Below are 123,142 nucleotides of genomic sequence, written 5' to 3' on the forward strand. Positions count from 1 at the left end.
TCCTTCATTTCCAGCTCTAAGAATTAATTATCTGAAATTTTGTTTTCTCCCAAGCCCATCACACTGATTCATCAGTTGCTTCCCCAAGCACATCATCTTAATTCATGCCTGTTACAATGGCTTTCAAGGTGCCCTAGTTTCACCACACTGAAATCCACCCTATATTAGTGTGATTACACTGCTTTCATCACATTATTCCCCTGTCCAGGAACCTTAGTTCCCCATCTAAACAAACACATGATCCTATTATCAACATACCCTGCCTAAATTGCCCGTTTTTCTTACCCTTACATCTTTCCACTAAGATAGCTTCCATGTAATCTGGCTGGTCATCTCCATGTGACAGCCCAACCCCTGCCATCCCTCATGAAGTTCCTTCTCTTTACTAACTAGGTAGTCTCACCATATAATGATCTTTTCAGCAATAAATTCTTAGATCTTAAAAGTATTATTATTTTGCCTGGACACGGTGGCTCACGCCTGTAATTCCAGCACTTTGGGAGGCCGAGGCAGGTGGATCACCCAAGGTCAGAGTTTGAGACCAGCCTGGCCAACATGGTGAAACCCCATCTCTACTAAAAATAAAAAAATTATCCAGGCATAGTGGCGCATGCCTGTAATCCTAGCTACTCGGGAGGCTGAGGCACGAGAATCGCTTGAACCCCGGAGGCGGAGGTTTCAGTGAGCCATGATCACACCACTGCACTCCAGCCTGGGCGACAGAGTGAGACTTTGTCTCAAAAAAAAATTAGTCTCACTCTGTCGCCCAGGCTGGAGTGCAGTGGCGCAATCACGGCTCACTGTATAACCTCTGCTTCCCAGGGTCAAGGGATTCTCCTGCCTCAGCCTCCTGAGTAGCTAGGATTATAGGCGCATGCCACCACACCGGCTTATTTTTGCATAGTAGAGACGGGGTTTTATCATGTTGCCAGGCTGGTCATGAACTCCTGACCTCAGGTGATCCGCTCGCCTCGGCTTCCCAAAGTGCTGGGATTACAGGCATGAGCCACCGGGCCTGGACTTAAAATTATTTTTATGTAACTAACTTTTTTTTTTGTTTGAGACAGAGTCTCACTCTGTCTCCAGGCTGGAGTGCCGTGGTGCAATCTCGGCTCACTGCAACCTCCGCCTCCTGGATTCAAGTGATTCTCCTGTCTCAGCCTCCGGAGTAGCTGGGACTACAGGCACATGCCACCACGCCCAGCTAATTTTTGTATTTTTAGTAGAGATGAGGTTTTACCATGTTGGCCAGGATGGTCTCGCTCTCTTGACCTCGTGATCCACCTGCGTCGGCCTCCCAAAGTGCTGGGATTACAGGCATGAGCCACCGCGCCTGGCTGGTAATGTTTTTTTTTTTTTTTTGAGACGGAGTCTTGCTCTGTCGCCCAGGCTGGAGTGCAGTGGCACGATCTCGGCTCACTGCACCCTCCACCTCCCGGGTTCACGCCATTCTCCTGCCTCAGCCTCCCCAGCAGCTGGGACTACAGGCGCATGCCGCCATGCCCGGCTAATTTTTTTGTATTTTTAGTAGAGACGGGGTTTCACCGTGTTAGCCAGGATGGTCTCAATCTCCTGACCTTGTGATCCGCCCGCCTCGGCCTCCCAAAGTGCTGGGATTACAGGCATGAGCCACCGCGCCCGGCCGATAATGTTTTTTAAAGCTAAAGCTGGGGAAGAACTATATAGAAGATTTGAGATAGGGTCTTGCTCTGTTGCCAAGGCTGGAGTGTGGTGGCACAATCTTGGCTCACTGTGACCTCCATCTCCCGGGCTCATGCGATCATCCCACCTCAGTCTCCCCAGTAGCTGGGGACTACAGGCATGCACCACCACACCCAATGAACTTTTAAATTTTTTATAAAGACACAGTTTCACCATATTGCCCGACACAGTTTCACCATATTGCCCAACCTGGTCTTGAACTCTTGGGCTCAAGCAATCCACCCACCTTGGCCTCCCAAAGTGCTGGGATTACAGGCACGAACCACTGCACCCAGCAATAACTTAGTATTATCTTTTCAAGTTGTTGACTTGTTCCAAATTCTAAGAGGCTTGGGTCTCTGCAGTTTTTGTGTTTTTTTTTTTGAGACAGAGTTTTGCTCTTGTTGCCCAGGCCAGAGTGCAATGGCGCGATCTTGGCTCACCACAACCTCTGCCTCCCATGTTCAAGCGATTCTCCTGCCTCAGCCTCCTGAGTAGCTGGGATTACAGGCATGTGCCACCACACCTGGCTAATTTTGTATTTTTAGTAGAGATGGGGTTTCTCCATGTTGGTCAGGCTGGTCTTGAACTCCCGACCTCAAGTGATCTGCTCGCCTTGGCCTCCCAAAGTGCTGGGATTACAGGCATGAGCCACCGTGCCCAGTGGGTCTCTGCAGTTTATCCAGTAAAGCAAATCATTTTAAGACTTGGGCAGAAATGACCTCATCCTACACTTGCATCAAGGATGCTCTCATGGCACAAAACATTTCCGGAACTCCTTCACAGCTAGTTTATGAGCCACATTTAAGTGATTCATTACTTCAAAATTACTTTTAAAAAATTAGCCAACCTTATTATGCATCTATTTGCCAGATTTTGTTCCAGATTTTATCTGGAATTCCTCATTCCAGATAGCTAAGAAGTCCCACTCTTAGCCTTCTTCCTGTTCTTAAGTGTTTGCATGCATTCCTAGCATTTCTTGATCTCCTCTGGGCAGATAACTACTCTATACACATCTTTAGCCCTAGTTTCTTGTTTTGTTTTGTTTTGAGACAGAGTCTCACTCTTGTTGCCCAGGCTGGAGTGGAATGGTGGTGATCTCATCTCACTGCAACCTCTGCCTTCTGGGTTCAAGTGATTCTCCTGCCTCAGCCTCCCAAGTCGCTGGGATTATAGGCATGCACCACCACACCCAGCTAATTTTTATTATTTTTAGTAGAGACAGGGTTTCGCCATGTTGGCCAGGCTGGTCTCGAACTCCTGGCCTCAGGTGATCCACCCACCTCGGCCTCCCAAAGTGCTGGGATTACAGGTGTGAGCCATCGCACCCGGCCCCTAGCTTCTTGTTCTTAAGCTCCAGACCATGTTTCCATTTCCTGGCTAAACACATCTATGTGGGGGCACTCCCAACCCAGTGTTCCCCAGATGAACTCATTTCTTCACCCCCAAAACCTGCTCATCCTCTTCTACTCCCTATTTAGGTTAATGATACCATGTTCTCATCCACAGTCTGGAAATCTCCATCTTTATCTGTGACTCATTTTTGGTTACTTGTCCATGTTTTTTGTTTGTTTTTTTTGAGACGGAATCTCACTCTGTCACCCAGGCTGAAGTAGAATGGCGCGATCTCGGCTCACTGCAACCTCCGCCTCCCAGGTTCAAGCAATTCTGCCTCAGCCTCCCAAGTAGCTGGGATTACAGGCGTGCACAAGCACGCCCAGCTAATATTTGTATTTTTAGTAGAGACGGGGTTTCACCATATTGGCCAGGCTGGTCTCAAACTCCTCACCTCAGGTGATCCACCCGCCTCGGCGTCCCAAAATGCCAAGATTACAGGCATGACCCACGGCACCTGGCCTGTTGTTGTTTTTTTAAGAGATGGGTCTTACTCTGTTGGCTCACCATAGCCTCTGGGCTCAAGCAATCCTCCTGCCTCAGTCTTCCAAGTAGCTAGTACTACAGTCATGCACTACCATGCCCAGCAATAGTGTCTTTTTATTAAAAGTTGTTAGGATGACTAAATTAATGTTTAATGTTTACAATAGTGCCTCACAGTAAATAATCTGGCCATTACATTTATTTATTGCCAGTGTCCAATCCTGTTTAGAACTTAGCCCTGATGATTCCTTTACGAAGCCTTCCTTCCCACATTCCACAAGATATGTAGTTGGCCCCTTTCCTCCTCATTGTCCCATTGTACTTAGTCCCTATCTATTAGCAACATACTACTCTGTATTTCCCATTATTTGTTGTTCTAGTGTGTGTCACCTACAATGCTGCAAGTTCCTTTAAAGTCTATTCTTATTTTTTTTCTGAGACAGGGTCTCACTCTTGACACCCAGGCTAGAGTGCAGCAGCACAAACACAGCTCACTGCAGCCTCAATCTCCCAGGCTCAAGAGATCCTCCCACCTTAGCCTCCCAAGTAGCTGGGACCACAGGCATATGCCACCATGCCATTTTTTTTTTTTTCCATAGAGACAGGGTCTTGCCATGTTGCCCAAGCTGTTCTCAAACTCCTGGGCTCAAGGAATCCTCCCACCTTGGACCCCAAAGTGCTGAGATTACAGGCATGAGGCACTGGCCCCTTTAAAGTCTTATTTCTCAATTATTTATATATCTTAAATGCTTGGTACTATGTCTAACACATGACAGGTACACCATAAATGTTGGCTGAATCTTATCACTTACTAAAACCTGTCAATTTTTCTTCCCAAATGTCATTCTCTCTTTCCTTCAGTATTTCAAGCCCTTATCCTCTGCTTCATTGAATTACTACAAAGCTTACTAACACTGCCGACGCCAGTTTCTTACATTCTTCCCATTCTTGCATTCTTTCCAGAGTAACGGGTTAGAAGTCATTCCTCTTCTCAGAAACTTACCGGTAAAGTCCAAATTCCCTAGCATGCATTCAAGGCCTTCCAATAATTGGCCCCAAATTACTTCTAGTCTTATTTTCCATTATTTTCCTTCATTATTCACCTTCCAATAAACTCTATGCTCCAGATTACATTAGTCTCTGCCTTCTTCAACATTTTCTTCACCCTTTTTTTTTTTGAGACAGTTTCACTCCTGTTGCTCAGGCTGGAGTGCAATAGTGCAATCTCGGCTCACCTCAACCTCTGCCTCCCAGGTTCAAGTGATTCTCCTGCCTTAGCCTTCCGAGTAGCTGGGATTACAGGTATGCACCACCATGCCCAGCTAATTTTTTTTGTATTTTTAGTAGAGACAGGGTTTCTCCATATTGGTCAGGCTGGTCTCGAACTCCTGACCTCAGGTGATCCGCCCGCCTCAGCCTCCCAAAATGCTAGGATTACAGGTGTGAGCCACTGCACCCAGCCCTCTTGTTTTTATTCATGCTGGGATCTCAACTTAAAAGAAAGTGCAAATTGGTGGACCTTACTTTTTGTTTTTTGCCCAGAAGCATTTTAAGCAGATGAGGTCTCAGGGCAGGGAGGTGGCAGTGAGCCAACATCACGCCACTGCACTCCAGCCTGGGTAACAGAGCGGGACCCTGCCTCAAAAAAAGGAGACGGGATCTCAGTCTCTTACCCAGGCTGGAGTGCAGTGGTACAATCACAGCTCCCTGTATCCTTCAACTCCTGGGCTCAAGGGATCCTGCCACCTCAGCCTCTCAAGCAGCTGGGACTACAGGCACATGCCACCACACTTGGCTAATTTTTAAAAAATTCTTCTTGTAGAGACGAAGTCTCACTGTATTTTGCAGGCTGGTCTTGAACTCTTGGGCTCAAATGGTCCTCCCACCTCAGCCTCCCAAAGTGCTAGGATTACAGGCATGAGCCACTGTGCCTGGCCCACAAGCTTTTTTTCTTTTTTTTTTTAATTTGAGCCAGCATTTAAAAGCTGTGAAATTTAGCATAGCCAGGCACGGTGGCTCACACCTGTAATCCCAGCACTTTGGGAGGCCGAGGCGGGTGGACCACCTGAGGTCAGGAGTTTGAGACCAGCCTGGCCAAAGTGGTGAAACCCCGTCTTGACTAAAAATACAAAAAACTAGCCGGGCATGGTGGCAGGTGCCTGTAATCCCAGCTACTCAGGAGGCTGAGGCAGGAGAATCACCTGAACCAGGGAGGCGGAGGTTGCAGTGAGCACCATTGCACTCCAGCCTGGGCAACAAGAGCAAAACTCGGTCTCAAAAAAACAAAAAAAAGATCAGGCTAATGGTGGGGCAATAGGGCATATCTCCTAATGTTACAAAATGAAGAACATTTCTCTCCTGTGATGTCTTCTATCCCCAGAACTGTTTAACTTGAATCTCTCAAAGCCCTAATTTTGTTTAGTAAAACAGGGGCTAGGCCAGGCGCAGTGGCTCATGCCTGTAATCCAAGTACTTTGGGAGGCCAAGGTGGGTGGATCAGTTGAGGTCAGGAGTTCAAGACCAGCCTGCCCAACATAGTAAAACCTCGTCTCTACTAAAAATACAAAAATTAGCCGGGCGTGGTGGCATGTGCCTGTAGTCCCAGCTACTTGGGAGGCTGATGAGGCAAGAGAATCACTTGAACCCAGGAGGTGGAGATTGCAGTGAGCTGAGATCGTGCCACTGCACTCCTGCCTGAGGGACAAAGCGAGACCCCATCTGAAAAGAAAAAAAGCAGTCAATCAAGTTCAAACGACCATTCTCCAGAAAACTGGCTCAATCTTTTCTTTTCTTTTTGAGACGGAGTTTTGCTCTGTCGCCCAGGCTGGAGTGCAGTGGCAAGATCTTGGCTCACTGCAAGCTCCACCTCCTGGGTTCACGCAATTCTCCTGCCTCAGCCTCCCGAGTAGCTGGGACTACAGGCGCCCGCCACCACACCCAGCTAATTTTTAAAAATATTTTTAGTAGAGACGGGGTTTCACCGTGTTAGCCAGGATGGTCTCGATCTCATGACCTTGTGATCCGCCCGCCTCGGCCTCCCAAAGTGCTGGGATTACAGGCGTGCGCCACCACGCCCGGCCAATCTTTTCAACAAATTAGGGTTACACAAAAAAAAGGTTTCATGAACCCAGATAAAGAGGGTAAAAGAGAAATAACCTGATGTAATTCATGGTCCTGGATTGGACCCAGGTTTAGACAAAAATTAGCTACAAAAGGACTTTTCAGACAGGTGCAATGGCTCACACTTGTAATCCCAACACTTTGGGAGGCTGAGGTGGGCAGATCACTTGAGCTCAGGAGTTTGAGACCAACCTGGGCAACATGTTGAAACCCTGTCTCTACAAAATATACAAAAAACAAATCAGCTGGGCATGGTGGTGCACATCTGTGGTCCCAGCTGCTTGGGAGGCTGAGATGGGAGGACTGCTTGAGCTCAGCAGGAGGTCGAGGCTATAGTGAGCTGTAGTGAGTCGTGATTGTGCCACTGCACTCTAGCCTAGGTGACAGAGTGAGATCCTGTGTCAAAAAAAAAAAAAGACTTTTCTTGGGACAATTAGGGTAATGTAAACATGGATTTGTATTAGATTATTCATTATACATTGTTAATTGTAAACACTTGTTATTTAGGTAATGTCAAAAGTATTTTTATTTTTCCAATGTATATACTGAAGTAAAAAATTAAGACAATGAGGCCAGGTGCAGTGGCTCACACTTGTAATCCCAGCACTTTGGGAGGCCAAGGCAGGTGGATTCCTTGAGCTCAGGAGTTTGAGACCAGCCTCAGCAACATGGTGAAACCCCGTCTCCATAAAAAATACAAAAAATTAGCCTGGTGTGGTGGCGCGTGCCTGTGGTCCCAGCTACCTAAGAGGCTGAGGTAGGAGGATCACTTGAGCCCAGGAGGTGGAGGTTGCAGTGAGCCAAAATTACGTCATTGCACTCCAGCCTCAGCTACAGAGCCAGACCCTATCTCAAAAAAAAAAAAAAAGACAAATTAAGACTGTATCAAAGTCACTGAAAGAGATGAAACAAAAAAAATTTTAATAGTATTAAAACAGATTAAGACAATGCCAGGTGCAGTAGCCCCAGCTACTCCAGAAGCTGAAGTGGGAAGACCACTAGAGCCCAGGAGTTTGAGGCTACAGTGAGCTATATGATGGTGCCACTGCACTCCAGTCTGGGTGACAGTGTTCTTTCTACTCCCTCCTTCCCCCAGTTCTCCTGACTTTAAAAGTTTAGAACAGGTTGGCAAATTTTTTTTCTGTAAAAGACCAAGTATTTTAGGCTTTGTTCCAGCTACTTAACCCTGCTGTTGTAATGTGAAAGTAGCCACAGACAATATATAAACAAGTGGGCATAACTGTATTCCAATAAAGTTTTTTACAAAAGCAGGCAATGGGGTTGTAACCTGTAGTTTGCTCACCTCTGACCTAGAACAAGTAACACTTCCTGAAAAGCCTTTCCTGATACCCATCAGAATCAGGAGCTTTATCATCCTTGGCTCACATATTACTAGTAAATCCACTTAGCACATTTATGATCCCTTATTATATATTCATCTCCATTAGGGACTGAGTTCTTTGCAGGTAGGTGCCATTTTGCTACATAAGCCTCCTCGTGTTCACTCTAGTGAGTATCTCGCAGGGCAGACATTCAATGAATATTTGTTTCTAAAAATCGAATCTACCGTAAAAGGACAATATGACACCATTCATAACATTCACAAGAATGAGCAGCAAGTTCTAAAAGTAATTTTAAAGGAGTTTAAGGGGGGAAAAGCACTGCTAATGTCACTAGGATACATACATTGCCTCTTATGCTCTATACTGTGACATGCTTATCAGTATTTTATAATCATACTTTGTGTGCATAGAAGCGTAGACTCAGTCAGCACAGAAATGCCTTTTTTTTCAAGCCGCTAGAGTATCTAGAGTACTATTAGGTTTACATCAGGTGCATGATAAATGCTCAACAAATTTAAAACACACTTCTGGGAGGGGGAAAAGATATCCCTTTTTCTTTTTGAGACAGGCTCTTGCTCTGTCACCAGGCTGGAGTGCAGTGGCATGATCCCAGCTCACTGTAACCTCCACCTCCCAGGTTCAAGCGATTCTTGTGCCTCAGCCTTCCAAGGAGCTGGGATCATGGGGTGTCCCACCATGCCTGGCTATCCTTTTTCTTATGACAGGGAAAGGTAGCAGCAAATACTTATGAAGACTTTTTTTTTTTTTTGAGACGGAGTCTTGCTCTGTCGCCCAGGCTGGAGTGCAGTGGCGTGATCTCAGCTCACTGCAAGCTCCACCTCCCAGGTTCACACCATTCTCCTGTCTCAGCCTCCTGAGTAGCTGGGAGGACAGGCGCCTGCCCGGCTAATTTTTTTTATATTTTTAGTAGAGACAGGGTTTCACCATGTTAGCCAGGATGGTCTCGATCTCCTGACCTGTGATCCACCCACCTCGGCCTCCCAAAGTGCTGGGATTACAGGCGTGAGCCACCGTGCCCGGCCTATGAAGACTATTTTTGTGTGTGTGTGTGTGTGTGAGACGGAGCCTCGCTCTGTCGTCCAGGCTGGAATGCAGTGGCCCAATCTCTGCTCACTGCAAGCTCCACCTCCTGGGTTCACGCCATTCTCCTGCCTCAGCCTCCTAAGTAGCTGGGACTATAGGCACCCACCACCACGCCCGGATAATTTTTTGTATTTTTAGTAGAGACGGGGTTTCACCGTGTTAGCCAGGATGGTCTCGAACTCCTGACCTTGTGATCCACCCACCTCGGCCTCCCAAAGTGCTGGGATTACAGGCGTGAGCCACCGTGCCCGGCTATGAAGACTATTTTTATAAGTAAATAATTATGAAACCTCTGCAAGTACATTTCCCTCCTCACATTTACATTCTTAGTTAGGAAACACTGGTGTGGGGTGGAGACTTCTCTGCCTGCAAAGGAATTCTAGATTCTAAAGCAAAGTTGCTTGTGGGACAAAGGAAAAATATATATACATATCTTCTGTAGAAATTATCCCAAAAACTCAGGACCACTCAGGGAAGACATGGAATTTAGGATAAAGGCAGACCCTGGGAAGCACACAGTTCAGATCACTAGAGAGAGCTTTGGCTGCTACAGAACAGGAGATAAGAGGGAAGAATGCAGGAGGGTACACGGGAAAGCAGCTGTGAAGTGCACACTACTCCCAGACATCCTCCTGAAAGAGAAGTTAGCGCTAAGATAAGGGTAGGTAACAAAGTAAGGAAGAAGGGGAATTAAGGTGAGAGAAAGGCAAAAGCAGAGGGGAAACCTTCCCAAGAAAAGGAGTAATGCTGAAGAATTTAGAGAGTTAAGTAAAAGGTTTATTATTAGTGCAGTCAACACCATGGAACAGCACATACAACACAACCAGCAACCTGCAGAGACACTAGTGCAAAGGGTAGGGAAGCCTTTCACTGAGCTTCCTGGCTCCGTCTGAGGGTAAGGACAGGACAGTATGAGCCTTGGTAAGGCAGGTAGGGGAAAGGGGAGTGGAAGAAATGTAGTAACCAGAATAAGTATAGCAGCGTTTTCAAATTCCTGAGCACAATGTCCCGGAGCTGGAACCCTACTCCCCTCAAGCTTTCCACCCCAATCCCAGTGGAGCCATGATCCAACTACCCAGACCTGCAGCAAGCTAGCCTGGAATAAAATTCTGAGAGGAAGCCATTACATGGTGGGGAGGAGCCTTTCTATCTCCAACCACACTCCCACCTCCATATTAAAATAATCACACCTATTATCTCTCCCCTTCTCTTACTCTGCCAGTCACTCTAGGGATCAAGGTATGCCCCAGGTAACCTGAAAAGAAACTGAAGTCCCCAGGGGGGGTGTGGGTGAGACATGGCACAGCCTGTACTTAGAGATAAAATTTCTGATTTGCATGGTGAAGCTTAGAACCCAGCTATACAGCTCCAAGGAAACTTGGGGAAGGTGGGGTTGCCTTTAAAATGAATACTCTAAATCCAGAGTTTTATGATGAGGCCCTGGAAGGGCTAGGAGGAAATTTTTCCAGAGGGCACAAGGCATCGATGCTGGACTGTCATATCCTTCACAGGAAGAGAGGAAGCTCCTCATTTCAGTTGGGGTTACAGAGGTTTGGGGCAGATATCATAAGTTCAGCCAAGGACTCCCTTGGCTCTTCCTATATTAAAGCCAAAGGTTGTGCTGAAAAGGAAAAAATACAAAACACACCCCCATCCCTGTCCCACCCTATCCAGAATCCCCACAATAGGAACATCAAAAGAAAAGTTTCAAGTTTGATTTTTTTTTCTTTTTTCCTTTCTTAAAAAAAAAAAAAAAAAAGGAAGTAAATAAATTAAATTGCCAACAATGTGGCTGAGATAGCCATGATCAGGCCATTCTTAAAAAAAAGGGGGAGGGACAGTAGATGGAGTTTGTGAAATATAAACAAACAATGCCAAAGAAAATTATCAAAGTAACTAACTACAGTCACAGGGCTAGAGAGGGGTCTATGGAACAACTATGGCCTGTGCCACAAGAGGCAGTGCCAACCATATTTTAGCAAAAGCTAGGAGTAGCTTCTTGCTAAACACATCAACCCCAACAGACTAACCCCTACCCTAAACCCTGGCATTCCCTAATTATGAAAACTTGTAGGAAAGAAGAGCTCATCTGGAAATTTTCAGTATCCCAACCTGCATACTGGTAGACCCAGTGGGTGCCTGCACCTTTAAGGTGGGCTGAACAGGGATACTGCTTGGCACAGAGGTCCAGTCTTTCCCTAAGGGCCATCAGTGATGGCCAATTACCGGCCTCACTACTTATTTCTAGAGATTTGGCTCCACCCTTACCATTTCTTTAGGATGTCTGCTGCTTAGAGTCAACAGGCCTGCCTGCTGATTCCCTGGTTTTGGAGGAGAGGGACGATTAGAGATTCCTTACTCTGTCCTGATCCTCCAGGGAAATTGAATCTCTTTGTGCTTTCTGAAAATAACTGGAACCAGGGACCCTAAGCAGGAAAATGGATGGAGGTGGGGGCTTTCCCACCCAGACTGATAATTTATAGACATTTTAGGGGAATATGGCAAAGAGAGGAAATCTGGGTTTCCCACCTGAAAGGCTGAGCAAACTACCCAAAGGCCCTTCAGTGCCAGAAGGGCAGGGAGATGTGTGGCTCAGGTATAAGCCACCGTATTAAGAATGGTGGGTAGGACTCAGGTCCCACCTGCTGGAGTGATGGGATTTTCTGATTTCCATCTCTTCCTGATAGCCAGTCGAGTTCTCCTATATCTCTTCCACACCATGCGCAAATATCATGACAAGGCCTGGCTCTTGCACCATGTCATCCCCCATATGCTGGTTCTCACAGGCCATCACGACAACAGCCTGCTTGCCAGGGATGCGCTTGGCCACGTAGTTCTCATAGTAGCGTCGGTTCATCTGTCTAGTCTCTAGTGTGGCCAGACCCTGGGGCCAGCTACGCTCATGGGCATTTTCAATCAGCTCGTTGACAATAGAAGCAGGACAGCCACTCTCCACCAGGGAGCGCTTGATTACAGCCTGGAGCACAGCATCAGGAGTCGAGATCATCCCTCCCCAGCGGGTCACTCTTGCTGGCTGAAGGGAGTTCACCCACCTGTGTGGAGGTGGTTAAAGATGGTCATTCCAGCTCATCTCCTTTCTCTGTATTGGCTTTTTCTGCTAATAGAAATAACTACCCACTCTGCACTCAGCTTACCTATTCTTCCTTCTTTCCTTCCATCACTGGCTCAGAAACCCCAAATCTTTCCCCAGTTGGTCCCAATTGAGTCACCACACGTTACTCACCAGATTAAATTCCACAAATCTGCACTCTGTCTGTTACTTTTCTTTGAAATTCCAATACTTAGCACATATAGCGCCTAACACAGTTAGTGCTCTATGTTTAGTGAATAAAACAATTATTCCTCTATCCTATGTCCCACTCAGCACTATTCGCCCTATATATATTGATTCACACTTACAGTTTAGTCTATGAACTGTATAGGACTCCAGAACTGAAAGAGATCTTAGACTTCACTTGTATACTTCGCTTGTTTTTGCTGCATTTTAGAGATCACTTTCCTGGACTTGCACTCTGCCTCCTCTTCTCTGGGTTGTAAGCTACCTGAAGACAGGGATGATATCTTCTATTTCTTTTTGGCCCTCCTAGCACTCCACAGCCTTTAATACAGGGCTTTGTACATGGGTACTCACCTAATTCTGGATAAAGTGCATCCTTGGGCAGGCTTTCCCTTCTATCCACCCAAACGCATAAGACATCCTGTAGTGGAGCTAAGGGTTATCCTCTTCTCCTCTGCCCCTGTCCTTAATGCCAATATCTGAGAAGCAGTGACCCCCAGCCCAGCTCTCCAATGCCCTCCTTCTGCTACTCTCCTGCTCTTCCTCCTTTCAGGCCTTGTTGTCAGGACGTGAAATCACTCCACGTCCTGAGTGACACTCACTCTAGGATCTCGTTGTATTCAATTGTCTCCTCCAGGTTCTGAAGGTTGGGGTTGACACTGCGGATTGCACGCATGTATGCCTTTAGCAGCTGGATGTCTCGCTTCTGTTGTGGGGAAGAAGAACAGGAATAAAGGTTAAGGCAGACAGCAGAAAAAAGACAAAAGTTTAACCAAGAATGAGGGCAACTGAGAGATCTGAAGAACAACCAGTTTGTAAGCTTCAGGAAGACAGGGATAAGACTGTCTCACTCACAGCTGTCTCCTTAGTACTTACAAATGTGCCTTCACAGAGGAGGCATCTGATAACTGTTAGGTGAATTAATGCTATGAATGGGATGAAGAAAAGTCAAGGAGAGCTCCAATCTGATTCCCTGCTAAGCCACAGGCAGAATATCCACTCATCTAGGCTCACAAGTGTAAGCACTGGTCTGTGTGTTCACAACTGGTTTTTATTACCCACAGGCAGGCAGTTATCTGCATATGAGGGATATGTTCTCCCCCGTGTCTTGGGGCCTACCTGCTCCGCCAGCTGGTGTTTGTGTTCAGCCGACGTCTTCTCCAGCTCTGCGATGCGTGTCTGCTGCTGCTGTACCACTGAGCGCAGGTGCTTAATGCAGTTATGGTTGGGCAGCTCATCTTTGGGCATCTCCAGACTGCAGACCAGGGTGGGGAAAGAGCAGAAAAGGGGTGATCACTGGGACATGTATGCAAATGGCCTATTCTGTGGCAGATGACTGCTAAGTAGATTTTGTCCTACCCAAAATTTCGAACATTCATTTCAGGCCTCCCTCTTGTTTTTCCCTTCACTTTCTTCATCCGAGCTTCCTACTTGCCCCTTTGCTGTCTATTTTCCTTAAATTTCTTTCCCCAATCAAGACACAGTGTTTTATCTATTTTTTAAATTTATTTTATTTTTTATTTTTATTTTTGTTTTCGACACGGAGTTTCGCTCTTGTTGTCCAAACTGGAGTGCAATGGAACGATCTCAGCTCAGCGCAACCTCTGCCTCCCAGGTTCAAGTGATTCTCCTGCCTCAGCCTCCCGAGTAGCTGGGATTACAGGCGCATGCCACCATGGCCGGCTAACTTTTTGTATTTTTAGTAGAAACGGGGTTTCTCCACGTTAGCCAGGCTGGTCTCAAACTCCTGGCCTCATGTGATCCACCCCCCTTGGCCTCCCAAAGTGCTGGGATTACAGGCGTGAGCCACTGCGCCTGGCCCCTTATTTTACTTTTTTGTTTTTTTTTTTTTTGAGACCGAGTTTCACTCTTGTCGCCCAGGCTGGAGTACAATGGCACGGTCTCAGCTCACTGCAACCTCTGCCTCATGGGTTCAAGTAATTCTTGTGCCTCAGCCTCCCAAGTAGCTGGGATTACAGATGCCCGCCACCACGCCTGGCTAAATTTATATTTTTAGTAGAGATGGGGTTTCACCATGTTGGCCACACTGGTCTTGAACTCCTGACCACAGGTGATCCGCCCGCTTCGTCCTCCCAAAGTGCTGAGATTACAGGCGTGAGCCACTGCACGGGGCCTATTTATTTATTTTGACACACTGTTTTTATCTACTGCACAGCTCTCCTTTTCCTCCTACAGATTCTGCCTGTGCACTTATTCCTTCAGAGAAGCCCTATATTCACAACCCCAGCTATCAACATTCTTTTCATTTTTTAGTTAGGGGGAACAGAGTCTCATTCTGTCGCCCAGGCTGGAGTGCAATGAGGCGATCTCGGCTCACTACAACCTCTACCTCTGGTTTTAAGCGATTCTCATGCCTCAGCCTCCCGAGTAGCTGGGATTACAGGCGTGCACCACTACACTTGGCTAATTTTTTTTTTTTTTTTTGAGACAGAGTCTCGCTCTGTTGCCCAGGCTGGAGTGCAGTGGCCCAATCTCTGCTCACTGCAAGCTCCGCCTCCCAGGTTCATGCCATTCTCCTGCCTCAGCCTCCCAAGTAGCTGGGACTACAGGCGCCCGCCACCACGTCTGGCTAATTTTTTGTATTTTTAGTAGAGACGGGGTTTCAATGTGTTAGCCAGGATGGTCTCAATCTCCTGACCTCGTGAGCCACCCGCCTTGGCATCCCAAAGTGCTGGGATTACAGGCGTGAGCCACCGCACCCGGCCCCACACCTGGCTAATTTTTGTATTTTTAGTAGAGACAAGGTTTTGCCATGTTGGCCAGATTGGTCTTGAACTCCTGGCCTGAAGTGACCTGCCCACTTTGGCCTCCCAAAGTGCTAGGATTACAGGTGTGAGCTAACACGCCCCTCAGCTATCAACATTTAGTCAAATATTTCATAACCCACAGAAATAAAAAAATAGGGCACGAGGAAATATGAGAAGGCTGGCAATTATAGCAGTCAACCTGACAAACAGAAAGTGGTATTGGACTGAAAGGGAAGAATAGAGTCAATCAACCTTTAATGTTATTACACAAATTTACTAAATTGCTGTGCCCCTTCTTTTGTTAAAGCAAGAGCAAAATGATTATAGTTGGAAAAGCAGCAAGAAAGTAAGATCACAGAGCAGGAAGCCAAGGAGGCTAAGAATACTCCTTGCCAACATGCCAAAGAGACCTCCTCAGCTAGTGAGGAGGGCAACCAGAGACAGGGGCATAAATGAGATGGCCCTTATCCATGTGGGGCAGAAGGGAACAAATCTCACCCACAGCCCTGTTCACAGGTCACAGGCCGCTTCGGGTTGTGCTCACAGTCGCTGAGATGAGACATGAGGTTGTCAAGCCGGACAACGGCACTACAGCCAAACACGGCGTTGTCACAGGCAATCTGCAGCTTTGACAACATGTTCCGCATGATCCGAGGTACTGGGCGCAGATGGGCGACCGTCACAACACTACGGTCCACTGGACATGTCTGTTGCTGAGAGAACCACTGGGTGATGCAGGCGTTGCAGAAAGCATGTTCACAATGAGGTGCCTAGAAGAGAGAACAAGGCAAAAGGGGCACAAGGGAATTAGCAGGAGCTAAGAGCCTGGATATGATAACTCTACAAAGCCAATCAAGCCTTTGAGCAGCTTCTATGACAAAAGGTCCGTTGGGTCACAGCAAAGTATAGATCTACTACGGGCAAGGCATTTTAGGGGACAGGCTCAAGATATGTTTCCTGCTGGGCACGGTGGCTCATGCCTGTAATCCCAGCACTTTGGGAGGCTAAGGCAGGCACACTGCTTGACCTCAGGAGTTTGAGACCATCCCAGACAACATGACAAAACCCCATCTCTACAAAAATTACAAAAATTAGCCAGGCGTAGGCCGGGCACAGTGGCTCACACCTGTAATCTCAGCACTTTGGGAGGCCGAGGCAGGCAGATCATGAGGTCAGGAGTTCAAGACCAGCCTGACCAACATGGTGAAACCCTGTCTCTACTAAAAATACAAAAATTAGCCAGGGGTGGTGGTGCATGCCTGTAATCACAGCTACTCAGGAGGCTAAGGCAGGAGAATAGCTTGAACCCAGGAGGTGGAGGTTGCAGTGAGCCAAGATCGCACCACTGCACTCCAGCCTGGGCAACAGAGTGAGACTCCATCTCAAATAAATAAATAAATAAATAAAGCCGGGCCTGGTGGCACGTGCCTATAGTCCCAGCTAGCCAGGAGGCTGAGGTGGGAGGATGGAGGATGGCTTGAGCCCAGAAGGCGGAGGTTGCAGTGAACCAAGACTGCACCACTGCACTCCAGCCTGGGTGACAGAGCCAGGACCTGTTTCAAAATAAATAAATAAATATATATATATATTCCCTGTGCTCAAGATTAAAAATGAGTTGTGAAACAAGACAAACAAGTAAAAAATTATATAACAATAAGAGATACAAATGATATTCTAGGACAATAGGACAGATGACACAAGGCAGCCAATTATTAACTGCCATCTGGATTGCATACACAAAAATTGCCAAAAATGTCCAGAGGAGGGTGAGGTCTTTTCAGGCTAGCTCAATCATGGCAGGTATTTATGAAGAGGACAGAATTTGATATGGGTCTTGAAGGATAATTCAGATGATAGATTTAGAGAGGAGGAGGACATATTTACTGGCAAAAATTCAATGTAAGAAAGCTAGGCCGGGCATGGTGGCTCACGCCTGTAATCCCAGCACTTTGGGAGGCTGAGGCGGGTGGATCATGAGGTCAGGAGATCGAGACCATCCTGGCTAACACAGTGAAACCCCGTCTCTACTAAAAATACAAAAAATTAACCAGGCATGGTGGCGGGTGCCTGTAGTCCCAGCTACTTAGGAGGCTGAGGCAGGAGAATGGCGTGAACCCGGGAGGCGGAGCTTGCAGTGAGCCAAGATCATGCCACTGTACTCCAGCCTAGTCTAAAGTGTGAGACTCCATCTCAAAAAAACAAAACAAAACAAAAAGAAAGCTAAATAAGGCTGGGCACAGTGGCTCATGCCTGTAATCCCAGCACTTTGGGAGGCTGAGGCAGGCAGATCACTTGAGATCAGCAGTTCAAGACCAGACTGGCCAACAAGGTGAAACACAGATATATTCATATATACATATGTATACACAAATACATATATATGCAGACATCTATTCATATTTGCTTGTATCTGCCTTAAGACACACTGGAAGGATGCCAAATAAACTAATAAAAATAGTTATCTGTAGGGGAATTAGGTGCACAGTAATAAGGATAGAAGTGAGAATTCTCGCTGTATACCTTTTGATTTCTGAACTATGTTCATTTTTCACCTATTCAAAAAATAAATAATTATGATGTGGGGAAATCAGCATCCCTAGCAGGAGCCTTCTAACCTTAGAAATGTGTCTGGGAACCTGGCATCATGAGGGTTGCCTGCTCTGCTCCTCAGAAGGTAAAGCCCACAGGTAGATGGGTGGCTTCTGACTAGACTGTCACCAACTACGACTCACCTTTCCATAAGTGACTTGCCTAAAATGATAGTGCCAGAAAACAGACAAGGCCCTGCCAGGGTGAGGAGGGAACCTGACACACCCTGTGACCTCTTGACACTACTACTTGATGACTTGCTCCACACCCATCTAATATGCCTCTAATGGCAGCAGACTGCAAAGGCCTAGAAAGAAGACAGATCCAGAGCTGGTTGCCATTGGAATGCAGTCTGAATTTTATTCAGCTCAAGGCATCAGTACTCCTTTTGGAGTACCGGGAGAAAAAATAAACTCAAAGGCTCAAGGGGAGCCCCTGGGAGTTAGATGAGCAGTGAATGAGGGAAGGGCCATGAAACCTCATTGCCTAGTGCCCTGGTTTGGAAAATGTGATAATCTCTAGATAGCCAGGAAAGAGAAAGGATTAATTGGTATTTACAGAATGAGGGCAATAAGGATCCCGGAGGATGCTGTCCCATGAATACAACTCTTAAGGATTCACCTCACTCATTGTACTTGCCTGGTAATCGTGAGCTTCTCCTCATACTTGCCCCAGGATGATACAACTGACTCTGGTCTGGCAAGGCTGGCAGAGAAATGACCTATTGAAGGTGGCAGCTTTCACATCAAAATGCAGAGTGCATGGCTGCATCAAAAGCTGGTCTTTTCAGTAGATCCCAGGAAAAAAATAGGTCAGTACATACAGTTCCCCACTTCCTATTTGTTTTTTGTTTTTTTTGAGATGGAGTCTCACTCTGTCGCCCAGGCTGGAGTGCAGTGGCGCAATCTTGGCTCACTGCAACCTCCTACTCCCGGGTTCAAGCGATTCTCCTGTCTAGCCTCCTGAGTAGCTGGGACTACAGGTGTGTGCCACCATGCCCAGCTAATTTTTGTATTTTTAGTAGAGACGAGGTTTCACCATGTTGGCCAGGATGGCTCTTGACCTCGTGATCCACCCATCTTGGCCTCCCAAAGTGCTGGGATTACAGGTGTGAGCCACTGCGCCCAGCCTTCCTATTTGTTAGACAGTAGGCAGGCAGAAGAGGCCTGCAGGGAGACCGGCTGATTACCTGAAGCACTACATCATAAAAATGCAGAGAGAACTTATTAGGAGAGTCCAGAAGTTCAATCATGGACAGGAAGATGGAACCTAATAAGTGCTCCTGTAGAGGAAAGGAAGCTACCCAGCTACTATCACAAGACAGAAACAGGCAGCTGACTGTTTTACGGAGAAATCTTTCAGAGTGACCTCAGAAAAAAATCTGAACCACTGGATCTCTGTGGCATCCACCTCTAGATTGATTCTGGAAGGCCTTATTCTTGTAGCCACCATTACTCCTTTGACCTAAATCTCTATTGGGTGAGGGTGGAGAGAAGAACACAGTGACTTCCCCATGGGTCCCGCTGCTCATGAATATTTTCTACTAGTTCCACTGCTACCTGTTGCCCCACCAATCCTGCCATCAGACCAACTCACCTGTACTGGCTCCTCCAAGACTCCACTGCAAATAGGGCAGATAAGATCTTCGTCAACATCCCCCTGGAAACGGGTTACATCATACCCCATGTCTCATCACTGAAACCCAGGTCCTGAAACGACAACAGGAAAAAGAGGCCAGTTCAGAAGAAGCCTACAAATAGGTGACAAACATAAACTCATTGCCAAGATCCATTCATTTATCCAACAAATATTTATTGGGAGTCTACTATGCAGCAGTCATTTGGCTCGGTGGAAGCTGACTCAAGAAATTTAATTCTGGCCAGGCGCAGTGGCTCACACCTGTAATCCCAACACTTTGGGAGGCTGAGGCAGGCGGATCACCTGAGGTCAGGAGTTCAAGACCAGCCTGGCCAACATGGTGAAACCGTGTCTCTACTAAAAATATAAAAATTAGCCGGTTGTGGTATGTGCACCTGTAATCCCAGCTACTCGGGAGGCTGAGGCAGAAGAAGCATTTGAACCCAGGAGGCAGAGGTTGCAGTGAGCCGAGATCGCGCCACTGCACTCCAGCCTGGGGAACAGAGCGAGCCTCAGTCTCAAAAAAAAAAAAAAAAAAAATTAATTCTAAGGCCTGGCACAGTGTCTCACGCCTGTAATCCCAGCACTTTGGGAGGCCGGGACAGGCAGATGACCTGAGGTCAGGAGTTCAAGACCAGCCTGGCCAACATGATGAAAACCCAGCTCTACTAAAAATACAAAAATTAGCTGGGCGTGGTGATGTACATCTGTAATCCCAGCTACTTGGAAGGCTGAGGCACAAGAATCACTTGAACCTGGGAGGCAGAGGTTGCAGTGAGCCGAGATTGCACCACAGCTCTCTAGCCTAGGCGACAGAGTAAGACTCTGTTTAAAAAAAAAAAAAAAAAAGAAATGCAATTCTAATGGGGGAAGACATTATATAAGCACACATTTAAAATATAAAGTGATAAATACTCAGAGTAGACACAGGACCTTATGAGGACAAGAGACATGAATACCTAACCCAGGCTGAAAGCAGAAGGTGGTTTTGACAAGTTTTCCGGGACTGGGTGTCACCAGAAATGTGTCGTGTAGGGCAAGAGTCAGCTAAATGTTGGGGGAGCAGGGCATTAGGGTGTTATGCACATAAAATAGCACGTCCAAATGCCCAGAAGAGGGCATATGATAGGTTCAGAGAATTTCAAGCGATTCAAGAAAAGGCTGACCTGAGAGGTGGGAGGGAGGGCCTGTCAAGAGACAAGGCTGGAGAGGCAAGCAAGGGCCATGCTGTGAAAAGTCTGTGAGGAGTTTGGACTTTATTCTGAAGGGTATGAGAGAGCCACTGAAGGACTTAAAAAAGAATGTGATAATAGTTCCATTTTAGAATCAGTATGTTAACAGGGGAGAAACTGGAGACCGGAAGAACATCTAAGTCAAGACAGTGACGGTAAGAGTCTGAACTTAGGTGGTGGTGGTGATGGGGATAAAGAAGAGAAGAAGAGAGGGCCGGGCATGGTGGCTCACGCCTGTAATCCCAGCACTTTGGGAGGCTGAGGCAGACAGATCATGAGGTCAAGAGATCAACACCATCCTGGCCAACATGGCGAAACCCCGTCTCTACTACAAATACAAAAATTGGCCGGGCGTGGTGGTGCGCACCTGTAGTCCCAGCTACTCGGGAGGCTGAGGCAGGAGAATCGCCTGAACCCAGGAGGTGGAGGTTGCAGTGAGCCGAGATTGCGCCACTGCATTCTAGCCCGGTGACAGAGCACGACTCTGTCTCAAAAAAAAAAAGAAGAGAGAAGTCCAAAAGAGCAAGGACTCAAACAGCAGCAATGGCGCCATGCCCCTTCTTTGGGCTCCCAAAGGTCAAACCCAAAGAAGAGGTCAGTAAACAACTGGCCGGGCACAGTGGCTCACGCCTGTAATCCCAGCACTTTGGGAGGCTGAGGCAGGCGGATCACAAGATCAGGAGATTGAGACCATGCTCGCTAACACGGTGAAACCTCGTCTCTACTAAAAATACAAAAAATTAGCTGGGCGTGGTGGTGGGTGCCTGTAGTCCCAGCTACTCGGGAGGCTGAGGCAGGAGAATGGCGTGAACCCAGGAGGCGGAGCTTGCAGTGAGTGGAGATTGTGCCACTGCACTTCAGCCTGGGTGACAGAGCAAGACACCGTCTAAAAATAAATAAATAAAAATAAAATAAAAAAAAAACTGTCAAGGGGTTAGAGAACTTACAGGAGGGAAGATAACTGTCGAAAGCTATGAACAGACAAATCAGATAAAGAAAACAAAGAATTGCTGGGATGTGGGATGGTGGACACCATAGTAAAGCAGTTCCATGGAGTTGGGAGTTGTGGAGGGTAGTTTTAGTGTAGCACTGAAAGTGAAGCCAGACTTCAGTGGCACAAAGTGAACAAGAGGTGAGATGGAGAGACAGGGACCAAAGACACAACTCTGTCAAAAGCTTGATTTTTTGGTGGGGGAGCATTCTCAAGGAGTTTACTTGGGCAGACTCAGGGTAAGGGTCCTGCACCTAGAAGAAGGTGCTGGCCCTCATGGTGGTGAAGTGTTAGCTTGTGCTAGGACCTTGTGGGGCCACAGGAAAAATATGGAATGCTTCACAAATTTTCATGTCATCCTTGCACAGGGGCCCTGCTAATCTCTTTATCATTCCAATTTTAGTATATGTGATGCTGAAGCCAGCACTCAAAAGCCTAATTTCAAAGGAAGGGAAACCAAACTAGCTAGAGGGGGAAAGGAAACTGAGGAAGTGGGTTGTGTGGGGGTGTTTTTCCTTATGGTGAGAAAGGCTTAAGTGTCTTTATGTACCGAGAGGAAAGTACAGGGGAAAAGGGAAAGATAAAGACAGGAGAGAATCTGGTCACTGAGGTAGCAGCAGGGAGATCTGGAATTATCTTAAACAAAAACAAGATGATTCTAAAGCAGGAAGGAAGGGAAAATGGTAAACAGACGTCAGAGGTCCAGAGACAGGTTTTCAAAAAATAATACTGATAAACTTGTAAAAATCAGGCCAGGTGCAGTGGCTCACACCTCTAATCCCAGCACTTTGAGAGGCTGAGGTGGGCGGATCACCTGAGGTCAGGAGTTCCAGACCAGCCTGGCCAACATTGTGACAACCTGTCTCTACTAAAAATACAAAAATTAGCCAGGAGTGGTGCCATGCCTGAGACAGGAGGCTCAGGGAGGCTGAGACAGGAGAATCACTTGAACCCAGGAGGCGGAGGTTGCAGTGAGCTGAGATTGCACGACTGCACTCCAACCTGGGGGACAGAGTGAGACTCTGACTCAAAAAACAACAGCTGGACATGGTGGCTCACGCCTGTAATCCCAGCACTTTGGGAGGCTGAGGTAGGCGGATTACCTGAGGTCGGGAGTTTGAGACCAGCCTGACCAACATGGAGAAACCCTGTCTACTAAAATTAATCCCGGCTACTCGGGAGGCTGAGGCAGGAGAATCGCTTGAACCCGGGAGGCAGAGGTTGCAGTGAGCCGAGATTATGCCATTGCACTCCAGCCTGGGCAACAAGAGTGAAATTCTGTCTCAAAAAAAAAAAAAAGGCCAGGCGCAGTGGCTCACGCCTGTAATCCCAGCACTTCGGGAGGCTGGGGCAGGCAGATTACTTGAGATCAGGCGTTTGAGACCAGCCTGGCCAACATGATGAAATCCCATCTCTACTAAAAATACCAAAATTAGCCAGGTGTGGTGGCACACACCTGTAATCCCAGCTACTCAGGAGGCTGAGGGAAGAGAATTGCTTGAGCCCGGGAGGCAGAGGTTTCAGTGAGCCGAGATCGCACCACTGCACTCCAGCCTGGCCCACAGAGTGAGACTCTGTCTCAAAAAAAAAAAAAAAAAAAAAAGATAATTGGGTGCCTAGAGTTCTACATGTGGACTGACCAATATGGACACAACTTTTGTTCCCTACTTCAATTAATGCAACCTCAGACTGCTTAGTGCTATTGTAGATGACAGCTACTGCTATTTTCATAGTCCAGACAAATACAAAGGGCTGGGAAGAAGGGAAAGGGGCAAGAGAAAAGGTCAAGAAGAGGAGTTGGCTGAGATAGCTACTACCTGAGAGCAAAAATATCCCCAAATATCTACAATTCATCCATTGAACTGCTGACTTTATAATATTTACCTCAATGAAATAAATTGTAATTTGTTTTCTCGACAATAGCTATAAAATTAATCAGAGAAAAAAATCCTTGCTGCCCTTAAAATGCACCAGGTATGGAAAAATTCCAAGATATACTGCTAAAAGAAAAAAGCTAAGATACAGAATAGTATATGTAAAGTACACTACCACAGATACAAAAAACAATATGTATGTGTGTATGCTTACATGTGCATGGAACTCTCCAGAAGGATAAACAGAAAACTGCCAACAGTGTTTGCTGCTAAGGTGGAGGTACAAAGAAACAAAGATAGGAGGGAATTTTTAATTTCTCTAATTATCCCTTTGTACCTTTGAAAAAGCTTCTCTGTGTGTGTGTGTATTCACTATTCAAATAAGTAAACAAATCTATAATTACACTAAACTGTGAAAGACAGATTTAAGGTTAAAACAAAAAATAAGAAAATCCACTTAGGCCGGGTGTGGTAGTTCACCCCTGTGATCCCAGCACTTTGAGAGGCCAAGGTGGGTGGATCACCTGAGGTCAGGAGTTCGGGACCAGCCTGACCAAGATGGTGAAACCCCGTCTCTACTAAAAATACAAAAATTAGCCAGGCATGGTGGCGGGCACCTGTAATCCCAGCTACTCGAGAGGCTGAGGCAGGAGAATTGCTTGAACCTGAAAGGCGGAGGTTGCAGTGAGCCAAGATCGTGCCATTGCACTCCAGCCTGGGCAACAGAGCGAGACTTGTCTCAAAAAAAAAAAAAAAAAAAAAAAAAAAATCTACTTTATGTTTCATACACTATAAGTGTCATATATGTCATATAACACATACACATATAACATGTCATGTACTGACACACATATAACATGTCTGGGAAAAAATGTACTCTTGCCAGAAAATGTTGATCAAACTAACTCATAACAAGAACCACAAACTGTCCTAAAAAAGCATATACCCTTCTACCTAGCAATCTTACTTCCAGGAACTTATCCTAAGGAAATAAACAAGGGTGCAAAAAGAATTGTACTAAACTGTTTAAGCATTGTCATAGCAAAAAATCTATCCAGTAGAATTCCTTACATCCATAAAATGCAATATCATGTCACATTAATATGACCTAGATATATTTATTTCATATTATTTATTTAAATTATTTGTGCTGGGTACAGTGGCTCACACCTATAATCCCAGCACTTTGGGGGGCCAAGGCAGGAAGATCACTTGAGGCCAGAAGCTAGAGGCTACAGTGAGCTATGATTGCGTCACTCCACTCCAGCCTGGGTGACAGAGTGAGATCCTGCCTCTAAATAAATTGTTTTAATATATTTATTATATAGAAATAATAATTTATTTATATTTATAGATATTATATATGCTATCATGCTGTTTTTTTTTTTAAGAGATAGGGTCTCATTCTGTTGCCCAGGCTAGAGTACAGTGGTACAATCACAGCTCACTGCAGCCTTGATTCTACATATACAATTAAATAATAACGAAGCCAGCATTTATTGAGCATTACTATATGGCAGACAGTATTTTAAACATTTTTTGCCTATTAACTCATCTAATCCTTACAACAGCTCTAGAAGGTTGGGACTATAATTATTCACATTTTACAGATGAGTAACAGAGGTGCAAAGGTTAAAAAGCTTTTCCAGAATCATACAGCTAACAAGTGGTAGAGCCAGATTCAAACCCAGACAGACTGGCTGCAAAGCCCAAGCTTTTAACCACTTGGCTAAATTGCCTCTCAAACTGAAATACACAAGTGGCAAAAAGAGTATGTATAGTATAGACCCATTTTAATAAAAATAACTTGGCCAGGCGCGGGGGCTCAAGCTTGTAATCCCAGCACTTTGGGAGGCCGAGGCCAGATGGATCACCTGAAGTCAGGAGTTCGAGATCAACCTGGCCAACGTGGTGAAACACCATCTGTACTAAAAATACAAAAAAATTAGCTGGGTGTGGTGGCATGCACCTGTTAACTCCAGCTACTCGGGAGGCTGAGGCAGGAGAATTGCTTGCACCTGGGAGGCGGAGGTTGCAGTGAGCCAAGATTGTGCCAGTGCACTCCAGCCTGGGTGACAGAGGGAGACTCCGTCTCAAAAAAAAAAAAAAAAAAAAAAAAAAAAAACTTAACAAAGGAAAATAAATGTAGTGTATACGTTTTAAAAATGTAGGGCCGAGGCTGGGTGTGGTGGCTCACGCCTGTAATCCAAACACTTTGGGGGCAAAGGCGGACAGATCACCTGAGGTCAGGAGTTCAAGACTAGCCTGGCCAACATAGTGAAACCCCATCTCTACTAAAAATACAAAAATTAGCCGGACATGGTGGCACATGCCTGTAATCCAAGCTACTCAGGAGGCCGAGGCAGGAGAATTGCTTGAACCAGGGAGGTGGAGATTGCAGTGAGCCAAGATCCTGCCATTGCACTCCAGCCTGGGGGACAAGAGTGAGACTTCATCTCCAAAAAAAAAAAAATCTAGGGCCAGGTGCGGTGGCTCATGCCTGAAATACCAGCACTTTGGGAGGCTGAGGTGGGTGGATCACAAAGTCAAGAGTTCGAGACCAGCCTGGCCAACATAGTGAAAACCCATCTCTACTAAAAAAAAAAAAAATTAGCTGCGCACGGTGGCATGCGCCTGTAGTCCCAGCTACTCGGGAGGCTGAGGCAGGAGAACTGCTTGAACTCGGGAGGCAGAGGTTGCGGTGAGCCGAGATTGCACCACTCCACTCCAGCCTGGGCAACAGAACGAGACTCCATCTCAAAAAAAAAAAAAAAAAAAAAAAAAAATTCTAGGGCCAGACGTGGTGGCTCATGCCTGTAATCCTAGCACTTTGGGAGGCCGAGGGGGGCAGATCACCTGAGGTCGGGAGTTCAAGACCAGCCTGACCAACATGGAGAAACCCCATCTCTACTAAAAAAATACAAAATTAGCCAGGTGTGGTGGCACATGCCTATAATCCAAGCTACTCGAGAGGCTGAGGCAGAAGAATCGCTTGAACCTGGGAGGCAGAGGTTGTGGTGAGCCGAGATAGCGCCACTGCACTCCAGCCTGGGCCACAAGAACAAAACTCCGTCTCAAAAAAAAAACCTAGATGCAGGCTGAGTGAGGTGGTGCATGCCTGTAATCCCAGCACTTTGGGAGGCCAAGGTGGGTGGATCACCTGAGGTCAGGAGTTCGAGACCGGTCTGACCAACATGGTGAAACCCCGTCTCCACTAAATATAAAAAATTAGCTGGGCATGGTGGCGCATGCCTGTAATCTCAGCTACTTGGGAGGCTAAGGCGGGAGAATTGCTTGAACTCGGGAGGTGGAGGTTGCAGTGAGCCGAGATCTTGCCATTGCACTCCAGTTTGGGTAACAAGAGCGAAACTCCGTCTCAAAAATAAAAAAATCTAGATGCGGAGATTATACTTTCAATCTAGGTCATATATTTCCACAAGATTTAATTTTTTTTTTTTGAGACAGGGTCTCACTCTGTCACCCTGGCTGGAATGCAGTGGTACCATCACAGCTCACTGCAGTCTTGACCTTGGAGGCTCAAGCAATTCTCCTGACTCAGTCTCCTGAGTCGCTAGGCCCACAGGTGCTGCCAACCACACCCAGCTAATTTTTTACATTTAGTAGAGACAAGGTTTCACTATGTTGCACAGGCTGGTCTGGAACTCTTGGGTGGGAGGATTGCTTGAATGCAGGAGGTTGAGGCTTCAGTGAGCCATGCTGGTGCCACTGCCCTCCAGGCTGGGTGACATAGTGAGACCCTGTCTCTGCAAATAAAACAGTTATCCTTGGAATAAGGAGCAACAATTAAAATAACATTAATCTAGGCCAGGCCCGGTGGCTCATGCCTGTAATCCTAGCACTTTGGGAGGCCGAGGCGGGCAGATCACTTGAGGTCAGGTGTTCAAGACCAGCCTGGCCAACATGGTGAAACCCCATCTCTACTAAAAATACAAAAATTAGCCAGGCATGGTGGCGGGCACCTGTAATCCCCACTACTCTGGAGGCTAAAGCAGGAGAATTGCTTGAACCCAGGAGGCAGAGAATGCAGTGAGTCGAGATTGCACCATTACACTCCAGCCTCGGTGATAGAGTGAGACTCTGTCTCAAAAACAAAACAAAAAATTAAACTCTTCTCCTTGTTGCTATGAGGTAATGTAGAAAATAGGCCTAGAGGCTGGGCGCGGTGGCTCACGCCTGTAATCCCAGCACTTTGGGAGGCCAAGGCGGGCGGATCATGAGGTCAGGAGAAAGAGACCATCCTGGCAAACACAGTGAAACCGTGTCTCTACTAAAAATACAAAAAATTAGCCAGGCATGGTGGCGGGCGCCTGTAGTCCCAGCTACTCGAGAGGCTGAGGCAGGAGAATGGCGTGAACCCAGGAGGCAGAGGTTGCAGTGAGCCGAGATCACGCCACTGTACTCCAGCCTGGGTGACAGAGAGAGACTCTGTCTCAAGAAAAGAAAAGAAAATAGGCCTAGAGCCGGCCGAGCACGGTGGCTCACGCCTGTAATCCCAGCACTTTGGGAGGCTGAGGTGGGAGGATCACAAGGTCAGGAGATGGAGATCATCCTGGCTAACACGGTGAAACCTCGTCTCTACTAAAAATACAAAAAATTAGCCGGGCATGGTGGTGGGCGCCTGTAGTCCCAGCTACTCAGGAGGCTGAGGCAGGAGAATGGCGTGAACCCGGGAGGCGGAGCTTGCAGTGAGCAGAGATCGCAACACGGCACTCCAGCCTGGGCAACAGAACGAGATTCCATCTCAAAAACAAAAAAAAAAGAAAATAAGAAAATAAGCCTAGAGCTTGTACTGTGCTTAATCGTATATTTTTTCTTTCTTTCTTTTTTTTTTCTTTTAAAGACAGGATCTCATGCTGTCACCCAGGCTGGAGTGCAGTGGCACAATCACGGCTCACTGCCGCCTCAATCTCCGAGGCTCAAACGACCCTCCCACCTCAGCTTCTTGAGCAGCTGGGACTACAGGTGTGCGCCACCATACCAGCTGGTGTATTTTTTTTTTTTTTAAATAGAAATGGGGTCTCGCCACGTTGCCCAGGCTGGTCTTGAATTACTGGGCTCAAGCAATCCTCCTACCTCAGCCTCCCAAAAGTACTAGGATTACATATGTGAGCTACTGTGTCCAGCCATCTTTTCATTTTAAAGCAATGCTAATAATATTGTCTTGAGGAGGAACACAAATTCTTAAAATTTTTCCTAATGGGATTTCAGGAGATCCCATGTCCCCCAGAATAAACAGCAAAGAACTTGCCTGAGTTGGTACAGAGATGGCCACAGGGTATGGGAACCTGCCAGCCAAATTAGGAGCTGTAAGGTTCCCACCATAAAGTCAGCATTTACAAAACTGCAGAGATGCTAAGCAATGTTATTCCTAAATCTAAACCCCTCTTTATCTTTCTGGAGGTTCTGCTTTATTCACCTTTCTATAACTGTACTCTTTCAGGGATTTGGCCTTAAGAATTAAGGGGAAATTTAGATTTCTAATCTGGTTAGGGTATTTCCTATTTGTCATCTACGGGAAACTAGTGTTTTTTTTTTTTTTTTTTTTTTGAGGTGGAGTCTCGCTTTGTCACCCAGGTTGGAGTGCAGTGGTGCGATCTCCACTCACTGCAAGCTCCACCTCCCAGGTTCATGCCATTCTCCTGCCTCAGCCTCCCAAGTAGCTAGGACTACAGGCACCCGCCACTACGCCTGGCTAATTTTTTTTAATATTTTCAGTAGAGATGGGATTTCACCGTGTTAGCCAGAATGGTCTCGATCTCCTGACCTCGTGATCCACCCGCCTCGGGCTCCCAAAGTGCTGGGATTACAGGCGTGAGCCACCGTGCTCAGCCAGGAAACCAGTGTTGACATGGTTATATGCAACCTTGGAAGTTAGCTCTAGACTAGGCTGCCTTGCACTGCCACCAGGCAGACAATCTAAATCTGTCAGGTTAGGTTTACTTGACTATTCCTTCTAATCTCTGGGACTCTTAACACTGCCATGGGTTGTCATAGGGAAAGGTTATCATTCCAGGGGGGATGCCTCAAAAGAATTCAGCTGCTCACTGCCCTGGGGCAGAAGCCCTTAGTAAAACTGAAACCACAGGGACCTCAAGAGTCATAGCCAGTGACCACAGCCACTGGAAGCAGTTTCCTGGATATTCTCTTTGGGTGTAGGAAAGCAAAAGGCCTTAGAAGGTTTTACTTAAACCTGGGGAGCTGAACTGAAGTAGCACTGAAGTGTCCCTTGAGGCCTTACAAGAGTTCTGCCAACCTCCCTTATCTGACCATACTAAACCCAAAATGAAAACTGCATTCCCAGTCTCCTATTCCACAGGCCAAATCCAAAACAGGTAACTATGCTACTTTACCTCCTCAGTGTTATACTGGGATATCTCTCTATTCCCGGTCAGCATTATAATAGAATAATTTTTATGAAGGAATACAAGAGCCTTATCAGACTCCTTTCTATGCCCTTTTAACTTACTGTTGTGGTTGTTTTCTCTGGTCTCCCACTAGAGAAAGCTAGGAATTCACATTTTTCCTGAAGGACATTTATCTTCACTTATTCAGGATTTCTTTAACCCATAAGCATAGATGAAACCATGCACATTCATTCATGCACACATGCTTAGAGAACCATTAGAGAAGTCATTCTAACCCATGATTTACATTTTGGGTAACTGGGCATTCTGCCACCAATTTTGTGGCAAAAACATAAGGGCAAAAGTCAGGTATAAGTATGCAGTCTCCCATCTACCATTCTCTCTCCTCTATGCCCTGAATACAACAAAGGTGCAGATGTCTGAGGATTCTCCAGCTCTGATCACTACAATTAAACACATAGGGAAAGGGCCCCATAACCTGCCCTGATCTAAGGAAACAGATGACTCCTGGAAACTTCAATATGGTAAAAAAAAATTAGCTGGCAAAGGATCTCACAGGTGTCCCTAAAACATTTCATCGTATCTCCCTGTCTCCCAATAAATAGTTCTGGAAAAAAAAAAAAAAAAAAAAAAAAAAAAAACAACTGTGTTAGGAATCCAGAAACCCGAGTCCTAGTTCTAGCTTTATCACTAACCAAATGAATGACCTTGGACAACTTATTTAGCCTCTCTGGGTCTCGGTTCCCTATGTGAAATGAAGCATCCTGGGCTACATAAGTTCTAAGGTGCTCTATAAGTTCTATGATTCTAAGGTTCTGAGATTGAGCATATAAAACAAAAATAGGCCCGGCGTGGTGGCTCACACCTGTAATCCCAGCACTTTGGGAGGTTGAGGTAGGTGGATCATGAGATCAAGAGATCGAGACCATCCTGGCCAACATGGTGAAACCCCGTCTCTAATAAAAATACAAGAAATTAGCTGGGTGTGATGGCACGTGCCTATAGTCCCAGCTACTCGGGAGGCTGAGGCAGGAGAATCGCTTGAACTCAGGAGGTGGAAACTGCAGTGAGCCATGATTGCACCACTGCACTCCAGCCTGGCGACAGAGCGAAACTCCATCTCAAAAAAAAAGGAAAAAGAAAGATAAATTAATGGGTAATTATGTTATAAAAGGTATCCTGGCTTTAACGCTAACTGACCTTGCTGTCTCCAGGCAGCTCTTGACTTTTTAAGTGAAGGGAAGTGATCTTTTTTACTTAAGCAATAGAACCCTTAGACTGAAATCACTTCCCCTCTTCGGAACTCAGTTTCCTCACTTGCGAGATGAGTGGTTCTAAGGTTCTGTCTAATTCCAGAATGCCGTGGATCATACTGGATTAACCACATGGGGATTTTAAAGTTAGGCCTCTTTAGTTTTAATTTATTCAATTTACAAAAGAATCCAGAACGACAGAATTCTTCAAGAACTCATCTAATGTCTAAACAGAGGCCTGCCAGGCATCAAAGGCCAGCAATGACCTGGTCACCAGCTCCAAGCACTATTTGTGTGGTTACCCCAAACTTCATCATCCTAAATACATAATCTCCTTGTCAGTAGAGACATAAAGAAGAAATACACGGCCAGGCGCAGTGGCTTACGCCTGTAATCCCAGCACTTTGGGAGGCCAAGGCAGTCAGATCACCTGAGGTCAGGAGTTCGAGACCAGCCTGACCAACATGGTGAAACCCCATCTCTACCAAAAACACAAAAATTAGCTGTAATCCCAGCTACTTGGGAGGGTGAGGCAGGAGAATTGCTTGAACCCAGGAGGTGAAGATTGCAGTGAGCTGAGATCATGCCACTGCACTCCAGCCTAGGCGACAGAGCAAGACTCTGTCTCAAAAAAAAAAAAAGAAGAAACACATAATCCTTGTCCTCAAACTAAGGTGTAGGCTTGAGCCCAATGAGTACATAGGAAAAAAAACACATAAAAACACATAAACGTATTAAGCAAATTATTAACAAGTAAAAGTTAATAATTTATGTAAGTTGTAAATATACAAAAAAGAACAAATGGTACGGATTAATCACAGAAAGCTTTCTGCAGAAAGAAGTTTTAAGAACTGGGCTTTCAAGGGCAGAAGGAATCCCGAGTGACAGAGAAGAGGGTTGAGGCCTGGAATGGGACTCTGAATCAAAGCTCTTTACCTTCCAAGTGTTGGGGGGCAGGTTCCCTGTTCACAAGGCTCCAACCCCCTGATGCCTCCACTCAGTGCCACTGAAGAGATTCTCCCAGTAACCCATCTTGTTGGCTATTCTCCGACTGAGTCTTCCTTCCCAGTGACAAGCTCCATCGCCCAGGGGATGAATGTGATGTCACAATCAGGAGTACTCTAGTAATAGGAACAAGCAAGAGAAAGGAGAGTCAGGAGAACTACCTCCACTTGGCAAGGAGACTGGACAGATGGATCTGGCAGTTGGTTGGGGAGGATGAGACAACTCCATTAAGCACTACAGTTTTCAGTGCTAGGCAAATAAGACTACCTTCTAAGGAGGGAGCTCACCAGCTAAGGAAGCACACACACAGGGTCCAGTAGATTTGAACATAGCTGGGAGGGGGAAAGAAAAGGACAAGAGAGGTCGGGCACGGTGGCTCACGCCTGTAATCCCAGCTCTTAGGGAGGCCGAGGCGGGTGGATCACAAGGTCAGGTGATCAAGACCATCCTGGCTAACACGGTGAAACCCCGTCTCTACTAAAAATACAAAAAATTAGCCAGGCGAGGTGGCGGACGCCTGTAGTCCCAGCTACTTGGGAGGCTGAGGCAGGAGAATGGCGTGAACCTGGGAGCTGCAGCTTGCAGTGAGCCAAGATGGCGCCATCGCACTCCACCCTGGGTGACACAGCGAGACTCCGTCTCAAAAAAAAGAAAAGGACAAGAGGAAAACTAGAGAAGAGGATTTGTTGGAGATTTAAGATTCTTTTATTCAGTGCATATAACTACCAGTAATAATGATTCCAAATCTGTGACTACAAAATGCATAGATCCAGCTGGGTGCAATGGCTCACGCCTGTGATCCCAGCACTTTGGGAGGCTGAGGCGGGTGGATTACCTGAGGTCAGGAGTTGGAGATGAGCCTGGCCAACATGGTGAAACCCCATCTCTACTAAAAATATAAAAATTAGCCGGGCATGGTGGCGGGTGCCTGTAATCCCAGCTACTCAGGAGGCTGAGGCAGGAAGAATTGCTTGAACCCAGGAGGTGGAGGTTGCAGTGAGCCGAGATCATGCCACTGCACTCCAGCCTAGGCAACAGAGCAAGACTCTGACTCAAAAAAAAAAAAAGCAAAATGCATAGATCCATAATACATTATGTGTACAGGATGATGCTTTAAGGCAGAGGTCTCCAAATCCCCAGATGGACAAGTACCAGACTGTGGCCTATTAGGAACCAGGTCGTACAGCAGGAGGTGAGCAGGAAACAAGTGAGCATTAAGGCCTGAGCTCCATCTCCTGTCAGATCAGCAGCGGCATTTGATTCTCATTGGAGCACGAACCCTATTGTGAACTGCCCATGCGAGGGATCTAGGTTGCCCACTCCCTATGAGAATCTAACGCCTGATGATCTGAAGTGGTGGAGTTCCTTCCCAAAACCATCCCCTCGCCCACTGTCTGTGGAAAAACTATCTTCCACAAAAAGGCTGGGGATGCTGCTTTGATGTTTCCAAAGTGCTTTCACATAAATTATTATTATTATTTTGAGATAGAGTCTTGCTCTGTCACCTAGGCTGGAGTGCAATGGCGCAATCTTGGCTCACTACAGCCTCGGCCTCCCGAGTTCAAGTGATTCTGCTACCTCAGCCTCCAGAGTAGCTGGGATTACAGGCATCCACCACCATGCCCGGCTAATTTTTGTATTTTTAGTAGAGATGGGGTTTCACCATGTTAGCCAGGCTGGTCTCGAACTCCTGACCTCAGGTGATCCACCTGCCTCAGCCTCCCAAAATGCTGGGATTACAAGTGTGGGCCACCGCGCCTGGCCCACATAAATTATTATTATTATTTTTTGAGACAGGGTCTTGCTCTATTGCCCAGGCTGGAGTACAGTTGCATGATCATAGCTCACTACAGCCTTGCCTTCCCAGGCTCCAGCAATCCTCCCACCTCAGTCTCCCAAATAGCTGGGACCACAGGCACACACCACCATGCCTGGCTAATTTTTGTGTTTTTGGTAGAGACAGGGTTTTGCCATGTTGCCCAGGCTGGTCTTGAACTCCTGGGCAGGCTCCAGCAATCCTCCCACCTCAGCCTCCCAAAGTGCTGGGATTACAGGCACCAGCCACTGTGCCCACCCCCAAATCTACACATTTAAACAAGTCAAGTAACCCTGCTGTAGTTTTTCTGTTTCTTCAACTGTCAAGTAGGGAAAATGATACCTGCCTTACATATTGATATAAGGTATATATATAATATATATATGCTATTTTTTTTTGCGACAAAGTGTTGCTCTGTCGCCAGGCTGGAGTACAGTGGCACGATCTTGGCTCACTGCAACCTCTGCCTCCTGGGTTCAAGCGATTCTCCTGCCTCATCCTCCCAAGTAGCTGGGACTACAGGCATGTGCCACCATGCTGAGCTAATTTTTGTATTTTTAGTAGAGACGGGGTTTCACCATGTTGGTCAGGATGGTCTCAATCTCCTGACCTTGTGATCCGCCTGCCTCGGCCTCCCAAACTGCTGGGATTATAGGCATGAGCCACCATGCTTGGCATATTTTTTCTTTTTTTTTTTTTTTTTTGAGATGGAGTCTTGCTCTGTCGCTCAGGATGGAGTGCAGTGAGGCGATCTCCTTGGCTCACTCCAACCTCCACCTCCCAGGTTCAAACAATTCTCCTGCCTCAGCCTCCTGAGTAGCTGGGATCACAGGCATGTGTCACCATGCCAGGCTAATTTTTATTTATTTATTATTTATTATTTTTTATTTTTTTTTGAGACGGAGTCTGGCTCTGTCGCCCAGGCTGGAGTGCAGTGGCGCGATCTCGGCTCACTGCAAGCTCCGCCTCCCAGGTTCACGCCATTCTCCTGCTCCAGCCTCCCAAGTAGCTGGGGACTACAGGCGCCCGCCAGGACACGCAGCTAATTTTTTTTGTATTTTTAGTAGAGACGGGGTTTCACCGCGTTAGCCAGGATGTTCTCGATCTCCTGACCTCGTGATCTGCCTGCCTCGGCCTCCCAAAGTGCTGGGATTACAGGCGTGAGCCACCGCACCCAGCCAATTTTTATATTTTAGTAGAGACGGGGTTTCAACATGTTGGCCAGGCTGGTCTCAAACTGGCCTCATGTGATCCACCACCTTTGGCCTCCCAAAGTGCTGGGATTACAGGCATGAGCCACTGCGCCCAGCATAATATAAGGTGTATATATGTGTGTGTGTATACACATATATATATACACACACACACGCACGCACACCCCTTATATATATTATCTGCAAATCAAATGAAATAATAAATATGAAAGGAGGCTGGACGCAGTGGCTCACATCCGTAATCCCAGCACTTTGGGAGGCCGAAGTGGGTGGATCACCTGAGTCCAAGAGTTTGAGACCAGCCTGGGCAACATAGTGAAACCTTGTCTCTACAAAAAATACAAAAATTAGCCGGGCACGATGGCGTGAGTGCCTGTAGTCCCGGCTACTGAGGAGGCTGAAAGGGGAAGATCAACTGAGCCGAGGAGGCAGAGGTTGCAGTGAGCAGAGTTCACAGCACTGCACTCCGGCCTGGGTGACATAGGTGACACAGTGAGACCCTGTCTCAAAAATAAATAAATAAATAAATATGAAAGGATACTGAATACTGTTATCCTCATGTAAGATTATTTGTAGTAACAGAATACAAAATAAGGCTGGGTGCAGTGGCTCATGCCTGTAATCCTAGCACTTTGGGAGGCCGAGGTGGACCAATCACCTGAGGTCAGGGTTTTTTTTTTTTTTTTAGGGGGGTATGGGGTGACAGAGTCTCGCTCTGTTGCCCAGGCTGGAGTTCAGTGGTGGAATCTCAGCTCACTGCAACCTCTGCCTACCAGGTTCAAGCAATTCTCCTGCCTCAGCTTCCCAAGTAGCTGGGACTACAGGTGCATGCAGCCATGCTCGGCTAATTTTTTATATTTTTAGTAGAGACGGGGTTTCACTGTGTTGCCCAGGCTGGTCTCGAACTCTTGAGCTCAGGCAATCTGCCCACCTCAGCCTCCCAAAGTGCTAGGATTACAGGCGTGAGCCACCGCGCCCGGCTGAGGTCAGAAGTTTGAGACCAGCCTGGCCAACATGGTGAAAACCTATCTCAACTAAAAATACAAAAAAGTAGCCAGGCATGGTGGCAGGTGCCTGTAATCCCAGCCATTTAAGAGGCTGAGGCAGGAGAATCGCTTGAACCCAGAAGAAGGAGGTTGCAGTGAGCCGAGATTGTGCCACTGCACTCCAGCCTGGGCGACAGAGTGAGACTCCGTTTCAAAAAAAAAAAAAAAAAAAAAAAAGAATGCAAAATAAATTTAGAGTACTGAGAGTCGGAGAGGAAACGCTTGAAAGAAGCTTGTTACTTCTTTTTACTAGAAGGCAGGCCTAGCCACAGGTCGGTCGGCTTAACATTGCGCATCACTCACATTCCCTACTAGTCCACTACATTCTTATTTGGGGCAAAACTATCAGCCAACAACACTATAGGCTCTTGCCCTATTGTCAGACTCTAAAACCCCTGTATAGAAAGGGATAACACTATCACCGGCCAGTCCCCAAGAACAGTGGCCTCAGTAACAGCCCCACTTGCTGTTAGGTGAAATGAAGTTTCTGAATGGGGAAGCAGTCTGTCAATCCCTCAAGCAAAACGCCTTCACCCCTCCTGGCTTTCTGCTCTTCCTCTGGCCCCCTCCTCCCCACTCCCCAATTTCCCAAAGTCCTGAGTTAGGGAAGGCCTTCCAGTGTGTGGTGTGTGAACCCCGCCAGAGAGCCAGGCTGCAAACCAAGCGCAGGGATGTGAAGAATGTGAGATTCCTTCATGGAGGGCTGGGAGGGGGTGAGGAGCGGGGAAGGAATGAGAGGACAAGGCTGCCAAAGACAAGGCATGGGAGAGGAGCCAAGCTATGGCGCTTCGAGGGCGGGGGTTCAGGTTCCACCGCCCCTGCCCAGGCTGGCCCCCGGAATGCTCCCTTCCTCCCCTTCTGGCCCGTCAATCATTGCCCATTTAAACATGACGCTGTTCCCCCAGGTCTGCAGGTGCCGGTCCTCCAGCTAGCCCCGGCCCCCTCCCGCACTTCTCAAAGCTCCCCTATTCCAATGGACCTTCCCCAACAACCCAATCTCCAGAGCCCCCTTCTCACCTCCCGACTCCTCGCCAGTGCTGCTCCCTTCTCACATTTTTATCTCTACCACCATCCCTCCTCCTGAACCCCAGTATTTCAACCCCCCGCCCCAATACCCCTGGGACATCACCTCCTCCCCTCCCACACCCTCTTTTAGGTGGAAGATCGCGCAGGCGCAGTACGCACCGCCCTGGAAGCGGCCTGGAGTCTCCGCAACCTGACCCAGTCGGAGCTGAGGCCGCAGCGGCCACAGTACTGCCCCGGTGCTGGGTCCCAGCCTCTCCCGGGAAGGGAAGGGAAAGGGGAAGGAGGGGAAAGAAGACTCCGACCACTCGTCGCCGTCTCAGACGGATCCTTTGCCCCGCCCACCGCTGCTACGCAACCCGGCGGAAGCTCGTCACCAAACCCCGCCTCTTTGTTTAATTCAGCCCCTACACCAGCAGCCACGAGCGGCCTACGAGGAGGGAGGAAGGCTGGCCAGGCCTCCACTGTAGACAGGAAGTCTAGTCTACAGTCTATATAGTCCCAGCCAGGACTATATAGCCATTTGGGAGGGAGAACTCTATGTTCTTCCCGGCAAAAACGTGTGGGCCTGGCCGGCTACGCTTCGCTTTGGAGGGGTGCAGGTGACTTGTGTCTTAGAGCTGACGCAGATTGGTACGAGATCATTGCGGAGAGGCAGGCCTGCAGCGTGACCTGCTGCGGGTCCGGCCCCTCTCCCTTTTCCAGAGCCCTGGTCAGCATCCCAGAGCTTCGTAACCCCTTGACTCCTGTCATGGGAATGGATATTGCAGTTAACAAGGCGGCCGCGGAGTGCTCAACGAGTTGTCTGCCTCTCCCAGGCGCTCTCCTGCCGTATCCACGATGGCTTCCCTAACACTTGTGGAGTTCCCTGAAACACCTAAGAGGAAGGAAGGGAGAAAAAATTTCCCTCTTCCTGAGTTGGGGTTTGATTTCCTTAGCTTACAACACCGTGGTGTTGGGGATGTGGGCGGTAGAGAACCTGGGATCCAAGGGAAGTCAATGTGGAGCCTAAAGAGCTCCGTGAGCAGATAAGGGATTAATTAAGCAAACCAAGGCATTACAATTACATGACTTCCTAGACTAATCTGGTATTAAATAGTATGGCATTTATTGTGAACATTGGCTAAGCAAATGCTAATGCACATTATTAATACACACACACACGTAATCTTTATGTAATTTGTTTATACACAACAATACAGAGCTAGCTACCTTTTGTGGACAATTTGACAGGTCCCAAAAGGAACTAAAGTTTCAGGCCTCCTTTCTGCTGTCCTCTAGCGGGACTCTGAGATAAGTAAGGTAAGAGTAGTATGGCCGGGCGCGGTGGTTCACGCCTTTAATCCCAACACTTTAGGAGGCCGAGGCGGGTGGATCACGAGGTCAGGAGTTTGAGACCAGACTGGCCAACATGGTGAAACCCCGTCTCTACTAAAATACAAAAAAAGTAGCCGGGCGTGGTGGCGGGCGCCTGTAATCCCAGCTACTTGGGAGGCTGAGACAGGAGAATCGCTTGAACCCAGGAGGCAGAGGTTGCATTGCAGTGAGCCGAGATCGCGCCACTGCACTCCAACCTGGGCGACAGAGCAAGACTCCTTTGCCGGGGTGGGGCGGTGGGGCGGGGCGGGGAAGAGTAGTATGGCCAGGTGCAGCGGCTCACGCCTGTAATCCTAGCACTTTGGGAGGACGAGGTGGGCGGATCGCTTGAGGTCAGGAGTCCCCAGACCAGCCTGGGAAACATGGCGAAACTCTGTCTCTACAAAAAAAATACAGAAATTAGCCGAGGATGGTAGTGCCAGCTACTAGGGAGGCTGTGGTGGGAGGTTGCAGTAAGCCAAGATTGCACCACTACACTCCAGCCTGGGTTACACAGCGAGACCCTGTTTAAAAAAAAAAAAAAAAAAAAAAAAAAAAAAAAAAAAAAAGGCGGACTAACAGATGTTTCTCTTTGTCGCAGGTTCCATTTCTTCCAAGAAGAGTGAGCCTGCCTTTTGTCTCTGGTGTAAATGCCACTTTTCCCAGAGACCTTTCCCAGACACTTTCCCAGCTTGCTGGGTAGTGCATTTAAAGATGAGAACCCCAAATCAGGAACAAAGATAAGGGTTAGAGCAATAAAAAGGGAGGAAACCGTGTGTGCCTACTGTGTGCAAGGCACTTTTTAAAATATCACTTCTGTTTTCTCGTAAGATAGAATTACATATTTTTTGTCTTTTTTTCCCTTTTTGTGGAGAATGGGGTCTCGTTATATTGCCCAGGCAGGTCTGGAACTCCTGGACTCATGCTATCCTCCAGCCTATGCCTCCCTACGTGCTGGGATTACAGGCGTGAGCCTCCGCGCCTAGCGCAATTGGAATTACGTATGTTTAAATAGTCGAGAAAAGAATGAAGCATTGAGCCAGGATTCAAACTTTTGTCCTCCAGATTCCGAAGCCCTTGCTCCTTTTACCATTGTGTCACTGTTTGGAAAGAAACGTCTTAGAACCTAAGTGCATTCTCCCTAGCCAAGTTAAGGAAAATTGGGGGCCCTGTGCGTCTTCTCGTGGTGGATTTTTCCCCCTGCAGAGCCAACTATCTCCAAGGTTCCTTTAATACCTGAAATTCGCCCCCTTCGCGGCGCACGAGTCTCTGATCCCGATTGGCTGGGCAGGGCAGGCGGCGGGACGTAGGGCGCGCCCGGGCGGTGCTGATTGGCCGGAGGAGGCCAGCCGGGGGAAACTTCCGGGAATGTCCGCACTCCCGCGTTCCACCGGGCAGCATCCGGCGACAGCGGAGCCTGTGGCTCCCCCTGCGGGCTGCTCAGCGGCGTGCACAGTCCTGCCGGCCGGCTGGCTGGGTGGGTGGTGGGCTGCGGGTAGGGGAGGGGATGGACCGAGTCCCGGGTTGTCGGGATGAGGGTTCGGGAAGGTCTGGCCAGTAAGATTCTACTCCCTGGCTGTGCACCGGGTTCCCTACCCCTGTCTACGTCGGCTCCGCCACTTCACGGCTTGAGACTAAAAGAGCATCCCGGCAGGGGGCCTTCCAGCCCCAAAGCAGCCTGTCCAGAGACCCCCAAATTCTGATCCTGAAGTTGGAGGCCCCGGGGATGTTCTTTTTTAATCTTTTAGAAGGGTTAGAGGGGTTGAGGCTGCCTGACCCCAGCCTAATGGGGTAGGTAGGCCTTGGGAAGTGGAGCATGGGGGCAAAGGATCCAAGCATTGAGCCTTCATCCTCTGTTCCCCATTCAGTGGGGTGCCGAGGCTTGGGCAGCATGACGACGGAGACCTTTGTGAAGGATATCAAGCCTGGGCTCAAGAATCTGAACCTTATCTTCATTGTGCTGGAGACAGGTGTCTATACTGGGGTGGCGAGTTCGCGGGATGGGGGTGGGGGGCAGGAGGGGAAGAACGCTGTCTGCGTTCTTAACTTGCTATGGGGATGGCAAGGCAAGCTGCAAGACACTCCTCACTCCCAATCTCTCTCTTCGACCCTGGGACAGAAAGTTGCAGTCAGGTATAGGGTAGATAGAACTCTTGTCAGATCTAGACCTCCTATGACACGCGGCCCTCTTTCCACTCAGGGCCCTCTCCATGGTGCTGGCCCCTGAACTCCCACCTCCACCCTCCACCACCCCTTCCACAATCCCAACCCCTTATGCCCCAGGGATTTGGGCTTTCCCCTGTTTGTACACCTTTTCCCTCATTCCACCAATATCCACATCTCATGCTTCTGACAGCTACCACCCCATTTATTTGACCATCCTCCCACCTCGATGTATCTGTTCCGTTCAGGCCGAGTGACCAAGACAAAGGACGGGCATGAGGTTCGGACCTGCAAAGTGGCGGACAAAACAGGCAGCATCAATATCTCTGTCTGGGATGATGTCGGCAATCTGATCCAGCCTGGGGACATTATCCGGCTCACCAAAGGGTAAGCCACCTGGTGACTTCTGGCCTTCCAAAGGCAACAACAATCAAGAGTGGGGTTAACAGTCCCTATAACACTTCTGAGTACTCTGAATTTTGCTTTTTTTGCCTCCCATAGGTACGCTTCAGTTTTCAAAGGTTGTCTGACACTATATACTGGCCGTGGGGGTGATCTGCAGAAGATTGGAGAGTAAGTGCTGTCTTGGGGATTGGGATGAAGCAGCACCAGGGCAAAGGGGTTTGCAAGGAGGCAGCATAGGGTGTGCAGTCCAAGCCTCATTTCTGGACTTTTTCTGTTTGTTTGTTTGTTTTGAGAAACAGTCTCTGTCACTCAGGCTGGAGTATAGTGGCATGATCTCGGCTCACTGTAGCCTTGACCTCCCGGGGTCAGGTGATCCTCCCACATCAGCCTCCCAAGTAGCTGAGACTACAGGCGTGCTTCACCACACCCAGCTAATTTTTTTGTATTTTTTATAGGGATGGGGTTTCGCCATGTTGCCCAGGCTGGTCCCAACCTCCTGGGCTGAAGTGATCCTCCCGCTTCTGCCTCCCAAAGTGCTAGGATTACAGGTGTGAGTGACCACACCCAACCTATCTGGACTTTTCTGAGGCCTCCAGCAGTGGCCCAGAGGATGAATCCAAGGCTTTAGCTACTTTCTCCCCTTGCAGATTCTGTATGGTTTATTCTGAGGTTCCTAACTTCAGTGAGCCAAACCCAGAGTACAGCACCCAGCAGGCACCCAACAAGGCGGTGAGTCCTGTGGCCACAATGGTGGGAAAGGAGGGCAGATCAAGACAAGAAGCATGGGAGGGAGCAGGATCTGAATATGTAATCTGTGCCTTCAGGTGCAGAACGACAGCAACCCTTCAGCTTCCCAGCCTACCACTGGACCCCCTGCTGCCTCTCCAGGTAAATCTGTTCCCTTCCATCCACTGGTCCTCCTAGCTCTCCCACTCTCCTCAGCCTAGAAAGATGCATTTCCCTCATTCCTTTTCCAAATCTCTCTTTTCTCAGTGTATCCTCCTTCAGGCAATTCTCCCAGACCCCTCTTTTTTTTTTTTTTTTGAGATGAAGTCTTGCTCTTGTCAACCAGGCTGGAGTGCAATGGCATGATCTCGGCTCACTGCAACCTCCGCCTCCCAGGTTCAAGTGATTCTCCTGCCTCAGCCTCCCAAGTAACTAGGATTACAGGCACCTGCCACCATGTCCAGCTAATTTTTTTTTTTTTTTTTTGAGATGGAGTCTCTGTCACCCAGGCTGGAGTACAATGGCGTGACCTCGGCTCACTTCAACCTCTGCCTCCCGGGTTTAAGCAATTCTCCTGCCTCTGCCTCCTGAGTAGCTGGGATTACAGGCATCCGCCATCATGCCTGGCTAGTTTTTATATTTTTGTAGAGATGGGGTTTCACCATGTTGGCCAGGCTGGTTTTGAACTCCTGACCTCAGGTGATCTGCCCGCCTCGGCCTCCCAAAGTGCTGGGATTATAGGCGTGAGCCACCGCACCCAGCCATGGGCTGCAGATATCTTAGTCCAGTGGAGTCCAGTGGAGCAGCAGGGTTCAGTAGAGATATGGTTTAAGAACTAGGCTGACCAGGCGCAGTGGCTCACGCCTGTAATCTCAGCACTTTGGGAGGCCAAGGCCAGCAGACCACCTGAGGTCAGGAGTTCAAGACCAGCCATGGCCAACGTGACGAAACCCCATCTCTATTAAAAATATAAAAATTAGCTAGATGTGGTGGCAGGAGCCTGTAATCCCAGCTACTTGGAAGGCCGAGGCAGAAGAATGGCTTGAACCTGGGAAGCGGAGGTTGCAGTGAGCTGAGATCATGCCACTGCACTCCAGCCTTCGCGACAGTGAGACTCTTTCTCAAAAAAAAAAAAAAAAAAAAAAAAAAGAACCGCTAGGCTATAACTTCCATGCCATTTAGGGTTCATAGTCCCTACTGTGTGCAAGAAGCAAACCTCTGCCTTCATATAACAAATGTTTCTAGAGCACCTACTATTTGCCACGGAATAAAACACACTACCTGCCTTTAGGGGCTTGTGGTTTATACAGGAGAGAGATAATGATTATAATATGCCATGGTTAAGTTCAATGACAGTGGTATGTCCAGAGTTATGAGAGCTGAAACAAATCATCCCACGCACCTGGCTTCAAACATTGAAAATATAAGCCAGACGCAGTGGTGCACACCCATCATTCTAGCTACTTGGGAGGCTGAGGCAGGAGCATTGCTTGAGCAAGGAGTTTGAGGCTGCAGTGAGCTATGATCACACCACTACACTCCAGCCTGAGTGACAAAGTGAGACCTCATCTCTAAAACAGTAAAAATTAAAAGATAAATATTTATATACACAAAAATGTGACTTGTTATTATCTTTGGTGGGTAAGATTATATGTAATAATCTTTTCACTAGCCAGGCGAAGTGGCTCACGCCTGTAATCCCAGCACTTTGGGAGGCCAAGGTGGGTGGATCACCTGAGGCTGAGAGTTCAAGACCAGCCTGACCAACACAGAGAAACTCCATCTCTACTACAAATACAAAATTAGCCGGGCGTGGTGGCTCATGCCTGTAATCCAAGCTACTCAGGAGGCTGAGGCAGGAGAATTGCTTGAACCTGGGAGGCGGATGTTGTAGTGAGCTGGGATCGCTCCATTGCACTCCAGCCTGGGCAACAAGAGTGAAACTCCGTCTCAAAAAAAAAAAAAATTAATCTTTTCACTGATGCTTATCTATATTTTCTAAAATGAACATTATCATTATGGTACACGCATACACACCTTTTTTTTTAAGTGCCTCATATTTTAATGCAGAGACTTCAGGCCCTTCCCCTTGCCATGCTTCTCCAGTTTTATAATCACTTTTGGTAAAGGGGCCTTTTTTTTTTTTAATTGAGAAGGAGTCTCGCACTGTCGCCCGGGCTAGAGTGCAATGGTGCAATCTCGGCTCACTGCAACCTCCGCCTCCCAGGTTTAGGCGACTTTCCTACCTCAGCCTCCTAGGTTTAGGCGACTTTCCTACCTCAGCCTCCTGAGTAGCTGGGATTACAGGCGCCTGCCACCACACCCAGCTAATTTTTTTGTATTTTTAGTAGAGACGGGGTTTCACTATGTTGGCCAGGCTGGTCTCGAATGCCTGACCTCGTGATCCACCCGCGTCAGCCTCCCACAGTACTGAGATTACAGGTGTGAGCCACCGCTCCTGGCCCAGTAAAGGGGCATTTTTGTCAGAGGTCCCTGAGCCTAGAACTAAACAGCTAATTCTAGGTCTGATTCCCAATAATAGTGAGATAACTACAAGAGAAAAATACCGTACCGAGGTTCATGTAGCAACTTCCTAAATGATCATGTGAGTCTTCTCTGGAGTTCCATTCATACTCGCAGCCCACAGTCTTTTGCATTTGGTCCAGTTGGCATTAAGATGCAGTTGTGCATGGTGAAGACTGTGCCACTCTTTGGGGCATGGAGGCAGCCCTTGGGATGGACCCCTCTCCTGTGTTAACTAATTCCTTTGTTTCTTCTCCTCCCATAATTAGCCTCTGAGAACCAGAATGGGAATGGACTGAGTGCCCCACCAGGTCCTGGTGGTGGCCCACATCCCCCTCATACTCCCTCCCACCCACCCAGCACCCGAATCACTCGAAGCCAGCCCAACCACACACCTGCAGGCCCGCCTGGCCCTTCCAGCAACCCTGTTAGTAACGGCAAAGAAACCCGGAGGAGCAGCAAGAGATAGCATGACACTCTTTCTTCCTGCCACCAACCACATCCCAAGTGTCTCCTGGAGAGCAAGATAGCCTTCCACTGGCTGGCTGGTGTAGCAGTATTTTAGCCACTGAACTTCAGTGGAGGGTGGTGAGCAGTGTCCTTATCCACCCTAATCTCATACTCCCTCATTGTCCAGCTGAACTACCTGTCCCCTGGGAGTCAGGACCCTCTACCTGCTCTCTTTCCTCTTTAGAAATGGCAGTTACCGGCTGGGCGCAGTGGCTCACGCCTGTAACCCAGCACTTTGGGAGGCCGAGGTGGGCGGATCACCTGAGGTCGGGAGTTCAAGACCAGCCTGACCAACATGGAGAAACCCTGTCTCTACTAAAAATACAGAATTAGCCAGGCATGGTGGCCGTATGCCTGTAATCCCAGCTACTTAGGAGGCTGAGGCAGGAGAATCTCTTGAACCCGGGAGGCGGAGGTTGAGGTGAGCCGAAATTGCACCATTGCACTCCAGCCTGGGCAATAAGAGCGAAACTCCATCTCAAAAAAAAAAAAAAAAAAAAAAGAAAGAAATGGCAGTTACCATCTGTTTCTTCTGTGTGAGACATGGGAGTCTAACTGAAGTCTCTCCTTCTTAATAAATGTTACCACTCTACTCTGTGTTGGACTCCTTTGCTTTTTGTGGGAAAAGGAAGAGGTTAGCAACTAGGCATTTGGGAAGGTGGGGTGTCCCTAGAAGGTGGAAGAAAGATAGGTTACAGGTAAGGAGGCCCAGGCAAAGCAGACCTGCCCCTTTAAGGTAGTGTCCCTCCCCTACCCCCTCCCTGCAGGTGACCCTTGCCCGCCTGTGTGCCTGCCCCCCCAGCTGGAACCAAGAAGGCTGTGTCCCCCTTCCTCTGGGTGTCCTTGTCTCCTGCTATCAGGTAATGCCAACCTCAACCCCCTGGACCAGTCACCCCGATCAGCCTTTGCTTGCCTGATTTTAGGCCAGGTCAGACATCAGAGGAGAGCCCAGATCCTTGTTTCCTCTCCCCCCGCAGGTCTTCCCCTTTCTTGGTCATCGATCTCTAGAGCTCTGGCTCTTTCTCTTCTTGGGGTGAGAAATTACTAAGAACAGTTTATTTCCCATGCATGCATGTGGGCTTGCCACTGATCTGCCTTTTCCCCCCTCCTCCCCAGGTTAGGGACACCTGGGTCCAGTCTTCCCAAGGAATATGGGGATGGGGGTTGGAGATGAAGTTTAGTGCTAGACTGTAAGGTAGGTGGGGTGGAAGTACATGCGGGAAAGGGCTAAAATGGTACTAACTGTGTTAAGGATGGGGTGAATTATTTAAGAGGAAAAAGACTAGGCCCAGGTCCTCCTTAGCCATGTGGCTTTCCCAGGGCAGAGGGTGGCCCCTCCCTACTCAGGGGCCCAGCAGAGACTGACCTTTGACCCCCACCCCAGAGACCAGTGAACCATTAACTCCTCTCTTATGTGAGCCTTCACACACTGGCCCCACCCCTGACCCCGCCCCAAGGCAGGTGGGCTAGGAGGGGGTGCGTGTCCATCTCAGCCTTCTATGTGACGTGGCCTCCGATCCACCTGGACACCTGGAGGCTAAGCCTGGATTCCCCTCTCCCTGACTCAGGAACTGCTTAACGTCCACAGCAAGGCCTAATAGGGGACCTGAGGTGACAGCTCTCATGTTGCCAGTAGGGGTGAGGCCCTGGGGATTGAGGGGGGATAAAGAGGTGGGGCAAAGTTGAGGGGTAGGGTTTAGGGGACAAGGAATGGACGGTCAGCTCTGGATGAATTATGAGGAGAGCTCCGAATCAGGGAGGTGCTCCAGGAACTGGCAAACAAGAGGCTGCTCCCGCAGGAGGCAGTGTGAAGGGAGAAAGAAGGCTGCAGTAGGGGCTGCTGCTGGACTCGGTGGGGAGCAGGTACAAGGAGCTCTGGCTCCCCCATGGACCTGAGCTGGAGAGCAGAGCAGCAGCTCTAGCCCATTCCTCATTCTTCCAGGGCACAGTCCTCAGGATGTTTCGGGGAGAATAGAAGCCAGAACCTCAGCCCCTAAGCCATTCCCCTCACCAGTGATGGGGTCCCCAGTGAGTCATCTGCTGGCCGGCTTCTGTGTGTGGGTCGTCTTGGGCTGGGTAGGGGGCTCAGTCCCCAACCTGGGCCCTGCTGAGCAGGAGCAGAACCATTACCTGGCCCAGCTGTTTGGCCTGTACGGAGAGAATGGGACGCTGACTGCAGGGGGCTTGGCGCGGCTTCTCCACAGCCTGGGGCTAGGCCGAGTTCAGGGACTTCGCCTGGGACAGCATGGGCCTCTGACTGGACGGGCTGCACCCCCAGCTGCAGACAATTCCACGCACAGGTACTGACCCGTTCCTCCACTCCACAGGGCCACATCCCCCAGGTCCTCTCAGTGCTTGCCCCCAGTTGCCTCGTTCTGGCTTCCTCACGAGATCCCTGGAGTTACAAATTCTTCAGAACCCAGCTCCTTGGTATCTCTTCAAAACCTCTCATGCTTCTATTGCCTTCTCTCTCTTTTCTTGAGACTGGGGGTCTCACTTTGTCACCCAGACTAAAGTGCTGTGACACATTCATGGCTCGCTGCAACCTCTGCTTCCCAGGCTGAAGCCATCCTCCCACCTCAGCCTCCTGAGCAGCTGGGACCACAGGCACACACCACCACACCCGGCTAATTTTTAAAATTTTTTACAGAGACAAAGGTTTCGCCGTGTTGCCCAGGCTGGTCTCAAACTCCTGGGCTCAGCTCAGCGATCTGCCTGCCTCAGCTTCCCAAAGGGCTGGGACTATAGATGTGAACTACCACCCTAGCCCTCCATCGCCTTCTAATTCTCTCCTCCAAATCTCTAAGCCCTTAAATTTCTTGCTCTTAGTATCACTGTTCAGTGTCTCTGGGCTGATTTGGCTCCAAATTCATAGCCCTTTCTTTTTTCTTTTTCTTTTTTTTTTTTTTTTGAGACGGAGTCTCGCTCTGTGGCCCAGGCTGGAGTACAGTGGTGTGATCTTGGCTCACTGTAACCTCTGCCTCCCAGGTTCAAGCGATTCTCCTGCCTCAGCCTCCTGAGTAGCTGGGATTACAGGCACACACCACCACGACTGGCTAATTTTTGTAATTTTAGTAGAGACGGGGTTTCACCATATTGGTCAGGCTGGTCTCGAACTTCCAACCTCAGGTGATCCACCCACCTCAGCCTCCCAAAGTGCTGGGATTACAGGCATGAGCCACCGTGCCCAGCCATTCGTAGCCTTTTTGATTGTCCTCCCTTTTTTCTGTCCCCCCCAGTTGCAGAAAATGGAGAACTCACAGATCTTCCTAAGAATGACGTTCAATGGTTTCTGGGTCCCAGGATCTCCAGTCAGTGGCTAGTCCCCCCATTCCCCCTAAAATCCCTGGGAGCCTCTCAAAGCGGGTTGATAGAGAACACAAGGGAGGCTGACTTGCTGTCTCATCCATTCCAGGCCACAGAACCCTGAGCTGAGTGTGGATGTCTGGGCAGGGATGCCTCTGGGTCCCTCAGGGTGGGGTGACCTGGAAGAGTCAAAGGCCCCTCACCTACCCCGTGGGCCAGCCCCCTCGGGCCTGGACCTCTTTCACAGGCTTCTGCTGCTGGACCACTCATTGGCTGACCACCTGAATGAGGATGTGAGTCTGATGGTCTCTAGAGGGGAAGGAGCCATGGGATTAGATGGCCTGAAATGTTTAAATAATCAGTAGTTTTTTGTTTTTGTTTTGTTTTGTTTTTAAATCCCAATGTGGGCCAGGCATGGTGGCTCACGCCTGTAATCCCAACACTTTGGGAGGCCGAGGTGGGTGGATCACCTAAGGTCAGGAGTTCGAGACCAGCCTGGCCAACATGGTGAAACCCCATCTCTACTAAAAAATACAAAAATTAGCCGGATGTGGTAACGGGTGTGTGTAATCCTAGCTACTCGGGAGGCTGAGGTGAGAAAATCGCTTGAACCCGGGAGGCAGAGTTTGCAGTGAGCCGAGATGGCGCCATTTGCACTCCAGCCTGGGCAACAAGAGGGAAACTCTGTCTCAAAAAAAAAAAAAAAATAGCTGGGTGTGGTGGCACATGCCTGTAATCCCACTTACTCAGAAGGCTGAGGCAGGAGAATCACTTGAACCCAGGAGGCAGAGATTGCAGTAAGCCGAGATCGCACCACTGCACTCCAGCCTGGGTAACAGAGCGAGACTCTGTCTCAAAAATAAAAATAAAAATAATTAAAAAATAAAAAAATATATCCCATTGTGGTCTTAGGGGATGTTATTTCAATAGTGAACTATGTTCCCTCTGGGATCAGAGCAGGTGAGCCTATATCCAGAGCTCCAAGACTCAGTTTAGGGGAATAGATGGCAAAGCAGAGAATCTAGAGAAGCAGCCCAGGGTAGGATCTGGATGGTCACCTGGAGAGGAAACCTGCAGGGAACGGATGGCTGTCTTCATCCAGAAAGACAGAGAATATGTTCCACTTATACCAGAGGGCAGACAAAGCTGCCTAACCCTGATGGAAGTCCAGTGAGTGCCCATTGCAGGAAGCATTCAAGGTGAGGCTGGATGAACATCGACAGGGCTGTTGAGAGGGAGGTTAGATGGCATTTCAGGGTCTTTTCCCTTTTAAGATTCTGGCATGGAGAGCTCTAGTTTTCCAACCAGCTTCATATATCAAATCAACAAAATGATTGAAATGATCAGAGTTTGCAGGGAAAATGATGACAATGCTCACTAGCACCCAGTTTGCATAGAATTGAATACCTGCATTGGACTGAATATTCACTATTAATACACATTGATTATAAGTATCCTTGGCCTCAGTCCCCAAGGTACCTGCCAGTAGGAGCAAAGGGGACCCTGGGAGAGACCCAGGAGTCTATGCAATGGAAGGACAGGTGTTAAATATCATTTTTTTTTTTTTTTTTTTTTGAGGCAGAGTCTGACTCTGTCACTCAGGCTGGAGTGCAATGGCGCGATCTCGGCTCACTGCAACCTCCACCTCCTGGGTTAAAGCAATTCTCCTGCCTCAGCCTCCCGAGTAGCTGGGATTATAGGTGTTCACTACCATCCCCAGGTAATTTTTTTTTTTTTTTTTTTTGAGATGGAGTCTCACTCTGTCGCCCAGGCTGGAGTACACTGGCGCAATCTCTGCTCACTGCAACCTCTTCCTCCTGGGTTCAAGCGATTCTCCTGTCTCAGCCTCCTGAGTAGCTGGGATCACAGGCGCACGCCACCATGCCCAGCTAATTTTTTGTATTTTAGTAGAGACAGGGTTTCACCATGTTGCCCAGGCTGGTCTCGAACTCCTGAGCTCAGGCAATCTATCCACCTCAGCCTCCCAAAGTGCTGGGATTACAGGCGTGAGCCACCGCACCCGGCTCATCCCCAGCTAATTTTTGTATTTTTAGTAGAGACAGGGTTTCACTATGTTGGCCAGGTTGGTCTCGAACTCCTGACCTCAGATGATCCACCCGCCTGGGCCTCTCAAGGGCTGGGATTATAGGTGTGAGCCACTGCACCTGGCCAGGTGTTAAAGATCTGAGTCATAGTTCCTGGTGATTCTCCAATGTATGACCCTCAACTCCCCAGTGTCTGAACGGCTCCCAGCTGCTGGTCAATTTTGGCTTGAGCCCCGCTGCTCCTCTGACCCCTCGTCAGTTTGCTCTGCTGTGCCCAGCCCTGCTTTATCAGATCGACAGCCGCGTCTGCATCGGAGCTCCGGCCCCTGCACCCTCAGGGGATCTACTATCTGGTCAGCAAGTAGGAATGGGTGGGGGGCACCCTGAATCCTGGAAGTGGGGCCCATGCCAAGGAAGGAGGCTCACTGGGGTCCTGCCTCTCCTTGTAGTGTTCTCTCTGCCCCACCTTATGTGTGGGACCCTCCTCCTGCCCTGCCCTAACTTCAGCCCCTGATTCTCCCCAGCCCTGCTTCAGAGTGCCCTGGCAGTCCTGTTGCTCAGCCTCCCTTCTCCCCTATCCCTGGGGCTGCTGCGGCTCCTGGGACCTCGTCTACTGCGGCCCTTGCTGGGCTTCCTGGGGGCCCTGGCCGTGGGCACTCTTTGTGGGGATGCACTGCTACACCTGCTACCGCATGTATGTGAAGCCCCTTCCTTGTACCCCTGGCCTCCATGGATCTAAGGTGTCCCCAGCCATAGGACATCCCCTCCCCCTTTCCATCAGCTTCCACATCCTACTCCCGGATCCTGGCTTCAGCCCACGGCTGCCTTCTAGTACAGCATATGAGCAAAGGCTTGCCACCACCCATGCAAGGGGATATTGTTGGGTATAGGGGCTTCCAGGGTCTGCCCTGACCTTCTCTCTGTCAGGCACAAGAAGGGCTGCACACAGGACCTGGCGGAGTACCAGAGAAGGACCTGGGCCCGGGGCTGTCAGTGCTCGGAGGCCTCTTCCTGCTCTTTGTGCTGGAGAACATGCTGGGGCTTTTGCGGCACCGAGGGCTCAGGCCAGTGAGTGATACCCTTTTCTCTTTCTTCTGCTGAGACCAGAGTCCCAGTCAAGAATTGGGCAGTGGCTCACGCCTGTAATCCCAGCACTTTGGGAGGCCAAGGCGGGCAGATCACAAGGTCAGGAGTTCGAGACCAGCCTGAACAACATGGTGAAACCCTGTCTCTACTAAAAATACAAAAATTAGCTGGGCGTGGTGGTGTGTGCCTGTAATCTCAGCTACTCAGGAGGCTGAGGCAGGAGAATCTCCTGACTTGGGAGGTGGAGGTTGCAGTGAGCCGAGATGGCACCATTGCACTCCAGCCCGGGTGACAGAGCGAGACTTCATCTCAAAAACAACAACAACAAGAAAACTGGGCCAAAAAGCCAAGAGATGAGGAGCAGTGTGTGCTCCTGGATCTCTGACATTTGCCTGGTGTGCAGGACCTGTTGGCTAACAGGGAGTGGGTAGGGGCTCCTTAAGCACAGACCCAGGACTTCTGGCCAAATGGCATCCTATTCTGAGCTCAAGTCAACAAGAAACAGAGGGGAGGTGCCAACTTGGGAAGAAGGTAGAGGCCAAAGAACATCCCAGGTGCCACAGGTGGAACCAGGTGTTCATCTTCCCAGCTTGCGGCCTGGCTTCCCCTTAGTCCCTGGCTCTGCTGCCTCCTCCACCAGGAGGGATGCCCTCCTATTTCAGAGATGCTGCAGGCGAAAACAAAGGAATCTCGAAACACGAAACTTGGACCCGGAGAATGGCAGTGGGATGGCCCTTCAGCCCCTACAGGCAGCTCCAGGTGACTAGAGGAGAAAATTCGAAGAGTAGGTTCCAAGCTCACAGTCCTTACTTGCAGCCACCAACACTGCCCTGTGCTTCTTCCCGCAGAGCCAGGGGCTCAGGGCCAGAGGGAGCAGAACAGCCAGCACCCACCAGCCCTGGCCCCTCCTGGGCACCAAGGCCACAGTCATGGGCACCAGGCTGGCGCTATCACATGGATGGTCCTCCTGGGAGATGGTCTACACAACCTCACTGATGGGCTGGCCATAGGTGTGAGGGGTGGGAACGGAGGGAAGCAGGTCCGAGGGGAGGCCAGGGCTCCTAGTTATCAGCTGGGGCTAGGAGAGGGCCATCAGGAAGATGGGGAGAGGACGGGAGGACCACGGAACACAGGAACCTGCTTCTGAGGAGACTCTTCTTCTGGACTGACAACTTCCGACTCTGCTGGCCCCAGGTGCTGCCTTCTCTGATGGCTTCTCCAGTGGCCTCAGTACCACCTTAGCGGTCTTCTGCCATGAGCTGCCCCACGAACTGGGTAGGAATGGCAGGAGCAGGGTGGGGTAGACTCCAGAAAGGAGATAGCTCCAAGGGGTAGAGCTTGGAGGCTGGTGGGTGGCATGGATGAGGGGCACCCCAGCTTACTCCCTCCCATCCTGTCCTCTGTCTCCAATAGGTGACTTTGCCATGCTGCTCCAGTCAGGGCTGTCCTTTCGGCGGCTGCTGCTGCTGAGCCTCGTGTCTGGAGCCCTGGGATTGGGGGGTGCAGTCCTGGGGGTGGGGCTCAGCCTGGGCCCTGTCCCCCTCACTCCCTGGGTGTTTGGGGTCACTGCTGGGGTCTTCCTCTATGTGGCCCTTGTGGACATGGTGAGAGATGTCGGGTAGAGCAGAGAAATCAAGGGCAGTGGGGAGGCGGGAGTGGAGAAGGAGGTAGCAGTCCCTCCGCCTCTACCATTAGCTCCTGGAAGGGCGTCAGACCACAGGCCCGCAAAAGTCTGAGAAACAAGGGACTTGAGGTGTTTGGGTGGGGGCTGCTGATGCTTTCTGACACCCTTCCTCTGGTGTTCAGAGGTCAGGGGCAAGGCCAGAATCCTGACATCCTCTTTTTCTTTCAGCTACCAGCCCTGCTTCGTCCTCCGGAGCCCCTGCCTACGCCCCATGTGCTCCTGCAGGGGCTGGGGCTGCTGCTGGGGGGTGGCCTCATGCTTGCCATAGCCCTGCTGGAGGAGCGGCTACTGCCCGTGACCACTGAGGGCTGACCGGGCCAGTGGAAAGGGGTTGGGTTGCCCTTCCTTCCCCCCAGGCACAGGAATGGAGGCGGGACACAGGGCCAGTAGGAGCAATAGGATTTTAATAAACAGAACCCATCCCAAAGCCATGACTACGACAGTTGTACTTGCACCAAAACAGCATAGAAAACCAGAGTGTGGTGGGAGGACCTGAAGCCGGTTGGGGGAGGATGTGAGTAGGGGCCTGGAGGGTGCAGGGTCATTAATCTGCGGGGAGAACATTGTGCTTTAGCCCAGGGAGGGGAGGGGTGGGGCAAATGCACCGAGGTCCCCACTTTTTCCTGCTGCCCTTGGCACCCTGGGGATGCAGGCATCTGGGCACATCTGCCCCTTATTGCTGCCCACCAGCGTTAAACGCCCCCGATCCCAACACTAGCACCACAGGTGGTTCCGGGGCAGGGAGAGGCAGGAATGGGAAAATTGCTTAGAGAAAGATTCCACTAGAATCCAGTGAATTGTGCTCAGTTCTCTTTACTTCCTACAACCGAGTACATGGGTCACAGGGTGGAGGGTGCAACAGGACATGGAACATGCCCCTCCGTGCCCCCCAACACACACCTGCACACAGGATGGTGGTGTCTGCAGCATCACAGGTCATGCAGGGCATGGGGAAGGGGAGGTTCACACACACATAGATGCCCACAGCGGGTACCAGACAGAGAACACCCCTGAATATACACAGCTGTACATGGGGAACCCCCAGGTCCCCACCCCAACCCTCTCCCCTGTCTTGCTGTCCCCTGCAGGGGAACTATATTGCTTTGAGAGAGCCACCTCAGGGGCTGCTCTGCCAGGCACCCTCCCCTCCCACCCACTCCCATTTTGGCACATCTGCAAGACACACAGCAGCGAGAGTAGGCACCCTCCCTTCCCAGGCTTCTGTGGCCTGGAGCTGGGGAAGGGGGTAGGAGACTTCATCCTCCATCCTCCCCTAACCCTTCCCAAACCCCTGCCAAACCCACTCCAGCCAGAACCCACCCCCACCCCCAAAACACACATACAAAGCTGAGCTATCCAGGAACACAAGGGAAACAAGGAGATTGTCCAGGGTGGGAGCGGAGGCAGCGGGGGAAGAAGACTGGAAGCAGAGACCTCCCCCCTTGTGGGGGGCAGACTGGCACAACAGCTACTTTAGTGCAATTGGAGAGGGTGCCCAGAGTGAGGGGTGGAGAAGGGAGGGAAGGCGCTCCCCAACTTCCCTGGGGGCAAAGTCAGGCTTCCAGATTCCCCAGGGAAAGGGCCTAGCAGGAGTGGGTGAGGGCCAAGGTGGATCCTCTGGTCACCCGCCACCCTCTGCCCTCCCAAATGCAGTGACAGTGTCCCCCTCACACCTAAGTGGGCAACAGCAGCCTTGGAGTCAGTACCTTCAAGTAATTCAAAGAGCAGACCCTCCCCACCCCAGCTTCACCCCATCTCTGGGATTTGGTCGCTTCTCTAGGGGTTGGGTTGGGAGGAGGGAGCCCCCAAGGCAGACCCTTCCCTCTCTACCTCCCGCTTCCCAGACCACTGGGCTTGGTCCTCAAAGATTCCTCACCTCCGCCCTTGCCCAACCTGGGTCAAGGCTGCAGAAGGCTGGAGCCACCATAATTAGAGGGGAAGGGGCTGCTTTGTTCCTTTTCCCTCCTTCTTAAAAGGTAGGGTTCAAACTAGGCGGGATGGGGGCCCATACTGGTTTGCCCCAGGAGTAGGGTTTCTGGGCTAGGGTCTGTAAGGCTATTTTCCTTTGCGGTGGGAAGGGGAGGTAGGGGATGAACACTGGGTATGGGAAGTGGGTGAGAAATGGCTGAGAGGGAAGGAGTAAGGGGCCTCCCCGCTAGAGCAGTCACTGGAGTCATTTAGACAAAAACACTCATGTGCATAAGATACACAGTGCGCAAACTCAGCCCTGCCAGCCCGGCCCCAATCCCACCTCTCAGGACCCCTTCCAAGACCCTGGAGGAGGTTTTGGGGATACAGCTGTAGAACCGTTCACTCTGGCCCCATCCACCCCACCCCCAGCCTCTTCTCCCCTTCTAAGTCCAGGGAGTAAGAAGGTGCTCGGGTGGGCAGACAGTGGTGGAAACAGTATTGAGTTTTCCTTTGGTTACATATTGAAGGCAAAGGTGAGCTGGACTTACAGTCAAAACGGATAAGGGTGAGGAAGGAAGAGGGGCCATGGCTGGGGTTGGAGAGGGAGGTAGGCCCTCCTCAGCCCCTCCACCCCAAGAAACACATCTACGTGGGGTGGCAGTCCCTCAGTCTCGTCTCTCCCACCCCCCACAGCACCAAACAAAAGGAGAAGCCCCCTCCCCCAGGGGCTGCTCCCCACCCCAACCTGGGCTGTACATTCAGTGGTTTTCAGCAGTCCTATGGCTCAGGGGGCCACGGAGCGGGGGAGGTGGCCCGTCAGTCTCAGTGGACAGTGGCAGTGACCCGGGTCTGCTGGTCCTTCCTGGGACCCACAGTTTGTGCCATTCGTTTTTCTGAAGGATAGTATATGACCCTACCAGAGCCACCGCCCAATCAGAAATAGCTCCCCAAAAATCAGAAACTAAAAACTGGCTCTTTCCATCTCACCCTCTGATTCACACGTCTGTTTCCCTGTCTCCTATGTCGCCCTTGCTCTGTTTCCTTTGCTGGGACCTGGGGCTGCTCCCAGGGTCCTCGCTTAAAATAGGCCTTTTCACAAAAGTGCTTATTACTTGAAGCAAGTGCTTTAGAGCTGCGGTGGGGAGAGGGGGGAGGGGGAGGGCAAAGGGAAGGCGCTGTTCCCTCCCTGCCCTCCCCCATGAAGACTGGGGGGCATTCTGCCTGTTTTACTTCTCCACACCCGTTTAAGTCAAAGAGGTTTAAAAAAAATCTTAACATTAAAATAAATATGCAGTGGCCATGAGAATGGTCAAAATGCTTCAAAAAACACTAGGGCTGGGGAGCCCAGGGTGGGGCGTGGGGTTTCCTTTGGCATAAGGAGAGGAGGCTGCTTGTCCCTCAGGCTTCCTCACAGCCACATATGGAGGGACAGAGGACTCCCCACCACCTCCCAGCACCACTGACAGTGCGCTGAGGGCAGCAGGGAGCAGACAGCCCCCAGAAATCTCATCTAGCAAGACAACGGGGCTCCTGACACTCAGATGCTTCCCGCCATTGCCAAACGTCACGAAAGGAGAACACGACTCACACCCCGCAAGTTCTCTCTGGAGGACCCATCTCCTCACTCCCCTTGCCCCCCACCACCTAATTCCCAGCACCAAGATGAGAGGGAGGGGGTGGAATGGGAAGATTTCAGGAGAGAGAATTGAAGGGAAGGCAAGCTTTGCAGAGCCAGCAGGGTTGGGGATGGGGGCTGCAGCCCTTAAGAGAGGTCACATTGATTGTCATATAGGGGAGGACACGGTGTGGAGGGAGGTGGGCAAGAGGGGCATCACAAGGCCCTTTGGCTTTGAAAATAAAAATAAAAACTAAAAGCTGCACAATCCTTCTCATCAATAATGGTCATTTGGAAGCCTTGAAATGATTTAGGAACTGAGGGTTGGGAGAAGCAAGACACAGAGAGACAGGGGATCAAAAGGGACCATGAAAAGATAAGGACTTGGACAAAACCCCAGGCTTCTGGAAACCAGCATGAGGTATGGTTAAAGGTATCCGTTGGGGAGGGAGGGGGTCCCTGGGACGCCCCCCTCCCCTCAGCCCACCCTTGACAAGGGTGGCAAGACATTCAGGGTATACAACTAAAAGATGGGTAAGACTGTGAATAAAGCAAACTTGGGTAGGGGAGGGAGGCTGAAGGATCCCCCCTCAGGGGGAGACCCTGTACTGTGTAAACGAAGCCTGTCCAGTTCTCAGGGGACAATACTGATGGCAGCCAAACTGGGCAAGGATGCACTGTGGGGGCGGAGGGGGCATGACCTCTATTCAAGTTCTGTGTCTTGGCCCCTGGCTGAGGTATTGAGTGTGAGGAAGGGAACGCTGGGCTGCAGGAGTGGGTCCAACTGTCCAGGAGGCTGCACTAGGAGATGGGTGGACAGAGCACTTAAAGGGACCAGGGCCAAATTCAATGCTACATTTAGAGAGAAAACTGCCCCCTCTTCACTCCAGCCCAGTTTGGCTTTTGGGGTGCGACTTTTAGAAATCTTATCAGTGCAGCCCCTAGCTCAATCCCATCTTTCCTCCCTGCTGGGAAGGCAGGGACCAAGCCCCAGTACCTATTCATCTCTCTCTAGGTCAGAGCTTCTTCCTCACACTGGAGGGGAAGCCTGGGTCCCGAGTAGCCACGGTCCCTTGTCGGCCCTGCCCCTCCTACCATCTTTGGCTTCAGATCAGGAGTGACTGGGGCAGTGGGTACTCTTGGACATAATGGAAGGTGGAGGCAGATAGGGAGCACAGATAAACTATGGGCTTGGGGGCACAGGAGGAAGAACATGGTCCCTCCCTCCCTCCGTATACATGCAAACACATGCCTGAAACACAATGGACATACTAGGGCTGTGGTTTTGAAATGGGCAGGAAATTAATTTGTTTCTTCCCCTAAAGGATAAAACGCTTACTTAAAAATTCATGACAAGCCTCAAAGTTCAAGGAAAGGAGAGCCAGGGCAGGAATGACCACAGGCTCTGCCCTCCCAAAAGAAGACAAAAGAAAGAAGCAAGGTTAAAGTGCGTGGTTAGGGGCCAGGCTAGGAGTGGGACGGAAGGGGGAGGGGCAGGCTGTGGGGGCAGAACCAGCCCTTGATTTGCATATGAGGAGCCAGGGGAGAGTGCAGGATTGGGGCCCAGGTACAGTAGTTGCTGCTTCAAGTGTTTTGCATTTGAACTTTAGGGGTGATAGGGTACAGAAGTAGGGAAAAAGCTCCAGGCCCCAGTGCTAAATATCCTCCCCCCTCATCCTCTAGCTGCCCCTGAAGGGGGAGGGGGACACCCCCAGAGTGCTCACACAGTACCAGAAATTAAGGCTTCTCACTGCTGCGGGGATGGAGGGACCGGCCGAGCAGGGAGGCAGTGATGGGTATGGAAGAAGAAGGGATCTGCCTGGCAGTAGGGGCAGGGGAGAAGGGGGACACAGAGAGGAGTCCCCAGGGAAGAGTCGGGGGAGCTGGCAGCAGAAAGAGGGAATCAAGAGATGGAGTCAAAGAGTGGGGGAGCCAGGCATTTAGCAATCATTTTGGGACACTTGGCAGAAGGGGTCGCCCTGGGGGTACCAAGGGCCTGGGGTGCTCCCTGTCAGTCCCAGACCCCTGCCAGGCCAAGATGGTGTGGCAAAGGGGTGAGCAGCTGCTCCCCAGGGCTTCCTTCCCCTCCGCTCCCTCCACCCAGTCGTGTTCTCCTTTAAAGTGCCCTAAATGTTTAGACTTTTTCTAAATAAATAGAATTAGATATCAAGCCACCGGCGGGAGAGGGACACTGGAGGGGGCTACTCAGAGTAGCAGCCATCTAACCCAATGGCGCCGGGCCGCTCCTGGCTGTAGGGGCAGGAGGCCCCATGGGGCAGGGCGCCGCAGCCACCCACCGTCTTGGCGGCTGCAATGCTGCAGTTCTTGAGCAGGCTGAAGCTGAAAGGACTGACGGCGTCCTTGGGTGGGAAAGGCTTCATGGTGGAAAGGATCAAGGCCAGGCAGTCTGCCACATCTTTGTTGGGGGCACAGGCCAGTGCTGGGGTGTGACCTGCAGGGCCAAGGGGGAGAACTGAGGCATAGAGTCCTGTATCCTAGCCAGCCTCCCCCAAGCCGTGAAGTCTCTTCTCTGTGGAGGGAGCCAAGGCAGGCAGGTACCCAGCAGGGGCAGAATCCAAGGGTGACAAGGGCCCAGGAAGGCTGACAGGCAGATTCTCTAAGTACGGGTTAAAGGGCGGGCATGGGAGTCAAAGCCTAGGGTGTGGAGTCCTCCTGACCCTGCAGGCTCCCCTCTGAGACTCCAGAGTACTGGTGTGGGCTCCCTGCTCTGAAGAGTTCCCTTGGGAAGAAAATCCCATGTATAGCAAGATTAAGAAGTCACCTCCTGAAGAATGTCCCTGACCCCAAACCCAAGAGAGGCAGGGGGCCCCAGACCCCACCCACCTTCTTCATCCACAGCCAGCACTGTGGCCCCACGACTCAGCAGGGCCTGTACCACAGAAGCTAGACCATTCCGGGCAGCAATGTGGAGTGGCCTTGGAAAAAAGGAAAAAGAAGGAGCTTGATGCTAAGCTGCCCTTCCACCTCCAGACAGGGTGGCAAGGGTGCTGAACAAATACTATGGGCTCCAGGGAGCCTCTGAACAGCGGCCACTCTTTCATCACCCACTGGCCTCCCCCAGCCAGGAGCCCCCTTCCCCAGGCACTCACATCTGCAGCGCACTGTTGGTAGCATTGATAAGGCCAAGGTCTTGGGTTTCTGCCAGGATCATGAGGGCACATTTCTCATGGCCCTGAGGGAGGGGAACAGAGAGTGGAGACTTGTGAAGTAGAAATGTGGCAGGGTGCAGGGCAGGAGTTGGGGAGAGTAACAGGAGGACAAACAGCTGCCCCACCAGTCAGATAGGCTGGACAATCCTCACTTCTGCCCCAGTCTCCTCTGCAACCGAGACCCACCTCTCTTCATCAAGCTCTGCCCCTTATGCAGTCCCCCAATCACTTCAGGTAAGTACCTTGCTACAAGCCAAGTGGAGGGCCGTGTTCTTGTTCTCATCCAACACAGTAAGGTCTGCCTTCCCTCGATACAGCAGAAATTCTATGAGAGAAATGTGATAGAGGGACTGACCCCTCCCTCCAGGGCAGCAGCCATCCCGGCTCTCCACTTTGCATCCCGTCTGCAGATGGCGAGACATCCAAAGACAACCCTCCTGCTTTCTGAACCCCAGCCCCAGCCAGCCTCCACAGGCAGGGCTGACCCATCCTGAAAATGCCCCAGGGGAGCTCCTCCCTTCCACAAGTGGCCCCTACACACCCACAGCAGCAGTCTGCCCGTTCTCAGCCGCCGTCATGAGCGCAGTGCGGCCAGTGTGGTCAGTGGCGTTCACCTCAGCTTGATGCTGCAGCAGCATCCGGAGCCCAGAGACATTGTCCGCGAAGGCAGCGGCGTGAAGGGGGGTCCTGTAAGGCAGGGATCAGGGTAGATTAAAATAGGGAAGAGTATACTGTCCAAGCAGAAAGAGGAAGCCAGAGGCAACTGGGCTTCTTCCCAAGTCTTCCATCACTCACCGTCCTTTGGCATCTCGGCTGTTCACAATCTTGGCACCCAGAGCTCCCAGCAGCATCTCTGTGGTACTGTCCTGGTTATTAATCCTAGAGGAAGAGGGAGGAGGGGTCATCAGGAAGGACAAGGGAAGTAGGCTACCTGTCCTAAGCTCAAGTCATGGGCCCTCGTGAGAAGGGCTGACGCAGCAGAAGGGACTTACACTGCACAGTGCAAAGGAGTGAAGGGGTTTCCTTCCAGGTATGAAAACGGGCTGTGTTCAAGTAACAACTCCAGACAATCTTCATGTCCTGGGCATGAGGAAGGAAGAGTAGTGATGGAGAAAAACGGCAAGGTTCCCTGTCTGCCCTGTGTCTTGACACTCCATTCCACTTCCAGATTCAGATCAACCCAGGTGACCTCCCACAACCCACCTGTCCTCCTCTACACACACTCCAACACACACTCCTGTGCCTGTGGAGCCCCAGTCTAGTACCAGTGTAGGAGGCCCAGTGCATGGGCGAGTATCCGCTGTAATCCACCCCGGCATCCAGGGGATCTGTGGAAAGGGCAGCCTGCAGCAGGGTCCGCAATACTGCAGTGTGGCCACAGGCTGAGGCCAGGTGAATGGGCGTGCGGCCCTTAAAGTCTCGGCACAGCACAAATGCGTCATGGTCCAGCAGGGCAGCCAGGCAGTCCTCACAGCCAGTCACTGCCTGTGAGTAACATGGGGGTGTGAGGGGGATGAAAAGCTCCTCCTTTTCCACTGGCCTGTTGCTGGAGTCTGGCTCAGGAGTAAGAACCACTTCCAGGGCTCCAATCCTTGTCTTTTTTTTTTTTTTTTTGGAGACGGAGTCTTGCTCTGTCGCCCAGGCTGGAGTGCAGTGGCATAATCTCGGCTCACTGCAACCTCTGCCTCCCCGGTTCAAGCGATTCTCCTGCCTCAGCCTCCTGAGTAGCTGGGATTATAGGCAGGTGCCACCATGCTCGGCTAATTTTTTTGTATTTTTAGTAGAGACGGGGTTTCACCATGTTAGCCAGGATGGTCTTGATCTCCTGACCTCGTGATCCGCCTGCCTCGGCCTCCCAAAGTGCTGGGATTACAGGCATGAGCCACTGGCCTCAATCCTTGTCTTTACAACAATGAATCTTTTTTTTTTTTTTTGAGACGGAGTCTCACTCTGTCACCCAGGCTGGAGTGCAATGGTGCGATCTTGGCTCACTGCAACCTCTGCCTCCTGGGTTCCAGCAATTCTCCTGTCTCAGCCTCCCAAGTAGCTGGGATTACAGGCATGCACCACCACGCCCAATTAATTTTTGTATCTTTAGTAGAGACGAAGTTTTACCATGTTGGCCAGGCTGGTCTCAAACTCCTGACTTCAGGTGATCTGCCGGCCTTGGCCTTCCAAAGTGCTGGGATTACAGATGTGAGCCACCGTGCCTGGCCCTTTACAACAACAATTCTAAGTATTAGGGACCCACATCTCCCTCCTTGACTCTCTCTATGCCAGCAGACAATCAGGATACTAAGAGTTAATACTGGAGCTCTAGAGTGAAAGACTAAACGGAGAGGAGACTAAGGGATCAAAAAATCTTATGGGAGGAGGAGGCAGCTTAGGACAGGTGGTCACGGAAAAGGATCTAGGTTGTGGCGACATTATGCGATGGGTTGGGGCCAGCAGGGTTCCCAGGTAGAGTCTGGGTGGTGAGCACTCAGTTGTACTTGATTACAAAGCATAGATATTGGCCAGGCACAGTGGCTCACGCCTGTAATCCCAACCCTTTGGGAGGCCAAGGCGGGTGGATCTCATCATCAGGAGATTGAGACTACCCTGGCTAACATGGTGAAACCCTGTCTCTACTAAAAATACAAAAATTAGCCGGGCGTGGTGGCAGGCGCCTGTAATCCCAGCTACTCGGGAGGCTGAGGCAGGAGAATCACTTGAACCCAGGAGGCGGAGGTTGCAGTGAGCCGAGATCATGCCACTGCAATCCAGCCTGGGCGACAGAGCGAGACTCTGTCTCAAAAATAATAATAATAATAATAATAATAATAATAATAATAATAATAAACAAAGCACAGATATCAGGGAAATCAGCTGGGGACGTCAGGGACTCATCCTGGAGCAAGCACAAAGCTCAATAAGATCCTGGGCACAGTGTGGGTCTGGTGGCTCGCGCCTGTAATCCCAGCACTTCAGGAGGCCAAGGTGGGGGGATCACTTGAACCTAGGAGTTCAAGACCAGCTTGGGCAAGATGGTAAGACCCCCATATCTACAAAAAATACAAAAATTAGCTGGGCATGATGGCATGTGCCTATAGTTTCAGCTACTTAGGAGGCTGAGGTGCGAGGATCACCTGAGCCCAGGAAGTCAAGGCTGCCGTGAGCTGTGATAGTGTCACTGCACTCCAACCTGGGGCAATGGGAGTGAGACCCTGTCTCAAAAAAAAAGAAAGAAAGAAAAAAGACTGGGCACAAAATCCTGGATTGCTTCCTAGACAATTGGATTCCCTACTGCTGGTGAGTCCCGTGCTCCCACACTGAGGCCCATGTGCAAACAATCCCCCCTAGAAGCTCACTCACCCCGCGGTGGAGGGCAGTGCGGCCCCGGAGGTCAGCAGCATCAGCTGTGGATCCTTTCTCTAGCAGCAGATGTACACAGTCCACATGGCCATTCATGATGGCCAGCATCAGTGGGGTCCTACAGAAGGGCAGGAGGAGGAGTGAGGATCCCGCAAGGACTGGAAAACCTGCACCCCACCCTGGCCCACACTCACTGTCCATAGGCATCCATGACATCTGTAATGTCAGCTCGTTCCCCACTGTCGATCAGCAAGTGCAGGGAGTCAGTGTGGCCAGAGGCAGCTAGGGGAAAGGGACCCCGTGTCAGGGCAGGGCCAGGAGGAAGAAGGGAGGCAAGGTCAAGCCTAAAGGACTTGGGGTCAATGTTACAGGAAGACCTGGGCCAGGGAGAAATCTCTGAGGATAGGAAGCTATGAATCAAGGCTTGAAGTCTCCATTCTCCTCACCCTACTCCACTTTCCAGCCCTATTCCCATCCAGGAGGGATCTGGCATGGCAAGGGTAGGGCAGCAGCCTAAAGTGGGCACTAACCAGCAGCGTGCAGGGGCGTCCACTTGCGCTTGCGCTCCTTGATGAGGGCAGAGGCGCCGTGGGCTGTAAGCACCTCCACACACTCAGTAGAGCCGCGCTCCGTGGCCAGGAAGAGTGCGGTCCGGCCCTTGTGGTCCCTTACGTCCAGATTCACCAGCGTCTCCGCCAGCGTCTTCAAGGCTTCACAGTGACCGTTGTAGGCCTGGCAGGGTGCAGGCAACCAGTGCACACAGCTCGGGACCTTCCCTGCTCCTCCCTTCCCCTTCTCTGCTCTTGGGGTCCCTGGGAAGCTCAAGGTCTTAGTCCTCGACAAGCTCCTTGGGCCCCTCAAGGCTTCCTACCCTGCACTGTGCTTATCCCCTCTCCCACAAAAAGGCAGAAGCAAGGATAACTTAACAAGTGCTGGCACCTTTGTTAGGGCCTGGGAACGGTAGAACAAGGAAGGCAACAGAAAAAGACATGGGACTCACAGCTAAGTGCAAAGGGCTGACTGGAATGGTGCTCTCCACATCCTCCAGGCAGTTAAAGGACATTTCTAAGAGCTGCAAAGGACAGGAAAGTAGGTGCTGAGACTCTGGAACTCCCAAGATAGTACCCCAGTCCCCAACTCACAGTAATCCCCACTAAGCCTCTGGATCTAAAGACCACATTTGATTGAACCCTTAGTTTTGGAATCCACAAACCCTGTGCCCTGCCCCTGCCTCCCCTCCTGCAGTCTGGGCCCCAATACATACCAGTTCGAGGTTCTGTCTGTTGCCATAGGCGGCTGCATAGTGCACAGCTGTGTAGCCCTGCCTGTCCCGCAGGGAGGGGTCTGCACCGTTATCCAGTAAGAACTCCAGACAGCTGGGGAGCCAGGGGTAGACTGTGAGGCAGGGACAGGCCCAGCCCAGGAGGGCACAGTTCTGGGAGGGCCAGAGGAGAGGACCAAGGGAACCCCTCCAGGCCTACCTGGCCGCCACCTGTCCTCAGCTCTAAGTAGGTTCTCTAAATCCTACCCATTCTTCAATGCCAGCTCCAGACCCACTTTACCTTCTCAAGGTCTGCCCTGAACCCCTCTGGCTTCAATGCCCTCCTTTATCCTCTGAATGCTCTCGTAGAGAACCTAGAGCATGATGTTCAGTTATCAGCCTTCTGCTGACCAACATGCTTTCCCCACCTCCAGGCACGCCAACCCCCGCCCTAGGATGCTTTCTCCTCCCAGCCCACGCGAATAAGTCCTGTTCATCTCAAACTCAGTCCCAGCTTCTCTCCTCTGTGAGGCCTTTCCCAGCCTTCCCTGGGGAAGATGCCTCTTCCTCTGTGTTCCCTTGGCAGTCTTCTCATACCTTAGTAGTAGTTGTAGTAGTAGTAATAATAATAAAGTAGCACTTACTGTCAAGCACAGTTCTAAGTACTTCATGTATATTAAATAATTTAATTCTCATAAAGATCCCATGAAGCAGATACTATTTTTATCCTTACTGTGGGTGATGAAATTGAGGCATAGAGAAGTAACTTGCTGAAGGTAACAGCTGAGCCTCTTGGATTTTAGTGTCCTTTTTAAAAAAATAAATCTTAAAAAAAAAATTATTTAATTTACTTATTTTAAATGGAGACAGGGGCCTGGCTCGGTTGCTCACGCCTGTAATCCCAGCACTTTGGGAGGCTGAGGTGGGCAGATCACCTGCGGTCAGGAGTTCGTGGCCAGCCTCGCCAACATGGCGAAACCCTGTCTCTACTAAAAATACAAAAATTAGGCTGGGCGTGGTGGCTCACGCCTGCAATCCTAGCACTTTGGGAGGCCAAGGCAGGTGGATCGCCTGAGCTCAGGAGTTCAAGACCAGCTTGGGCAACACGGTGAAACCCTGTCTGTACTAAAATACAAAAAATTAGCCAGGCGTGGCAGCGTGCACCTGTAGTCCCAGCTACTCAGGAGGCTGAGGCAGAATTGCTTGAACCCAGGAGGGGGAGGTTGCAGTGAGCCAAGATCATGCCACTGCACTCCAGCCTGGGCAACAGAGACCTGGTCTTCAGAAAAAAAGAAAAAAATTAGCTGGGCGTGGTGGTAGACACCTGTAATCCCAGCTACTCAGGAGGAAGAGGCAGGCAGGAAAATCGCTTGAACCCTGGAGGTAGAGGTTGCAGTGAGCCGAGATTGCGCAACTGCACTAGAGCCTGGGTGACAGAGCAAGACTCCATCTCAAATAAATAAATAAATAAATAAATAAATTTAATTAAATAAAAGAGAGATGGGTTCTCATTATGTGTTAGCCAGGCTGGTCTCATACTCCCAGGCTCAAGCAATCCTCCTACCTCAGTGCTGGGATTATAGGCATGAGTCACTGTGCCTAGCTGATTTTTGTGGGTTTTTTTTTAGAGACGGGGTCTCACTATGCTGCCCAGGCTGGGATGCAGTGGCTATTCATAGGCATGATCATAGTGCACTACAGCCTCAAACTCCTGGGTTTGCATGATCCTCTTGCCTTACCTGCACCTGCCTCCTGAGTAACTGGGAATACATGCATGTGCCACCGTGCCCAGCAAAAAATAAACTTTTTGTTTTAGAATATTATTAGATTTATAGAAAAATTGTGGGCTAGGTGTGGTGGCTCAGATCTGTAATCCCAGCACTTTGGGAGTCTGAGGCAGGAGGATTGCTTGAGCCCAGGAGTTCGAGACTAGTGTGGGCAACATAGAGAGATCCCTGACCTACAAAATAAATTAATTAAAAAAAAAAAAAAGAAAGAAAAAGAAAAATTGTGAAGATAGTACAGGGAGTTCTCACATACCCTATACCTAGTTTCCCGTCATTAACGTCTTACATTAGTATGCATAAGTGTCCTTTTATTTATCTTTCCCAATAGATTATTAGCTTTCGAAAGACAGAAATTTGGGACAATTCATCCTTTTAAAATTTTTATTTAATTTTATTTATTTGTTTTTTTGGAGACAGAGTCTCACTCTGTTGCCCAGGTTGGAGTGGATTGGCGTGATCTTGGCTCACTGCAACCTCCACCTCCCTGGTTCAAGTGATTCTCCTGCCTCAGCCACCTGAGTAGCTGGGATTACAGGTGCCTGCCACCATGACCGGCTAATTTTTATATTTTTAGTAGAGACGGGGTTTCACCACGTTGGCCAGGCTGGTCTCGAACTCCTGACCTCAGATGATCTGCCTGCCTCGGCCTCCCAAAGTGCTGGGATTATAGGCGTGAACCACCACACCCGGCCTATTTTTAATTTTAATTTTTTTGAGACAGAATCTTGTTTGGTTGCCCAGGCTGGAGTGCAGTGGCGTGATCTCGGCTCACTACAACCTCCACCTCCCTGGTTCAAACAACTCTCCTGCCTCGGCCTCCTGAGTAGCTGGGATTATAGGCGTGCACCACCACACCTGGTTAATTTTTTTTATTTTTAGTAAAGACGGGGTTTCACCATGTTGGTCAGGCTGGTCTTGAACTCCTAACCTCAGGTGATCTGCCTACCTCAGCCTCCCAAAGTGCTAGGATTACAGGCTTGAGCCACCATGCCCAGCCTCATCTTTTATCCTTAGTATCTAGCACAGTACTTGGAACCTAGTAAATATTCAATTAATGCTTGTGGAATAAACAAATTATTTTGTACATTTAGCTTTTCTAATCCTCTCAAGAAGACCGGCTGGGCGCGGTGAGCCGAGATCACACCACTGCATTCCAGCCTGGGCAACAGAGTGAGACTCTGTCTCCAAAAAAAAAAAAAAAGAAAAATCCATTCCTTTAGGGAAGGAACTATGTCTTATACTTTTGGGGTTTTTTTTTCCCCTGAAGCTCCTGAGCTTCAATCTCATACTTCTGTCTTTGCCCACTATGGACTACACCCAGAGGGCTCAAGACACACTGCTGGCTGACCAGCAGGACAGCAGCAGTGTAGGGTAGAGGTTCAGATTAGGTAGGAGGACAGTAGGGCCAGAGCTTGCGTGGATTCAGGAAAGCACATCCCAGGGGCCCTCTCTGCTACTCACAAGAAGGCCTCCTTCCTGCGGGACTCCTTCAGTGGCTCGTCCTCTTCGGCATCATGGCTGGAAGGTGTATGGGGTTCCGCTCTGGGGAAGAAAGAGAGAAAGTTAGGGCCAGGCTTAGGGAGGTGAATGGGGCTGAGAAGGACCAGACTGGTAGCCTCACCTCCTGTAAGTGTCGGAAGCGGCAGCGTAGTGGAGGGGAGAGCAGCCTTTACAGTCGGCCTCGTTGACACCTGCCCCAGCAGTCACCAATGTTACTGCACACTGGTAGCTACCGTTAGCAGCTGCATAGTGCAGTGGGGTCCTGGGGAAGAAGTTAAGGAGGGTGGGGAAGAGAATCAGAGACAGATCCCAATGCAATCAGATGTGCAGCCAAATGCTGCTTTGTAACATTCTCCTTATTTAACTCTCCAATCTCAACCCTTCCTCCCTCTACCATTTGTTTCTCTAATCAGACATTCCCTATGTTTACCCCTGCATATTAGCATACCTGCCAAATTTGTCCCTCCTCCTCAAGTCAGCTCCACTGCTCAACAGCAAATTAAGACATTCAACATTCCTAAAAGAAAGATGTGTTAAGAGAGTTACAGCCTCAAAGGAAAGCCACAGGCCCAGGGTGGGGCTAAGGAAGGATGGAACTAGCAAGCCCTTTCTGCTGTGACTGCTTTCATTGTGAGAGGGGGAATAGATCTGGGCAGGCAAGAATGAGGGGCCCAGACCTTTGCCCAGCTCCCTGCTCAAAGCATGGGAGAGAGAAAGAGAACTCACCCTCCGGAAGCAGCAGCATGAAGACAGGTACGGCCAAGGTTGTCAGGTGTATTGATGTCAAACCCAGCTGAAAGCACATGCTCGTTGCTGAGTGAAGACACAATGCTGTACAACTGACCTGGAGGCACAGAACAGCCACAGGTCACATCTGAGAGTGTTCAGCAGGGAGGGAAAGGCCTTTGCTCTCCTATACACCTGCCAATCCCCAGCCCATCAGCACATACCTGAGGAAAGAAGCTTACGACAACAGTCAGAGAATCCAAAGAGAACAGCTAAGTGCAGGGGGAACATGTCATGGATGCCACGCCTAGAGAGAAGTTGAGGGACTCAGTCCTTGGGTCAAGGAGGGACCAAGTAAGACCTCTTCTGTGACCCACCACCACCCTAGAGTGAGGGTAGGAGGTTCTCCAAGGTGCCCTTTGGCAAGCTTATCTGTGCCTCCATGGTTGATGTGAGCAGTCTGTGCAGATCTGGGCAGCCCAGAAGTGGAGTCGGGGCCCTGACTCACCGGGCGGTATCTGCGCCATTGGTCATGAGGGTGCTGATGAGCAGCTCGTGTCCATAGCGAGCAGCCACATGCAGTGGCGTGTTCCCAAATTTGTCGGCACAATCAATCTCGCTGCCTGTGAGGGGATGCACACACACAAGCTCAGGCAGACCTCAGGCTTAAGACCACTTTCGCGAGCTAGCCACGATTTGAGTGCCTACTATGCATCAGGTGCCAGGCCCAGGATTCTACATGTTTTATCCTGTTTCTAGGCCTTAGGAGACTGGGCAGGGCAGAGCAGGGCCATTTCCACAGGTCCCTTGGTCAGAGTTCCAAGGGCCTATCCTACTGGAAGAGGGCAGGAGAAGGAAGTTAGGAATCTCCCTAGATTCTAGAAATGAATACCTTGGGGGAGGAGGGGATGAGAGCACAAAGTCTCCCAGGTCCATACCATTCTGGATGAGGATCTGGGAGCGTGTGAAACGGCCATGGATTGCAGCCATGTGCAGAGGACTTTTCCCTTCTTTGCTCTGTGGAAACATGGTGGGTTTTTTTGTTTTTTTTTCCAGTGCAAAGCACAGAGAATGCCCTACCTCCCTTCCAAGGACATATCTCTAAGGACAAAAGGGTCATATGGCACCTTCTTAGCCCATTCTCTCCTGAGTCCCTGGCAAGGTCTGATTACCCTAGGAAGCAAGTGGATAATTCCCCAAGAGAGCTATCCAGACACAGTCAGGACCCCTAGATCCAAGTTTCGCTCCCCACTGGTCTAAGCCTTATCCCTTCAGGCACCTGGTAGTTGACGTCAGCCCCATTATTAACCAATAGCTCTAAGCAGAGAGCGCCATTGGTGGAGACTGCAGCCACATGCAGTGGCGTGAAGCCCTTGTCATTCGGCTGGTTGACATTGGCTCCGGCATTCACCAGCTCAATAGCCACAGCATCCTGGCCCAGGTAGCAGGCGATGTGCAAAGCTGTGTTTCCAAAAGCGTTGGGCTCATCGATCTGGATATTCAGGGGTGAGAGTAAGGTGGTATCAGTCTAAACAAAGTAGAAGCCAGCACATGTAGCCTACAGATCCCAGAAATCCAATGACTGCTTCAGTTCCTCTCGGGTTTCTGACCCAAGGTACCAAGGTACTAAGGGCACTATGGCTAAGGTAAGCGTTATTCAGACCCTCTCTACCACGTCCTTCCAACTTCCCAAAACGACACCAACATTCCAATACCTCATATCTCCGTAACAGACTATAATCTCCTACTTGCTGCCCATAGTTCCCAACCCCAGAGCTCAAAGCCCTGACCTCCGCTCCCATCCGAAGCAGGTACTTCACCACTTCAATCTGGCCACTGGCAGCAGCTGTATGGAGCAGCCCATAGCCCTTGCGGTCCTTGCAGCCGAGGTCTGCTCCCCGTGCCACCAGCAGTTTCAGGACCTCCAAGTGCCCTGAGAAAAGAGAAGACACTCTAAAGGAAGTAGAAGGTAAACTCTAAGGCCCTACACTCCTCTCTTCAAAGGCTGCAACCCCATATCCCTGCCCTAGGAATCCTAAATGTCAAATTTCTGATTTTCCCGTGTATTCTCTCTCACCTAGAAAAGCTGCCCAGTGCAGAGGCTGCCGCTCCTTTTTGTCACAGACATTCAGGCTGGCTCCCTTGTTGAGGAGCAGGTTCACCGTCTGTATCAGGATATGAAAGACACCTGTTCAGAGCCAGATTCGTGCCCTCAGCCTACCTAACAGCAGAGGCCTCATCTCCTGAAAAGGCTGAGGCAGCCTAATACCTTTTTCCATGAGCAAAACCACCTGGAGGACTCGAGGGACCAGCAGAAGCAGGCACTAAGGAGGAGATACTGGAGAAATTTGGAACTTTAAGGGAAACAAGGGAGTCTCTTCAGGTGATCTGGTGGTTCTTAAACTCTTGTAAGTCTTTGCAAATGTGCTGAAAGACATGGACTCTCTTCAGAAAGGCGTGTATGCAAATATTTTCCACGCAAAATCCAAGGTTTTATCAACCTCCTGAAGTCCAAGTTAAGAATTTTAATCTAGTCTGACCATTCATTTAGTGCTTGAGCTTAAGTATTTATATAACCATCCAGGCTGCTTCTCCTTCAGGCTTGAGAGCCCAGAAGCAGGGAAAGGTGAGTAGGAAGGTAAGAAAAGGGAAAGCCCCAGCTGGGCCTTAATGGGAACAGTCCTCACCTCAAGATGCCCACTATGCACTGCATGGTGCAGAGCACTGCGCCCGCTCCTGTCAGCCACGTTGAGGCTGCTCAACAGGGGTGCCAGAGCCTCAGCACACTTGGTGGCCCTGTTGGCAGCAGCCACATGCAGTGGTGTCTGCCACAGCTTGTCCCGGGCATTCACATCTGCTGAATGTGCCAGCAGCAGCCCCAGCACCTTCTGTTGAGGGGCAGGGGACAAAAGAGAGAGTGGGAGCAGGAGGTAAAACAACAGGAAATGGAAGGAGGAATAGGTCAGCATAGCATCTACAGCCCCGTTTTCCCCAGCATAGAGTCTCTTCTCATTTTTCCAACATACCTAGCCTCTGAATACCTACTTCCCATCTTCTGGATCTTCTTAGAACTTAAGTTCTTCCTTACCTTGCTGATTAAAACAAGGACCCTTTGCTCTTCTTCAAGCCACCTGACTCGCCAACTTAGACGCTGAATATCTTCACTCACACATACATCCATTCCCAAACAAATCCACACGTGGAGATCCACACATCCCAACCCCCACTACTTCTAGGAAAACTAAATACTCTTGCTACATCTTGCCCTGAACACCCTCTTTAGCCTTCTCATAGGCACCAAAATTATTTTCAGTATCTCAGTAAGCAAACAGATACTGGTTCCTTTGCAAAACCCGAGCTAAAATGCCCCTCCTAACCACCACCCACCTCATTCCCACTGGCCTCGGCCCCTCCGCCTGGTGGCTGGAGCCAGGGAAGTGATGAACTGAGGAGGAGGTCCCCCTTTCCCTGTCTTCAGGGCTGATGGGAATAGGATAAAGGACCCAACTGATAAAATATGTTTGGCCCCTGTGCTGTCAACTTTCAAGCTGCTTGAGGGCCAAGGATGCAACAGATTACTATACCCATCCACCATCACAAGGAAAGAAATCTCAGTGCCCAGAGGGGGCTCAGACTCAAGGTGGCCCCCCAGGGAGGGATGAGTCACTCAGGCCTGGCAGCAGGGCCCCCGCAGTCTGCCAGCCCAGTGTTAAGCTCTCCCTGAGTCACATCAGCTGGCAGCACTCAGCCCCCTTACCGGCCAGTTCTAGGGGTAGGAGGGAGGGGCCAAGATTTGATCTCCACACTACCTGGGGTAGAACAGCTTGTAGGGCTGAGGACTGAAGCTCCTTAACCCTTAACCTCCACCTTTAAGCAACTTATCCTTTTTGAAAGGGTAAAAGAACGTGGGGGTGCATACCTCGTTTCGGGAGGCAGCAGCACGATGAAGAGGGGTCAGCCACAGTGTGTCCTTAGCATTGACATTAGCACCTGTGGGGATATAATTTCCTATTTTGATGGAAGGTGGGGAGGAGGTATAAAGGAAGCCAGTAATCAGGCCAGGAAATCTGAAAGGAGCTGGAGCAAGCCCGGGAGAGCAATCCTTGAATATCAAAAAAGACTCCTCCCCTCCCTTCCCTCCCTATGTGCCACACCTTCCAGCTCCCCACTTTCACCTGACATCAGTAGCAACTGGAGGATGGGGACATCGCCTACGTAGGCAGCAGCATGCAATGGAGTTCGCCTCTCTTGGTCCTGGGAAGGCAAAAAAGAGGAGGGACTATGGGCGCGGGGTGAGGGGGCTATCAAGGACCCCAGCCCAAGCCTCAGAGCTCCAGGCCCTTCCCGACAACCTCTTCCCATAGTTTCTGCAGCGTCCTAAGTCCCGGTACTGGGAGTCAAAGGCAAGCACCTAGGGAGGGTGGAGTCAGGGCCAATGGGCTGAGAAGCCGGCTCCTTTTTCCAGGAGGGGTGGGGGCGCTGCAGACTCCGGAGGTTGAGAAGAGAACAACGTTCCTGGGCATCCCCAGCCCAAGTGATCTGGGCTCCAAGCCTGACCTGCTCTCCATCCCCAAATGCAGAGTAGGCTTTCACTCCAGGATGGAAAGAACTGCGGCCTCATCTGAGCAGAGGAGACACGGAGCCGCCCCACTGGTGGGGAGGGGTCCAGAACACGGGAGCCAGGATTCCAGTCTCGCCATCCTCCCTGCTCCCAACTCACCAGCACATTGATGTTCTCCTTCTGCGAGAGTAGGGAACGCACTTCCTCCACATCTCGGCTAAAGATGGCCTGGACCAGGGGCGGCTGCAGAGAGAACCGGCATTCTGAGAGCGGGCTGGAGCCGGAGCAGAACCGGTGTGGGGGTGGGGGTGGGGGAGCACCCAGGTTTGAGTGGGGGGCGTCCGTGGAGGGGCTCCACTCTGGGGATTCTGGCTGCAGCGGGCTCCCGCGGTGCCTCCGCCGGTTGCCAGGTCCCCAAGGACACCGGCTCGGTTGAGGGGAGCGCGGCATGGGGCGGGGCGGGAGCTGCGGGAGCCCCGGGCTCAGGCCCAGCCTAGGCCGCACATCCCCGGGCTCGCGTGGCGGCAGCGCCGAGCTCTGGAGGGAGGAAGCGGGAAAGGGCAGGAGGGCTGACCTGGTCCGTGATGCTGAGGATCCCCATGGCTCGGCCCGGGCTCCGTCCGCATCGAGCTCCCGGCGGCGGCGGCGGCGGCTCCACCGGGGACACGGAGCGGCCCAGGCGGCGGCTGCGGCGGCGGCTGCAGGGAGAGCGCGGCCCCGCCTACCGGGGGGCGGGCGAGCTGGAGGCCGCAGCGCTCCCTGGCGGCCGTCCTGGTCCCGGCGCTCCCGGCGCAAACGGACCCCGGCCGCAGCGCCCTCCGCCCCACCCTGGCGGCCCCAGCAGCCCCTGCACCCCCGAACTCGTGCGCCGGCTCCCCGGCTCACGCAGCGGGCCGCGCTGTGCTCTCCGCTCCAGTCTGGCGGCCCAAGGCGTTCCCCACAAGACCATAGCGGAAACCTGGGCCTTGGTCTCGCTGTGCTTCCCAAACTGAGGACCGAACGGCTGGCCAGATCTTACCCAGCCCACAATGCTCCCGCCCGAGCTAACTCCTCCCGTCAGCAATTCCACAGCCCGAAATTCCCCACAGACTAGGGGGAACGGGCGGGTGGAGAACTGGGAATTATGTATGGCAATAGCCTCAGAGGGAGGGAAAGCGTGTATCTCCACTGGCGGAGGCGTGAGTTCGGTAGAGAAGAAATAGCAAAAGTGCTCAAACTGCAGAGAAACCCCAAGGAGGATTCTACTGCAGAAAACACCCACAAAGAGGCCATGACAACTGGCAGCTGGAAAACGCCGCCAAGACCAACAGAAGGGGCATTTTCCAACTCCTTACTGATTTCATTGCAAGGTTAAAGTGGAAAACACTCAACAATTTCTCCCCAGAACAGCATGTGGCGCTTCCCCTCCTCCAATGGAGAGGCCAGAGAGCCGTCAATTAGAGAAGAAATGAATGGAGGTCATCTCAACCCAGAAACGGAAAAAGGAGGAAGACGAAAAGTGGAGATTGAAAAATTGATACAATTTATAAAAGGTGATCCAGGGTCCTGTTCAGAGTTTCACAACTCAATACACATTGAAGAGAGCACGAAATTGACGAAGTGCAGCATGCTGGCGTCCTGTCAAGGCTTTATATATAGAAGTCCTCCCTTGTGGGGAGAGGAAAAAAATTAAAAAATAAAAATACATTTTATTTTATTTTTTGAGACGGAGTTTCACTCTCGTCGCCCGGGCTGGAGTGCAGTGGCACGATCTCGGCTCACTGCAACCTCCGCCTCCCGGGTTCAGTGATTATCCTGTCTCAGACTCCCAAGTTGCTGGGACTACAGGCGCTCGCCACCCTGCCCGGCTAATTTTTGTATTTGAGTAGAGACGGGGTTTCACCATATTGGTAAGGCTGGTCTCGAACTCCTGACCTCAGGTGATCCACCTGCCTCGGCATCCCAAAGAGCTGGGATTACCGGCGTGAGCCACCGCACCCGGCGAAAATACATTTCAAAAAAGCCTTCCCGGCCGGGCGCGGTGGCTCACGCCTGTAATCCCAGCACTTTGGGAGGCCGAGGCGGATGGATCACGAGGTCAGGAGATGGAGACCATCCTGGCTAACACGGTGAAACCCCATCTCTACTAAAAATACAAAAAATTAGCCAGGTGAGGTGGCGGGCACCTGTAGTCCCAGCTACTTGGGAGGCTGAGGCAGGAGAATGGCGTGAACCCGGGAGGCGGAGCTTGCAGTGAGCCGAGATTGCGCCACTGCACTCCAGCCTGGGCGACAGAGCGAGACTCCGTCACAAAAAAAAAAAAAAAAAAAAGGCTTCCCGGCCGGGCGCGGTAGCTCACGCCTGTAATCCCAGCACTTTGGAAGGCCGAGGCGGGCAGATCACGAGGTCAGGAGATCGAGACCATCCTGGCCAACATGGTGAAACCCCATCTCTACTAAAAATACAAAAAATTAGCCGGGCATGGTGGCAGGCGCCTGTAATCCCAGCTACTTGGGAGGCTGAGGCAGGAGAATTGCTTGAACCCGGGAGGCGGATATTGCAGTGAGCCGAGATCGCGCCATTGCACTGCAGCCTGGGCAAAGAGAGCGAAACTCTGTATAAAAAAAAAAAAAAAAAAAAAGCCTTCCCAGCCAACATGGTGAAACCCCATCTCTACCAAAAATATAAAAAATTAGCCTGGTGTGGTGGTGCACGCCTATAATCCCAGCTACTGGAGAGGCTGAGGCAGGAGAATCACTTAAACCAGGGAGGCGGCGGTTGCAGTGAACCGAGATTGAACCACTGCTCTCTAGCCTGGGTGACAGAGCCAGACTCCGTGTCAAAAAAAAAAAAAAAAAAAAAGCCTTCCCTTGCCTTCCTGCTAGAAAGATACTTAAGACACTAGTAACAGTCCTTTTTTCCCGGAAAGAAAAACTGGGGTACAGGAAATAAGGAATGAGAGAGAAATTTTTTAAATTTTTAAATTTTTAAATTTTTACCATATTGAAAATAAAAGTTAAAATATTGCTTAGGAGCAATCACTCTGTGATTCCATGCACACACAAAAATTACAAAGAAATGTAAACTTACCTCTTCTAGGAAGGCGCCCCTGGCTAATAGGCTCTTTTCCTTTTGTTAGTTCTCCTTAACACTTACGGACTTAGTTTATACTGCCACAATCTGGTTAAATTGTACACCTTTGTTTCTCATTTCACCTTTTTTTTTGGAGACGAGTCTCGCTCTGTCGCTGCCCAGGCTGGAGTGCTGTGGCGGGATCTTGGCTCACTGCAAGCTCTGCCTCTGGGGTTCATGCCATTCTCCTGCCTCAGCCTCCCAAATAGCTGGGACTACAGGCGCCTGCCACCATGCCCGGCTAACTTTGACTAGAGATGGGATTTCACCATGTTAGCCAGGAGGTTTCGATCTCCTGACCTCGTGATCCGCCCGCCTCGGCCTCCCAAAGTGCTGGGATTACAGGCATGAGCCACCGTGCCCGGCCAGGTATAGTTTTTTTTAAGCTCCAGAATATCAGTATAGAGACACAGGCATTTAATATTTGATGATTGATGATGATGATGAAGAAGCAGAAACCAAAGGTAGCAAAGGATCAAATTGATATGGGTGTTGGGATTTGGCTATTGGGTATGATGGGCCTTCCAGGAAGGGCTAAACTAGGATATGGCCCGGAGGATAAGGAGGAGGGGCATACATGGTATCCACTGCCCAAAATAACTCTAGGTAACCTGAGGAATTGGAGTCAGGGGTTGAGCTGGGGTCACGTGCCCTGGTCTGGCTAGGGGATGCAGGTGAACAAGAAAGGTTGCCAGCCTGGTTCTCTGGGCAACTGGAGGGAGGAGGAGGGGCTAGAAGAGTTATTTTTAATATTACTTAGAGCACCGAAAGAGGATTTCCCAGTAGGAAAAAAAGGATTTGATGTAGGGAACACTGATACTTTCAGGGCTCAGGGAGACACACAGGATATGGAAGGAGGAGGCCAGAAGTGGTGATAAAACCTTCTTATGTGGACAGTCCTTCTGCATTGAACTACAAGCATTCATATTTGGGTAACTCTAGACAGATGGCTGCCTATTTTTAAGCCTCAGTTTTCCTTCTTCTGACTAAATGTGAGGACTCACCCGATGTACAGCCCTGTACCAACTGGTCGGGAGGTCAAAAATTAGAAGTAATGGTGTCTCTTTATGAGGAGCTTATAACTTAGTAGATGAACATACATATACATGTGAAACAACTACAGAATATAGGATACATGCTAGATTACATGGCATTATATGTTCAGAGTAATGTTGAAGGAAGGGTTCAGTCAAGGGGGTCTTCCTGGAGAAGGTGTATTTTGAGTCAGTACTTGAAGGAAGTTATTGATGTAGAATGGTGGAGACTTGGGAAGAAATCTGTTGTTTCAAGTGTAGGGACTAAACTAGGAAAGTTTAAATGGCAGTAATTAGTTAAACTAATTAGTAGGGGACAGCAAGCAAATTGGCTTGGTAGGCCTATTGGACCTTGGGGATTCTGTAGCAGTCAACTTGGTTAAGGCAGAGTGGTAATGAGGTCACAGTTCAGTTATATATCCCTGTTAATTTCTGTCTTTTAACCAACCAGATCCTTACTCCTCATTCAAAGCAGCTGTCTCACATGTATAAGCCCTTAGTCAGAGGCGGGTGGGGCTGGACAAGAGAGTGGAATTGGAAAGAGTAAATCTGTCCTTTAAGGTCATGTGCCCATCTGAAGGTGGCTCCAGATTACCATTTGTGAACTGGAAGGAGGCACTGTACTACAGTAGTGGAGAGGAGGACTGGGCGATGTGGACATTTTAACAGGCTCTCTCTGGAGTGCAGAGGTGAAACGAAGAGATGTTAGGAAAGAAAATAAGTGAGATCATCACCCAACTTGGGGTTTCATGGAAGAGGATAAAAGGAAAGGTGGCGGCCGGGCACGGTGGCTCATGCCTGTAATCCCAGCACTTTGGGAGGCCAAGCAGGTGGATCACCTGAGGTTGGGAGTTCAAGACCAGCCTTATCAACATGGAGAAACCCCGTCTCAACTAAAAATACAAAATTAGCTGGGTGTGGTGGTGCATGCCTATAATCCCAACTACTTGGGAGGCTGAGGTAGGAGAATCGCTTGAACCTAGGAGGCCAAGGTTGCGGTGAGCCGAGATCGTGCCATTGCACTCCAGCATGGGCCACAAGAGCGAAACTCTGTCTCAAAATTAAAAAAAAAAAAAAGTTGACAGAACACATTTATAGTCCAGGCATGGTGGCTCACGCCTGTAATCCCAGCACTTTGGAAAGCCAATGTGGACATACTGCTTGAATTCAGGAGTTCGAGACCAACCTGGGCAAGATGATGAAACCCTGTCTCTACCAAAAATGTGGTAGTGTGCCCCTGTGGTCGCAGCTATTTGGGAGGCTAAGGTGGGAATATCACTTGAACCTGGAAGGCAGAGGTTGCAGTGAGCCGAGATTACACCAATGCACTCCAGTCTGGGTGACAGAGTGAGACCCCCGTCTCAAAAATTAAATAGATAAATAATAAAATATATTCATTTGGTCAATAATTATTTTGAATTGGTAGTACTAACTGCTATAGAGGTAGAACAGCTTATTAAAAATGGGTTTTGATGATCATCCAATGGCTCTTGCTTACTTGAAATCCAGAGAAGATGGGCTCAACCTTTTTTTTTTGAGACGGAGTTTTGCTCTGGTTGCCCAGGCTGGAGTGCAATGGCGCCATCTAGGCTCACTGCAACCTCTGCCTCTGGAGTTCAAGTGATTCTCCTACCTCAGCCTCCCGAGTAGCTGGGATTACAGGCATGCACCACCACGCCCGGCTAATTTTGTATTTTTAGTAGAAATGAGGTCTCTCCTTGTTGGTCAGGCTGGTCTTGAACTCCCAACCTCAGGTGATCCGCCTGCTTGGCCTCCCAAAGTGCTGGATTACAGGCCTGAGCCGTCTCGCCCCACCTTTTTTTTTTTTTTTTTTTTGAGACAGAGTCTCTGTCTGTCGCCCAGGCTGGAGTGCAGTGGCACAATCTCCACTCACTGCAACCTCTGCCTCCTGGGCTCAAGTGATTCTCTGCCACAGCCTCCTGAGTAGCTGGGACTATAGGTGCGCACCACCACATCTAGCTTTTTGTTTTGTTTTGTTTTGTTTTTGAGACGGAGTCTCGCTGTGTCGCCCAGGCTAGACTGCAGTGGCACGATCTCGGCCTACTGCAACCTCCGTCTCCCGGGTTCAGGCTATTCTCCTGCCTCAACCTCAGCCTCCCGAGTAGCCGGGACTACAGGCACCCGCCACCACACCCAGCTAATTTTTTGTATTTTTAGTAGAGACAGGGTTTCATCGTGTTAGCCAGGATGGTCTCCATCTCCTGACCTCGTGATCCACCCACCTCAGCCTCCCAAAGTGCTGGGATTACAGGCAGTGAGCCACTGCGCCCGGACGTGTTTTGTATTTTTGGTAGAAATGGGTTTTTGCCACGTTGGCCAGGATGGTTTCGATCTCCTGACCTTGTGATCCGTCCGCCTTGGCCTCCCAAAGTGCTGGGATTACAGGCGTAAGCCACCGTGCCCGGCCCAAGAGCTACCCTATTTCTAGACCAGATGTCTCTTCCACATTAATTAGACCAGCATTGCAACACAGTCTTTTTTTTTTTTTTTTTTTTTTGAGACAGGGTCTCACTCCCGTCACATAGACTGGAGTGCAGTGGTGCAATCACGGCTCACTGCAGCCTCAACCTCCTGGGCCCAGGTGATCCAACTCAGACTCCCAAGTAGCTGGGATTACAGGCATGTGCCACCATGCCTGGCTAAATTTTTTTGTATTTTTTGTAGAGACAAGGTTTCACCATATTGCCCAGGCTGGTCTCAAACTCCCAGGCTCGGGTGATCCACCAGCCTTCACCTCCCAAAGTGCTGGGATTACAGGTATGAGCCACCATGCCTGGCTGCAACAGTCTTTATTTACTTTATCCCCTGCCCCTCTGCATAACCACCACACACAACACTTCTTAGGGAAAGATTTCCTGAAAGTGGAGAGCTTGACTAAAGATTTAGAAAGCAAACAGAGGAAAGGCTTGTACTGTAATAGCATGAATTTCTTAAAACTCAACAGCAGGCACCACCATTCTCTTGCACTCACCTAGTTCTAGTCTTTCTTTTTTTTTCTTTTTTCTTTTTGGAGAGACAAGTTCTCACTATGTTGCCCAGGCTGGTCTTGAACTCCTGGCCTCAAGTGATCCTCCCACCTCAGCCTCCTAAAGTGCTGGGATTACAGGCATGAGCCACTGCACCTAGCCTGATCTCTTTCTAATTGTTGATTTCTTTCTTCCCTTCCTTTTTTTCTTTTGTTCACCTGACTTTTTTTTTTTTTCTTTTTTTTGAGATGGAGTCTTGCACTGTTGCCCAGGCTGGAGTGCAGTAGCACGATCTTGGCTCACTGCAAGCTCCGCTCTCCGGGTTCATGCCATTCTCCTGCCTCAGCCTCCTGAGTAGCTGGGACTACAGGCGCCCGCCACCACGCCCGGCTAATTTTTTGTATTTTTTAGTAGAGATGCGGTTTCACCATGTTAGCCAGGATGGTCTCGATCTCCTGACTTTGTTATCCACCCGCCTCGCCCTCCCAAAGTGCTGACATTACAAGCGTGAGCCACCGCGCCTGGCCCACCTAACTTTTATCAAGAGCATTTTCTCTCTTTCTTTCTTGCTTTCTTTTCTTTCTTTCCTTTTTTTTTTTTTTTTTTTTTGAGATGGAGTCTTGCTCTGTTGCTCAGGCTGGAGTGCAGTGGCACAATCTCAGCTCACTCCAACCTCCGCCTCCTGGGTTCAAGCGATTCTCCTGCCTCAGCCTCCCGAGTAGCTGGGACTACAGGCGCATGCCACCATGCCAGGCTAATTTTTGTATTTTTAGTAGAGATAAGGTCTCACCATGTTGGCCAGGCTGGTCTTGAACTCCTGACCTCAAGTGATCCGCCTGCCTCAGCCTCCCAAAGTGCTGGGATTACAGGAGTGAGCCACCATGCCTAGCCAAGAGCATTTTTTTTTCTCTTTGAATCATGAAAAGTAGTATAGTGATATTTAATTGCCTGGGTTTCTGTCCATGAGTTCTCACTCTTCAACAAGTGCACACTTTTCAGACAAAGATGGTTCTCTGTCCTAAGAATATCTGGTTCTTCCTACCTCGACTTCTTTCTATAAATATTAAAGGTAAAAACTATGCAGTGTTAGCCCAGAGCTTGGAATGTTAATCTCCTTTCCCAAAAATGTAGAACACAGCACTAACCACTTGTGGAAGCTACAAACATGAACAGTGCTTCTAACTATAAACAAGGCCGAATATGATAAAGGCTCTGTGATGGTTAATATTGAGTGTCAACTTGATTGGATTGAAGGAGGCAAAGTGTTGTTTCTGAGTGTCTGTGAGGGTGTTGCCAAAGATAAACATTTAAGTCAGTGGACTGGAAGAAGGTGACCCAGTCTCAATGGTGGGCACCATCCAATCCGCTGCCAGCGACGCTAGAAAAAGTAGACAGCGCTAGGCATGGTGGCTAACACCTGTAATCCCAGCACTTTGGGAGGCCGAGGGGGGTGGATCACCTGAGGTCAGGAGTTCGAGACCAGCCTGGCCTCAACATGGCAAAACCCCATCTCTACTAAAAATACAAAAATTAGCTGGGCATGGTGGCGCATGCCTGTAATCCCAGGTACTGGGGAGGGGGGCAGGGCGGGGGTGGTGAGGCAGGAGGATCGCTTGAACCTGGGAGGCGGAGGTTGCAGTGAGCTGAGATCGTGCCACTGCACTCCAGTCTGGGCAACAGAGTGAGACTCCGTCTTAAATAAATAAATAAATAAACAAATAAATAAATAAATAAAAGTAAAAGTAGGTGGAAGAAGCCGACTTGCTGAGTCTTCCGGCCTTCATCTTTCTCTCGTGCTGGATGCTTCCTGCCCTTGAACATCAGACTCCAAGTTCTTCAGCTTTTGGAGTCTTGGACTTACACCAGTGGTTTGCCAGGGGCTCTCGGGGCTTTGGCCACAAACTGAAGTCTGCACTGGCGGCTTCCCTACTTTTGAGGTTTTGGTACTTGGACTGATCCACCATCGGCCGCCTTGCTCCTCAACTTGCAGACGGCCTAATGTGAGACTTTACCTTGTGATCCTGTGAGGCAATTCTTAATAAACTCCCTTTCATATATACATTTATCCTATTCACTCTGTCCCTCTAGAGAACCTAAGCCTCTAAGAGCGGCGTTCAGAGGATCTACAGATATCTGCGGTAGACACGACCACGAAGTCGCCTCTGTGCCTACGTATCGGGTCCTGTGACCACAGGCGACCTCAGTCCCCTGAACCATCTTTGCAGCTTCTCAAACGCACACCCCAGTGCCCTTTCTCGCCAGACGTGTGAAACTACATCTCCCGACAGGCGGCGTTGTCCCCTTTCTTCCTTCCTTCCTCTCCCAGGCCCGAGCCATGGCAACAGCGTGACGTGGGGGTACCAAGATCTGCGGGAGCGGCGGTCCCGGCTTCAGTTCTAGCCTACCCGGCAGCCTAGACGAGAGCAAGGCGAGAGGTGCTGCCGCCTCCCGTCGCCCCTGCGCTCAGAGGTCCCGAACCAGCCTGGCCGCTACTTCTTGCCGCTCCGCCTTTGGAGTGAGGAGGGCGCAGCTCGCGTCAGAATTTAGAGGGCCAGGCAGGGTCGCGCGCATGGCCTGGGCGGGCTCGCGGCGGGTCCCGGCTGGGACGCGCGCGGCAGCCGAGCGCTGCTGCGGGCTCTCGCTCCGCCCGGGCGCGCACCCGGCCCCGCCCCCAGGCCCTCTGCCGCCGCCGCGACCAATGAGGTGAGAGGGAGGCGACCGCGGCTGAGGGCAGGGGGTCGCTGCGAACCCCGGCGTTCCGCGGTGGAGGGGTGCTATACTGGGATGCAGGCGCGGCAATCATGCCCTGGGAGCTAATGTAGAGCTTTGGATAATGCTTTTGCAAGTTGTACGAGAAGGGAAGTTCTTGGGGTGAGTGTCCAACCTCTTCTGGGCCCTCGCGAGCGCCCTGGGGTCCCCGGGGACAGTGATGCTTCCTTAGAGTCTTAGCTTTCAGCAGTAGCGTAGGCCCAGTCAAAGGCAACTGGCGCTTCCCACACACCCCGCTTTTTCTCATTCCCCCCACCCCGCCCCCAGCCCTGTCCTTAGCTGCCCTCGACCTTTTGCACTCGTGACTTCCTGGCCAGAGAGAGCCTAGCGGGCTGCAGCAGGTGCTGGGGGGAAAGCTTGTCTGGACGACCTTCGTCTGGGATGCACTCTTCTTCTCCTTCACCTACAAATGATAGAGGATTACGAAGAACTATAAGGTTGGCTCCTCTTTCCTTTGACCTTAGGTTTCTGACCTCCTGCAGCCTCCTCTTGCCTCGGGCTGCCCAGATCTTGGCGGCTGAGGCTGGCTTACCTTCAAGCCGTTCCTTCATGGGATTTGCTGCTCCCTTCACCAACAAGCGAAAGGCTTACTCGGAGCGTAGAATCATGGGGTAAGCATTCTCTCCCTTGCATCCTTCCACTTCCTCTTTCCCTCCAAATAACTATGTCCAGGCAAGAATGTCAGGGTATCATCGGTGGGCAAGATTCATCCCTAGCCATCCCCCTCCCCAGATACAATACTGATCCTCAATCCTCCCTTGCCACCCTCCCGACCTTAATTTCTCCCTTCTTGGTTGCTGTGCATGTGCTTAAGTGAAATGAGACTAGGGTTGGACTATACTTTAAGACAACAGGGCGTAGCCGATCGTTTTAGGTCAGGAGTTCAAGACCAGCCTGGCCAACATGGTGAAATCCTGTCTCCACTAAAAAAAAACACACACACAAAAATCAGCCTGGCACGGTGGCGGGCGCCTTTAATCCCAGCTACTTGGGAGGCTGAGGCAGGAGAATCGCTTGAACCTGGGAGGCAGAGGTTGCAGTGAGCTGAGATTGCCCCACTGTACTCCAGCCTGGGCGACAGAGCAAGACTGTCTCAAAAAACAAAACAAACAAAAAACAGGGTGTATTTTTCTGGTGACCATTTAAAAATTTTTTTATGGGTACATAGTATGTGTAAATTTGCAGCGTAACCTTTTTAGTATATTTTGAGCATAATAGCTAACTTATCGAGCACTTGCTACGTGCTAGCAGCTTGACTTAGATGTTTTACATAGATATTTCTCATTTAATTCTCACAACAAACCTATAAATCAGGTGAGAAAATGGAGACACAGATAATTTACCTAAGGCCACATTGTTAAAAAATTGTTAAGAGCTGGGATCAGATCCTTGTGTGATCACCAATAAAATTGACAGCCTCTGTTCTCCCTAGATGGTCCCTCTTAAAATCAAAATAAACAATGAATGCAAAAGCATTCTGTAAACTGCAAAATATAAGGTAACAATATCATAAGGATTTACACGTTTGCTTTTGGGAAGTTATTCATCCAGGCTTATTTGGCATCTGTAGTTCCTGAAGGTGCATGGTTAGTGGGCAAAGGTATGAATTAGGGGCCTACAGCAAGGAGGAACCTGACCCAGCTGGCAGCTCCTTGGCCTGTGATTCTTCTTCTCCTAGGTACTCAATGCAGGAGATGTATGAGGTGGTGTCCAACGTCCAGGAGTATCGTGAGTTTGTGCCCTGGTGTAAGAAGTCTCTGGTGGTATCCAGCCGTAAGGGTCACTTGAAAGCCCAGCTGGAGGTTGGCTTTCCACCTGTCATGGAACGTTACACCTCTGCAGTTTCCATGGTCAAACCTCACATGGTCAAGGTGAGGCCTGTATGGGAGGGATTGACAAGATTTTTTGTTTTTAGCAGTTTCATATGAAAGTGCTATTTTGGCCTTCCTTGTTAAGGACTTTATGTCCATGTGTCAAGTATTTCCCTAATATCAGAAAAGAAGGAAAATGGCTTTCAATTCCTTTATATTGTATCCTATACTTAGTAATGTTATTTAACTACCTGATTACCCTATTCTAGGCTGTTTGTACTGATGGCAAGCTCTTCAACCACTTAGAGACCATTTGGCGATTCAGCCCTGGTATTCCTGCCTATCCTCGAACCTGCACTGTGGACTTTTCGGTGAGTCAGGAGGTCGTGTAGCAGAGGACGAGGACTGGGTATGAGGAAGGGCTGGCGTACTGTGACAGGGTTATTAATTTATTTGAGATGGAGTCTCGCTCCGTCACACAGGCTGGAGTGCAATAGCACGATCTTGGCTCACTGCAACCTCCACCTCCCGGGTTCAAGCGATTTTCCTGCCTCAGCCTCCCAAGTAGCTGGGATTACAGGGGCCTGCCAGCAAGCCCGACTGATTTTTGTATTTTTAGTAGAGATGGGGTTTCACGATTTTGGCCAGGCTGCTCTCAAACTCCTCGCCTCAGGTGATCCCTCCACCTTGGCCTCCCAAAGTGTTGGGATTACAGGCGTGAGCCACCACACCGACCTGACAGGGTTATTCTTTAAGTATAGCTAGCATTTCCCAAGTCAGTTAGTCTGAGCTTGTGTCAGACTTGTACTCTGTGCTCAGTCCCAAGTTAGGGCTCTTACGGGGATCCAACGAACTGGATGGGGAGGGGGAGAAAAGGCACTGAGGAACAATTTCCTTGCATTTGGCCAGGGACTATCCAACATGGTCTGGAAGTTTCTGACTGTCTCTTACCCATTCCCAGATTTCCTTTGAATTTCGTTCTCTGCTGCACTCCCAGCTGGCCACCATGTTTTTTGATGAGGTTGTCAAACAGAATGTTGCTGCCTTTGAGCGTCGGGCAGCCACCAAGTTTGGTCCAGAAACAGCCATCCCCCGTGAACTGATGTTCCATGAGGTGCACCAGACTTGAGGCAAGGGATTGCTCCCTGACCTCCCTTTTACCCCAGTTCCCTATGCAATTCTCTTATTTATTTGGTTTGGCTCCTGTTCCAATTTGAAAGGAGTCTGTGTTCATAATACTGTTTTTCCTCTCAATTCCCCAGAAATTGGGTTCTATGCTGGCTGGAAATGTTGGGGGAAAGAGAAGGCAAAGGATGTGGAAATGAGATGTGCTTAGGAAAGGGTCAGGCCCATCGTAGGAGCACCATATGCCTGCAGCCTTTTCACTGCAAATTAGAATAAGGACTATGTGGTTGTCTCTGGACCTTATCAAGACACCTTAGTGTCTGACCAGGGGATGACAGTAACTTTTCTAAGGATTGAATAAATTGAGCTTTTCTTCTGGCACAGAGGTACTGAGTGGTAAGTAACTTTTACCCTGCCTGAGATTCCTCAGGAGAAAAGGCAACCTGCCTCCAGCCTGAAATACATAAAGCCTCATTTTAAGACTGTAAGTCCATGCTGCCTGGCTACTAGAGAGCAAGTGGCTTTCTTACCACCAGTGCCGAGGAGAAAAGTACTGAACGGAAATGGAGTTGTCTTTGTACTCTTGAGTTGTACCTTATTCTTCCACTTGGCCTGAGTTTTTATAAAATTTCAATAAATTGTGACAGTGTGAATTTGGCTTTATTATATTGTTTCTTGGGGCAATAATGTAGATATAGTAGAGTAGAACGAAGTTATGGCTTCTTTTCCTGGGGGAGTGAAGGTGTAAGAAGGCCTCTTGGACACAGTGTCCCTGCTAACTATAGTAGCACATTCTACAAGCCAGGACCTAGTACCCACCCCCTTGTCTATTTATAGACTTTTTCAGAAGGTCAGTTGCAGCACGGATCTCAGGACAGAATCATCTGGTCTCAGACCTCCCATATATGTGATGCCGTCAGGACCACCTCTTGTTATTTTTGGGACCTCCTTCAGGGAAGCTGTAAAGAGCAGGCACTCCAAAAAGTACCAGAGCCCTCTAGTGGCTCTGGTCCTGAGGTAGCAGTACTAGCCCATTCATCCTTGGTACAGTTTGTTCCTTTCTCTCAGTGGGCTAGACCAGTTCTTGGATTAGTCACATAAGCAATTGAGAATCTCAGCTATAGCCCTTGAGTATGTTACCTTTCAACAAAATTAGCAAGGTTAGGGGCTAAACATCAAGGACTTCCTAACCTTGAGGAAGGACAGAAATCTCCTCTGGAAATTTCTCAGGGAGCCTTTCCTCTGGTTAAGGTAAAAGAAAGCCAAACCCGCCTAAAGATAAATGGATACAGATTACTTTACTTATAACCCACTAAATTCAGGATCTTGCTAGCCAGATTCTTTACCTCATAATAAAGATTCTTCCAGGCCTTATTTAATAGTAGGCTCAAGCATTGTTAATAAAAACATTTATTTTGCATTTTATACAGAACAACCTGAAGTCTGCATCATGACTTGACAGTTACCCAGGGGTTTACAGTGTGTCCAACTCAACAGTGTGGTTCTGGGACTGGGTATCCACACAAACACAGGCAGGAGTTTGGAGGAAAGATGGGGGCACAGCAGGAGTGTATCTCAATCCTTTCTCAAAGAAAAAGAAGTAGAGCATTCTGAGTTGCTGAAAACCTGTGCAAATGGGACTTCTGAAACAAACACTGTACTGTGAGCTCTCAGGGAAAGGGAGGAAAAAAGATGTTGATAAATAAGGAGGCAATTTCTTGAGGCAGGGGATGAGGAGGGAGGCTTACTATTTTTAATGCCCTCAGCCCCAGTACCTGATAATCAGAGGAGACCATGTCCAATCTTGAACCAATTCTCTGTTCAAAAAGAGGTGCTAATACCCCAGGGACAAGACTCTGAAAATATCATGCTGGTTATTCTGGAGTCCCTATTCTATGCCCCACAGCATATTAAAAGATGGGGGTTGGTGGGGGGTGGGGAGGTCAGAAGGTAGTGGCTTGTAGTCTGTGGAAGTAAAAAACTTAATTCACATTAAGCACTGATAAAACCCAATGACTGGGCCCACAGATCTGTTGAGAGTCTCTAGTAGGGACCAAGAGGGGGAGGTCCAGAACATCCTCAGCCTGAGGTGCAACAGGTGTAGAAAGTCTGGGAGGAGGTGAGTATTAAAGTAATGGGAAACAGAACACTCCCAGACCTTAATTTTAATTGGATAGTTAAAAAAAAAAAAAAATCAAACATTGGGTGCCAGTCACAACAAATGCCATGCCTTTATGGTCACTTGGTAGTATAAAAAAATTGCCAAAGCATGTCCAGCTAACCAACAGGTCTTGCTAGGAGGTGTTTGTGTGCATGGGAGAGGGCTAAGGGGCTTGGTACAGCTGACTATCCAACATGATTCCTATGGAAACAGAAGGGGCAGAGTCCTGGTTTGCTGGCTTATTGAGGGCTTGGCAGAGAAGAAGCTAAAGCTCCAAAGTGATTGCAGGTTCTCTGCAACCGGCTTTGACCCATGGAAACAGGTGCCAGATTCTCACTCTAGAGATAGTGAGGGGGCCAAACCTACTCATACCACATGCATTAGTCCTGGTCATCCTCCAGGACCATGCCTATGATGGGCAACTCATACCAGGCAGGGGAAGGGAGCTGATTAGGGAAGAAGGGACCATTTTTCATCTTTTAAAGTCTTAATTTGTATTTTAACCTCAAACATATTATCAGTGCCTCAGATATAATTTAATCTTAAGTCTTTAAAGGCCCCCTGAAACAAAAGTATACTTTTTATTTAGGCTTCCTCACTTTCTGGTAGTCACTTTCCCCCAGTCTCCAGTTTTACCCTGACTTAGAGTCCACAAACTTCATCAGACCCTCTGTGCTCATGGACTTGGGCCTTTCTAGAGGGAAGCCTAAGGCTCGGCTCCAGATGAGCTGTGCCAGTACACCCAATGCTCGTGACACCCCAAACAGGACCGTGTAGTAATTCATCTCCGTCATGCCATAATACTGTAAGGTAGAAGAGAAAAATATTTCGTTTAAGGCAGAGGCAGTGGCATGTACAAGTCCTGGGTGATAGAAACCTTAAAAGCTAAATTTTCTGTTTTTCTCCAAGGACTTAACCCAGTCAACCTTAAATAGAAATGACACTGAGAAAAGTATAGCAATTGGGATTCTGAAAACAGAGCAACCCCAACCCCCAACCCTCTCACAGTCAACTTTATCAAAATGCTCTGTGAGGGAAGTCCTTGCTCTGATTAGGAGTTAATTGACTTTGTGCATGGCAGATAACAATAGGGTTTGGTACAAATTAGAGAGAAAAGAGGGAAAGGAGGACTTACCTGGAGCAGCACCCCACTGTGAGCATCTACATTGGGCCAAGGATTCTTGGCCTTACCCTGCTCTAAGAGGACATTGGGCACAATCTTGTATAGCTGAGCAACCAACTTAAACATGGGGTCATTAGGCAAGTGTTTCAGAGCAAACTCTCGCTGACAGGTATATCGTGGATCAGTCTTCCTTAGTACTGCATGGCCATAGCCTGGAACAACCTGTAAAGAGTGAGGAAAAAAGATAGTATTCTCAGTAGAAATTCTTTTATTTTTTGAGGCAGGATCTCACTCTGTCACCCAGGCTGGAGTGCAGTGGCATGATCACATCTCATGGCAGCCTCGACCTCCCAGGCTCAGGCAATCCTCCCACTTCAGCCTCCAGAGTAGCTGGGACCACAGGTGCACACCAACACACCTGGCTTTTTTTTTTTTTTTTTTGGTAAAGATGGGGTCTGGCCGGGTGCGGTGGTTCACGCCTGTAATCCCAGCACTTTGGGAGGCCGAGGTGGGGAGATCACCTGAGGTTGGGAGTTCTAGACTAGCCTGACCAACTGACCAACTCGGAGAAACCCTGTCTCTACTAAAAATACAAAATTAGCCAGGCATGGTGGTGCATGCCTGTAATCCCAGCTACTCGAGAGGGTGAGGCAGGAGAATCACTTGAACCTGAGAGGCGGAGGTTGCAGTGAGCTGAGGTTGTGCCACTGCATTCTAGCCTAGGCAACAAGAGCAAGACTCTGTCTTAAAAAAAAAAAAAAAAAAAAGATAGGGTCTATGATGCTCAGGCTGGTCTCAAACTCCTGGGCTCAAGCGACCCACCCACCCTGGACTCCCAAAGTGCTAAGATTATAAGCGTGAGCCACCACACTCAACCTATTTAAAACTGTTTTTTAGAGAACGGGGTCTTGCTGTGTTGTCCTGGCTGGAGTGTAGTGGCTATTCACAGGAGCGATCTTAGCACACTGCAGCCTTACACTCCTGGCCTCAAGTAATCCTCTTGCCTCAGCCTCCCAAGTAGGTGGGACTACAGGTGCATGCCATTGTGCCCACCTAGAAATTCTTTTCTAAATTCTTCAAGGTAGATAAATGAAGAAAAAAAAAATCTCTAATTTAGGGACCTCTTTCATTCTTTTCTTCTTAATTCTTCCAAATTGCAGAACTTGGGTCTTGGTTTCTTTCCTAGTCGTTAAGCATCTCTGCTTACCCGTCCCGAGTTGAGTGTGTTCCAGATGTAGTCTTGTAACTTCTCATCTGACACATCTTTGCCAACTTCCTTCTGCAGCTGTGTTAGCCAGACAAGCACTTCCTATGGGTAAGGTTTGGGAAAAAAGGGAATGTTAATACATATGCCAGAAGAGAATGCCAAGATCAGAAACAAAGCATGGGGTAAGGAAAACATCTAGCAGGAAAATAAAAAGAATAGTCTTACCTGATTTGCCAGTCCATGGAGAGGCCCTGCCAGCCCGTTCATGGCTGCTGCAAAGGACAGGTAAGGGTCTGAAAGGGCACTGCCCACCAAGTGGCTGGTATGGGCACTTACATTGCCGCCCTCATGGTCACTGTGGGGAAGTAAGAAGGGAGAGCCAAGGGGAGAAAGAAGGGGCAGATTATGGAAACCTTGCTGTTCTCTTATTTGCCACTTACTAGCCTAGTTATGGGCTCATGTCAGCCTATAGCCAGTCAGTTATACCTAAACTCTTGTAAAAGACATCCTAATCTTGGCCAGGCACAGTGGCTCATGCCTATAATCCTAGCACTTTGGGAGGCCAAGGCGGGTGGATCATGAGGTCAAGAGATCAAGACCATCCTGGCCAACATGGTAAAACCCCATCTCTGCTAAAAATACAAAAATTAGCTGGGCGTGGTGGCACACACCTGCAGTCCCAGCTACTTGGGAGGCTGAGGCAGCAGAATCACTTGAACCTGGAGGTGCAGGTTGCAGTGAGCCAAGATTGCGCCACTGCACTCCCACCTGGTGACAGAGCAAGACTCCATCTAAAAAAAAAAAAAAAAGCATCCTAATCTCATTACCAGCTTTTGTTCACTCATCCACAGAGCTGGAGAGGTTACTGGTTGATGATGCCTGTATGCTCTGCTCCATGACTCCAACCTAGCTTTAATAGCAATGGCCCCAAAGAGCGAGCTCCTGGAAAGGTGAAGGACCACCTAATGTGAGCAGCTAGTACCTTTTCCCAGCCAGAAGCACCATCTTGTTCTTAGCATGGTTACAGTAATTTCTTTAGGCCTCCTGACCTTGCTTACTAGACCCCTTTCTTGCCTTGTATCATCCTTTATGCCACGTTTCTGTCTTCTTGCTGCCTATCATCTGTTCTCAGAAAATGAGAACATAAAGGAGCCTTTAAAAAAATTTCCCACCAATTGAGGCACCTAGTGGCTGTGGTTGCTGGGTCTAGCTTACCTGTGTATGGTGAGGTACAGGCGCATGAGCTCAGTGAACTGATGATCAGTGTAGCCTAACATGTTGGTGAAATTGTGAGACCAGTCCAGGTTAGAGTCAATGGCCCCAATACCGCTGCCTTCTCTGTAGAGATTTCGGTAGATCTTTGCTGCAACACAAGGTAGCTTTGCGATTAGATCCATAGAGTCTTCATAAATCAACTGACAGAAGAGGAGCAAGATGGAGAAAAAAAAAAAGAATTATCAGCAAAGAAGAATTAGGCAGGGATATTGTCTGTCCTCCATGAATTGGGGCTATTTGGGTCGATGGTTAGTTATATGATGGGATGTAGTGAATAACAATCATAACCATTTCACTGAATAACTATTATGACCCAGGCACTAAGTGATTTGTAATACTATCTAATGTACACTAAAACATTATTCCCAATGCTTACTACTACAAAGTATACAATGACTGCCATTTTAAAGATGAGCAAACTAAGGCTCATAGTATTAGGTTAAATGCCAAAGTCAAGTTTGAACTCTGATACGGTTTTTTGAGACAGAGTTTCACTCTTGTTGCCCAGGCTGGAGTGCAATGGCGCAATCTTAGCTCACTGCAACCTCCGCCTCCCAAGTTCAAGTGATTCTCCTGCCTCAGCCTCCTGAGTAGCTGGGATTACAGGCATGTGCCACCACGTCCGGCTAATTTTGTATTTTTAGTAGAGACGGGGTTTCTCCATGTTGGTTAGGCTAGTCTAGAAACTCGCGACCTCAGGTGATCTGCCTGCCTTGGCCTCCCAAAGTGCTGGGATTACAGGTGTGAGCCACCATGCCTGGCCCTCTGATATGTTTAATCATGATCTTTTTCACTACACCATGACTTGACGTTCAATGTGTTAAGACAGCAGGTTTTACAGCCAGGCACGGCAGCTCACGCCTATAATGCCATTACTTTGGGAGGCTGAGGCTGGCAGATCATTTGAGGTCAGGAGTTCAAGACCAGCCTGGCCAACATGGTGAAACCTGGTCTCTTCTAAAAATACAAAAAATCAGCCAGGCGTGGTGTGGGCAGGCGCCTATAATCCCAGCTACTCGGGAGGCTGAGGCAGGAGAATTGCTTGAACCTGGGAGGTGGAGGTTGCAGTGAGCCGAGATCGTGCCACTGCACTCCAGCCTGGACCACACAGCAAGACTCTGTCTAAAAAAAAAAAAAAAAAAAAAAAAAAAGGGGTCGGGCACGGTGGCTCATGCCTGTAATCCCAGCACTTTTGGAGGCCGAGGCAGGCAGATCACGAGGTCAGGAGATCGAGACCATCCTGGCTAACACGGTGAAACCCCGTCTCTACTAAAAATACAAAAAATTAGCCAGGCGTGGTGGCGGGCGCCTGTAGTCCCAGCTACTCGGGAGGCTGAGGCAGGAGAATGGCATGAATCCGGGAGGTGGAGCTTGCAGTGAGCCGAGATCGTGCCATTGCACTCCAGCCTGGGCAACAGAGTGTGACTCCGTCTCAAAAAATTAAAAAAAAAAGACTCTAGGTTCTAATAATGAATTCTATGTTCCATCTTTCAAAGAAAATTCACCGTATGTGCCAAGGATCAAACAGTGATATTGAATTGTTATTTAATAACAAAGGCTTCCATTCTTTTTTTTTTTTTTTGAGATGGATTCTCGCTCTGTCGCCTAGGCTGGAGTACAGTGGTGCAATCTCGGCTCACTGCAAGCTCCGCCTCCCAGGTTCACGCCATTCTCCTGCCTCAGCCTCCCGAGTAGCTGAGATTACAGGATGCACCACCATGCCTGGCTTAATTTTGTATTTTTAGTAGAGGGGGGGGGTTTCACCATGTTGGTCAGGCTAGTCTTGAACTCCCGACCTCAGGTGATCTGCCCGCCTTGGCCCCTCAAAGTTCTGGGATTACAAGAGCGAGCCACTGCACCCGGCTGAGGCTTCCATTCTTTAAGCACTTACTATGCAACAGGTACTGTGCTAGTTATATTATTTGCAGTATTACTTTTTCTTTTCTTACAATAATCCTGTAAGGTAACATATACCTCTTTTTATAGATGAGGAAATTGGGGCTTAGCTAAGTTAACTTGCACAAGGTCACCCATGTAGCCAAGAAGCATTACCTAGCTTATATTATTAACTCATGCCACTTTTATTTTTTTGAGACAGAGTCTCACCCTGTCGCCCAGGCTGGACTGCAATGGTGCGATCTCAGCTCACTGCAACCTCCGCCTCCAGGGTTCAAGCGATTCTTGTGCCTTGGCCTTCTGAGTAGCTGCGACTACAGGCGTGCGCCACCATGCCTGGCTAATTTTTTGTATCTTTAGTAGAGATGGGGTTTCACCATATTGACCAGGCCGGTCTCAAACTCCCGACCTCAGGTTATCCACCCTCCTCGGCCTCCCAAAGTGCTGAGATTACAGGCGTGAGCCACTGCACCCAGCCCATGTCACTTTTTAAAAAGTTGATAAACAGGCCAAGCACGATGGCTCACGCCTGTAATCCCAGAACTTTGGGAGGCTGAGGTGCACGGATCAAGAGGTCAACAGATCGAGACCATCCTGGCCAACAAGGCAAAACCCCATCTCTACTAAAAATACAAAAATTAGATGGGCATGGTGGCGTGCGCCTGTGGTCCCAGCTACTCGGGAGGCCAAGGCAGGAAAATTGCTTGAACCTGGGAGGCGGAGGTTGCAGTGAGCCGAGGTTGTGCCACTGCACTGCAGCCTGAGCGACAGAGTGAGACTGGGGGAAAAAAAAAAAAAAAAAAAAGTTGGTAAATAAAAAGCATGTATTTTTGGTTTATTTTATTTTGAGACAAAGTCTCACTCTGTTACCCAGGCTGGAGTGCAGTGGGGCTATCTTGGCTCACTGCAACCTCTGCCTCCTAGGTTCAAGTGATTCTCCCACCTCGGCCTCCTGAGTAGTTGGGATCACAGGTGTGCACCACGACGCCCAGCTAATTTTTGTATTTTGTTGTAGAGATGGGGTTTCGCCATGTTGGCCAGACTGGTCTTGAACTCCTGACCTCAAGTGATCTGCCTGCCTTTGCCTCCCAAAGTGCTGGGATTACAAGCATGAGTCCCCACGCCTGGCCTACTAGCAAAACTTGATCTGTCAGCTACTTCACAAATTTGACTAAATTCAACAGCTTAAGGCTACTTCACAATTAAACAGCTGGTTGCATCAGAGCAATCAATCTCCTTGTTCTGAGTGACCTTAAGTCAATTAGAGGCCTAGAAGCTAGTTAAACTCTTTCAACTCAAGAGGTTACACTATTCATCTAGAGTTAATGGAAATTATTATAGAAGAAATGTTCTGTGCAGAAGATCATCCTCTTAAGGTATATGTAAAAAAAACTCCTTAAAAGTTCAAGAAGGCTGGGCACCATGGCTCACTCCTATAATCCCCAGCACTTTGTGAGGCCGAGGCAGGCAGATCACAAGGTCAGGAGTTCAAGATCAGCCTGGCCAACATAGTGAAACCCCGTCTCTATTAAAAACACAAGGCCAAGCGCGGTGGCTCACGCCTGTAATCCCAGCACTTTTGGAGGCCGAGGCGGGTGGATCACGAGGTCAGGAGATCGAGACAATCCTGGCTAACACGGTGAAACCCCGACTCTACTAAAAATACAAAAAATTAGCCAGGCATAGTGGTGGGTGCCTGTAGTCCCAGCTACTTGGGAAGCTGAGGCAGGAGAATCGCTTGAACCAGGGAGGCAGAGTTTGCAATCAGCTGAGATCACACCACTGCACTCCAGCCTGGGCAACGGAGCGAGACTCCATCTCAAACAAACAAACAAAACAAAAAAACAAAAAACAAAAATTAGCCAGGCGTGGTGGTGCGCACCTGTAGTCCCAGCTACTGGGGAGGCTGAGGCAGGAGAATCGCTTGAACCCAGGAGGCAGAGGTTGTGGTGACTGAGATTGTGTCACTGCACTCCAGCTTGGGCAACAGAGCGAGACTCCATCTCAAAAAACAAAACAAAACAAACAAACAAAAAGGCCCAGCGTGGTGGCTCATGCCTATAATCCCAGCACTTTGGGAAGAGGTGGGCAAATCACCTGAGGTCAGGAGTTCTGGACCAGCCATTCTAGACCAGCCTAGCCAACATGGTGAAACTCTGTCTCTATTAAAAAGACAAGGCCAGGCGCAGTGGCTCAAGCCTGTAATCCCAGCACTTTGGGAGGCCGAGGTGGGCAGATCACAAGGTCAGAGGTTCAAGACCAGCCTGGCCAACATAGTGAAACCCTGTCTCTACTAAAAATACAAAAAGTTAGCTGGGTGTGATGGTGTGTGCCTGTAATCCTAGCTACTCGGGAGGCTGAGGCAGGAGAATCGTGTGAACCCGGGAGGTGGAGGTTGCAGTGAGCTGAGATCGTGCCACTGCACTCCAACCTGGGCAACAGTGCAAGACACCATCTCAAAAAAACAAACAAACAAACGAAAAACACACACACAAATTAGCCAGGAGTGGTGGTGTGCGTCTGTAATGCCAGCTAGGCATGGTGCCATGTGCCTGTAGTCCTTGTTACTTGGGAGGCTGAGGCAGGAGGATCACTTGAGTCCAGGTGTTCGAGGTTACAGTGAGCTATGATCATGCCACTGCATCCTGGCCTGGGTGATTAGAGAGAGACCTATTTCTAAAAAAATAAAAATAAAAATGGCTGGGCACGGTGGCTCACATGCCATTTCACTCCAGCCTGGGTGACAGTGCGAGACTCCATCTCAAAAAAATAAATAAATAAAATAAATAAATAAAGAAAATGAAAAACAAAATATTAAGATTATATGACCTTTTGTACCTGCTAATGTGTGCAGGTACAAATACACACATTCACACCACCTAAAGTGTTTATACATAAGCCTTTATAAATAAATGCTTTATGTGGTGTGAATGTGTATATTTTGCATCATTCTGATACCAACTCCCCAATGCCAACCAAGTTAATATCAATTTTAAATGCTCTGTCTTCCTCAACTGCAAACACAATTCTCTACACACAGTTGATGCCGAATTAATATTGACCAACTAAATTAATCTAGATTTGCCAAGGACCCAAGGGGGTTGCATCAGAGCAGTGGATCATGCTCTTCTGTGTCTTGCACCACAGTGAACTCTTTAGGGCCTTCCTGGTGGCTGGCACCTCCTGGCCAAAAATCATTTAATGTACCTGCTTTGTAAAAAGAAAATTTTCTGTTCCTATACTACCTATCTCCAAATAAGAAACAAAAGAAAATGGTACCTTCTCCTGTAAACCTAGCCAGATCATTTGTACTTTTACCCAGTGTTTCTGAGTTTGTGGGGTACTAGAAGAGGACGGAAGGAATTATGTACTATGCACTGGGATAAGAAACAATCTTTCCATACCCCAACCAGAGTTGTAAACTGTGGGGAAAAGCAAGAGAGATCAGATTGTTCTTATGTCTGTATAGAAAGAAGTAGACATAAGAGACTCCATTTTGTTCTGTATTAAGAAAAATTCTTCCGCCTTGAGATGCTGTTAATCTGTGACCTTACCCCCAACCCCATGCTCTCCGAAACATGTGCTGTGTCAAACTCAGGGTTAAATGGATTAAGGGTTGTGCAAGATGTGTTTTGTTAAACAAATGCTTGAAGGCAGCATGCTCCTTAAGAGTCATCACCACTCCCTAATCTCAAGTACCCAGGGACACAAAAACTGCGGAAGGCTGCAGGGACCTCTGCCTAGGAAAGCCAGGTATTGTCCAAGGTTTCTCCCCATGTGATAGTCTGAAATACGGCCTTGTGGGAAGGGAAAGACCTGACCGTTCCCCAGCCTGACACCCGTAAAGGGTCTGTGCTGAGGAGGATTAGTTTAAGAGGAAGGCATGCCTCTTGCAGTTGAGACAAGAGGAAGGCATCTGTCTCCTGCCCATCCCTGGGCAATGGAATGTCTCGGTATAAAACCCGATTGTACGTTCCATCTACTGAGATAGGGAAAAACCGCCTTAGGGCTGGAGGTGAGACATGTGGGCAGCAATACTGCTTAGCAAAGCATTGAGATGTTTATGTGTATGCATATCTAAAGCACAGCACTTGATTCTTTACCTTGTCTATGATGCAAAGACCTTTGTTCACGTGTTTGTCTGCTGACCCTCTCCCCACTATTGTCCTGTGACCATGACACATCCCCCTCTCTGAGAAACACCGACAAATAATCAATAAATACTAAGGGAACTCAGAAGCCAGGGGGATCCTCCATATGCTGAACGCTGGTCCCCTGGGTCCCCTTATTTCTTTCTCTATACTTTGTCTCTGTGTCTTTTTCTTTTCCAAGTCTCTCGTTCCACCCAACGAGAAACACCCACAGGTGTGAAGGGGCGACCCACCCCCTTCAGTAAACTATTAAGGACACTTTTCATTTTCAGAGAATAAAGTTCATTTGTTGCTGGATCTGGAGCCTACTCCAAGGATACTAACCACTCTCCCACTCCTGATGGGTATCTTAGGTTGGCTAGCCGAGAACATGACTGACTGGCATTAGTCCTCCTAGACTCCAGAGTTGCAATTGCTGTTCTCCCAACTTGTAAGATTTCTCAAAGTTTTCTGTATTTGAAGAAAATGGGGAGGGAAAGTGACCCTCTGGCGCTAGCGTGAGACTGCTCTGTGAAACCTTCCTCAGGGACCTTGCAGTTAAGTCACATCCTTTTCTTTTCTTGTTTTTTCCTTTTTTATGTACAGACGGGATCTATGTTGCCCAGGCTGATCTCAAACTCCTGGCCTTAAGCAATCCTCCATCCTCCCACCTCAGCCTCATGAGTCACTGGGATTATAGGTGTGAGCCACCTACCTAGGTCTCTTTTCCATTTCAACAGCCATGTGTACATACCTCTGTTACAGCAAAACTATGGAATTTTTTTTTAGATGGAGTCTCACTCTGTCGCCCAGGCTGGAGTGCAGTGGTGCAATCTTGGCTCACTGAAACCTCCACCTCCCGGGTTCAAGTGATTCTTCTGCCTCAGCCTCCTGAGTAGGTGGGATTACAGGTGCCCGCCATCACACCTGGCTAATTTTTGCATTTTTAGTAGAGATGGGGTTTCACCATATTGGCCAGACTAGTCTTGAACTCCTGACCTCGTGATATGCCCGCCTTGGCCTCCCCGAGTGCTGGGATTATAGGCATGAGCCACTGTGCCCGGCCAACTATGGAATTTTAATAATTTCTTTTTTTGCACATGTGTCAGCCTAACCAAACAGTCTTGGTGATAGAAACCGTGCTCTACTTAGCTTTGTAATTCCAACAACTGACAAAAAACAAGCCTCCAATGAAAATTTGTTAAGTCAGTTTCTGATGAACTCAGAGGTAATTTTTGTAAAGATTCTGTATTTTTTCCCTCCCTTCACACTCAAGTCCTTTGAATCCCCATCACACACCAATCACCCCACCCAAATTTCCTACCTCCCAGTACTTGGTTCGGCTGATACCCTGTGCATATGCTCGGGCAAAGTTACTTTCACTGTTGAGGGCTGTAACAGCTGCACTGAGCTGAGACATGGGGTGTAGATTGGTGGGAAAGTTGTCCAGCATGGTGACCACATGGGAAGGCAGAGCTGCCCTCTTTGCCCACTCTTTTGAGAGCCAAGATACCTGTGGAAAAAGAGACCGTGCTCAGAACACCAACAAGGACAAGGAGGGAGAAAAATAAAAAAGGACTGCAACATCTGAGTAAAGGAAACCCAAGAGAGGTCAACCCAATCCATTTACACAGCAGAACTCTGCTCTGATTCCTTCCCTTCACTACGCATCTCTATAAATGCCGGATCAGCATTAAGTGTCTGAGATTAGAGAAAGGCAATGAAGAAGGGGAATGAGAAGAGCTAATAACATCCTTCTGCTTTACCTGTTCCTCTGTTGGGATATGTCCAGTTACCAGCAGCCAAAATAAGCCCTCAGGCAGGGGTTCTTCCCCACCCTTAGCCTTGGGTAGCAGTTTCTGACATTCAGGGATACTAAAGCCTCGGAAACGGATGCCCTTGAGAGAGAAGAGAGAATTACAACTCAAGTTTACAGCCTGGAAGTCACACGACTGGTCTTACTCATCAGACCTTACAACAAGTTAGAGTAGAACTTTTTATGTTAATTATTATTTTTGTAGAGGTGGGGTCTTGCTATGTTGCTTAGACTGGTCCCGATCTTCTGGCCTCAAGCAGTGCTCCACCTTGGCCTCCAAAAGTGCTAGGATTACAGGGGCAAGCCATCATGCTTAGCCCAGAATATAATTTTTAATTTATTATTATTTTTTTGAGACGGAGTCTCGCACTGTCGCCCAGGCTGGAGTGCAGTGGCGCGATCTCGGCTCACTACAAACTCCGCCTCCTGGGTTCATGCCATTCTCCTGCCTCAGCCTCCCGAGTAGCTGGGACTACAGGTGCCTGCCACCATGCCCGGCTAATTTTTTGTATTTTTAGTACAGACAGGGTTTCACCGTGTTAGCCAGGATGGTCTCAACTTCCTGACCGCATGATCTGCCCACCTCAGCCTCCCAAAGTGCTGGGATTACAGGCGTAAGCCACTGCACCCGGTCCAGAACAGAACTTTTAAAGCTTAAATCTTCACATAACTTACCTCTGGTTTTGTACTTTTATTTTTACTAGTTGATATATTTAAAAGGTAAATTTGTTCTTCAATTATTCCATACATATGTCTTCTCTACCTTCCAATATATGAAGCTAGGTGCTCTGTTTTATGCTTACCCTTACTGGTCTAATCCACGGTTTGCATATTTGCACAAACTCAATGATTATTAGTAATTGACATGAAGATGTCTTACCTCATCAGGATCAAGAACTGATGTTTCATAGACCAATCCCTTCATGCCTCTCATGCCACCATACATCTAAAGAGGATGAAGAAAAAAGGAAAAAAAAAAGAGGCTGTGGCCAGTAATCAGAATGATTCAGACTAGAATTTGTTAGAGCTTCATGGGATCTGGGAGAGAAAATTTATTCTCAGGCTTGTAAGGCTTCATTTAGTGAGAGATGTCTGAGGAGTCGGCTTACTAAAGAATTAAACTTTGTGGCCGGTCGCAGTGGCTGACAACTGTAATCCCAGCACTTTGGGAAGCCGAGGCAGGTGGATCACCTGAGGTCAAGAGTTTGAGACCAGCCTGGCCAACATGGTGAAACCATGTCTCTACTAAAAATAAAAAAATTAGCAGGCATGGTGTATGTGCCTGTAATCCCAGCTACTTGGGAGGCTGAGGCAGGAGAATCGCTTGAACCCGGGAAGTGGAGGTTGTAGTGAGCTGAGATCACGCCACTGTACTCCAGCCTGGTGACTCAGTGAGACTCCGTCTCAAAAAAAAAAAAAAAAAAAAAAAAAAAAAAAAAAGAAACAGAGTTTTGCCAGCCATGTTGCCCAGGTTGATCTTTTTTTTTTCCCCAGATGGAGTCTCACTCTTGCCCAGGCTGGAGTGCAATGGCGCAGTCTCGGCTCACTGCAACCTCTGCCTCCTGGGTTTAAGTGATTCTCCTGCCTCAGGCTCCTGAGTAGCTGGGATTACACTTGCCTGCCACCATGCCCAGCTAATTTTTATATTTTTTAGTAGAGACAGAGTTTTACCATGTTGGCCAGGCTGGTCTCGAACTCCTGACCTCAGGTGAGCCACCCGCCTCGGCCTCCCAAAGTGCTGGAATTACAGGCATGAGCCACTGCAACAGGCCTGGAAATGAAATTTTTTAAGTTGAGAAATCACCATCTTTCTTTTTTGTTTGTTTTGGAGATAGGGTCTCCCTCTGTTGCCCAGGCTATACTACAGTGGTATAATCATGGCTCACTGCAGCCCTGAACTCCTGGGCTCAAGCAATCCTCCTGCCTCTGCCTCCCCAGTAAGCTGGGACTACAGGGACATCCCACCATCTCTGGCTAATTTTTAAAATTTTTCTTTCATAGAGATGGTATCTTCCTTTGTTGATCAAGCTGGTTGTTAACTCCTGGCCTCAAGTGATTCTCCATCTGCAGCCTCCCAAAATGTTGGTATAATAGGCATGAGCCATTGTGCCCAGCCTACTATCTTTAATATTTCTGCCTCTGTTTGACTCCTTTTCTTACTGTATTTCACTTTTTTTCTCCTGCCTAGTCAACCACTCCCCAACATACCCTACCCTCAAATTCCAACCAATCAAAACAAACAGAATGAGTTCTATTCTAGGAGAAGGGGATGGAGACCAATAAGCTAAAAACTGTTGAGAAACTATCAGCTGAGCTGCTCAGAATCTGAAGGATGGGGAAAAGTCATCCTAAAGCTGTCCTACAGGGCCTATGGGACACAATGCTTTTGAATAGTCAGTGGAGAGAATGTTACTTTTGTTGATGCACATTACAGAGCTACTTTTCCCAGCCAAAGCCACACAACCCTTACCATGTCCACAGTGATTTGGCCCACCACCGTCTTGCCATGTTGCTGCCTGAAGGTCTTAATTTTGGCCTGCTCCTTAGGTATCAGGTCAGCCAATATGTCTTTCAAATTCTAAAAAGAAGAGTAGAAGGGCTAAGCAATGGTCTAAAAGTTTATTAGATTTCCTGTAAAGTAGGTGTGTCGAGAATTTGCTTTTTAGAAGCTGGCTTTATCTGCCAGGGAAGTCTGGTCAACTACTCTGCACAAATGAGGATAAAGAATTAGGCAGGGGGAGGAAGGAATGAGGAGTTACTGTTTAATGGCAACAGTTTCTCGGTTTGGGCAGACAAAAGTTCTGGAGATGGATGGTTGCACAATAATGTAAACATCTACTGCCACTAAACCATATACTTAAAAATGATTAAAATGGTAAATTTTATGTTATGTATATTTTACACTACTTAAAACATTTAAAAGAATTAGGCAAATGTATTGATATTCCCATCTCACTATACCACTGAGTAAATTATTTGTTAAACAGTAGTATAATAATAATAGCAGCTATAACAATAACAATAGTAACAAACACTTCCAGGAAATACTCAGGATAATAAGAGGCCAGGTGGTTGGCAAATCCTCTGCCCCAAGGTCAGGCTGGCCGCAATGATTCTTATTCTTAGTCTTCTTTTCCAGACCTTACCGTGGAGGAAGCACTGGCATGCCGGGCTGCAAGAACAAGACAAGATGCATTCTGCAAAGCAAAAAAAGAAAACGTTATGTAACTGTTACCCCTCCCTCCTTTGTATTAACAAGAAGGAATTACAGTGACTCAACCTCTCTCTCTTCATCTTAGCCTCTTAGGGCAGTTTGACATAAGAAAGCTGTAAAAGTCCCCAAACAGTTTGGAAGGAGTTACCACTATGGAGACAGCAGGTTTAAGTGCTTTTTTTCATCCATAGCTTCACTAGCATTCCTTGAAGACAGACTCCTTCCCATCATCTGGGTTCCAGAGCAGGGCAGTTGTCAATATTTTTGAGTGACCCCAAGGAAAACGAACGAGGAAACTGAGCAATTACTTAACACTGCTGGTAAGATCTCTCCTGCACCTGGTCTTTCAGCAGCACTTCAACCTCTCTAGTCTGGGAAAGACCACAGGCAGAGGGCAGCCTTTCACAACGGTACTTCTGACCCTCCTGGAAAAAGCTCAAAGATTATCTACAAAGAAGCTGACAGAAGACTACTCATTAGCAGAAATGGAAACTTGCAAAGTTTCTAAGAGTGTCAAAAGAAAATAATTAGTTTGGCTGGGCACGGTGGCTCACGCCTGTAATCCCAGCACTTTGGGAGGCTGAGGCGGGTGGATCACCTGAGGTCTGGAGTTCAAGACCAGCCTGGCCAACATGGTGAAACCCTGTCTCTACTAAAAATTAAAAAATTAGCCAGGTGTGGTATGGGCAGGCAGCTGTAATCCCAGCTACTCAGGAGACTGAGGTGGGAGAATGGCTTAAACCTTGGAAGCAGAGGTTGCAGTGAGCCAAGATTGTGCCACTGCACTCCAGCCTGGGCAAATGAGCAAGACTCTGTCAAAAAAAAAAAAGAGAAAATAGTTTAGCTAGTTTATGCTTTTCTGTGTGTACAGGTAGTTTCTTTTTTCCTCAAATAAAAAATACATCTATGAGAAGATTGTCAAGTTGCAATAAAAGTTCCACACCAACTTTGTGAGTTTTCTTTTTTCTTTTCTTTCCTTTTTTTTGAGACAGTTTCACTCGTGTTGCCCAGACTGGAGTGCAATGGTACAATCTCAGCTCACCGCAACCTCCGCCTTCTGGATTCAAGTGATTCTCCTGCCTTAGCCTCCCGAGTAGCTGAGATTACAGGCATGCACCACCATGCTTGGCTAATTTTTTTGTATTTTTAGTAGAGACGGGGTTTCACTATGTTGGCCAGGCTGGTCTCAAACTCCTGACCTCAGGTGATCCGCCTGCCTCGGCCTCTCAAAGCGCTGGGATTACAGGCGTGAGCTACCACACCAGGCCATACACCAACTTTGAAATAAGATGACCAATCAGGTTACTAACTAGGAATACGGCCTGAGGCAAGGAAATTAATTTTTCTGTACTAGATTTTGAAAACAAATTGAGATAATCAAATTAAGCCTAAGTTTCCTGCTCTATAAAATGGCTCTAATACTCACCACACACCTCACAGAATAGTCCCATGATAATTAAATTACAGTGGACATAAAAGTGCTTTGCAAACGTAGAAGATTACACACAGAAATAAACTAATCCTGGAGCAAGGCTGTACCTGTCCTTTTGTCAAAAGACTAGAGACACCTTTTCTAGTAACTACTGCACTGCTCTCTGTGCAAAAAAGTGCTACCTGCCTGGGGTGAGAGTTCTATAGGGCTGAAGGCTTTTTAGAATTTTTTTTTTTTTTTTTGAGATGGAGTCTCATTCTGTCGCCCAGGCTGGAGTGCAGTGGCACGATCTCTGGCTCCCGGGTTCAAGTGATTCTTGTGCCTCAGCCTCCTTAGTAGCAGGGATTACAGGCACACGCCACCATGCTTGGCTAATTTTTGTATTTTTAGTAGAGACAGAGTTTCATCATGTTGTCCAGGCTGGTCTCAAACTCCTGACATCTGGTGATATGCCTACCTCGGCCTCCCAGATTTTTAGAATTTTTAAAATTTAGTTCCCCTATTTCTGTTGGGACGGAGAGGAGGAATGAAAAGAGGCCCTTCAGAAAGGTCACTGTTTCCCCCAGCCTGGAGTTTAGTGGCATGTTAATAGCTCACTGTAGCCTTCAATTCCTGGGCTCAAGTGATACTTCCACCTCAGCCTCCTGAGTAGCCGGGATTACAGGCGCACATCACCAAGCCCAGCTAATTAAAAAAAAAAATTTTTTTTTGTAGAGATGGGGTCTTGCTATGTTGCCCAGGCTGGTCTCGAGTGATCCTGGGCTCAAGCGATCCTCCATTCTCAGCCTCCCAAAGTGCTGGGATTACAGGTATGCACCGCTGCACCCAGCCAGAAAAGATTACTTTTAAAAGAATCAATCCAAAGGTAAATTCAGAGAGCATAGACCAAGCCAGTATGTTCCTAAAGCAAAGGAGGAACACCTCAACTTGTTACCAGGGCTGTCCTTAACTCCTTTTCTTAACTTCCTAGAGTCTCCTCTATCTTACTGAGGATCATTTGAGCAAGAAATAGGTAACACAAACAGCCCTTCATAGCCCTTGCACCCTACATGGGCAAACAGGAAGCTGAACCCAGCACTGAAGATGTAACTTTGCCCTTTCTTTCACAAAAAAAGTGGGCAAAGAAAACATGTTAATAAGTTCAAACTATTGTTCTACAGAGTTAACCTTGTTCAAGCTATTCCATGGTTTAGAGTCCCACAGATTGCCTATTATAGAGGCCCCATGTCCCAGAAACTACATCAGCCCAGCAGGAGACCTTTTAATTGAGGGTGGTTGTTTGCTGTGGTGATTTTTTTTTAATTTAATTTTATTTTATTTTATTTTTTGGGACGGAGTCTCACTCTGTCACCCAGGCTGGAGTGCAGTGGCGCGATCTCGGCTCACTGCAAGCTCTGCCTCCCAGGTTCAACGCCATTCTCCTGCCTCAGGCTCCCAAGTAGCTGGGACTACAGGCGCCCGCCACCACGCCTAGCTAATTTTCTGTATTTTAGTAGAGGCGGGGTTTCACTGTGTTAGCCAGGATGGTCTTGATCTCCTGACCTCGTGATCCGCCCACCTCAGCCTCCCAAAGTGCTGGGATTACAGGCGTGAGCCATCGCATCCGGCCAGCTAATTTTATCTTTTAAACTTTTCTTATAGAGACAGGGGGTCTTGCTATATTGCCCCGGCTGGCTTTGAACTCCTGGGCTCAAGCGATCCTCCTACCTCAGTCTCCCATAGTGCTGAGATTACAGGCATGAGCCACTGCAACCAGCGAACTTTCTGTTTTGTTTTGAGACAGAGTCTTGCTCTGTTGCCCAGGCTGAGTGCAGTGGCTTGATCTCGGCTCACTGCAACCTCCGCCTCCCAGGTTCAAGCGATTCTCCTGCCTCAGCCTAGCGAGTAGCCAGGACTACAAGCACCCACCACCATGCCCAGCTAATTTTTGTAGTTTTTTAGTAGAGACAGGGTTTCACCACATTGGCCAGGCTGGTCTCAAACTCCTGACCTCAAATGATCCACTTGCCTCAGCCTCCCGAAGTGCTGGGATTACAGGCATGAGCCACGGTGCCCGGCAGATTTTCTGTTTTTTGTTTGTTTGTTTTTGAGAAGGAGTCTCGCACTGTCACCCGGCTGGAGTGCAATGGCACGATTTCAACTCATTGCAACCTCCCTTTCCCGGGTTCACACGATTCTCCTGCCTCAGCCTCCTGAATAGCTAAGATTACAGGTGCACACCAACACACCCGGCTAATTTTTTGTATTTTTAGTAGAGATGGGGTTTCACTATGTTGGCCAGACTGGTCTCGAACTTCTGACCTCATGATCCACCACCTCGGCCTCCCAAAGTGCTGGGATTACAGGTGTGAGCCACCGCGCTCAGCCTGACAGACACTTTCTAGCACCCTTCAGTGTCAGGTTCAGTCATATTTTTTGCTAAACCTGAAGCTTAAAAAAAAAAAGTTTTCAGAGGAATTTTAAAGGCAGCAATTCATTGGTAAGATTGCTCAAAAGGGTAGAGTAGAAAAAATTCAATTTAGGACAACTTTATCTAATGATGTAGAGTACAGAGCACTTGATTTGGAGTTAGGAAAGGAAGTCTGGGCTCTAGTCCTAGCTCCATTACTAATTAACTAAGACAACCAAAGGAAAACAATTAACTACTATTTCTCTTCCCATTTCCATAATTAAGATAACAAACTACTTAACTCAGAGTCTGATTCTCAGGCTCCAATAAGGACATATATGCAAAAGTAGTCAAGTCTTGTTACTTAAAATGTGACCTCCTCGCCAGAAGTATTCACATTTCTTGGGCCTCAGACCTACTGAATCCAAACAGTTTAGATATGGAGTTACCAAGGACCAAGTCCTAAATTAATGTTCTGCCACTTTCCCACTGTGTTATCTTGGCTATGTAACCTAATTTCTAAGACTCAGTTTTTACATTTCTAAAATGGTAATAATAAAAGCCAATTTCAGAGTAGTTAAGTAAACTAAATAAAATAATTTTCATAAAGGCATCTAGAGAACAGTGCCTTGTGCATAGCTGAATTCAGTAAATATTTGTTTCTTAGAAATGTGTTGGCCTATCACCTACCACCAAGTGTCAGAACTTCCTGGGAGTTGGATCCCGGGAAAGAGGCAGTCAAGCCTGAGGCAGAGGTGAATGGATAATTGCTTCCAGCTGTGGAATACAAAATAAAGTCCCAATTTTCTTTCCTTCTTTTCTTTCTTTCTTTCTTTTTTTTTTTTTAACAGCCATCAAGGAAAAGATACCAGTTTTCTTTTTAAGGGTTTCTTGACCAAGAAGGGAGGAGTCTCAGGGAGAGGAAACAAATTTAACTAACCCTAATGGCCACCAGCAGACCAAATGACTCTAGACAGGAGGTGCTTGAGGACTGTAACATCAAAGGCTACATTTCATTTCCTCTACCCTGTGGCTGCCAAAGAAAGCTGCTGAATGGCTCTGAACAGTACATTCAGGTTATGTTCATTGATGAGACAGGTAGATTACAAACCTCTGAATCATCCCTGAACTTCTACCTCCCAGATTCTCCCCTAACCCTGGAGGTGTGACAGTTGGGCTTTTGGCTTCTGGATGCATGCCACCTGTAGAGTCACCTTACTGGAACAGCAGCTCTCAGGAGAATCAGGCAGTCATCTCACTCAATAGGTCAGCTCCTTCATGGGGAGAGATGGAGAGGGCTACTTCCAAAGACAAGGGCCTGGCTCACAATGTCTGACAGCCAGTATTCTCTATAGGGTGGAGGTGGCGTTATCACAATCACGAAGAGGTTTTTCCCCCACAATCACTAAGAGCTCATTTGTTGCCACCCCTTACAAGAACTCCTCTAGTGAGTCTGCCATTATTGACAGAGGTGGGCTGTAGCCCTCAAATGTGGTAAGATGAAAAAATATAAAAATTAAAAGAGGCCAGGTATGGTGACTCACACCTTCCTGTTCTCCTCTGCCTTTGCCTCTTTTAAAAAGTTCTAAGTTGCGGCTGGGCACCGTGGCTCACGCCTGTAATCCCCGCACTTTGGGAGGCCAAGGCAGGCGGATCACAGGGTCAGGCGATCAAGACCATCTTGGCTAACATGGTGAAACCCCGTCTCTATTAAAAAATACAAAAAATTAGCCAGGTGTGGTGGCAGGTGCCTGTAGTCCCAGCCACTCGGGAGGCTGAGGCAGGAGAAGCTCCGGGAGGTGGAGCCTGCAGCGAGCCAAGATTGTGCCACTGCACCCCAGCCTGGCTGACAGAGCGAGACTTGGTCTAAAAAAAAAAAAAAAAAAAAATTCTAAGTTGCTAGCCAATCAGGACAAATACAAAATGTGAGGTCCCATTCCAGCCAATGGAAACTGGAACTGGACACAGCAGTAGGGTGGATGCGTCAGGGTATAAATGACCCTGTCTCCTTTGCTCAGTGTACTCTCGTGGCAAAACTGCTGGCGCGTACTCTTTCTGCAGAAAGTATAAAAATGGCCTTGATGGCCGGGCGCGGTGGCTCACGCCTGTAATCCCAGCACTTTGGGAGGCCAAGGTGGGCGGATCGTGATGTCAGGAGAGCGAGACCATCCTGGCTAACAGGGTGAAACCCCATCTCTACTAAAAAAATACAAAAAAAAAAAAAAAAAAAATTAGCCGGGCGTCATGGCGGGTGCCTGTAGTCCCAGCTACTCAGGAGGCTGAGGCAGGAGAATGGTGTGAACCTGGAAGGCAGAGCTTGCAGTGAGCCGAGTTCGCGCCACTGCACTCCAGCCTGGGCGACAGAGCGAGACTCCGTCTCAAAAGAAAAAAAGGCCTTGCTGAGTAAATTAAATTAAATTAATTAAATTTATGTTCAAGTGCTATTTCTTTATGGCACCAGGGAACAGCATTTCAAACAGGAGGCTGAGGCAGAAGAGTCGCTTGAACCCAGGAGGCTGAAGCTGCACTGAGCTGAGATTGTTCTACTGCACTCCAGCCTGGGCAGCAGAGGAGACTCTGTCTCAAAAAACAAAACAAAACAAAAAAACCCCACTTACTCAATATAGGTTATTTTCCTCTTACTCCTTAGCCTATTACCATCACTGTTCCACATCTAGCACCCTCACCCTACAGTCAAGAAGCCAAATTTTCTTTGATTCTCCATCCTAGGTACATCCAGACTCTGTCTGTCCTTCCGCATATCCAGGATATGTCCTACCACACATCCACATAACATTAAAACCTCGGGGGAGGCTGGGCGCAGTGGCTCATGCCTATAATCCCAGCATTTCTGAATTAAAAAGCAAGACTCTGTCTCTACAAAAAATAATTTAAAAAATTAGAAAACAGGCTGGACGCGGTGGCTCACGCCTGTAATCCCAACACCTTGGGAGGCTAAGGTGGGTGGATCACCTGATGTCAGGAGTTCAAGACCAGCCTGGCCAACATGGTGAAACCCCATCTCTACTAAAAATACAAAAATTAGCCAGGCGTGGTGGCACATGCCTGCAGTCCCAGCTACTCGGGAGGCTGAGGCAGGAGAATCGCTTGGACCCGGGAGACGGAGGTTGCAGTGAGCTGAGATTGCGCCACTGCACTCCAGCCTGGGTGACAGAGCAAGACTCCGTCTCAAAATAATAATAATAATACTAAAAAAAATTAGGAAACAAAACAGAAAAACCTTGGGGAAGAAGCTCCTGATTTTAACAGGGACTTCGTCCTTCATCAACAAAAGATCAGAGCTTGCCAAGCCAGCAGGACTGGCTTAGCTGATGGAGCAACACAATACACTAATAACCAGTAGGAAAAAATCCTGTGCTACAGACACTTCCAATGCAGAAGGAACAACTTGCATTCAGAGAACACTAACACAAATAGGACAAAGGCTCCTCTCTCCCCAGAACCAGGTCAGAGAACTAAAGCCATTTAATGTGTGTGTTTCACAATGGTGATACTGGAAGTCGGTTTGGCACTACATGGTCAGGCCACTTAAAAGCCTGAGCAATCTACAGATTTCATACTTTGACCTCCTTCATACTTACAGACATTTCCTTAATAATTCTACCTAACTGTCATTTCCCAACAGTCTCTTCACGTGAATAGTCACTGATCATGGCCAGGTGCAGTGGCTCATGCCTGTAATCCCAGCACTTTGGGAGCCCAAGGTAGGCCGATCACCTGAGGTGAGGGGTTCAAGACCAGTCTGGCCAAGATGGTGAAACCCTGTCTCTACTAAAAATGCAAAAATTAGTCGGGCGTGGTGGCGCACACCTGTAATCTCAGCTAATCGGGAGGCTGAGAAAGGACAATTGCTTGAACCCAGGAGGCAGAGGTTGCAGTGAGCCGAGATCATGCCACTGTACTCCAGCCTGGGCAACAGAGCAAGACTCCGTCTCAAAAAAAAAAAAAAAGATGCACTGCACTCAGGAGGACTGCAAAAGATACTCCTCCAGCTTCCATCTTCAGAAAGGAATCACAAGTCTATTTTTGTTTTTTGAGACAGAGTCTCTGTCACCCAGGCTGGAGTGCAGTGGTGCGATCTCGGCTCACTGAAACCTCCACCCCCTGGGTTCAAGCCATTCTCCTGCCTCAGCCTCCCGAGTAGCTGGGATTATAGGTGCCTGCCACCGTGCCCAGCCAGGAATCACAAGTATTAAACTTTCCTTTCAGTAGGAACACTTACTGTTCTTTTGTTGAGACGAGTCTCACTCTATTGCCCAGGCTGGAGTGCAGTGGCATGATCTCAGCTCACTGCAACCTCTGCCACCCGGATTCAAGCAATTCTTGTGCCTCAGCCTCCCTAGTAGCTGGGATTACAGGCAGCTGCCACCACGATTGGCTAATTTTTATATTTTTAGTAGAGACGGGGTTTCACCATGTTGGCCAGGCTGGTCTCGAACTCCTGACCTCAAGTGATCTGCCCACCTCAGTCTCCCAAAGGGCTGGGATTACAGGTGTGAGCCACTGTGCCCGGCCAACACTTATTGTACTTTAATTTAATGAACATTTTTTTTTTTTTTAAGAGACAAGGTCTTGCTATGTTGCCAGGCTGATCTCAAACAACTGGGCTCAAGTGATTCTCCTACCTCAGCCTCCCAAAGTGCTGGAATTATAGACATAAGCCATCATGCCTAGCTAATAAATATTTCTTGGCCGGGCACGGTGGCTCATGCCTGTAATCCCAGCATTTTGGGAGGCTGAGGCAGGTGGATCACGAGGTCAGGAGTTCAAGACCATCCTGGCCAACATGGTGAAACCCCATCTCTACTAAAAATACAAAAATTAGCCCGGCGTGGTGGCATGCGCCTGTAGTCCCAGCTACTAGGGAGGCTGAGGCAGGAGAATCGCTTGAACCTGGGAGGCAGAGGTTACAGTGAGCCAAGATCACACCACTGCACGCCAGCCTGGGTGACAGAGCGAGACTCCATCTCAAGAAAAAAAAAAAAAAATTATTGAACATCTACTTATTATGTGTACACTAAGTATATACTAGTGAATAAAGAATATAGGATCTGTCATCATAATACTTTCTCAGGAATTAGAAACTATTCCCTTACTTCTGCTAGAAGTTCTTAGAAGTTTTACGGCCGGGCGCGGCGGCTCACACCTGTAATCCCAGCACTTTGGGAGGCGGAGGCGGGCGGATCATGAGGTCAGGAGATCGAGACCATCCTGGCTAACGCGGTGAAACCCTGTCTCTACTAAAAACACAAAAAAATTAGCGGGGCGCGGTGGTGGGAGCCTACAGTCCCAGCTACTCCGGAGGCTGAGGCAGGAGAATGGCGTGAACCCCGGAGGCGGAGCTTGCAGTGAGCCGGGATCGAGCCACCGCACTCTAGCCTGGGCGACAGAACGAAACTCTGTCTCAAAAAAAAAACAAAAAACAAACAAACAAAAAAAGAAGTTCTCCCTGACACTTTAGGGATTTACAAGAAACTTTTCCAGACCCCATCTTACTCTGCAGAATCATAATCTGAAGGTAGGATCCAGGAAACTGCGACATAAGCAAGCATTACAGGTGACAATGCCCACTGTGAGTTTACAGACCTTTTAAATTAGCATCATGTTAAAAGAAATACACAGGGCTGGGTGCAGTGGCTCACGCCTGTAATCTCAGCACTTTGGGAAGCTGAGACTGGTGGACTGCTTGAGCCCAGGAGTTCGAAACCAGCCTGGACAACATGGCAAAACCCTGTCTCTAAAAAAACTACAAAAAAATTAGCCAGGCATGGCTGTGCGTGTCTGTGGTCCCAGCTACTCAAGAGGATTGCTTGAGCCCATGAGGTTGAGGCTGTAGTAATAGCAAGCCATGTTCGCACCACTGCACTCCAGCCCCCCACCAAAAAAAAAAACCCAAAACAGAAAACTAAGGAATTTGTGCAGTTGAAGCACAGTTGAAGCCAGAACTGAAAGATAATCAGATGCTAAGAAAGATCTATTGCTACAGTTGCCTCATTACTGTTTTAAATTTCACATCCTACTCTGTTGCATAAAGTATTGACACAGGGCAGAAAGAATTATTGTGTGGCTTTATTGAAATCCACCAAGTCTGGTTTCCCTTCTGCTGCCCCTTGGATTTTAAGTCAGGAGTGCCAACTCTATCACTGCTACCTACCATAGTATTCTTGCTGCCTCCCCATGCATTTATTCACCTGCTACCAACCTAAAGGCCACTAGGAAGACCAAATGCAGTCATCTCACCACTAACACCCCATAAGGCTTCCCCTGCCATTCTAGTATCAAGGAATCACCATTACTTTGGGTAGGCTGATAGTCAAAGTGAAGGCACAGAGATATGAGCCCTTACCTTTAAAAAATTTGGGCTTTAAAACCTAACTAAATATTTTGCAGGACAAAACCAACTCGGTTTTGTTGAATCCAATTTCTCAGTAGGACTTATACAGGTGATGTTGTACAGTGGTATAAGTCCAGTGTAAAGAAACCATTGGTTCCTTTGCATTTAAGAGTCTTGAAAAAGTCTAGAAGTAATCTAGAAACATCTTTGAATTGATTTACTCAGTTTCAAACATACTAGCTTGGAGAAGCAATTTTCAGTGGCTCAAGAGACAGTTCCCTTTAGCTAGGGTTGGTTAAGCATGTTGACTTCAAAAGTCCAGAAGTGAACTGTAGCCCTACTTCAATTCCTAGCCCAAATCCAAACCCAGATCATCTGTGAAAAGACATTTTTGATGTCACAAAACTGAGTCACCCACAGATAATACTAAGGCCATTGCTTAGCATTAATGCATTTGGATAAACAAGAAGTCAAATAATCTCAAAGCTCTCTGAGTTAGCGTCTCTCTAACTCAGGTGTTTTAAATTATGTAACATTTAAATTATTTGACAGTGAAAGTAGAACAATACAACAATGACTAATTCACATTTTGTCTCCTAGTAAGGTTAAAAAAATTCGCCAGTCTGGCCAATATGGTGAAACCCCGTCTCTACCAAAAATACAAAAAATTAGCTGGGCGTGGTGGTGCACACCTGCTAACCCCAGCTACTCAGGAGGCTGAGTCACGAGAATCGCTTGAGCCTGGGAGGCAGAGGTTACAGTGAGCGGAGATTACGCCATTGCACTCCAGCCTGAGTGACGGAGCAAGACTCTATCTCAAAACAAAAAAAAATTTCTTCTCAGAAAAGTAAAACTACACCTGACGCTGAGACTCAAAGTGGTAAGAGTCAGTTCTCCCTGGTGAGAAATTACTGCCTCCCAAAGTCTACCTTACTAGCAAAAGTAAAATTACCAATTATGACTACCATTATCCACAGGCTAATCTAGAAAGCACAGGCAGGTGCTAGCAATGCTGACAAGCCAACAAGCTTCTTGGTATCCTGGTCATATTGCTTATTTCTCAGGAGATTTCCAGTCCAATAAACTCATTATTGGGCTTTGCTACCCCCCACCCTTTTTTTTTTTTTGAAACGGAGTTTCGCTCTTGTTGCCCAGGCTGGAGTGCAATGGCGCGATCTGGGCTCACCACAACATCCGCCTCCCGGGTTTGAGCGATCCTCCTGCCTCAGCCTCCCAAGTAGCTGTGATTACAGGCATGTGCCACCATGCCTGGCTAATTTTGTATTTTTCGTAGAGACAGGGTTTCTCCATGTTGGTCAGGCTGGTCTCAAATTCCCGACCTCAGGTGATCCACCCGCCTCTGCCTCCCAAAGTGCTGAGATTACAGGTGTGAGCCACTGCACTTGGCCTACTTTTAAGGGTCAAAAGCCTTCTAATGGCTTTCAACTGATAGGTTACTAGGATCGTCAGGCCATCTCTAACAGGAAAATAATGGTACCATAATTATGTAGTTCTGTCATCCCAAAAGTGTTCTGAGCTTCCCTATAGGCTTAAGGAGCAAAATAAATTCAATAGGTAAATCCCAAGGCTTTTTCACATTCACTGCAGGGTTAGACTATCTGGTCTGGGTTAGCAGCTCAGAAATGAGCTAATTATAGTGTCCCCCATTCTGCCAAAACGCTATCTAGAACTTGCTTCATTTCCCAAGAGGTTTCCTTACCCTTTTCCCCAGCAGCAGGAGAAGCAACAGCCAAGTAAGACAAGCATCTCCCAAATGCTCAGCTAGTACTTGCCACTGGGTGCCTGGAAGAACCAAGGTAAATCTTACAAGTTTCACCTTGTGCCAACCATGAAAAATAACGCACAGCAGGCCAGGTGCAGTGGTTCACACCTGTAATCCCAGCACTTTGGGAGGCCGAGGCAGGAAGATTACTTGAGCTCAGGAGTTCAAGACCAGCCTGGGCAACATAAGGAGACGCTGCCTCTACTAAAAATAAAAAAAGATTAGCCAGGCGTGGCGGTGCACACCTGTGGTCCCAGCTACTCGAAAAGCTGAAGTGGGAGGATTGCTTGAGCCCAGGAGGTGGAGGCTGCAGGGAGCCTTGGTCACACCACAAGACTCCAGCTTGAGTGACAGAGCAATATCCTGTCTCAAAAAAAAAAAAAAAAAATTACATACAGCAAGCCAAAACCATCCTAAGGCTTTCCTTTCCTTCAGATGCTGTCAGCTTTAAATTATCCGCAGGAAAAACTAAGTTCTTTGCAGAAGTCAAGGTCACTTGTGGGACTGTCCCCTGCTTGGATTGGAGGGCTGGGACTCCCTCAGCACAGCAGTTTCTGTCTAAAAGGGCCAAGTTACTTAGAACTAAAAGTACTGCAATTTGAAATTGAAGGCATCATTACCTGCAACAGTATTTCTATGACCCAAAAGGCAATCAATACCAAGTAAAGGATCCCAAAGGAGAGAAAGTTCCTGGATAAAGTAGACTTAAGATCAACGGCATAACCTGGGTAAGCAAGTAGTATGATGGTCATGTGACCTTGGCATTAGTATCTCTTGCCGAGGATCTTCATTTATTGGCCTGCAGTTTGGTGGAACCACCTTTCTGGTTGTTTCTGCAATCATGTATGATAGTCATGCAGGAGGTTGTACAGAAGTGCTCCACCCCACCCAAGCTCCTCCTATATAAAAAGTGCAAGAGTCCCAAGGACAAAGAGGAGGGCCTGAAGGACCCACTCTTGTGCTCGGCGTGGTCACCGAAGGCTTAAATAATAGGCTTGGAGAAATGGAAACAGGCAGTTCGGGAACTGACAAGGCCCTTCCTACAAAGCAGAAGACGAAATCAGCCACTGCTCCAGAGTGAGCACATCTCTTCACTCCCGCTCCCTCCACCAAACTGACTGTAACTCCAGTGAAACACCATATCTCTAGTCTCTACCAGAGGTTCCTGTCTCGGCTCCTTGCTATTTCAGGGCCACGCATCCCTTCCCATTTCAGACATGCAGGGTGACAGCAGGGTCGGCCTCCTCTCGCGCTCTAGACTGCGGGCCGAGGGCGGGCGGCGTGCACTTCACCCCCAGGAGCCAGAAGGGAAGCGCGGCACATGGTCCTGGGAGCTTCACGCAGGGCTGGCGGCCGGCCAAACGCAGGGCCCTTTAAGGCGCGCAGGGTGCGCACGGGTGTGGGAGGGAGACCCCGGCGCCGGAGGGCCTGCGGTCGCCTCAGCCCCACCCTGGGACGGCGTGCTCCCTCCCCTCGCTGCTCACCTTGGTTCCCAAGAGCCGGGCGGCCGCAGTAAGTAAAGCCATGGCGAGCGATCTCCGGGATCTGGTGGGGAGGTAAGAAGGGGAGAGAGCTGCGGCAGGAACAGGAGCCGCCGCCGCTGCACCAGAGGCCGCGCCGACGGGTTGACAAGGTTGAAAGGAGGCGGCTGAGGGAAAGAGTAGACGAACCGGCGGCGGCGCCCAGCCCGGGGTCCTCAAGGAGGACCCGCCCACTGGCCGGAACCCGAGCCCGCCCCTCTCAGGGGACTCTTCCCGGGCCCGGCCATTGGTCTGGTATGGAAGCGGGGCGGGACCTTAGCCCTTGACAGCAGTTGTGACGGGGAGGATTGGACCGCCCGGATTAGGGCTAATTAACGGTGGATGGGTGGCGGGCGGGGAAGTGCGGGTGGCTAAGTAGGTGCCTGAGAACTCAGTTAACTTCCCTCTTGGCTTTTCCCTTTGACCTTAACACGTTTGGGGTTATCTCTGAGGCGAATACTAAAGGAGACGCTCCAGGACTCGACCTCTGAAGGTCCTTGGAGCCAATTCCGTAATATGCTCTCATGGAAACTGATCATTGCCTGATCCTCCTACCGCCTTGGCGCGCTTTCTTGAGGAATGTCTTTGGTTAATGGCTTCACGGCCATGGAGGTGACATCATGTGGACAACAGGCTATGATGCCAGAGTTAGCTGCTTGTTGGAGATCATTTGAGGTCAGCAGAGGCCACGATATTATAGATACTAACAGACCCCGATATGGGGAGAAAAGCAAAAGCAGGAGCCTGATATCCAGTGCTTTGTGAGCTGTCAGTTCTGTGTATAATGGCAGGAAATCCAAGTCTTAACTGCGCCCTTACTATGAAGGCTTACAGAGCCGGCCACAGCCTCTGGGTCATGGGCATTAGTCTCACTGCCACTCTGGTCACGTAACCCCACACGGCAGCCCACCCCACTTTAGCCACAGATTAGGGCCGCAGACTAACCCCTCATCGAAGATCCCCTTTCGTCACATCATTCTTTAGGGCCTCTGGGCCACTTCTCCTACTTGGCAGTCTTCTATGCCCTCTTATCTTGTGCTCCCCAGAGACCATGACACGACCCTGAAGTGATATTCCGCACCACTTTCTAACTCCTCTGGGTAGACAAGGCTTCAGGACCTTTGTGCCTCCCTAAGCCTGTCGTAGTCATTGACTCAAGGGCAGAGGGGAACTGACCCAAGGACCAGGGCATCTTATCTTATCTTATCTACAAACCTCCAGTCCCAAGTGAACAGCCTTTTTTTTTTTTTTTTTTTTGGAGACAGATCTCGCTCTGTAGCCCAGGCTGGATTGCAGTGGTGCGATCTCAGCCTCCTGAGTAGCTGGGATTATAGGCGCTCGCCACCCCGCCCAGCTAATTTTTGTATTCTTAGTAGAGATGGGGTTTTGCCATGTTGTTCAGGCTGGTCTCGAAATCCTGACCTCAGGTGATCCACCCGCCTCGGGCTCCCAAAGTACTGGGATTACAGGCGTGAGCCACCGTGCCCAGCTGTGAATAGCCCTTTTATCTCATCACATAGCAGTAACAAGGATCAGAGGTCTCAGTATCCACCTAAGCCAGGTTTAGATAGATCTCCTTTACAAAGAACTGAGTTTCTAGCTTGGACTTGGAAAAAGATAGAAAACCCCTATTTTCTCTTCTTAATTTTCTTTATATTCAGCTTCACACCTAACAACCAATGCTCTTCTGGCCTGGGGATCAGACAGTTAGGTCTCAGGAAAAAACTTTAGGCAATGCTCCAGAGGAGCACTGACCTCAGCTACCTTTGAAGACCCTGGTGACTTCAAAGCTTCACTGATCAATATTTGCTCCCCATTTAGCATCTCATAAAGGATTTCCACATAACCCTAGAATAGTCTGACCTGGTTCCTTTTCTCTGGTTAATTATCCACAGAGACTAACCAGCAGACCACAGGACTGAACTTCAGTGCCAAAGGATGAGACTACCAAAGGAACAATTATTGAGAGGCCATAGGATCATCTGTCTTGGAGCTTTAGTGATTGGGTGGGGAACAGCAATGCTCAAGCCTCTCGACACTGGTTCCCAGAGCCACTAGTGCCATGGGGACTTTATGGACTTGTTTTGAAGTTGTCCAATCCTGACATCGACTGCTATAAGGGCAATTGGAAAGCACAGGATCAAAGGGGCTAACTGGCATCTCCCAAGAGCTGGCCTAGATTCCTTCTCAACACTGATGGGACCTGGGGAGGTGGAGAGAATGTTAAGGAAGAAAGATTGGCGTGAATAAAGCAGCCAAGTGAGCTCTAGGTCCAAGTATAACTAACTGCTTGGGAACTTGAAGGGGCAAGAGAGAGAAGGCTGAGAATTTAGGTTGTTGTGACCTTGGGAGGACCTCTTTAAAGTGTAGGGAGGCAATAGCACCCCCTAGTGGCAAAGGACAAGTGGGCTAATAAAATCTAAATCTAAACCCTTAAACTACAAGGTAAACCAAACTCCTCTATTTAATAGATAATAGCTAAAACTTAAACTGGAGGATTCCTTACTATTTGCAGATACTATCTAAATGTGGAACATGCATTATCTTTTTTTTGAGATAGAGTCTCGTTCTATTGCCCAGGCTAGAGTGCAGTGGTGTGATCTCAGCTCACTGCAACCTCCACCTCCCGGGTTCCCGGGTGGCACATGCTGCCACGCCTGGCTAATTTCTTTTTTTTTTTTTTTCTATTTTAGTAGAGATGGGGTTTCACCATGTTGCCCAGGCTGGTCTCCAAAGTGCTAGGATTACAGGCGTGAGCCACTGTGCCTGGCCTGGAACGTGCATTATCTTAATCTTCGCAACAACTCTAAGTTTCATAGGTATTAAAAAATAAAAGGAAGAGAAAACCAAGACTTAGATGAAGTATCCTACCCAGTGTCATAGCTTGTAATTGGCATAGCTATAAATTCAGACCAAGGTCAGCATTACTAGGCTGTATTTCTTTTTCTTTTTTTTTCTTTGAGATGGAGTCTCACTCTGTCGCCCAGGCTGGAGTGCAGTGGCACGATCTCAGCTCACTGCAACCTCTGCCTCCCTGGTTCAAGCAATTCTTCTGCCTCCGCCTCCTGAGTAGCTGGGATTACAGGCACATGCCACCACACTCAGCTAATTTTTGTATTTTTAGTAAAGACAAGGTTTCACTATGTTGGCCAGGTTGGCCACTGCGCCTGGCCCTAAGCTGTATGTCTTACATGATGATTGTGATTTTTTTTTTTTTTTGAGAGAAGGTCTTGCTCTGTAACCCAGGCTGGAACGCAGTAGCATGATCGTTGCTCACTGCTGCCCAACTTCCTGGCCTCAAGCGATCCTCCCACCTCACTCTCCCAAGTAGCTGGGACTACAGGTACTCACCACCACACGTGGCTAATTTTTCCTATTTTTTTTTTTTTTTTTAGAGACAGGGTCTTGCTATGTTGCCCAGGCTGGTCTTGAACTTCTGGGCTCAAGTGATCCTCCTTCCTTGGTCTCCCAAGGTGTTGGGATTACAAGCATGAGCCACCACATCTGGCAATTGTGAACTATCAGCTGCAACTCAGTAAGGGGATTTTTGAGTCACTGTCAACTGTCTCCTGGAGACATCAACTCACTGTGTTGCTACAAAGATATTTCGGCCGGGCATGGTGGCTCACGCCTGTAATCCCAGCACTTTGGGAGGCTGAGGCAGGTGGATCACAAGGTCAGGAGATCTAGACCATCCTGGCTAACACGGTGAAACCCCGTCTCTACTAAAAATACAAAACATTAGCCGGGTGTGGTGGCGGGTGCCTGTAGTCCCAGCTACTCGGGAGGCTGAGACAGGAGAATGGCGTAAACCCAGGAGGCGGAGCTTGCAGTGAGCCGAGGTTGTGCCACTGCACTCCAGCCTGGGTGACAGAGCGAGACTCTGTCTCAAAAATAAATAAATAAATAAAAAGATATTTAAGCCAAGCAAGGTGGAATGTGCCTGTAGTTACAGTTGCTAGGGAGGCTGAGGCAGGAGGATTGCTTGAGCCCACGAATTTGAGGCTATAGTGCCTAATGATCACGCCTGTGAACAGCCACTGTACTCCAGATTGGGCAACATAGTGAGACCTTGTCTCTAAAAAAAAAAACAAAAATAAAAGATAAGGAACTATAGTCTTACTCATCTGTAAAGACTTTCACATCCATACGTGAACTAGATAATAAATGGTGACTCCCAGAATACATAAAGGTAGGAGAGACAAACATTCAGCATTTGAAATGACCAGAAAGGGGCTGGGTGTGGTTTCTCATGCCTATAATCCCAGGCGTGGTAGTCTCAGCACTTTGGAAGGCCAAGGCAGGAGGATCACCTAAGACCAGGAATTCAAGTCCACCCTGGGCAACATGATGAAATTCCACCTCTACAAAAAATGTAAAAATTAGCCAGTCCAGGTGGTGTGCGCCTATAGTCCCAGCTACTGGGGCAGCTGAGGTTGGAGGATCAGTTGAGCTCAGGAGGTTGAGGCTACAGTGAGCCATGATCACACCACTGCACTCCATGTACTCCATTCCAGCCTGGGCTACTGAGCAAGCTTGTCTCAAATACTACAGCCCAGGCGTGGTGGCTCACTCCTGTAATCCCAGCATTTTGGGAGGCCAAGACAGGCGGATTACTTGAAGTCAGGAGTTTGAGACCAGCCTGGCCAACATGTTGAAACCCCGTCTCTACTAAAAATACAAAAATTAGGCCGGGTGCGGTGGCTCATGCCTGTAATCCCAGCACTTTGGGAGACCGAGGCGGGCGGATCACCTGAGGTTGGGAGTTTGAGACCAGCCTGACCAACATGGAGAAACCCTGTCTTTACTAAAAATACAAAATTAGCCAGGCGTTGTGGTGCATGTCTGTAATCCCAGCTACTTGGAAGGCTCAGGTAGGAGAATCGCATGAGCAGGGGAAGCGGAGGTTACAGTGAGCCGAGATTGCATCACTGCGCTCCAGCCTGGGCGACAGAGCGAGACTCCGTCTCAAAAAACAACAGCAGAAACAGACGAAAAATGACCAGAAAGGTAAAAGGGGTGTCTTATAAGGAACAGTCAGGAAAAATGGCTGAACAGAGGATATAATGCTTTTCCACTACAGATTACTAGAATCAGAGGGCATACATTCAAACTTGGAGATGGTTTTTCAAGCCATATTTAAAAAGTGCTACTTTATACAGCCACTTGGAGACTCCACTACATAGAATGAGGTATAACAGAAAGATGACTGGACTAGGGATTAGAGGATCACTGGGGTTGAAGTCTTGGCTCCTCGCTGACTAGCAAGACACTTAATCTCTCTGAGCTTAGTTTCTTCATCTATAAAATAGGAATAACATCTATTTCTTAGAGTTGTAAAGATTAAATGAGGCCAGGCAAGGTGGCTCACATTTGTAATCCTGGCACTTTGGGAGGCCAAGAGGATCACTGGAGCCCAGGAGTTTGAGACCGGCCTGGGCAAAACAGCAAGACCTCATCTCTACGAAACATTTTTTAAGTTAGTTGGGCCTGGTGATGCGCGCCTGTAGTCCCAGCTACTCAGGAGGCTGAGGTGGGAGGATTGCTGGAGCCTGGGAGGTGGAGGTTGCAGTGAGCCATAATCTCACCACTGTACTCCAGCCTGGACAACAGAGCAAAACCCTGTCTCAAAAAAAAAAAAAAGATCAAATGAGTGTGTATGTGCTTGTTGTACAAGTATTCAACATATATTATTTCCCTTCCCCATGCTATTTATTCCTATTTATTTATGACAGGGTCTGGCTCTGTCACCCAGGCTGGAGTGCAGTGGCAAGATCTCAGCTCACGGCAACCTCCTGGGCCCAAGCCATCCTCCCACCTCAGCCTCCTGGGTGGCTGGGACCACAGGTGTGCCCTGCCTGGTTAACTTTTGTATTTTTTGTAGAGATGGGGTTTCTCCATGTTGCCCAGGCTGGTCTCGAACTCCTGAGCTCAAGTGATCCGCTGCCTCAGCCTCCAAAACTGCTGGGATTACAGGCGTAAACCACTGCACCTGGCCCCTGTCCTATATTTAAAGGAATATTGTACCTATGAATGCTTTTTAAGTTAAAAAATCCTATAGAACTTTTTTTTTTTTTCGGCCAGGCAGTGGCTCATGCCTGTAATCCCAGCACTTCGGGAGGCCAAAGTGGGTGGATCATTTCAGGTCAGGAGTTCAAGACCAGTCTGGCCAACATGGTGAAACCCCACCTCTACTAAAAATACAAAAATTAGCCGGGCATGGTGGCAGGCACCTGTAGTCCCAGCTACTTGGGAGGCTGAGGCAGGAGAATCACTTGAACCCGGGAGGTGGAGGTTGCAGTGAGTCGAGATCATGCCACTTCACTTTTTTTGTTTTTTTTTTGAGACAGGGTCTTGCTCTGTCACCCAGGCTGCAGTGCAGTGGCGAGATCATGACTCACTGCAATCTCGACCTCCCTGGCTCAAGCAGTCCTCCCACCTTAGCCTACTGAGTAGCTAGGACTACAGATGCCTTCCACTATACCCAGCTAGTTTTTTTGCATAGACAGGGTCCTGCTATGTTGTCCAGGGTGGTCTCGAACTCCTGGGCTCAAAAGATCCTCCTGCCTCGGCCTCCCAAAGTGTTGGGATTATAGGTGTGAGCTGCTGCATCTGGCCTAAACTTTTTTTTGAGTCTCACTTTATTGCCCAGGCTGAAGTGCAGTGGCGCAATCTTCACTGTAACTTCTGCCTCCCTAGTAGCTGGGACTATAGGCGCATGCCACTACACCTGGCTAATTTTTGTATTTTTGGTAGAGATGGGTTTTTGGCATGTTGCCCAGGCTTGGTCTCGAACTCCTGGCCTCAATTGATCTGTCCACCTCGGCATCCCCAAGTGCTGGGATTACAGGCATGAGCCACTGCGCCCAGCCCTAAAACGTATTTCTAAAGGACTAAATTTTCACATAATAAACTTTCCTGTTATATCTGTACCTCATTTAACACTGTCTTCGGAAATGTTTGTTAAGTTCTAACATTTTACTGATAAACTAAGTTAGAAGGCATCTGAAGCGTGATCAGATTTACAAGGTTAAGA

At 48.9% G+C, this 123,142-nt stretch overlaps 6 protein-coding genes and 1 non-coding gene across 14 annotated transcripts; 3 read left to right on the forward strand and 4 right to left on the reverse strand.

Moving 5' to 3' along the window:
• Nucleotides 1–8,328: 8,328 nt before the first annotated feature.
• RNF41 (ring finger protein 41) lies at nt 8,329–37,603 on the reverse strand. Of its 2 annotated transcripts, NM_001132802.1 has the most exon segments (7): nt 9,902–12,199; nt 13,047–13,150; nt 13,564–13,699; nt 15,711–15,982; nt 19,398–19,510; nt 32,112–32,296; nt 37,442–37,603. In NM_001132802.1, coding segments are annotated over 5 exon segments (954 nt in total). In that variant the 5' UTR covers nt 19,488–19,510; nt 32,112–32,296; nt 37,442–37,603; the 3' UTR covers nt 9,902–11,847.
• LOC112135896 (U6 spliceosomal RNA) lies at nt 21,986–22,089 on the reverse strand. Its single transcript, XR_002917129.2, has one exon. It is a non-coding gene; the product is annotated as a U6 spliceosomal RNA (small nuclear RNA).
• An 86-nt stretch (nt 37,604–37,689) lies between the features above and the next one.
• Nucleotides 37,690–46,984, forward strand: NABP2 (nucleic acid binding protein 2). Of its 5 annotated transcripts, XM_054527298.1 has the most exons (9): nt 39,659–40,112; nt 40,504–40,605; nt 41,047–41,185; nt 41,300–41,371; nt 41,851–41,932; nt 42,028–42,091; nt 45,730–45,822; nt 45,940–45,995; nt 46,905–46,984. In XM_054527298.1, the coding sequence occupies exons 1-9, from the start codon at nt 40,004–40,006 to the stop codon at nt 46,935–46,937; spliced, it is 750 nt and encodes a 249-aa protein (XP_054383273.1). In that variant the 5' UTR covers nt 39,659–40,003; the 3' UTR covers nt 46,938–46,984. The 5 variants fall into 5 exon arrangements, with proteins under 5 accessions (XP_054383274.1, XP_054383275.1, XP_024112174.1 ...); XM_054527299.2 differs by lacking the exon at nt 39,659–40,112 and adding an exon at nt 37,690–37,881 and having other exon boundaries at nt 45,730–45,995; XM_054527300.2 differs by lacking the exon at nt 39,659–40,112 and adding an exon at nt 37,701–37,912 and having other exon boundaries at nt 45,730–45,995.
• Nucleotides 46,979–53,510, forward strand: SLC39A5 (solute carrier family 39 member 5). Of its 2 annotated transcripts, XM_024256407.2 has the most exons (10): nt 46,979–47,262; nt 48,378–48,561; nt 50,504–50,666; nt 50,838–51,007; nt 51,241–51,381; nt 52,062–52,158; nt 52,248–52,409; nt 52,594–52,674; nt 52,813–53,003; nt 53,252–53,510. In XM_024256407.2, the coding sequence occupies exons 1-10, from the start codon at nt 46,979–46,981 to the stop codon at nt 53,393–53,395; spliced, it is 1,617 nt and encodes a 538-aa protein (XP_024112175.2). In that variant the 3' UTR covers nt 53,396–53,510. The 2 variants fall into 2 exon arrangements, with proteins under 2 accessions (XP_024112175.2, XP_054383270.1); XM_054527295.1 differs by lacking the exon at nt 52,813–53,003.
• Nucleotides 53,511–55,492: 1,982 nt separating this feature from the next.
• ANKRD52 (ankyrin repeat domain 52) lies at nt 55,493–73,697 on the reverse strand. Of its 2 annotated transcripts, XM_002823394.5 has the most exons (28): nt 73,543–73,697; nt 73,128–73,211; nt 72,583–72,661; nt 72,327–72,397; nt 71,095–71,295; nt 70,485–70,572; nt 70,198–70,340; nt 69,687–69,899; nt 69,346–69,424; nt 68,916–69,030; nt 68,632–68,714; nt 68,408–68,525; nt 68,130–68,198; nt 67,803–67,943; nt 67,643–67,723; nt 64,398–64,509; nt 64,134–64,205; nt 63,664–63,865; nt 63,328–63,415; nt 63,134–63,251; nt 61,045–61,264; nt 60,772–60,859; nt 60,575–60,658; nt 60,321–60,466; nt 60,022–60,104; nt 59,720–59,802; nt 59,454–59,545; nt 55,493–59,061 (listed from the first exon to the last, which is right to left on the reverse strand). In XM_002823394.5, exons 1-28 carry the CDS (start codon nt 73,567–73,569, stop codon nt 58,811–58,813), a joined length of 3,231 nt encoding a protein of 1,076 aa, XP_002823440.1. In that variant the 5' UTR covers nt 73,570–73,697; the 3' UTR covers nt 55,493–58,810. The 2 variants fall into 2 exon arrangements, with proteins under 2 accessions (XP_002823440.1, XP_054383269.1); XM_054527294.2 differs by lacking the exons at nt 73,128–73,211; nt 73,543–73,697 and adding an exon at nt 72,819–73,121.
• A 9,146-nt stretch (nt 73,698–82,843) lies between these two features.
• COQ10A (coenzyme Q10A) lies at nt 82,844–103,456 on the forward strand (the record flags this gene model as incomplete). The annotated part of the gene is given in 5 exon segments (NM_001134153.1): nt 82,844–82,971; nt 83,334–83,480; nt 84,548–84,745; nt 84,950–85,051; nt 102,553–103,456. Coding segments are annotated over 4 exon segments (420 nt in total). The 3' UTR covers nt 84,987–85,051; nt 102,553–103,456.
• Nucleotides 87,198–116,371, reverse strand: CS (citrate synthase). The gene is made up of 11 exons (XM_024256408.2): nt 116,071–116,371; nt 102,560–102,610; nt 101,884–101,991; nt 100,294–100,359; nt 99,364–99,495; nt 98,922–99,110; nt 91,512–91,711; nt 90,522–90,651; nt 90,297–90,398; nt 89,102–89,311; nt 87,198–88,769 (listed from the first exon to the last, which is right to left on the reverse strand). Exons 1-11 carry the CDS (start codon nt 116,110–116,112, stop codon nt 88,599–88,601), a joined length of 1,401 nt encoding a protein of 466 aa, XP_024112176.1. The 5' UTR covers nt 116,113–116,371; the 3' UTR covers nt 87,198–88,598.
• Between the last annotated feature and the right edge of the window lie 6,771 nt (nt 116,372–123,142).

The sequence above is a fragment of the Pongo abelii genome, chromosome 10 (assembly GCF_028885655.2).
Source record: "Pongo abelii isolate AG06213 chromosome 10, NHGRI_mPonAbe1-v2.0_pri, whole genome shotgun sequence".
Lineage (NCBI taxonomy): Eukaryota > Metazoa > Chordata > Mammalia > Primates > Hominidae > Pongo > Pongo abelii.

Excerpts from the sequence above, each read along its gene's own strand:
- RNF41 (XM_009247899.4), bottom strand. The coding sequence starts at position 15,859 with ATGCGGAACATGTTGTCAAAGCTGCAGATTGCCTGTGACAACGCCGTG. Across the intron at positions 13,700-15,710 it reads ACCTGTGAACAGGGCTGTGG|TCTGGAGATGCCCAAAGATG; the intron begins GTGAGATTTGTT and ends CCTGGTCTGCAG. Across the intron at positions 12,200-13,046 it reads GAATACAACGAGATCCTAGA|GTGGGTGAACTCCCTTCAGC; the intron begins GTGAGTGTCACT and ends ACCTCCACACAG.
- ANKRD52 (XM_002823394.5), bottom strand. The coding sequence starts at position 73,569 with ATGGGGATCCTCAGCATCACGGACCAG. Across the intron at positions 68,526-68,631 it reads TCGTAAGCTTCTTTCCTCAG|GTCAGTTGTACAGCATTGTG; the intron begins GTATGTGCTGAT and ends CTGTGCCTCCAG. Across the intron at positions 60,860-61,044 it reads GCACTGGGCCTCCTACACTG|GACATGAAGATTGTCTGGAG; the intron begins GTACTAGACTGG and ends CCTCATGCCCAG.
- NABP2 (XM_054527297.1), top strand. The coding sequence starts at position 40,004 with ATGTCCGCACTCCCGCGTTCCACCGGGCAGCATCCGGCGACAGCGGAG. Across the intron at positions 41,186-41,299 it reads ATTATCCGGCTCACCAAAGG|GTACGCTTCAGTTTTCAAAG; the intron begins GTAAGCCACCTG and ends TGCCTCCCATAG. Across the intron at positions 41,933-42,027 it reads AGCAGGCACCCAACAAGGCG|GTGCAGAACGACAGCAACCC; the intron begins GTGAGTCCTGTG and ends CTGTGCCTTCAG.
- CS (XM_024256408.2), bottom strand. The coding sequence starts at position 116,112 with ATGGCTTTACTTACTGCGGCCGCCCGGCTCTTGGGAACCAAG. Across the intron at positions 90,652-91,511 it reads CTGTACCTCACCATACACAG|TGACCATGAGGGCGGCAATG; the intron begins GTAAGCTAGACC and ends ACTTCCCCACAG. Across the intron at positions 89,312-90,296 it reads ACACACTCAACTCGGGACGG|GTTGTTCCAGGCTATGGCCA; the intron begins GTAAGCAGAGAT and ends CACTCTTTACAG.
- SLC39A5 (XM_024256407.2), top strand. The coding sequence starts at position 46,979 with ATGGGGTCCCCAGTGAGTCATCTGCTGGCCGGCTTCTGTGTGTGGGTC. Across the intron at positions 50,667-50,837 it reads CTCAGGGGATCTACTATCTG|CCCTGCTTCAGAGTGCCCTG; the intron begins GTCAGCAAGTAG and ends GATTCTCCCCAG. Across the intron at positions 52,159-52,247 it reads GCCCCTACAGGCAGCTCCAG|AGCCAGGGGCTCAGGGCCAG; the intron begins GTGACTAGAGGA and ends TTCTTCCCGCAG.